Source organism: Nerophis ophidion, linkage group LG16, assembly GCF_033978795.1.
Source record: "Nerophis ophidion isolate RoL-2023_Sa linkage group LG16, RoL_Noph_v1.0, whole genome shotgun sequence".
Lineage (NCBI taxonomy): Eukaryota > Metazoa > Chordata > Actinopteri > Syngnathiformes > Syngnathidae > Nerophis > Nerophis ophidion.
The window spans coordinates 21,201,264-21,345,442 of record NC_084626.1 but is presented as its reverse complement, the minus strand read 5'-3'; the positions used below and the strand labels follow the sequence as shown (position 1 = coordinate 21,345,442).

The 144,179-nt window shown below is 40.6% G+C and overlaps 1 protein-coding gene across 2 annotated transcripts; it reads left to right on the top strand.

Moving 5' to 3' along the window:
* The first annotated feature begins 80,579 nt into the window (after positions 1-80,579).
* Positions 80,580-132,385, top strand: LOC133535128 (macrophage-stimulating protein receptor-like). 2 transcript variants are annotated; one of them, XM_061874641.1, is made up of 21 exons: positions 80,580-80,657; positions 83,555-84,822; positions 89,832-90,002; positions 90,081-90,200; positions 101,828-101,998; positions 102,077-102,237; positions 102,306-102,435; positions 106,262-106,398; positions 106,469-106,654; positions 106,750-106,849; positions 113,715-113,948; positions 114,021-114,167; positions 120,194-120,356; positions 120,441-120,530; positions 122,730-122,933; positions 123,005-123,085; positions 128,173-128,354; positions 128,427-128,536; positions 129,690-129,855; positions 131,476-131,612; positions 131,678-132,385. In XM_061874641.1, exons 2-21 carry the CDS (start codon positions 83,635-83,637, stop codon positions 131,907-131,909), a joined length of 4,110 nt encoding a protein of 1,369 aa, XP_061730625.1. In that variant the 5' UTR covers positions 80,580-80,657; positions 83,555-83,634; the 3' UTR covers positions 131,910-132,385. The 2 variants fall into 2 exon arrangements, with proteins under 2 accessions (XP_061730625.1, XP_061730626.1); XM_061874642.1 differs by lacking the exon at positions 131,678-132,385 and adding an exon at positions 130,439-130,537 and having other exon boundaries at positions 131,476-131,615.
* Positions 132,386-144,179: the final 11,794 nt, after the last annotated feature.

Genomic DNA, 144,179 nt, shown 5'->3' with positions numbered 1-144,179 from the left:
GTGCCAGCAATCTGAGGGTTACTGGTTCAATCCCCACCTTCTGCCATCCAAGTCACGTCCGTTGTGTCCTTGGGCAAGACACTTCACCCTTGCTCCTGATGGGTCCTGGTTAGCGCCTTGCATGGCCGCTCCCGCCATCAGTGTGTGAATGTGTGTGTGAATGGGTGAATGTGGAAATACTGTCAAAGCGCTTTGGGCTCCTTTAAAATGGGTAGAAAAGCGCTATACAAGTACAACCATTTACCTGTGAAAAATGTTGCTTAATGTTTTTCCACAAATGGTGATCAAATCATACATGTGGGGTTTGATTACAGCGCATATAATGAACTGACGTCATATAATCTCATGAATTTTAGTAATTTTATGAATAATGATGATCGTTTGGGATCAACAAACTGTTTAAATTATAATCTAAATGTATGAACAATGATTTATATCATCGTAGTACATGTTCTGTTTTGTTTATTAAAAAATAACTCTAAAAATGTATGGTTGTGTTCTAAAAGACAAGTAAAATAGGGTCAGGATGTGAACACGATAAAGAACATAATGGCTGCTGACTGATGGAAGCTAAAAATGAAACACGAATCTCAGTCTAACTTAGAAGAAGTTTAGAGGCCTACTGAAACCCACTACTACCGACCACGCAGTCTGATAGTTTATATATCAATGATGAAATATTAACATTGCAACACATGCCAATACGGTCGGTTTAGTTTACTGAATTACAATTTTAAATTTCCTGCGGAGTTTTTTGTTGAAAACGCTGCGAACTGATGACACGTATGATGACGCGTGTTTGTGACGTCTCGGATTGGAGGGGACATATTAGCCCAGCACCACTTGCGGCTAAAAGTCGTCTCTTTTCAGCGCATACACAGTAATTTGGACATCTGTGTTGCTGAATCTTTTGCAATTTGTTCAATTAACAATGGAGACGTCAAATAAGAATGCTGTTGGTGGAAAGCGGTGGATTGTAGCTGTCTTTAGCAACCGAGACACAGCCTGTGTTTCTTTGTTTGTTGTGAAGCTTTAACACAGAGCGGTCAAGCGAACATGTTTCTCTACGTCAACCAGCAAGTTTTTGGATGGGAAAATTGTGATATTAAGTCGGCTCTTACCGGAGACTTCAGTGGATTATATGACCTCCTCCTGCAGCTCAAAAAGGCAGCTGTGATCTTGGCTCCTCCATTGCCTTCTCTGAGAGACACTGGCGTTCACCGCAGCCATCCGACTTTCAGGTATGACTTTACAATCTCACTAAAACACTATTTAAAACAATAAGCAGATAAGGGATCTTCCAGAATAATCCTAGTAAATGTGTCTAATTACATCTGAAACGGTCCCACTGTCGCCGCCTGGAGCCGTCGCTTTTTTTTTTTTGTGCTTCACTCTAAGTTTCCTCATCCACGAATCTTTCATCCTCGCTCAAATTAATGGGGAAATTGTCGCTTTTTCGGTCCGAATAGCTCTTGCTGCTGGAGGCTCATATTATAAAAAATGTGAGGATGTGAGGAGCCCTACAACCAGTGACATCACGTGCACATCGTCTGCTACTTCCGGTAAAGGCAAGGCTTTTTTATTAGCGACCAAAAATTGCGAACTTTTTCGTTGATGTTCTCTACTAAATCCTTTGAGCAAAAATATGGCAATATCGCCAAATGATCAAGTATGACATAGAATGGACCTGCTATCCCCGTTTGAATAAGAAAATCTCATTTCAGCAGGCCTTTAAACCTCGCGATTTTAAAAAGTAAGGAAGTTTAGCCGACTAAAGACTTTCGGATTTTCTGCCACGTCAACATTATCTTAGTAGAGTACAGGGGTTAGTGCTCAGGGTCTTTCTGTGTGGAGTTTGCATGTTCTACCCGTGACTGCGTGGGTTCCCTCCGGGTACTCCGGCTTCCTCCCATTTCCAAAGACATTCACCTGGGGTTGATTGGCAACACTAAATTAGCCCTAGTGTGTGAATGTGAGTGTGAATGTTGTCTGTCTATCTGTGTTGGCCCTGTGATGAGATGGCGACTTGTCCAGGGTGTACACCACCATCCACCCGAATGCAGCTGGGATAGGCTCCAGCGACCCCCCACGACCCCAAACGGGACAAGCGGTAGATAAAAATGGATGGATAGATGGAAATGTTTACCCAGGCGATGTGGATAAAACCTGCTTCTTCAAAGACTACTCTTTTCTACTCGGTTTTCTATTCTACTTTGGGTGACTTCTAACTAAATCATTCCACTTTGGTTTACTTATAACTACATTTTTTACTTTGTTGGACTTCTACGTGAATTATATTTTTCTTTAGTTGACTTAAATTTGTTGGGGACAAGTGCTGTAAATTAGCTTTGGCTACAAACACTATGATGCATACATTGGATAACTGTTTCAGATATTTATGTTTCCGTATCTGTCCCTACTTCAAATAAACGTTTATATGTATGTAATTATCTTTTACTTTGGTTGACTTCTGAATAAAAGTGTTTACTTTGGTGGACTTTTAAGGGAATTATATTTTTATTTGGTTGACTTTTAAGGTATTCATACTTTGGTTTGTTGACTTCTAAGTCACTTATCCTTTACTCCATTCGACTCCCTAAGTTAATTATTTGTGTTGGGACCCCCTTTGAAAACGAGACCCTGCCTCTCAATGGGCTATCCCTCCAAAATTAAGTTGAATCAAATTTTACTTTGGTTGATTTTAAAGTTAAATATTTTACTTTGAAGGACTTCTAAGTGAATTATCCTGCTTTTATTGACTTGTAAGTGACTCATCTTCTACTTTGGTTACTACATTATTCTATTTTAGGGGTATTCTAAATGAATTATTTTTTACTTTGGTTTAATTTTAAGTTACCGTAATTATCTCTTATTTTGGTTGACTTAGAAATTGAATATTGAACTTTGGTGGAATTCTAAGTTAATTCCCCTGGTTTGGTTGACTTCTAAGTGAAATACTCTACTTTGGTGGGTTTCTGAATAAATTATTTCCTACTTTGGTTGACTTCTAAGTAATTTCTACTTTGGTCGACCTCTAAATCAGGGGTCACCAACGCGGTGCCCGCGGGCACCAGGTAGCCCGTAAGAACCAGATGAGTAGCCTGCTGGCCTGTTCTAAAATTAGCAGCACTTAGCAGTGAGCTGCCTCTATTTTTTAAATTTTATTTATTTACTAGCAAGCTGGTCTCGCTTTGCTCGACATTTTTAATTCCAAGAGAGACAAAACTCAAATAGAATTTGAAAATCCCCAAAAATATTTTAAAGACTTGGTCTTCACTTGTTTAAATAAATTAATTATTTTTTTTTTTACTTTGCTTCTTATAACTTTCAGAACGACAATTTTAGAGAAAAAATACAACCTTAAAAATGATTCTAGGATTTTTAAACACGTATAACTTTTTACCTTTTAAATTCCTTCCTCTTCTTTCCTGATAATTTAAATCAATGTTCAAGTATTTTTTTTTTTTATTGTAAAGAAATTAAAATACGTTTTAATTTCATTCTTCATTTTTGTTTCTGTTTTTTTGACAAAGATTATTTGTGAAATATTTCTTCAAACTTATTATTAATTAAAATTCCCCCAAAATATTCTGGCAAATCTAGAAAATCTGAAGAATCAAATTTAAATCTTATTACAAAGTCTTTTGAATTCCTTTTGAAATTTTTGTTCTGGAAAATCTAGAAGAAATGGTGATTCGTCTTTGTTAGAAATATAGCTTGGTCCAATTTGTTATATATTCTAACAAAGTGCAGATTGGATTTTAACCAATTCAAAACATGTCATCAAAATTCGAAAATTAATCTTAATCAGGAAAAATTACTAATGATTTTCCATAAATTATTTTTTAAATTTTTTCAAAAAAATTTGAATTAGCTAGTTTTTCTCTTCATTTTTTTCAGTTGAATTTTGAATTTTAAAGAGTCAAAATTGAAGATAAACTATGTTTCAAAATTTAGTTTTCATTTTTTTCTTGTTTTCTCCTCTTTTAGACCGTTCAATTCAGGTTTTTTTTCATCATTCATTCTCTACAAAAAACCTTCTGTAAAAGGAAAAAAAATGTACGACGGAATGACAGACAGAAATACCCATTTTTTTAATATATATATTTATAGATTTATTTATCAAAGGTAAATTGAGCAAATTGGCTATTTCTGGCATTTTTTTAAGTGTGTATCAAACTGGTAGCCCTTCGCATTAATCCGTACTCAAGAAGTAGCTCTTGGTTTCTAAAAGGTTGGTGACCCTGTTCTAAATTGTTCTACTTTGGTTGACTTCTAGGTGAATTTCCTTCTACTTTGATAAACTTCTAAGGGAGTTACAAGTTAGAAGCAGACATTGTTTTGCACAATTTCTAATAATATAACTCCTTGAAACGTATTTTTCGAAAGACATTATCTTGTTGATGACAATGTTGTCCCACAACAAAAATATCTTACAACATTGTTTTCATATTCAGTCCCAGACGTTTGAAATAACTGACAATGTGATGAGCAGCGAAGCAAAAGCAGGAACAACAAATGGAAACATGAACCTCAAACAACCAATTTCCTTTTTTTCAAATAGACTCTGAGATATTCATGCTGTAACATGACAGGACTGTCCCTGCGACATCATTGTGACATAACTGTGACATCACTTCATGATGTAAGCACTCGCGCTACGGATACATGCACAATATTCACGTGCTGGACACATTTTGTATTAAATTGAATTAAATGTTGTGGAGGGGGGCGTGGCCTGCGGGGTGTGCCAGGACCGGCTTTGAAATCAGCGACAGGTGCGTATATGGCCCACCTGGGCCTGGTTATCTAATCACCTGTCGCTCTGTAGAAAGGGAACAGCCGGGAGGAGAGAGTTGTTTGAGTGTGAGTTGAAGCGAGAGGAAGAGAAAAAGGACAATTGCTGAAAAGCCACAGAAGGACTTTGTTTGAAAAAACCCAAAAATAACGAAATTGAACCTGAATCCTGCTCGCATGTCAATACTTGGTGGTCCAAAGAACCCACTGGAGGGCAACCTCCACAAATGTGTTGACTGGATTTAATGTATTATATTGAATTGAGTGTAGTGATTTTAATGTATTCAATTATTTGAATGTATTATATTGAATTTAATGTATTTTTTATGGTCCTTCCAAAGGCGGTGTTGATCTGAAGGCTCAGGGGCAGTACAAAAAAACACAATCTCACAGGAGGAAGTAGTCTGTGCCATGAAAAAAGTACTAAACAAAGTTGCTGGGAGGAAGGTTAGTTGAGGTTGAGAGAAAACAAAAAATAAAATTCAATAACCAAGCCACACTATAATTTCTAAGAGGAAAACTGAAGGCTTGTAGTCTGAGTGAGGTTCACAGGTGAAATTTCCAGCATCACCAGGTGAAAGCAATCAGCTACTCTAGCCTTCCCCAGCGCCATGACAACTGAGGAGAGAGAGAGAGAGAAAAGGAGAGCAATCACTTTTGAATACCTTCAGTCGAATTGAATGTAATTACCTGAATGGAGTACATTTACTCTAAGAATGCATCAATGAAACTGTTTTTCTTTCAGTTGTTATTGCACTATTTTAAAGGCCTACTGAAACCCACTACTACCCACCACGCAGTCCGATAGTTTATATATCAATGATGAAATATTAAAATTGCAACACATGCCAATACGGCCTTTTTCGTTTACTAAATTACAATTTGAAATTTCCCGCTAAGTGTCCTGTTGAAAACGTCGCGGAATGCTGACGTGTACGCGTGACGTCACGGACTGTTAGGAAATATGAGCGCTGCGCACACACATACAGCTGCCGTTGACTTCCATCAGACACTGGCGTCAACACACCCGTGGACACACCCTTCTGACTATCAGGTACTATTAAACTCACTAAAACACTAGCAACACAATAGACAGATAAGGGATTTCCCAGAATTATCCTAGTAAATGTGTCTAAAAACATCTGAATCCGTCCCAATGCGATCGTGTTTTTTTTTTTAACTAGATTTATTTATTTATTTTGTAGTCTGTCGCTATTAATATACTCAAACACGAGTCTTTCATCCTCGCTCAAATTAATGGGGGAATTCTCGTTTTCTCGGTCCGAATAGCTCTTTTTGTTGGAGGCTCCCATTAAAAACAATGTGAATATGTGAGGAGCCATCAACATATGACGTGATCGTCTGCGACTTCCGGTAAAGGCAGGACTTTTCTGTTAGCAACTAAAAGTTGCGAAATTTATCGTCGATGTTCTCTACTAAATCCTTTCAGCAAAAATATGGCAATATCGCGAAATGATCAAGTATGACACATAGAATGGACCTGCTATCCCCGTTTAAATAAGAAAATCTCATTTCAGTAGGCCTTTAAGCACTGTGCTAACTTCTGTTGTAATCTTCTAGAACGTTCCAACAGCTGCATTACACATGCATGTATTGAGAAAGGAATAGGAATGACTTGATCCCACAATGATGGCACAGATACAGTTCTGTGATGTTACAACACAAACATATTGTTACATATTCCCTACATATACTTTTCATCCACCTTTTCCCGCTTATGCAGGGTCAGGTTGCGGGGGCAGCAGCCTAAGCACAAAAGCCCCGACCTTCTCCTCAGTTACTTTGTCCAGCTCACTTTAGAATGAACAGTTTAAAGTGGCTTCTAATAAAGTAACTTAACATGAACGCAGCACACATTTTCTTTTTGCGCTCATTTTGCAACCGTTTACCCTCGAGTCATATAACTTTGTATGTGACACTTGTTAACTGCTAGCATGATAATGTTAGCATGCGAGCATACTAATATGAACATGCTACCTTTTTTAGCTGATTCTACATTTTTTTCTCTAATTAGACCCCATACACATTACAGTAATATAACTTGTATTGTGACACATGCTAACTGATAGCATGCTAACATTAGCTTGCTAACTTTTTACGCTAGTTTTGAAAACGTTTACCCCAGAGTCATGTAACTTGGTACGTGGCACTTGTAAACTGTTAGCATGCATTAACATTAAAGTGCTAACTTTTTTGCTAAATGTTCTCAAATTCCCCGGCCATGCACCTTAGAGTCATGTAACTTGATATGTGACACAAGCTAACTATTATCATGCTCACGTTAGCTTGCTAGCATGCTAACATTAACATGTTAACTTTTTTAGCTAATTTTGCAACCGTTTCACCCAGAGTCATAAAACTTGGTATGTGACACTTGTTACCTGTTAGCATGAAAAAAAAATAGTATGCTAGCAAGCTAACTTAAGCATGCTAAATCTTTCTCCTAATTTTGCTTTTTTTTTTTTTATATTTCTGCAGCCTTTGAGTCGTATAACTTGGTATGTGAAACATGCTGACTGTAATCATGCTATCGTTAGCACACATGCTACGTGTTACAATTTTTGTGTAAACTTGGTACTGTTTTAGGTGAGCTCTGTGGCTCTCTTATGTTACGCCTTTAACTCATGGATTCAGACACTAGACACCATCTAATAAGTGAAGTGAAGTGAATTATATTTTTATAGCGCTTTTTCTCTAGTGACTCAAAGCGCTTTACAAAGTGAAACACAATATCAAATTTTTACATTTAAACCAGTGTGGGTGGCACTGGGAGCAGGTGGGTAAAGTGTCTTGCCCAAGGACACAACGGCAGTGACTAGGATGGTGGAAGCGGGTATCGAACCTGCAACCCTTAAGTTGCTGGCACGGCCGCTCTACCAACTGAGCTATACCGCCCGGCGGCTTTTCATGACTCCCTGCCATACTTGCCAACCTTGAGACCTCCGAATATCGGGAGATAGGGAGTGGGGCGGGGCTGGAGGGCCAGGGTTGAGGTACAGGCAGCATACCCCTCCACCTTCGAGCTGTCCTGGATGAAATGAAATTCTCTTTTGCAATCATTTTGGAACTTGCAAGCGTATTTATTCTTCTTACTCGTCATCGCCATGTCTCTTCCTCGTTCTTCTGCTTCGTCTCCTTCTTGTTGTGTGTGCAGTTGTGCACTGAGCTCCTAAAGCCGGAGATGTTATTGTAGCGTCCCAGAAGAGATAGTGCTGCAAGGGGTTCTTGGTATTTGTTCTGTAGTGTTTATGTTGCGTTACGGTGCAGATGTTCTCCCGAAATGTGTTTGTCATTTTTGTTTGGTGTGGGTTCACAGTGCGGCGCATATTTGTAACAGTGTTAAAGTTGTTTATACGGCCACCGTCAGTGTGACCTGTATGGCTGTTGACCAAGTATGCTTTGCAATCACTTGTGTGTGTGCATGCGCTTGAAATAAATGTTATCATTAAACAAGTTAAAAGATCATACAAGATGTCAGCATTTCTTGACATCTTTGAGTAAAGACCATTGTTAAACCCGTCCAACGCTACATTATTATGTGACTGGACCGGCACGCTGTTTATATGGAGGAAAAGCGGACGCCTGGACAGCATGCAGCTGTTAAGGGGTGAACGTTTCAGGGGAGAGAGGATGCTAAAGGCAATGCCTTTAAGGAAGGCCCCAATATTGTTGTCCGGTTGGAAATCGGGAGAAATTCGGGATAACGGTTGCTCCGGGAGATTTTCGGGAGGTGCACTGAAATTCGGGAGTCTCCTGGGAAAATCGGGAGGGTTGGCAAGTATGCCCCCGGCCAGAGCTCCAGAGCACAGATAGCAGGTCCATCAAAAATGTTCTACACTGCAAAAACTGAAATTTAAGTAAGATGAAATATCTCAAATAAAGGTGACATTTTCTTATCTTCTGTCCGATAAGATCATTCTTCTCACTAAGCAGATTTTATGTTAGAGTGTTTTACTTGTTTTAATGGTTTTGGTCCTAAATGATCTCTGCAAGATATTACAGCTTGTTGCTGAGATTTGATGACCTATATTGAGTAAACATGCTTGAAATTAGAATATCAACGAATACAAAGCTGTGTCATCAACACTCACAAGTGTAAAACTACTTTTTTAAAGTAATAATTTCTTACTTCAAGCATGAAAAAAAAAATCATGATGCCGAGCGCATATCATTATGTCAAGACAACGGCACTAGCACTTGCTTAATTCAAGAATATTTTTCACCATATTGAACAAAAAGGTTCTTTTTTTTCTACCCAGAAAATTGCACTTGTTATTAGTGAGAATATATTTATTTTAAGGTATTTTTGGGTTCATTGAGGTTAGCTAATTTTACTTGTTTTGGGAAGTCTTTACAAGCCAAATTTTCTCGTTCTATTGGCAGATAATTTTGCTTACCGTATTTCCTTGAATTGCCGCAGGGCATATAGTATGTGCCTGCCTTGAATTACTGCCGGGTCAAACTCGCTTCCCAAAATAATTAGCGCATGCTTAGTATTACCACCTGGTCAAACTCGTGACGTCACGAGTGACACTTCCCCTGTCATCATTTTCAAAATGGAGGAGGCTGATTTCAATACCGGTAATTTGATATCGCATAAAGTGAAGTGAAGTGAATTATATTTATATAGCGCTTTTCTCTAGTGACTCAAAGCGCTTTACATAGTGAAACCCAATATCTAAGTTACATTTAAACCAGTGTGGGTGGCACTGGGAGCAGGTGGGTAAAGTGACTTGCCCAAGGACACAACGGCAGTGACTAGGATGGCGGAAGCGGGAAGAAGATTAAGAGATATTCAGTAGGATTTAAGGTCCAAGCTTACATCACACTAAATTTTTTACTGCATACCTTTGGTAAGTGCCGGAGTGAGATAAGGTTTTAAATTAATTAGCGCCCCGGCGGCAATTCAAGGAAATACGGTACTTCAAATAAAATACCCTCAATGTTTGTAAATTTTTTCTTGTTTTTGAACACTGACTTTTTGCAGTTTAGTTATTATTATTACCGAATGTTTTTCCATTATTACACTTAGGAAACAGATAACATGACTGCTGTTTCTGCTTTTATCAAATATTACAGAATGTCTTCATTTAAATCATTAAAAACGGTTGTATTTATTTATAAATTTCATTTTTTTTTTTTTTCTTTGCAAATATTTTTTCTGGTTTGAAAATCCATTTGTTTGTTTTTTATGATCCATGAAAGACTGTCATACCAAAGTGTCCTTTGTTAGATGGGGAGTGCTCACTATCGATGAACAAACAGATGGCCCGGACCTCCAACCGTTCCACAATTACCCAGCATGCATCAGTGGTACGGTCAGAGCAATCACCCTTCTTCATGAAAGCAGCAAGAGTGCGAGCTTGGACACGCTCCCTGAGAGTTGCTTTTCAATGGCTGCCATTGAGGTGTAAAAAAGCAAACATGAGCTGGATGTGATTGTCTTTCAAATGAGAAGATAACACTTCACCCCACCACAGTCAATAAAACTAAAGGAACCACCGGTGGACACGCTGGAGCCTGCAGACAACCGAGCAAAGAGCAAATGGCGACCTTGTGATGCTAGCAAGGACTACAACTCACATTGTGTATGAACATATGTTCAATATATAGTTTATGACATATCATAGATAAAGCTCATCAATTAACAAAGCTTCACCGCTGCTGCTCACTGCTCCCCTCACCTCCCAGGGGGTGATCAAGGGTGATGGGTCAAATGCAGAGAATAATTTCGCCACACCTAGTGTGTGTGTGACAATCATTGGTGCTTTAACTTTAACTCTAACTATTACACTGCAAAAAGTCAGTGTTCAAAAACAAGAAAAAACAACAACAATTTGGGGTATTTTATTCGAAGTAAGCAAAATTATCTGCCAATAGAATGAGAAAAAATGGCTTGTCAAGACTTTCCAAAACAAGTCAAATTAGCTAACCTCAATGAACCCAAAAATACCTTAAAGGCCTACTGAAATGAGATGTTCTTATTTAAATGGGGATAGCAGGTCCATTCTATGTGTCATACTTGATCATTTCGCGATATTGCCATATTTTTGCTGAAAGGATTTAGTAGAGAACATCGACGATAAAGTTCGCAGCTTTTGGTCGCTAATAAAAAAGCCTCGCCTTTACCGGAAGTAGCAGACGATGATGTCAAGGGTATGAGGGCTCCTCACATCCTCACATTGTTTATAATGGGAGCCCCCAACATCAAGAGCTATTCGGACCGAGACAGCGACAATTTCCCCATTAATTTGAGCTAGGATGAAAGATTTGTGATTGAAGATATTAATAGTGAAGGACCAGAAAAAAATAAAATAAAATTAAGTTAAAAACAAGAAGGCGATTGCATTGGGAGCGATTCAGATGTTTTTAGACACATTTACTAGGATAATTCTGGGAAATCCCTTATCTTTCTATTGTGTTGCTAGTGTTTTAGTGAGTTAAATAGTACCTGATAGCCGGAAGGGTGTGTCCACGGGTGTCTTGACGCCAGTCTCTGAGGGAAGTCACGGCAGCTGCATGGACAGCGCAAGCTCCGCTGATCTCCGGTAAAAGGCAACTTTTTACCACAATTTTCTCACCGAAACCTGCCGGTTGACAAGTGGTCAGGATCCATGTTGGCTTGACCGCTCTGATCCATAGTAAAGCTTCACCTCCCGGAATTTTAAACAAGGAAACACTGTGTGTTTGTGTGGCTAAAGGCTAAAGCTTCCCAAATCCCAAATATGTCCCCTCCAACCAATAACATCACAAACACGCGTCATCATTTCGAAATTTATAATTGTAATTTAGTAAACTAAAAATGTCGTATTGGCATGTGTTACAATGTTAATATTTCATCATTGATATATAAACTATCAGACTGGGTGATGGGTAGTAGTGGGTTTCAGTAGGCCTTTAAAATAAGTATATTCTCACTAATAACAACTGTACTATTAAATGAGTACATATTTTCTATTGTTTCATTGAAAATAAAACAGCAAAGTCCATTTGGCTGTCATCGGTTTTAATATGAGACACAATTATGTCAAAGTCCATCCATCCATCCATCCATCCATCCCCTACCGCTCATTCCCTTTTGGGGTGGCGGGGGGCGCTGGTGCCTATCTCAGCTACAATCGGGCGGAAAGCGGCGTACACCCTGGACAAGTCGCCACGTCATCGCAGGGCCAACACAGATAGACAGACAACATTCACACTCACATTCACACACTAGGGCCAATTTAGTGTTGCCAATCAACCTATCCCCAGGTGCATGTCTTCGGAAGTGGGAGGAAGCCGGAGTACCCGGAGGGAACCCACGCAGTCATGGGGAGAACATGCAAACTCCACACAGAAAGATCACGAGCCCGGGATTGAACCCTGACTACTCAGGACCTTCGTATTGTGAGGCAAACGCACTAACCCCTCTGACACTGTTAAAATCATGATTTTTTTTCATGCTTGAAAAAAGAAATTATTACTTTTAAAAAGTAGTTTTATACTTGTCAGTGTACAGATGTTCAGTACAATATCACATAGCGTCCAGAGGGGGCGCCGTTGAGTGTATTGTGGGGATTAAGGGGATGAAGAAGAACGAGTAAAGGAAGCTGTGTGAAGTTTACATGAAGTCTCTGGAGTCTGCTTTCACGCATATAAACACTACCACAACAGTCAGTGTTAATGACACAGCTTCGCCACAGTTGATATTCTAGTTTCAAGCATGCAAATATAGGTCATCAAATCTCACCAACAAGCTGTAATATCTTACTGAGACCATTCAGGATCAAAATCCTTAAAACAAGCAAAACACTCTAACATAAAATCTTCATAGTGAGAAGAATGATCTTATCAGACAGAAAAAAAGCAAATATCTCCCTTATTTGGGATATTTATTCTTACTTAGATTTCAGTTTTTGCAGTTCACTAGCCACCAAACATGGCCATGAAAATTATATTTAGTTTGTCGCTGCCGTGCAGTATTGATGAAACAGCCTTTATTGCAGCGTCTATTGATCAAATGCTTCAGCAAGCAAAGGTCAGCTATGTTGTCGTGTTGCATAAATGTATTGATTTTTCCGAGTATTGGCATCTGGACCAACTCGTTATTTGTGTGATTTCATATATGTTTCCATTCATGTGCGTGCAGTGGAACACTTGATGTTAAAGAGGTCATATTATAATTAATTTTTTTTTTTTTACATGTAAAACACTTCTTTGTGATCTACATAACATGCAATTGTGTTTTTTTGGTTAAAATTTAAGCCTGGATGGATTATGTTTTACAGACCTTCTTCAAGTTGTTTTCTGACCGTGAATTGATTAACGTGGACCGACTTAAACAAGTTGAAAAACTTATTCGGGTGTTACCATTTAGTGGTCAATTGTACGAAATATGTACTGTTCTGTGCAATCTACTAATAAAAGTTTTAATCTATCAGTTGGTTAAAAAAAAAAACGTCCCTACAGCACACGCCATTTTGTTGGCGTTTTTTGGGGCGTGCCTCCACTTCAACTGCGTCTTCTCCCCGTCAGCCATATTGTAGTTTTGAGCACTTCTATATAGAGTCTACTGACATATATCAATTAGAACTAGGGTTGTACGGTATAGAGCAGGGGTCGGCAACCCGCGGCTCCGGAGCCACATGCAGCTCTTTGACCACTCTGATGTGGCTCAGCCGCATACTTGCTGACCGCCCGCAGAAGTCCGGTAGATTTCTAAGGTTCAGTGTCTTTATCAGAAATCTCCCGGGTTGACATTTTTCGATTTTCACCCAGACATCAACTTTGAGGACGTGCCATGATGACAATGTATCTAACACCCTTTCTACATGTCATCGCGCCAGGATTTTCACCATGCTATCTGCGTGCTGGCCGGCCGGTCACATTTTGGATGCGACCTCAATCTGAACGAATACGCTACTGCAGGGCATGCTTGCTCAACAGCCATAAAGGTCACACTGAGGGTTGTGATATAAACAACTTTGACAATCTTACTAATATGCGCCACACTGTGAACCCACACCAAACAAGAATGACAAACACATTTTGGGAGAACATCTTCACTATAACACAACATAAACACGACAGAACAAATACCCAGAATCCCATGTAACCCTAACTCTTCCAGGCTACATTATAAACCCCCCCACCCCCCAACCCCGCCCACCTCAACCGACGCACGGTGGTAGCTGGGTGTATAATGTAGCCCGGAAGAGTCAGAGATACATGGGATTCTGGGTATTTGTTATGTCGGGTTTATGTTGTGTTACAGTGCGGATGTTCTCCTGAAATGTGTTTGTCATTCTTGTTTGGTGTGGATTCACAGTGTGGCGCAATTTAGTAAGAGTGCTAAAGTTGTTTAAACGGCCAGCCTCAGTGTGACCTGTATTGCTGTTGAATAAGGATGCCTTGCAGTCTGTTACGTGAGTCTGCAATAGCCTCGTCAAACAATTCTTTGAGCTGGCAAGCTATTTGTACAAGATGTAGAGGGCGCTAGCGGTATTGCCATCATTGTATGCCCTTATTATTGTTCATTGGGTGAACACCAGAGTACATTCGAGAGAATAATTACCATGAAATTCAGGAGTCTCTCGGGAAAATTGGGACGGTTGGCAGGTGTGGCGCTGTCAAGCGGCATCCATATAAAACTCGCGGGCCGCACTAAAATGAAATTTTCATATTAAAGTGCGGGCCGCGTGTCTGAGACCCCTGGTTTATACATAGCACAAAGCAAAAAAAACTCTGTATGCAGTAATATTTCATTATAATTTCAAAAGAGTTATGTGGCTCCCATTGTTTTCTTTACTTTGTGAAACGGGTCAAAATGGCTCTTTGTGTGGTAAAGGTTGCCGACCCCTGGTATAGAGGTGTAGGTATAGTACCGCGATACTAATGAATCATATTTGGTACTATACCGTCTCTAAAAAGTACCGGTCCCCCACCCCCAGCTCCCCGGTGCCATCACGTCATGTTCATTATTGGTTCACGAGCAGACGAGCATGTTCGGCAGCGCACAATCACAGAGTACTTACAATCAGACACAGTGTGTAGACAGAAAAGGGAGAACAGATGCATTTTGGCTTAAAAAAGTTAAAGGTGAAGTTATAACATTGAAAGGCCCTCAGAAAGAGGTGCTTTAAAACATGGCTAGCTAGCTAGTGGCTAACGTCCATCTCCGGTCGGCAGTGTTGTAGCTACTTCTAAATCACTAATCTTCGCCTCCATGGCATCAAAAATAAAGTAAGTTTCTTACAAGTATCATCCCTGCTGGACGAGGAATATCTAAATATGCTTCACAACACACCGTAGTTCACCAGCATCAAAATGTAAACAAACACCATTGGTGGATCTACACCTGACATCCACTGTAATGATACAAAGTACAGGAACGTATCCAGTTGATACTAGTATGATTATGTCGATATTTTTGGCATCACAAAATCTTATTTCGTTTGAAAAAAAATGTATATTATGTTTATAAACTACGGAAATATGTCCCGGGACACATGAGGACTTTAAATATGACAAATGTATGATCCAGTAACTACTTGGTATCAGATTGATACCTAAATTTGTGGTATCATCCACAACTAGTGTAAAGTATCAAACAACAGAAGAATAAGTGATTATTACAATCTAACAGAAGTGTAGTTACAACATGTTAAAAGACAAAGTAAGCAGATGTTAACAGTAAATGAACAAGTAGAATAATAATTCATTTTTTTTACCAGTTGTCCTTAATAATTTTTACAAAATAATAGAATGGAAAATGACACAATATGTTACTGCATATGTCAGCAGACTAATTAGAAGCCTTTGTATGTTTACTTACTACTAGAAGACAAGTTGTCTTGTATATTCACTATTTTATTTAGGGACAAACTTGCAATAATAAGCATATGTTTAATGTACCCTTTTTGTTATAATAAAGCCAATAATGACATTTTTTGTGGTCCGCTTTATTCAGAAAAGTACCGAAAGGTACCAAAAAGTATTGAAATACCGGTACCGGTACCAAAATATTGGTATCGGGGCAACACTAATAATATCTATACCCTAATTTTTTCTAGAAATGGCAACAGCGGAAGAGGCATGTGCATGTATGAGACAGTCTGCCCCACAACAAGATGATAGAGAAAAAGAATAAAGAACTAATTGACTAAAACCTCGGACTACAACCAAATAGAAATGACGGAAAACACTTTGGGTAAATTTTTACCATATATGGAGATATCCGCTGAGGTCACGAAGACAAAATAGGTCACTAAAGTGTCAAATTTCAAACAGCTTGTTAGGACCATGTTTAGAAAAAGGCAAGATTGTTTCATAAATATCCACACAAGGTCTCCATGGTTTGATTTCGCATTTTAGGGACAAATACACAAAAACAGGTACTAATAAGTAAGAAAAGTTGGTTTTGCATAATAGGTCCCCTATAATGTTATACAGAAATATCATCAGGGTAAACCATAGCTTGGATTAAAAATTTAATTGAATCCAAAATTAAAAATAAAACATTTAATTAAATAACGGAAAAAAAACTTAATAAAATATAATAGATAGAAAATACAATAAGAAAGTAAATACATGATGTATAGAGTATTTTTATTTCGTGGCCATACAGCCATTCAGTTCAGGCCGCATTCATCCAACCTGTACAACATCAAAAAGTAACAAACGACACATTTCTTTGTCAAAACAGGCGGTCGTGGAAGCAAATTGTGGATGAAGGAGCAAAACGAAGTCAGTGACGATAAGACGATGTTTTAGAAGATAGATAGATCGATAGTACTTTATTGATTCCTTCAGGAGAGTTCCCTCAGGAAAATTAAAATTCCAGCAACAGTGTACAGAGTTCTGATAGAATCTAAAAAGTAAATAATGGAGGTACCTACTCAGTGGCCTAGTGGTTAGAGTGTCTGCCCTGAGAACGGTAGGTTGTGATTTCAAACCCCGGCCAAGTCATACCAAAGACTATACAAAAATGGGACCCATTGCCTCCCTGCTTGGCACTCAGCATCAATGGTTTAAATTGGGGCTTAAATCACCATAAATGATTCCCGGGCGTGGCACCGCTGCTGCCCACTGCTCCCCTCACTTCCCAGGGGGTGTACAAGGGGATGGGTCAAATGCAGAGGACACATTTCACCACACCTAGTGTGTGCGTGACAATCATTGGTAGTTTAACTTTAACTTTCCCTCAGGAAAATTAAAATTCCAACAACAGTGTACAGAGTTCTGACAGAATTTAAAAAGTAAATCAATCAATCAATCAATGTTTACTTATATAGCCCTAAATCACTAGTGTCTCAAAGGGCTGCACAAACCACCACGACATCCTCGGTAGGCCCACATAAGGGCAAGGAAAACTCACACCCAGTGGGACATCGGTGACAATAATGATCCAGTGGGACGTCTGTGACAATAATGATTATGAGAACCTTAGAGAGGAGGAAAGCAATGGATGTCGAGCGGGTCTAACATGATACTGTGAAAGTTCAATCCACAATGGATCCAACATAGTCGCGAGAGTCCAGTCCAAAGCGGGTCCAACTCAGCAGCGAGAGTCCCGTTCACAGCGGAGCCAGCAGGAAACCATCCCAAGCGGAGGCGGATCAGCAGCGCAGAGATGTCGAGGCGGATCAGCAGCGCAGAGATGTCCCCAACCGATACACAGGCAAGCAGTACATGGCCACCGGATCGGACCGGACCCCCTCCACAGGGGAGAGTGGGACATAGAAGAAAAAGAAAAGAAACAGCAGATCAACTGGTCTAAAAAGGGAGTCTATTTAAAGGCTAGAGTATACAAATGAGTTTTAAGGTGAGACTTAAATGCTTCTACTGAGGTGGCATCTCGAACTGTTACCGGGAGGGCATTCCAGAGTACTGGAGCCCGAACGGAAAACGCTCTATAGCCCGCAGACTTTTTTTGGGCTTTGGGAATCACTAACAAGCCGGAGTCCTTTGAACGCAGATTTCTTGCCGGGACATATGGTACAATACAATCGGCAAGATAGGATGGAGCTAGACCGTGTAGTATTTTATACGTAAGTAGTAAAACCTTAAAGTCACATCTTAAGTGCACAGGAAGCCAGTGCAGGTGAGCCAGTACAGGCGTAATGTGATCAAACTTTCTTGTTCTTGTCAAAAGTCTAGCAGCCGCATTTTGTACCAACTGTAATCTTTTAATGCTAGACATGGGGAGACCCGAAAATAATACGTTACAGTAGTCGAGGCGAGACGTAACAAACGCATGGATAATGATCTCAGCGTCTTTAGTGGACAGAATGGAGCGAATTTTAGCGATATTACGGAGATGAAAGAAGGCCGTTTTAGTAACGCTTTTAATGTGTGCCTCAAAGGAGAGAGTTGGGTCGAAGATAATACCCAGATTCTTTACCGTGTCGCCTTGTTTAATTGTTTGGTTGTCAAATGTTAGAGTTGTATTATTAAATAGAGTTCGGTGTCTAGCAGGACCGATAATCAGCATTTCCGTTTTTTTGGCGTTGAGTTGCAAAAAGTTAGCGGACATCCATTGTTTAATTTCATTAAGACACGCCTCCAGCTGACTACAATCCGGCGTGTTGGTCAGCTTTAGTTGGGTGTCATCAGCATAACAGTGAAAGCTAACACCGTATTTGCGTATGATGTCACCTAGCGGCAGCATGTAGATGCTGAAGAGTGCAGGGCCAAGGACCGAACCCTGGGGAACTCCACACGTTACCTTAACGTAGTCCGAGGTCACATTGTTATGGGAGACACACTGCATCCTATCAGTAAGATAAGAGTTAAACCAAGACAGGGCTAAGTCTGACATACCAATTCGTGTTTTGATACGTTCTAATAAAATATTATGATCGACGGTATCGAAAGCAGCGCTAAGATCGAGGAGCAGCAACATAGATGACGCATCAGAATCCATCGTTAGCAATAGATCATTAGTCATTTTTGCGAGGGCTGTCTCCGTCGAGTGATTTGCCCTGAAACCGGATTGAAAGGTTTCACATAGATTGTTAGACGCTAAGTGTTCATTTAACTGCTCCGCAACAATTTTTTCGAGGATTTTTGAAATAAAGGGAAGGTGAGACACCGGTCGGTAGTTTACCATGAGGTCAGGATCGAGGTTAGGTCTTTTAAGAAGAGGATGAATAACCGCTTTTTTGAATGCTAGGGGAACAGTGCCCGAGGAAAGTGATAAGTTTATAATATTTAGCACTGATGGACCTAATAATACAAAGAGCTCCTTGATCAGTTTCCCTGGAAGAGGGTCAAGTAAACATGTTGTTTGTTTTATTCCATTTACACGTTGTAACAATTCCTCTAATGTTATTTCCTCAAAACGAGAGAAACTATTTTGGAGGGCAGTATCCGCCGTATATACAATCGTGTCAGTGTTAATAGAACCCCGTTGTAGCTGGGACGCATTGTCTTTAATCTCCTTTCTAATGACTTCAATTTTCTTACTAAAGAATTGCATAAAGTCATCAGCTGAGTGGGTGGAGCTACTGGAAGGAGTCCCTTGTTGGGTTAGCGATGCTACCGTACTAAACAAAAATTTAGGATCGTTTTTATTGCGGTGGATGAGATTTGAGTAATAATTAGCTTTAGCTAAGGTAAGCATGCGTTTATAAGTTATTAAACCATCACTAAATGCTTGATGGTGCACCTCAAGTTTAGTCGTGCGCCATTTGCGTTCCAGCTTTCTGCATAATAATTTCTGAGCTCTAGTTTCTTCTGTAAACCACGGGGTGCGCTTTTTTGGAGCCTTTTTTAACTTTAGCGGTGCTATGTTATCAATGGTTTCGCGCAGGGCGTCGTTAAAGTTGTTAGTGAGGTTATCAATAGAGCCCACATACTTTGGGAATGGTGCCATTACCGAGGGCAGTAGGTCAGCAAGAGCTGTCGTTGTGGCCGTATTAATGTTGCGGCTGCTATAGCAGTTATTATTATTATTAGTTTGACGAACATGCGTCTGAACCTCGAATTTTATAAGGTAATGATCGGACAATACTTTAGTATACGGGAGTATCGTAACTTTGGAAGCGGTGATACCCTTGACAAGCACTAGGTCTATCGTATTACCGTTGCGATGCGTGGGTTCATTTATTATTTGTGTGAGACCACAGCTATCAATTATAGTCTGGAGCGCTACGCACGGTGGGTCCGATGGGGTATTCATATGGATATTAAAGTCCCCCATTATGATTATATTATCGGCGTGTGTCACTAGATCAGCAACGAACTCTGAGAATTCATTGATGAAGTCCGAACAGGGCCCTGGGGGGCGGTAGATAACAGCCAGGTGTAGAGGCAGCGGTGTGACAGACCTCATAGTAAGCACCTCAAACGATTTATATTTATTATTTATGTTAGGACTAAGGTTAAAGTTTTCGTTGTATATTAGTGCGACCCCCCCACCCCTTTTAAGCGGACGGGCAATATGCGCATGTGTAAAGTTAGGAGGACATGCCTCATTTGGCGCAAAAAAGTCGTTTGGTTTAAGCCAGGTTTCACTGAGACCGATGACGTTAAGATTGTTGTCTCTGATGATATCATTAACTAACAACGTTTTGGGAGACAATGATCTTATGTTTAAAAAACCTATATTATAGGTAGTGGGCTGTTTTAGGGAATTTTTGATCAAATTATCCGTAGTAGCAATATTAATAATGTTGTGTTTATTATGCCCAGTGCATTCAGTATAATTACGACCATATCTAGGAATTGATACGACGGGAATTTTCCGATTGTTTGATTGTTGCTTTGATAAACTGCACGCATCATGGTTAGCCACCTCAGTAACGGGGATTTTCCGATTGTTTGTTTGTTGCTTTGATAAACTGCACGCATCATAGTTAGCCACCTCAGTAAAACACATGTCCAACTCTGAAACACTCAAAGCAGAAAAAACTTGTTCTAATTTAACTGACTCCTTACCCAGACCAGTAGTCTCGCATTCCTTATTTAAATCCGTCTTCAGGGTGGAGGGAAGTGGTGTTCTGTGGGGATTAGCCTTCTGCTTTGTTTTTAGCCCCGCTCGACATCCGCGTTTCCGATCACACCGCTGGCGTCTGCTCCGTAGACGGCCCCCGCTGCCACTAGACTCCGCTGCTTCACAGGCCGCTGGATGTAGCCGCCGACGTATCCCCATGCTAGTTAGCATGTTTAGCACGCCCGCGTCTATCAGTCCAAAACGGCCCGATGTGTCCATATCCAGAAGTGTCTGGCGGTCGTACGTGATCACGGAGTGACCACGATGCGAGCCAGCCATGAAGTCTGCAGAACTGTCCGGCATTTCCGCCAAATGTTCCATCTTTAGCAAGAGCACCGCAGTGTCGCAGCCCGTCCGGGCGCCGCCATCTTGCCAAATCTAAGCGGTAACAAATGGATGGATGAATGGATGGATGGAATTTGAAATAATGTGTAATGTCAAAGTCTGTAAGCCATGAAGTCACCATCCAAATAATGGGGGGTATGAATGTAAACAAAATATAAAAATATTATAATAAGAATAAAAATATAGGAGGACTTACTCACTCACATGTTCCTCCGTACAAACATGTGTGCCGACACTAACGACATTGCTGTAAACAGAATCTGTGGGATTTACGATGAAAACTGGCAGCTCAGTCGCCAAAATTTTGGCTATCCTTAAAACATTTTCGAATACATTGAAAAAAGGTACCATTGTTATTCCGATGGTCAAATTCTGGCGACTGAGCTGCCAAATTTTTATCATAAAATCGACAGTAATTTTTTTAAAGTGCATTACGTTTTTGGCCCTCTCCCATAATCTCTTATAGGGAATAATAAATGTTGACTGAATGCAAATATACCTCCTCGAACTTGCAAATTCACCAGGACCGACACCGACGTGGATGGGGGCTCCGCGTGTGATTTTCTGTTTTATGCAATCCTTTTATATTAGACATGCAAAAAAATTGCATAGCTTTATTGGTCATGTGACCAAATACGTAAAAAAAAAAAGAAGATCAAACTTAACAAAATATCCAAATTGGGCATCATAGCTTGCAGTGTTGACTATGTCAACCACCGTATTTTTCGGATTATAAGTCGCAGTTTTTTTCATAGTTTGGCCAGGGGTGCAACATATACTCCGGAGCGACTTATGTGTGAAATTATTAACACATTACCGTAAAATATTAAATAATATTATTTATCTCATTCGCATAAGAGAAGAAGGAAATGTCAGCAATCGTCACACACACGTCAACCAATAAGAATTCGGCCGAGGAGGGTCATGGCAGAAGTGTATTGTGGGTAATGGAATACTAACTGCTGTATGCTACTGCCGTAGCTATTAATATGGATCATTTCAACATTGGGGGTAACTTATAAAAGCTGAGAAGGGCTGAACAAAAATTTGATCGAAAAGGAAATCATGTACTGCAGATTACAAGCTGGACGTAGTGAAGAATGCAGCAGACAACGACAAGAGGAAGCGGCACATACCTTTGGAGTTGGCAGAGTTGTTTAGAAGCGACATCGAGGAAGAATATTTCATCGGATTTATCGATTAGGCGTGACAGATTGTTTGGTAAACGTATAGCATGTTCTATATATTATAGTTATTTGAATGACTCTTACCATATGTTACGTTAACATACCAGGCACCTTCTCAGTTGGTTATTTATGCCTCATATAACGTACACTTATTCAGCCTGTTGTTCACTATTCTTTATTATTTTAAATTGCCTTTCAAATGTCTATTCTTGGTGTTGGATTTTATCAAATAAATTTCCCCCAAAAATGCGACTTGTACTCCAGTGCGACGTATATATATTTTTTATGCATTTTCGGCCGGTGCGACGTATACTCCGGAGCGATTTATAATCCGAAAAATACGGTACATGTATCCGTTTTTTCACAATGTTAAATAAAAAAAATAAAAAAATACATGATTTTAACGATGAGTCAAAGTTCAAAAGTGTCTGCCAAGGTAATATGCAAATGCTTTACTTTCTCGGCATAAACACAATAGTTTGTTTCAGAAGTTTCAGAAAACGACAAGAGTGAGACTTTTGTGGTATGATGCGTTTGAAAAAAAAAAATACTTTTTTTAACGTCAATTTATACTTTGGACTCCAGCAGTTCTCCCTGAACCGTGGCCTCTTAATGCTAGTTTTAATTAACAATAAATTAGAAATTTAAATCATCTCCCCTGTTTTCTCAGCTGGGTCTTCATCCTCTGCATCTGTGTTGTTAATCTCTTTGATATCTCCTTCCTCACTGTCCTCAGTCTCTTCTGATCTCTCTTTATCTTCCAGTGTTGCCAACTCCCCAGTAAGGACAGTAGCTATGGGCTGTCATTAAAGTTGCTAGAAGATGATAGATGATATTATTGCCTCACTTGCATGATGTATTACAATGGATGCTGTAGGAGAGGAATAAAATAATGGGAGACAAAAAAGTTTAAAAATGCAAATGATGATTATGCTCTAGTACCCCCCATGACCATGAAAGGGACAAGCGGTAGGAAAATGGATGGATGGATGATTAGAACTGTAAATTAATTTTCTTCTGTTGATTTTTATTTTAGTTGTAGTTTTCCTTGTTACAGATTGTTAAATGTTCGATGTTTGATCGTCTCCTGGCTGCTATCCAGGCTATTCATCATCTTTTTATCAGCTCACTAACCCACATTTGTTGGCTTTGCTTCTATGCAGGAAATGAGACAAATCTCACCAAACATTTTTTTCCCTGAAGAAATTATGACATATTTTGCTGCAGTTAATGACGCCGCACGTTCACGCCACGTTTTGAACTTACTAAAGAAAACAACAAAACTTCAGGACAGAGGGGTTGTATAACAACCAGAATGCATTCAGTTTCCACGTCTCACTTTCAAGCCCAGTAACACCAACTGTATTCACCCACCTTTTCACTAACTTTGCCAATTATGGAGCCATTAGCATACCCTCAAATTAGCATCTCAACCTTGAGACCTCTGAATTCGGGAGATGGGGGGGTGGGGGGTTCAAGTTCTTCACACACACACATATATATATATATTCCGTTCATGAATGTGTCAGAACGGGGGCTATGGTGTGGTTTGTTTTCCCAGAATGCAAAGGAAGGGGACAGTACATGGTGTGAAGGTAAAGACAGGTTTAATTTATTACTATTAAAAAGTCCAAACAAAAGGCGCGCACAAGGCGGAAAACAAACTTGGTTAAGAAAACAAAACAAAAATAGCACAAAGGCAGAACTATGGGCATAGAAACGAAAGACAATAACTGTGGCATTAATAAATAAAAAACTTACTTGCGGTGACGTGAACAGGGCAGCATGAACTATGACTTAAAAAAGGCATGGTCATAAACAGGCTGATGACGCCAGAACGACCAACTGAAAAACCAGGCTTGAATAATAATGACATCATTGAAACCGGTGCGTGAGTCCAACACGTGAGACAGGTGAAACTAATGGGTCGCAATGGTGACAAAACAAGGGGGTGAAAAAACAGGAACTAATGGAGTCTTGACTAAACTAAATAACTAAATAAAACATGATCACAAGACATGACAGAATGAGTATATCCGTTCGGCCACCATGTTCAATGGAGAAGTCTGATCTACAAAATTTTCAGGCAGCATACCCCTTCCCCTTCGAGCTGTCCTGGATGAACTGAAATGATTGTTTCCAATCATTTTGGAACTTGCAAGCGTACTTCTTCTTCTTCTTACTTGTCATCGCCATGTCTCTTCGTTCTTCTGCTTCGTCTCTGTTATATTTTTGGACATTACTACTTGCCGTAGTTTTGAAGCAATGCATGATCGGAATCCGGATGTTGCGTGTCAGTGTATTAACGTGCCGGCTGGAATAAACACACGCTGAGAAATAGCTCCGTGCCTGCCTATTTTATGGGTTATAGATGAACCTATGGATAATGCAGACATATATAGTAGTCTCCTTTTCAGGTGAGAGAAGACGCTAAAAGCAGTGCCTTTTATGCACGCCCCCAATATTGTTGTCCGTGTGGGAATCAGGAGAAATTCAGGAGAATGGTTGCCCTGGGAGTTTTACGGGAGGGGCACTGAAATCCGGGAGTCTCCCGGGAAAATTAGGAGGGTTGGCAAGTATAATTAGCATGTACCTTTTGAGCCACAACAGAGTGAAACGACTTTCTTCAGGATGAAACTAAAAACATGGAGACACACTTTGCTGCTGGCTGCAGTGAAGCAAAGGGTTGTGTGTTCTTTGAAAAGGTGCTAAAACAAGCAAATGTGTCGTTTGTATGCAAACATGGCAGATAGTCCCAACGACAACTAAACTTCTCTTTGCTTCAGTTTGGTGGAACGTTGATATGTTTGCTGCTTGCATTTGAAGTAACAAAAGCAGCTCAAATAGAGTTCATTCATTAGCTCAGAGCCAAAAGAGAACATCTGTAAGACACATAAGACATCTGGAACGGCCGACACACCAAGCTCTATAATGAGAAACCTGCTGGTTTTTCTCCCGCCAGCAATGCCTAGTTAATTAGAAAATAATGAAACAGAAAGAAATACACTTTTAATCACTTCCATACGGTGGGGAAAAAGGAAAAGTAAAAAAATAAATAAATGGAGGCTTAAGGTGAAAATGACATCTTTTATTGAAAAGCTTCAATCAAAAAACACAACAAAACAATAGAAACCACTGCGAATTGAAGTCATGAGTTTAGTGGTGTCCCAAAACAACCTTTTCACTTCTAGTATTCATCTGATATCAGCAGGAATCACACATACTTTTATTCTTTTGAAATCAGACAACAACGGCAGGTATGAAAAACACTAACCTATTTACTACTAACAGCCTGGAATGGACTTTTGTGGTCATAGTTAATATATAGCTCGGTTGGTAGAGTGGCCCTGCCAGCAACTTGAGGGTTCCAGGTTCGATTCCTGCTTCCGCCATTCTAATCACTGCCGTTGTGTCTTTGGGCAAGACACTTTACCCACCTGCTCCCAGTGCCACCCACACTGGTTTAAATGTAACTTAGATATTGGGTTTCACTATGTAAAGCGCTTAGAGTCACTAGAGAAAAGCGCTATATAAATATAATTCACTTCACTTCACTATCTTTAAGTTGAAGTGCAATTAAAGTACCACTGATTGTCACCCATCCCTTTGTTCCACCCCCTAGGAGGTGAGGGGAGCAGTGAGCAGCAGCGGTGTCCACGCTCGGGAATTATTTTGGTGATTTAACCTCCAATTCAAGTAGTAATTGTTAGAAAGTATTGTCATTTGCTTGTCGAAATATGTATTTTTTTTTATTACTGTAATGTGCTTAGTCGTAACATACTATCTGCATGAATACTATGTGGTTATAGTTGAAAACAAGTCCAAGCTAAAAACGATTTATTTTTCCTTTCAATTATGTTAGTCAAAAGACTCCATCCATCCATTTTCTACCGTTTGTCCCTCATCTTCGGCTCATGGTTGCCATGTTTTCCAAGCAATATTGCTTAGGTTTTTTTTCCCCCCACATGTGCGTGTAGTCAATTAAAGTTGTGAAGCAAATGTTGTGCTGATTTGTGGGTTGTTTTGTGGAGCTCGCTGAGCTGTTTGAGAAATTTCAAGTCGTTCCATCTAATAGGTTTTGATAACAGCGCCACCATGTGGTGTATTTGTCAGCAAAATAACAGCACAGCTAACAGCAGGAGTCCTTGTTCTGACAAGAGGTCAGCCTTTTGTGAAAAAATGCTTGAGGAGTGCTCGCTAACATAAACAATTACATACAGTATTTACCTCTAAGCAAATATGCGTAGTTGTGTTATTATCAGTTACATCTAGACTTTGATTGTAGCTTGGGGTGATTACTTACATGTTTGCCATCAGCTAAGTAGAGGCTCGTTCCAAGAGAAGACCAGATCTTATCTGGGAAAAGTCAAAGGAGTGAAAACCCACAAAGAGCTTGACAAAACAACACAACAAACAGACTGTAGAACAACACAAAGCATGAGTGCTGACGTCTGATTATTCCCTATTCTTATTCATGAGCCGTGTGTCTGTCTTGAGTTACTAAAACGAACAATGGAGCTGCTGGAGTCCCCGCTCAGCACTAAGGGTCTTGGATCAGGTTCGCCTCGCCGGGCTGCTGGCGCGACACAAATTCAACCACTTGTGAGGAAAATCTCCTCCTTTGCTGGCTTTCTTCTTTTTCTGAGGCTGTTATTATTTGTGCTGGCAGATGTCCACTTGTGATCCAATCACACAGTGGACGAAATACTCCACGTTTCGTGGGTGAACATTTTTGATTCATCAGGAAACTAGCGTTTTGTGACACGCTGAGCGGGAGAAAAACAAACCGTTGTGAGCGCTCTGCAGACCGTGCTCTCTGACTTTGACTACACGAGGCATCCTGGAAAGGCAGGAAATAGTCAGCATTTCTGCAGCCACCCAACAAAGAAACCAGTGTCATAGTTGACCTTGGTCCCCCCCTCCAACCCTCCAACGCTCCAAACATCCCACTCTCTAACTCAAAAGTCTTCCACTTTTTCCTCACGGAGAGATGGCGTGTGGACCCCCTCCTTATTTATCTTAGAAAACTGTGTTCCAAATTAAACTTTGTGCAATGCTCACGTGTTCCTCCTCTTTCGAGACGTTCCTTGAAGTCGAGTTTTGGAGTAAGTCTAAACTTATTCCTAACCTTAAATATACGAAAATGAACTCCAAAGAAACTAACAGTGTACACAGAACAGATGGATGACTTCACAAAGCACAGATAAAAACATTGGCTATATGAATTAAATGAAAGAATAATAAAAACAGAACAACTCCTTGTGGGAGACATTTTTTCACTGGCAAGAAATCTGCCGCCAGACCCCCATTGAATTTGCCAGAGTGTCTGCACATTTGACCGGCGATGCTAAGACAGACATGGCACAGAGATGTATGGATAACCTGCAGATGCATTTGCAACGATTAAGTCAACAAATCACAAAGGTGAGTTTTGTTGATGTTGTTGACTTATGTGCTAATCAGACATATTTGGTCGCAGCATGACTGCCAGCTAATCGATGCTAACATGCTACGCCAATCGATGCTAACATGCTATTTGCGCTAGCTGTATGTACATTTGAAACTAGATACCCACATTTAATGCGAAACAAACACTTACCAATCGACGGATTTAAGTTGCTCCAGTGTCACAAGATGTGAAAGTCCTGATCGTTTGGTCCGCACATTTTACCGGCGATGCTAATAAGGCAGCCATGCTATGGGCCACTTCATTAGGTACACCCATGCTATGACCGAATAGCGTCAATAGCTATTCGCTCAATAGCTTCAATTTCTTCCTCAATTTCGTTTTCGCTATCTGCCTCCATACTCCGACCATCTGTTTCAATACATGCGTAATCTGTTGAATCGCTTAAGCCGCTGAAATCCGAGTCTGAATCCGAGCTAATGTCGCTATATCTTGCTGTGGTAACCGCCATGTTGTTTGTATTGGCAGCCCTGTATGACGTCACAGGGAAATGGACATGGCATCGCAAATAGCGAAAATCAAGAACTTTAAAGCTTTTTTTAGGGATATTCCAGGAGGTGTAACATTTTGAAAAAAACTTCGAAAAAAAAAACAAGCCACTGGGAACTGATTTTTATTGTTTTTAACCCTTTTGAAAATGTGATAATGTTCCCCTTTAAGAAGGCAGAAACACCTGAAAGACAACAGCAAGGGTTTAAAAAAAAACTGTGACCATGCGGCAGATTTCTTGCCAGTGGTGCAACTTGAATCCCTCCCTGTTGGTGTTGTTACACCCTCCGACAACACACCGACGAGGCATGATGTCTCCAAGGTTCCAAAAAATAGTCGAAAAAACGGAAAATAACAGAGCTGAGACCCGGTGTTTGTAATGTGAAAATGAAAATGGCGGCTGTATTACCTCGGTGACGTCACGTTCTGACGTCATCGCTAAAAGACCGATAAACAGAAAGGCGTTTAATTTGCCAAAATTCACCCATTTAGAGTTCGGAAATCGGTTAAAAAAATACATGGTCTTTTTTCTGCAACATCAAGGTATATATTGACACTTGCATAGGTTTGGTGATAATGTTCCCCTTTAAAATATTGTCTCTGTCATGATCTGTGGTCTGGATTATGTTTTTTATTTTCAATCTAAGACTCCTTCGTTTCCTGTTTTTTTTTTTGCACCCTTGTTTGTTTTGGTTACCATTATTACTTATTATTTCCACCTGCTTCTGATTAATGTTCACCCGCTCACCTGCTGCCTGAGCACTAATCAGAGGCATTATTTAAACCTGCCTTGCCCTCCAGTGAGTGCTGGAGTATTGTTTGCTGTGTGCTGTGGACTGCCTTTTTTGGAAGCTGAGAGCTGTTTCCTGGATCCCGACTCCTGTCTGTGTTTGCTGTTACCTGGTTTCTGGTTTGTGTTTTCCTTGCCTTATTTTTGAACATTAAAACCGTGTTTTCATTTTCCAAGCCTGTCATCTCTGCATCTTGGGGGTCGTCACCTACACCACCTGACAGTCTCAGGTTAGTCGGTAAGAGAAAAACCTCCTTTTCAGATCTTGTAACAGAGTAATTAACCACTCTGAGGTTAATAGACAGTAATACTAATTAGGTCTGATCTACTTGTGCACGCAAAACTGATCATTAGCACTTTATAATAAGTACACACTATATTAGATTAGATAGTACTTTATTTATTCCGTCAGGAGAGTTCCTTCAGGAAAATTACAATTTTCAGCACAATCCCATTCAAGATCAGACAAACATTAACAGCCTTAATAAAGCATTGATACGGAATTCATCATTTATAAAGCATATTTCCGACATTAATACTCGTTGGTATGCAGTTTATGGTTATAAATGTTTTACTCATTACTGTATTGATAAGCTCATTCATAAAAAGCTTAATGTTTGCATTTTTATATTTTAGAAATGAATGATTCAGCAATACATTATGTTTAGGCATTGGCAATGGTTTGTTAGATCACTTAGAACAGTGTTTTTCAACCTTTTTTGAGCAAAGGCACATTTTTTGCCTTGAAAAAATGCGGAGGCACACCACCCGCAGACATCATTAAAAATACGGAACTCAGTTGACAGTAAAAAGTTGTTGTCGCAATTGTTGGATATGACTTTAAAGCATAACCAAGCATGCATCACTATAACTCTTGTCTCAAAGTAGGTGTACTGTCACCACCTGTCACATCACACTCTGAGTTATTTGGAGTTTTTGCTATTTTCCTGTGTGTAGTGTTTTACTTCTTGTCCTCTGCTCCTATCTTGGTGGATTTTTCTCTTTTTTTGGTATTTTCTTGGAGCAGTTTCGTGTCTTCCTTTGAGCGATATTGCCCCAATCCATTTTGTTTTAGCAATCAAGAATATTTCAGTTGTTATTATCCTTCTTTGTAGGGACATTGTTGATTGTCATGTCATGTTCGGATGTACATTGTCTTTGCTCCACAGTAAGTCTTTGCTGTCGTCCAGCATTCTGTTTTTGTTTACTTTGCAGCCAGTTCAGTTTTAGTTTCGTTCTGCACAGCCTTCTCTAAGCTTCAATTCCTTTTCTTAGGGGCACTCACCTTTTGTTTATTTTTGGTTTAAGCATTAGATACCTTTTTACCTGCACCCTGCCTCCCGCTGTTTCCGACATCTATAAAGCAATTAGCTACCGGCTGCCACCTACTGATATGGAAGAGTATGACATGGTTCAACAAAAACACATCATTTGCAGACCAAAATTACTGGTTTACAAAAAAATATTTTTAACCCAAATATCTGAAATTAGATATCTTTCATGGCACACTAGTGTGCCGCGGGACAGTGGTTGAAAAGCACTGACTTAAAAAGTGTGTGTAAATAAAACTTTTAATAATCTCTAGACATTTATGTATTACACGTACAGTATTCGGACATGTACTAATGGTTACATTTATAAGTGGTTGTAAACTGCATATGAGTATTCATGTTGGAAATATGCTTTATAAATTATAAATACAGTATTTACTAATGCTTTATGTGTGTGCTTATTTAAATGTGTTACCAACTAATCTACTAAACTTGTGTGCAGAGGATTGCATTTTAAGTGAGCAGAATAATGAGCACAATCTGTTTAGTGTGTCTGACTTCATGCATATGCAGGATATACTGTATGCTGATCATCAGCACGCAGACAATACTGGGGGGAAAAAATGCGAAAATAACTGTTTAGCACACAGTGTGATTTATCAAAGCTGAAACTGTCCTCCGGGTGCGTCTACACCAGGGTTCACCAAGCTTTTAGAAACCAAGAGCTACTTCTTGGTTCTTGGGTACTGATTAATGCGAAGGGCTACTAGTTTGATACACACTTTAAAAAATTGCCAGAAATAGCCAATTTGCTCAATTTACCTTTATATATATATATATATATATATATATATATATATATATATATATATATAAAATTGGTATTTCTGTCTGTCATTCCGTCGTACATTTTTTTCCCTTTCACGGAATGTTTTTTGTACAGAATAGATGATGAAAAAAACACTAAATTGAACGGTCTAAAAGAGGAGACAACACGAAAAAAATGAAACTAAGTTTTGAAACATAGTTTATCTTAAAATTTGGCTCTTTAAAATTAAAAATTCAACCGAAAAGAAAGAGAAAAACTATCTAATTCTAATCTTTTTGAAAAAAAAAATTAAATAAAATTATGGAACATCATTAGTAATTTTTCCTGATTAAGATTAATTTTCAAATTTTGATCACATGTTTTAAATAGGTTAAAATCCAATCTTGTTAGAATATATAACAAATTGGACCAAGTTATATTTCTAACAAAGACAAATCATTATTTCTTCTAGATTTTCCAGAACAAAAAGGAATTCAAAAGACTTTGAAATAAGATTTTAATTTGATTCTTCAGATTTTCTAGATTTGCCAGAATATTTTTTTTAATTTAATCATAATAAGTTTGAAGAAATATTTCACAAATATTCTTCCTCAAAAAAACAGAAGCTAAAATGAAGAATTCAATTAAAAGGTATTTATTATTCTTTACAATAAAAAAATACTTGTACATTGATTTAAATTGTCAGGAAAGAAGATGAAGGAATTTAAAAGGTAAAAAGGTATATGTGTTTAAAAATCCTAGAATCATTTTTAAGGTTGTATTTTTTCTCTAAAATTGTCTTTCTGAAAGTTAAACGAAGCAAAGTAAAACAAATAAATGAATTTATTTAAACAAGTGAATACCAAGTCTTTAAAATTTTTTCTTGGATTTTCAAATTCTATTTAAGTTTTGTCTCTCTTAGAATTAAAAATGTCGAGCAAAGCGAGACCAGCTGGCTAGTAAATAAATCCATCCATCCATCCATTTCCTACCGCTTATTCCCTTTCGGGGTCGCGGGGGGCGCTGGCGCCTATCTCAGCTACAATCGGGCGGAAGGCGGGGTACACCCTGGACAAGTCGTAGTAAATAAATCAAATTAAAAAAATAGAGGCAGCTCACTGGTAAGTGCTGCTATTTTTAGAACAGACCAGTGGGCTACTCATCTGGTCCTTACGGGCTGGCTACCTGGTGCCCGCGGGCTCCGTGTTGGTGACCCCTGGTTTACACAGCATTGAGCACATCTGAAGCTACAAACTAACACAGTTACACACAGGACAGAAAATCATCCATTCATTTTCTACCGCTTGTCCCTGTTGGGGGGTGTTAGGGCAAAAAACTTCTAGTAGACAGTGTGATGATAATATCCCTGATGAGGAGCACTTTATTTTCATTTCATCGACAAGATGACGGATAGGCGCTAGTTCCTATCTCAGCTACAACCGGGTGGAAGGCAGGGTGCACCCTGGACAAGTCTCCACCTCATCGCAGGGCCAACACAGATAGACAGACAACATTCACACTCACATTCACACACTAGGGCCAATTTAGTGTTGCCAATCAACTTATCCCCAGGTGCATATTTTTGGAAGTGGGAGGAAGCCGGAGTACCCGGAGGGAACCCACGCAGTCACGGGGAGAACATGCACACTCCACACAGAAAGATCCCGAGCCCGGGATTGAACCCAAGACGACTCAGGATCTTTGTATTGTGAGGCAGATGCACTAACCTCTCTACCACCGTGCTGCCCTTAATTAAATAAATAAATAAATCATAAGTGAAAAATATTAGATGTATTGTCAATTCAAAAATATAATTTAAAAATGCTATATATGGTGAATGACATAAAACTAATTAAATTAATGTGTTTTTGTGTCTGCTGGAATTTGTATTTAATGTTGTTCATTTTTTCATTTAGGAAATATATTATCATAATAAATAGCTCCTTTATGGAAAAAAATGTCTTTTAATATGCATTTCTTGTGTTTGGATCATTCCAGACGTATGAATATACTGCTGATGTGATTGTCCACTGCCTCTGTGCAGAGCGCCCTGTCAACGTGTATGAAAAATGTTTTTTGTTGTTTAAATTGTGATTTTATATTGCAGAGAAGGTTTTACAGATTATGGATATTATAGATGTGTGCTGCTAGTTCAACAGCATCACACACAGTTTGGAGGGCACAACAACATGAATGTGGAGGGAAATGAGTATTGCCATGGCCACAGCCAGTAGTATGTGCAAAAACTTCATTTATATGGCGGTCTGCACCACTTTTGCACGTTCTATCAATTGCACACGCAGTCTTGGTGGATCACCCACAACATGCCCATTATAATAAACAAAATGTTATAGTTTGCACACACTGTTTAGCACTTGATAAATCAGGCTGTTTGTCTTTATTAAATTGCGATTGTCAATAACAAATGTACGACTAAAATTTGTGAACATTTTAGTCGTACATCTTCTCCGACAGGCTTCACGGTGGCAGAGGGGTTAGTGCGTCTGCCTCGCAATACAAAGGTCCTGCAGTCCTGGGTTCAATCCCAGGCTCAGAATCTTTCTGTGTGGGGTTTGCATGTTCTCCCCGTGAATGCGTGGGTTCCCTCCGGGTACTCCGGCTTCCTCCCACCTCCAAAGACATGCACCTGGGGATAGGTTGATTGGCAACACTAAATTGGCCCTAGTGTGTGAATGTGAGTGTGAATGTTGTCTGTCTATCTGTGTTGGCCCTGCGATGAGGTGGCGACTTGTCCAGGGTGTAACCCGCCTTCCACCCGATTGTAGCTGAGATAGGCGCCAGCGCCCCCCGCGACCCCAAAAAAGGGAATAAGCGGTAGAAAATGGATGGATGGATCTTCCCCGACATTTTTATGATGTTGCTTTTCACTTCCATGCCCCACTGCCTCATGGGAGATGTCAAAAAGTTTGTAAAGTTAACCAAAAAGTGATTTTTCTGCAACCTCCTCAGTGTAACAGCTGTATGAGCTGTGTTCTGAACTAGTTCTGAACTAGTTCTGGAACACATCTATTTTTAACAGCATATTTATCTGTTGCGTTGGCTTAATAAGTTAAAAGTTAAAGTACAAATGATTGTCACACACATACTTGTGTGGTGAAATCATTTTCTGCATTTGACCCATCACCCTTGATCAGCCCCTGGGAGGTGAGGGGAGCAGTGGGTGATAATGTGTATCTAAAGACATTTCAATTTGTAAAAAAAAAAAAAAAAAAAACATAATGCAAAAAATGATATTAAAAGTAAAGTTGACAAAAAATTTCACGGCCCTCCTGTGGTACCCCATTGATCCCACCCTAGGGGTCATGGATCCCCCGTTGAGGACCACTGCTCTAAGCAACCGAGCCTTCAACTCTCTAACCTTCTAAGCGAGATACGAGATAAAAGACATCCTCCCTCATTATGGCCTCGCTTGATATTTGTGTACAGTCACAGCTGCAGGAACACATTAATCTTTTGCTACCCTTGAAACACTTTTTGTGTTTTTACACTATCTACAATGTGAAGAAATATTTGTAAAACACTGTCACGTTTTTTTTTGATTAGAGTTGGACCCTTCCTTATGCTCAACTCACAGCTTTTAAACATGTAGAATTACACAACTTTTTGTGTGGTGTCAAACAAAAAACAAAGCATAATAAAAACTAAATTATATAATTTTTGGTTAGGTTTTGAAAAGTAGTGACACTCATGATGTTGATTATTTTTTTCTAATGTTTTATATGAGTCTTTATTAAGTTATTGTGATCTTGTCGATGACATGAAAATAAAGTGCTCCTCAGGAATATTATCATCACACTGCCTGCGAGAAGTTACTTGCCCTAACACCCCCCTAAATATCTGTTTTCTTATTACAGTGCTTTACTGTTCATAAAAAAACACTTCTAAATGAATATAAGAACATTGACAAAGTGCATACCCCCAGGACTTCTTCTCCAAAATGCCATACCCAAATGGCCTCCAAAAAAGAAACACGTTTTAATTTAAAGCCCTACTAAAATGAGATTTTCTTATTCAAACGGGGATAGCAGGTCCCTTCTATGTGTCATATTTGATCGTTTCGCGATATTACCATATTTTTGCTGAAAGGATTTAGTAGAGAACATCGATGATAAAGTTCGCAACTTTTGGTCGCTAATATAAAAGCCTAGCAGACGATGTGCGCGTGACGTCACGGGTTGTAGGGCTGCTCACATCCTCACATTGTTTACAATCATAGCCAGCAGCAGTTAGAGCTATTCGGACCGAGAAAGCGACAATTTCCCCATTAATTTGACCGAGGATGAAAGATTTGTGGATGGGGAAATTTAGAATGAAGGACTACAAAAAAAAAAGTAAAAAAAAAAAAAAAAAGGGTGATTGCAGTAGGAGCGATTCAAATGTTGATAAACACATTCACTAGAAAGAAAAATTCTGGAAAATCCCTTATCTGCCTATTGTGTTGCTAGTGTTTTAGTGAGATTAAATAGTACCTGAAAGTTGTAGGGGTGTGACCACGGGTGTGTTGACCGCGAGTGTCTCTGAGGGAAGTCACGCAGCTGCAGCAGGACGGAAGCTCCGCTGATTTCTCCGGTAAGAGCCGACTTATTACCACAATTTTCTCACCGAAAACTGCCGGTTGACATGCGGTCAGGATCCATGTTCGCTTGACCGCTCTGATCCATAGTAAAGCTTCACTTTCGAGAATTTTAAACAATGAAACACCGGCCGTGTTTGTGTGGCTAAAGGCTAAAAGCTTCCCACCTCCATCTTTCTATTTTGACTTCTCCATTATTAATTGAACAAATTGCAAAAGATTCAGCAACACAGATGTCCAGAATACTGTGTAATTATGCGATTAAAGCAGACTACTTATAACTTGGATCGGGCTGGAAAATAATGTCCGCTACAACCCGAGACGTCAAACGCACGCGTCATCATACGAGTCATCATGCCGCGACGTTTTCAACATGACACTTTGCGGGAAATTTAAAATTGCAATTAAGTAAAGTAAAAAGGCCGTATCTGCATGTGTTGCAATGTTAATATTTCAACATTTATATATAAACTATCAGACTGCGTGGTCGGTAGTAGTGGGTTTCACTAGGCCTTTAATCTTGATGTTTGGTATAGTATAGTATATTTTTGGACAAAATACCCATCCATCCATATTCTACCGCTTGTCCCTATCGGGGTCTGGGTGTGCTGGAGCCTATCCCAGCTGCACTCAGGCGGAAGGCGGGGTACACCCTGGACAAGTCGCTACCTCATTGCAGGGCCAACACAGATAGTGTCATGGTGCATGTGCAATCCCTCATGCCTTCTGCTGCAAACTCGGCTGGCACCTTTGCTGGAAGCGCGCCGGGACACGCCCCTTCTCGCCCTGGCCGCTTCGTAATGCATAATGAGTATGAATAATAGGCAATATTCCAAAAAAAAGTGCAGCTCCCCTTTAAGGGAATAATAATAACAATAATAACAATAGGGGAGCATGGTGACACATGTACATTAGTATTCACAGCCTTTGCTCAACACATTGTTGACACAGCTTTGGCAGCAATTACTGCCTCAAGTCTTTTTGAACTCAATCTTAGTCTAGTCACGGAGGTGACCAAGAACCCGATGGTCACTCGATCAGAGTTACAGCATTCCTCTGTGGAGAGAAAAGAATCTCCCAGAAGGACAACCATCTCTGCAGCAATCGACCAATCAGGCCTGTAATAAATAACAATATGGAAAAACTGTTGGCAAAACAGTTGGCATTTCTTGGCATTGAAATTGAGGCTCACTGAGTGTTCAGCAGTGATGATACTGAAAAAAGGATGTATCCATATTTTGTTGTGTGTGTTGGTATAGACTTGTTATCAAAGTATCAATACTTTTGACAATCCGAGCACTGCTACTGTTATTTGTTGACATGCGACTCTGCCTAAACACGAAGCATTGCAACCGTGCAGGAAAGCCGAAGGTGAGCGAGGAGCACTTCCTGTGTTGGAAACATCCGCTTTGAAGCGATACTCGTCTGTGTGCCGTCACAAATGAACGACCACCTTTTTCAAAACAAACCTATTTTGCCTCACATGAGTCGGGGGCAGCTTTGCGGTCAGCAACATGTGGCCGTGCAGCGCTGGTGAGCGTGCAGCAATGATGGCTGAGACGAAATAAGTATGAAGTCTGAGTGCTGGTAACGTGATCCCTTCATAGTGCATGTACGATTTAGTGATATTTAACAGCTGCACGTCTGCAGCCGCTTCAAACGAGCCGGATCATATTCCCTTCCACTTTGTGAGAGGTGATAAGGAAAGCGTGTGAATTAATGTCAGGCTTTAAAAGGTGCAAGGTAATACTTAGCACTGTTTAGGTTTAGTTACAAAAGTACACAGTCATAAAGTGGGACCTCAGCTGAGGTTGTGGGCTGCTACTTTTATCAGGTGAGATCATGTCTAGACCAGCAAGGCAAGGTGGCGAGTTTCCAAGACGAACCATCCATGAAACTACTCAATGTTTCACGAGTGCTAAATACACAGTTATACACATGCCATTAGAAAAACACAGAATGAAAGTCACTGCATATTTTAACTAATAATGTTAAGGTCTGATGTACAAATAACAAGCTGAGGTGACAAGTAACGCTACATTTACTTAGTTACATTTGCAAAGATCCATCCATTTAGTGCAGGGGTAGGGAGCCTATGGCTCTCGAGCCAGATGCGGCTCTTTTGATGACTGCATCTGGCTCTCAGATAAATCTTAGCTGACATTGCTTAACACGATGAGTAATGAACAATTCCGCTGGTTATCACAGTTAAAAATAACGTTCAAAATATAAAACATTCACATACATTTTAATCCATCCATCTGTTTTCTACCGCACCTGTTCAAGAAGTGGCATTAATGGTAAGAAGTATTTTATTTATCATCGGTGAGCTTCCGAATAAAAATGTTATTAAAAAGAATAAGAGACTTATTATGTGGAAATCCGTCAATTCATTTCTGTTTGTGCTTCTTTGTTTTGTATTTACTTCCCATCAGTGCTCTTATTTTGTTTCCATTTCCTGCTTGTCCCACTGGGCGCTGTTTTTTCCCCCCTCACCTGCTGTTGATTGGCAGCCGGTCCACACCGGCTGCCAATCAGCATGTTTCTATTTATGCTTGTCTCGCGCCCTCCTCAGGGCTCGAAGATTGACTATTGTTTAGAACTGTACAAGCAAGACTGCTTCATTCTCCTCTATTGATGATATTAAAAGCATCTTACCTGCTCATCGCTCTCCTGGTTCCTGCATCTTGGGGTCGCTACTACTTCTGCCATGCAAGTTTGTGACATACAATACTCTATAAATGTTGGTCTTACTTAAAAATGCAGACATTTTGTTGTATTCAGTGTTAAAAAATATTATATGGCTCTCACGGAAATACATTTTTAGATATTTGGCTTAAATGGCTCTCTCAGCCAAAAAGGTTCCCGACCCCTGATTTAGAGACTTATGTCACCTGATTCCAGAGCCTGGTAGTCACATGACCACACTCAAACTACTGTACACACTGTAGAAAGTAACATAACATACAAACTTTGAAAATTAAATATTTATGTAATTGGTGTCAGTAGAAATGTTCACATTTCAGCCTACAAGCATTACACTTTTAACTAGAGAAAACATGTTGAAGATGTTGTTTGTTTTTTAGCTGCACATTGTTAAAATTAGCCCTGTTATGATAAATAAATGATAAATAGGTTGTACTTGTATAGCACTTTTCTACCTTGAAGGTACTCAAATCGCTTTGACACTACTTCCACATTTACCCATTCACACACACATTCACACACTGATGGGGGGAGCTGCCATGCAAGGCGCTAACCAGCACCCATCAGGAGCAAGGGTGAAGTGTCTTGCTCAGGACACAACGGACGTGACGAGGTTGGTACTAGGTGGGGATTGAACCAGGGACCCTCGGGTTGCGCACGGCCAATCTTCCACCGCACCACGCCGTCCCATATATAACGTTATAACGTCGTAAAGGACTGTTAAAATGTGAGCCTTTGTTTTAGTACATGCTGCGGTAGAGTGTGTCTGTCACACACACGCACGCACGCACGCACACACACACACACATTCTTGTAGTTGTTACTTTCTTGAGACTTCTGAAAAATGCCTACCTCTTTAGGACCACCCTTTCTAGATATATGAATATTTGTATTTACAACATTAATAATATACACATAATATGCGAATATTAAAAAGTTAAGCTTTTAGTATTTTATTTTTATTTTTATGTTGTGTTTGTAATTGGTCTTTAAATTTAATCATTTAATTCAAGTTATAACAGTATGTCTCTATATACATATTTATTTTATTTATTTTTTATAAATTTTGGCCAAAGTGGGCATATTTCAATTTCTCAAACACACCTGTTATTAAATATCAGAGGTCGGCAACCCGCGGCTCCGGAGCCGCATTCCGCTCTTTGGCCACTCTGATGTGGCTCAGCTGCACAATCGCCGACCCCGCCCGATTGTTACGGGGGGATTCCGGTTCTCGGAGCCTCTTCCGGACATCACCCGGGGTCAACATTCTTCAATTTTCACTCGGACAACGATATTGAGGGCGTGCCTTGATGGCTTTACTTTTAGCGCCCTCTACATTTTGACGCGTTTCACAAAATAAAGAAAACAATGGGAGCCGCAACCATTCTCGCTAATAACCGCTGGTGGTCACCCATATAACAGTATTAAGGGCGTGCCAGGAAGTCATTGCCTTTAACGCTTTCTACGACATGTACAGACATCTTACCAGTCCAGTATCATGTTGTATGTGGCTTCCGTAGATACATGTACACGACTGCAAGGCATACTGGGTGACACAGAGCACACTGAAGGTTGTGATATAAATAACTTTAACACTCTTATTAATATGCACCACACTGTGAACCCACACCAAACAAGGATGACAAACACATTTCGGGGTAACACAATATAAACACAACACAAAAATACCCAGAATCCTTTGCATCCATGACTTTTCCTGACTATATTATACACCCCCGCCCACCTCAACCGACGCACGGAAGGGGGGGCGGGGAGCGGGTTTTGGTGCTATCGGGGTATATAATATAGCCTGAAAGAGTCATGGACACATAGCATTCTGGGTAGTTGTTATGTTGCGTTTATAATGTGTTACGGTGGGGATGTTCTCCAGAAATGTGTTTGTCATTCTTGTTTGGTGTGGGTTCACAGTGTGGTGCATATTAGGAAGAATGTTACAATTGTTTATATCACAACCTTCAGTGTACTCTGTGTCACCCAGTATGCCTTGCAGTCGTGTACGTGTATCTGCGGAAGCCACACACAACATGTTACTGTACTGGCAAGCTGTCTGCGCATGTTGTAGAAGGCGTCAAAGGCAATGGCTTCATGGCACGCCCTTATTACTGTTATATGGGGGACCACCAGCAGATATTCGCGAGAATGATTGCGGCTTCCTTTGTCTTCTTTAATTTGTGAAATCGAGTCAAAATGGCTCTTTGAGTTGTAAAGGCTGCCGACCGCTGTTATATATGTTGGCCGTTAAATTTTCACACAACAGTTTACACACACCCAGTTTGAGAAATCCCTCCTTTTCGGCCCACCCTAAATTTTGCAATGGTTTTTCCGTATAGGGACCATGATTTCGTTCCTAACTTGTTCACCGGTCCTCATATTGAAGGTACTTTTGCATGTTGATGTCCCAAGAAGGGTACAAAAATACAAACACACACACACAAACACACACACACACACACACACACACACACACACACACACACACACACACACACACACACACACACACACACACACACACACACACACACACACGCACGTACCTACACACACACACTTTTGGGCTTAGCACACACTATTTAGTACTTGTTAGCAGAGGTGGGTAGAGTAGCCAATTGATAACAAGTACCAAAGTGGTGCAGACCGCCATATTTCAATGAATATTTTGTGTGTGCTTCTGGCTGTCACCATGGAGACACTATTTTACTGTTTTATAACATACTGCAGTGAGCCAATTGAGAAGTGTTGCTGCAATGCAATCTACAAATGAACCCACTTCTTAGAGCGCTGAAGACTAACGCCACTAACTGTAAGTGGAATGGAATGATCCACACATAAAAATGCATGGTGCAGGAATATTTTTTATTTAAAAGCAGACTAGTTAGTAAAGTATTTGGAGATTGTAATCAGACTTCCACACTGCTGCCTCAGTTATCCTTTGTTATTCTATTCTGTGTTGTATGTCTTTTATGTTGCATGATTGCGCCAGGTAAAATTCCTAGTTTGTGAACCCATTCTCAAACAATGGCAATAAAAACTTTTCTGATTCTGATTCATGTAACCCAGACATAGAACTCCCCTGCCCAGCCACACACCCTCATCATTGACCGCTGACCCCCACAGCGTCAGTAATAGTCAACTCCAGTGTCTCGTTACCTCAGGAGGTGCACGCTCAAGTGGTTTTTCATGAAGTCATTTTGTGTGTTATCCCTCAAACCTGACCTAGAAAAGGTCTCATCTGGTTGTGTTAGTCTTTGGAAGCATTAAAGGCCTTCTGAAATTAGATTTTCTTATTGAAACGGGGATAGCAGGTCCATTCTATGTGTCATACTTGATCATTTTGCGATATTGCCATACTTTTGCTGAAAGGATTTAGTAGAGAACATCAACGATAAAGTTTGCAACTTTTGGTCGCTAATAAAAAAGCCCTGCCTTTACCGGAAGTAGCAGACGATGTGCGCGTGACATCACGGGTTGTAGGGCTCCTCACATCCTCACATTTTTTATAATCATAGCCTCCAGCAGCAAGGGCTATTCGGACCGAGAAAGCGACAATTTCCCCATTAATTTGAGCAAGGATGAAAGATTTGTGGATGAGGAAAGTTAGAGTGAAGCACAAAAAAAAAAAAAAAGGCGACGGTTCCAGGCGACGGCAGTGTGAGCATTTCAGATGTAATTAGACACATTTACTAGGATAATTCTGGCAGATCCCTTATCTGCTTATTGTTTTAATAGTGTTTTAGTGAGATTCTAAAGTCATACCTGAAAGTCGGGTGGCTGCGGTGAACGCCAGTGTTTCTCAGAGAAGCCAATGGAGGATCCAAGATCACAGCTTCCTTTTTGAGATGCAGGATGAGGGCGCATAATCCACTGAAGTCTCCAGTAAGAGCCGGCTTAAAATCACAAATTTCCCATCCAAAAACTTGCTGGTTGACGTAGAGAAACATGTTGGCTTGACCGCTCTGTGTTAAAGCTTCACAACAAAAAACACCGGCTGTGTTTCGGTGCTAAAGTCAGCTGCAATCCACTGCTTTCCACCAACAGCATTGTTCTTTATAGTCTATGTTATTAATTGGACAAAATGCAAAAGATTCAGCAACACAGATGTCCAAATTACTGTGTAATTATGCGATGAAAAGAGACGACTTTTAGCTGTGTGTGGTGCTGGGCTAATATATCCCCTCCAACCAATAACGTCACAAACACGCGTCATCATTCTGCGACGTTTTCAACAAGAAACTGCGGGAAATTTAAAATTGTAATTTAGTAAACTAAACCGACCGTATTGGCATGTGTTGCAATTTTAATATTTCATCATTGATATATAAACTATCAGACCGCGTGGTCGGTAGTAGTGGGTTTCAGTAGGCCTTTAAACTTGTACAGAATAATAACGTGCGGATTAAATCTGGAATAAATTTTGAATGTAATCCATGAAAAGAATAACGTTCTCTAAACTAGCTTCACATTGAATTGCTAAGTGTTTTATTTTTCTGAAGGACTGAAACTGCTCCCTCATGTTGCACGGACACACAATCTTTACATTTATGATAAACAAAAATACACTTCAATCCTTTTTATTAGAATCCTGACAATGAGGGTATTGGTGATGATGTTGATGTTGCTGCTGACGATGAGGAGGACCACGACGATGCTGATGCTGATGATGTTGGTGACAATAATGATGATGATGATGATGATCACTGTGATGATAATAATGATGATGTGGATGCAACTACTGAAGATGACAACAATGCTGATGATGACGATGATGATAAAGATAATGATAATGATGTTAATGCTTATGCCGAGGATGATGGCGAGATAATGATGATGATGAGGATGACTATGATGATGGCGATAATGATAATGATGATGATGATGATGATCATGACGATGCTGCTGCTGCTGCTGCTGATGATGATTCTAACAATGATAATAATGACGATGATGATGACGATAATGCTGATGATGATCATTATAACAATAATAATGATGATGTTGATGCGACTACTGAAGACGACAACAATGCTGATGATGATAAAGATAACGATAATAATGAGGATGCTGATGCCAATGATGATGACGATGATAATGATGATGATGCCAATGATGATGACGATAATGATAATGATGATCATGACAAAGATGCTGCTGCTAATGATGAAGATTATAACGATGATGATGATGTTAATGATGGCCGCGACGATGCTGATGATGATGACAGCGATGATGATAATGATTAGGATAATGATGATAATGTTGATGCTGCTACTGATGATGACGACAACAATGCTGATGATGACGTTGATGAGGATGATAACCATGATTGGGATGATAACAATAATTATGCTGATGCTGATGGTGATGAGGACGACGATGATGATGAGGATGACAATGATGAGGACAATAATGATGATGACCATAACAATGCAGCTGTTGCTGCTGATGATAACGGTGATGATGATGACAATGATGACCGTGATGATGCTGATAACGCAGATGATGATGATTGCGATAATAATGATGATGATGATGTCTATGCTACTACTGATAATGACGACGACAATGCTGATGGGGATGATAACGATAATGATGTTCCTGCTGATGCTGATGATTTTTCAAGTTTCAAGTTTATTCACAATACCATATAACAATTATAATAGTGGTGAATGTCATCATTTAAATATGTTGGTACGTGAAAGGGTCCCCCAAACAAGCTAGAAGAAGCTTTTGACAGGGGGTCCAGAGGACAGTATATACATGGAATGATGAAACATGGTAGCAAGCACAACAACAAAAAACAAAAACAAAACAATAACAATGCTAAATGATAAACACAAGATAATAGTACTAAAGCAAGCATACACATACATACATACATTCATTCAACCATGCAAAACCCAACAGTAGTCTACCCCACATGGGGCATTAAAGATAGGTGGTTGATAGGTAAGTTTTCAGTTTCTTTTTGAAGTTGGAGAAAGGATACAGCATCTTGAGGCTCTCATTAAGCTGGTTCAAAATCTTTGGTCCCCTGTATACGACACTTTGAGCGGTACAAGCCAGTAAACGATGTTTACCTGATATCAGATCTAAGTTACGAGTGTTGTGGGCATGCTGGGGATGGTAGATAGGAACTAAACTACAGAGCTTAAGAATCAGCCTGTAAATGACTTGATAGGTTAAACAAGTATTTTGATGAATATTGAACTCTGTCAGTCTTAAGAGATGATATTTATGAAATAGATGACGAGTGGGGGCATTAAACTTGGACCATGACAGGGCGCGTATTATTTTCTTTTGCATGGATTCTAATTTGTGAAGGTAGGTAGGGAAGGTGTTACACCAGATGATATTACAGTAGTTTAGATGTGCTTCAAAGAGAGTTTTATATAAGGTAAGTAGAGCATAAAGAGGAAGATAATGACGAAGGTGAAAAAACAGGCCAACACATTTGGATAATTTGTTTAACAGATGGCTAATGTGACATTTGAAATTGAGGTATTTGATGACCCCGAGGAATTTTGTGGAGTATACTCTCTGTATGGGCTTCACGGTGGGAGAGGGGTTAGTGCGTCTGCCTCACAATACGAAGGTCCTGCAGTCCTGGGTTCAAATCCAGGCTCGGGATCTTTCTGTGTGGAGTTTGCATGTTCTCCCCGTGAATGCGTGGGTTCCCTCCGGGTACTCCGGCTTCCTCCCACCTCCAAAGACATGCACCTGGGGATAGGTTGATTGGCAACACTAAATTGGCCCTAGTGTGTGAATGTGAATGTTGTCTGTCTATCTGTGTTGGCCCTGCGATGAGGTGGCGACTTGTCCAGGGTGTACCCTGCCTTCCGCCCGATTGTAGCTGAGATAGGCGCCAGCGCCCCCCGCGACCCCATAAAAGGGAATAAGCGGTAGAAAATGGATGGATGGATACTCTCTGTATTTCCTCCCCATTGATGTTGATATGGCAGTGCTCAGTATTTGTCTGGTTTTTATTAGAACGAAATAAAAATACAAATAGTTTTATTTACATTAAGTGAGAGCTTAATGCATTTGAACCAGAAATCCACTTTCACAAGCTCTGAATTGACAGTTACTTGTAGATTGTGTAGGCTCCTGTGTGAGGTAAACAAATTTGATGATGATGATGATGATGGTGATGATAACATTGACAATGACGATGATGACTGTGACGATGCTAATGCTGATGACGGATCATGATGATGATGTTGTTGCTGCTATTGATGATGACGATGCTGATGATGACAATGATGGTGATAACGATAATCATGTCGATGCTGATGCGATTACGATGATGATGATAACTACAAAGATATTGATGATGCCGATGATGATGATGTTGATGCCGATGATGATGGTGACCATGACGATGCTGCTGCTGCTGATGATGATGATGATAATGACGGTGATGACGATGATGATAAGGATGATTACGATGACCATGACAATGAAAATGACGATGATGACGATGATGATGTTAATGATAATGAGAATAATGATATGCTGATGCTGATGGTAACCATGACGATGCTGATGATGACGATAAGGATAACTAGGATGACCATGATGATGACGATGATGATAAAGTTAATGCTGATGACAATAATGATAACGACGATAATGACAACGATGATGATGATGATGATGGTGATGAGTGTATGACAATGACGATGATGACCATGACAACGCTGATGGTGATGATGATAATGATGATGATAAAGATGATGATGATGTAGATATCCCGTCTATGATGATGATGATGAACCAGGATGATGCTGATGCTGATGTTTTTGATGCTGTTGATGACAATGATGATGATTAGATGACGATGGTGATGAGTGTATGACAATGACGATGATGACAATGACAATGCTGATGGTGATGATGATAATGATGATGATAATGATGATGATGATGATAATGATGATTACGATGACCATGACAATGAAAATGACGATGATGACGACGATGATGTTAATGATAATGAGGATAATGATGATATGCTGATGCTGATGATGATGGTAACCATGACGATGCTGAGGGTGACGATGATGACGATGATGACGATAAGGGTAATTAGGATGACCGTGATGATGACGATGATGATGACGATGTTGATAAAGTTAATGCTGACGACAATAATGATAACGACGATAATGACAACAATGATCATGATGATGACGATGATGGTGATGAGTGTATGACAATGACGATGATGACCATGACAACGCTGATGGTGATGATGATAATGATGATGATGATGATGATGAAGATATCCCGTCTATGATGATGATGATGAGCCAGGATGATACTGATGCTGATGTTGTTGATGCTGTTGATGACAATGATGATGATGACGATGATGGTGATGAGTGTATGACAACGACGATGATGACCATGACAATGCTGATGGTGATGATGATAATGATGATGATAACGATGGTGATGGTGATGATGATGATGATGATGATGATGATGTAATGGAAGCTATACAGTACAGCTGGGCAGTGTGTACGTTGGTAAACCTCATTTCCTGACTACTTCAAGAGTAGTGCCGGCTACTCAGTGGATAGCCCGGGCTTATAGCTCTGTGTTTAATACGCTCGCCTATCACGCCAGCAGGAAGAGAAAAACACAGCGCAGCCGAGAGAATGAGTATACAACCACTGCACTGATGATGTTGACAACGATGATGACGATTTTCACAAAAACAATAAATGGACCAGTTCAAGAGTGAGAACTTATAAACTGTCTTCTCATTGGATGAAGCAGAGTGGAAAATCAAAACAAAAGTGGCCGCCTCTCCTTTCAAAAAGCTGCTGTTTTTTTGTTTTTTTTCCAATTGTCGCCGCACACACCCACCCCACAAAGCCACACAGAGCTCCTCCCCTCCTTTTGTCCCTCAAGCAGAACTAATCACAGCACTTTACCTGTCGCCTGAGAGCTGACACCTGAGCCGCTCCTTGTAGCGGCCGACACCGCCGGTGGTGATGGTGAAGAGGAGGAAGGGGAGGAAGAGGAGAGGAGGCCTGAACTTCATTATACTTGCATGTGCGACTAGGGATGGGTACCTAGTTCACTTTTATAAGTACTAACCAAATTCTGTCTGTAGTACCAAGTATTGATTCACATAAAATTTAACGCTAGCATATGAGCTAACCTAGAATTATGTTAACATGTAATGTTAAAAAAAACAAGAAACAAAAAAAAACAACTTAGATTTACATCGCGCTTTTCTAGACACTCAAAGTGCTCACAGAGAAGTGGGACTCAACATTCATTCACACCTGGTGGTGGTAAGCTACATCAGTAGCCACAGCTGCCCTGGGGTAGACTGATTTTAGCATGTAGCTCATATGGCTATGCTATTGTAGCAAACCTAGCATGTGTCAGGACTCTGACTTGGATATGTTTTGTTTCTCTCTCACGCAAAGGATGATTTGCACGAGCGAGACGTGAATGTCAGTACATATTGTTTTATTTACTATAATACAAAAAGGCAAAACAAAGGACGCGCTCGGTGGCGGATAATAATCTATACTAAAACTTCAAACAAAAACAGCACACTGGCATGAGTATCTACAAAAAAACAGAATATAGTATCAAAGGCACAAAGCAAACCAAAAACTTGCACTGAGGCATAAATACAAAAAGTCTTATGTGGCGTGGTCAAACAATAAACAGCGTGGCAAGGCATGAGGTAAGGTAGGTGCGTGGTCAGGAGGGTTCAATTCAATCCAGTAGGTAAAGTAGCCAGGCCGAGGAACAGAAAACAAATGGCCCAAATACTAGCTGTGATTATTAGAAACAGGTGTGAGAGTTGAGGACCAGGGCGTGACTAGGAGACCAGGTGGAAACTAATGAGTTACTATGGAAACAAAAACAAACCAGGAAGTGCCAAACAGGAAACAAGTGTCCAAAAAGCAAAACTTAACATAACCAAAACAAAACATGATCCAAAGGCGTGACAGCATGATGTTATGGTGCGTTATATTGACCTCAGGAGTTGGAAGTCGGAGCTGGGAATGACGTCAGAGCCCAGTTTTGAGCATTCCAGTTACGAGGTCGGAAATCAAGATGGCCGCATCCACAAAAGCTATTTTGCTCTTGCCATGTCTGAATATAAATAACTTATGGGAAAATATGCACTTTCTGCAGCCTTCAAACACGATGGATGAAGAGGAAACATAGACGTTAGCAGTATAAATGGGTTGTACTTGTACTTGTATAGCGCTTTTCTACCTTCAAGGTACTCAAAGCGCTTTGACACTACTTCCACATTTACCCATTCACACACACATTCACACACTAATGGAGGGAGCTGCCATGCAAGGCGCCAACCAGCACCCATCAGGAGCAAGGGTGAAGTGTCTTGCTCAGGACACAACGGACGTGACGAAGTTGGTACTAGGTGGGATTTGAACCAGGGACCCTCGGGTTGCGCACGGCCACTCTCCCACGTATAGAATGTTTGAAACACATGAAATAAATGTGGTTCATGCTACCGTGATGTTACCAAATAGGATCTTTCAACAATAGCTCGTTGTGGAGAGACGGAGCTCAAGATGGCGGCCAGGAGGCGGGGAATGCAGCGGAACAGAGAGGCGGGGCATGCCTGGAGCGACGCTGCAGCGATCCAAATCAGGTGCGTGACAAACGCACCGGCTCACAAGCCTATCACCTGTCAGTATATAAAAGGGGAGAGGGAGGAGAGATGAGAGGAAAAATTGGAGTGTCCGCAGTGGATGCAGCAGGGCCAGACGAGCGAGAACGACTGCGAAGAACTGAACACAGCAAGAGGCGAGAGAGAGAGGAGCGAGCAGGAAGGAGGAGCGGCTGAAAAGCGATCCGACCGAAAAGACGAAGCTTATAGAAAAATAAACGAGAGTCAAACCTGCTCAGCGATGTCCTTCCTCAATGGTCCATGCAACCCGCACGATGACGGCAGGAAGCCGTTCACAATCGTATATGGCTGTTTTAATGCTACAAAAAGGAATCGGAAGTGCTAATAACGGATATTATAGAAGCTAATATCATTGTTTACGTCCAAAGCAGCCATCTTTGAAACCAACTCGGGGGTTGTGTGAATCCACCAACTTTGTGAGTCGGAAATATGACCTCGATTGTCGTTACAGTTGAAATTCCAACTCGAAACACGGACATTCTGATTTACCAGTAGAATGGAGTGCACCGTTTAAATATATTGTTAACGTTTAGCCACACTTGCCAACCTTGAGACCTCCGAATTCGGGATATGGGGGGTTTGAGGGGGGAGTGGGTGGTTTGAGGGGGGCGGGATAGAGGTGGGCGGGGTTGAGGTAGGCGGGGTTTGGTGGTAGCGGGGTGTATATTGTAGCATCCCGAAGGAGTTAATGCTGCAAAGGACTCTGGGTTTTTCTTTCGTAGTGTTTATGTTGTGTTACGGTGCGGATGTTCTCCCGAAATGTGTTTGTCATTTTTGTTTGGTGTGGGTTCACAGTGTGGCGCATATTTGCAACAGTGTTAAAGTTGTTTAACCGGCCACCCTCAGTGTAACCTGTATGGCTGTTGATCAAGTATGCCTTGCATTCACTTTTGTGTATGCAAAAGTCGTATACATTACGTGGTTTGGCCTCACGCTGTTTGTATGGAGGAAAAGCGGACGCTATAGCTGTTAGGACACGCCCCCAATATTGTTATACGGGTGGACATCGGGAGAAATTCGGGAGAATGGATGCCCCGGGAGATTTTCGGGAGGGGCACTGAAATTCAGGAGTCTCCCGGGAAAATCACGAGGGTTGGCAAGTAAGCGTGTAGCTTATATGGCTATGCTAGCGTTGCTAATCTACCATGATGTTCAAATGTAATGTTAGCATTTAGCTCATATAGCTATGCTAGTTTTGCTATTCAAGCATGATAGTAAAATCTAATATTAGCGTTTAGCTCTCATAGCTATGTTGGTGTTGCAAACCTTTAGTAAGATGACGTTAAAATGTAGTGGTAGTATGACGCTCACATAGCTGCTGTATACTAGTGTTGCTAACCAAGCATGACTTTAAATTATACTGTTATCATGTTGCTCACATGGTGTTGCTAATATGTGTGTTCTCTTGTCCCGTTTAAAAAATACAATTGAATCTCTAATGGAAAATAACAAACCCTGACTTCTCATTGCATTCATCAAGTCTTCTTTGGTTATTGTTGTCGTGCAAACTCACCAGGTTAGAATGTGTGATGATCGACGTCACCTGTGAGGTCATTCTCCTGCGGCTCTTCAAAGGCCGAGCACGTGACTGACGCTTGCCGATGTCCGCGGGCCTCGCTAGCAAGATCCAAGGTGGCAATCCGATGCCTTTTGAAAGCCTCCTGCACACATTCCAGCTGTACGCAGACACCGCCAGAATACAAACGAGGAGAAGACAAAGTGCATTGGTTGATGATTCAAGATGATGTTTTATATTCAAATGGTAAAATGGTAAATGGTTGTACTTGTATAGCGCTTTTCTGCCCCTTTTTAAGGAGCCCAAAGCGCTTTGACAGTATTTCCACATTCATAAAGGAGTTACCTCATACATCATGGGTGTAAAACTCTGGCCCGCGGGCCAAATTTTGCCCGCCGTGTAATTTCATTTGGCCCTTGAGGCAATATCAAATTAAACATTAGAGCTGGCCTGCCGGTATTATACAGCGGCGATGCCGCTCTAACACCGCTAATCCTCATACTTGCTAACCCTTCCGAGACTCCCGAAGTTCAGTGCCCCTCCCGAAAATCTCCCGGGGGAACCATTCTCCCAAATTTCTACCGATTGCCACCCGAACAACAATATTGTTTTAATGGCACTTCCTTTAGCCTTCTCTACAACCTTGCATCACGTCCGCTTTTCCTACATACAAACATTGTGCCTTACTAGTAACACAATATAAGCAGATTTAAGACACACATAAGTTGATGCAAGGCACGCTTGATCAGGTCACACTCAGGGTGGCTGAATTAACAACTTTAACGCTTTTACAAATATGCGCCACACCGTGAACCCACACCAAACAAGAATGACAAACACATTTCGGGAGAACATCCGCACCGTAACACAACATAAACACAACAGAAGAAATACTCATAATCCCTTGCAGCACTAACACCTCTGGGACGCTACAATATATAATTTGATATGCCATTGATAATTTTTGATTATTATTATTGTTTATTTGAAACTCTATTTTGCATGTCACTATAAAATTATATAAGCCTTGCTTGTTCAATATTCAATGCAAAACTTGTTTGGGTCCCTATTAAAAGGTTAATTTGTTCAACTTTGGCCCGCGGCTTTGTTCAGTTTAAAATTTTGGCTCACTCTGTATTTGAGTTTGACACCCCTGTCATAGATACACCCATCCAGAGCTTGTGGACATTCACTCAGTCCTGCTGTCAAGACCGTGCACCAACACATGTAACACAAAGTGACAAGCAACTACAACTGCATCGAAAACATAGAAAACTACTGCCAAAATTGTAAACATTTCAAACTCAAACATTTCCAAACATATTAAAACATTTCAACATTTTAAACATTCCAGAACAATGGAGCTACAGTGGTGCAAAAAAGTATTTAGTCAGCCACCGATTTTGCAAGTTCTCCCACTTAAAATGATGACAGAGGTCTGTAATTTTCATCATAGGTACACTTCAACTGTGAGAGACAGAATGTGAAAAAAAAAAAAAGGAATTCACATTGTAAGAATTTTAAAGAATTTATTTGTAAATTATGGTGTAAAATAAGTATTTGGTCAACCATTCAAAGCTCTCACTGATGCAAGGAGGTTTTGGCTCAAAATCTCACGATACATGGCCCCATTCATTCTTTCTTTAACACGGATCAATCGTCCTGTCCACTTAGCAGACAAACAGCCCCAAAGCATGATGTTTCCACCCCCATGCTTCACAGTAGTTATGGTGTTCTTGGGCTGCAACTCAGTATTCTTCTTCCTCCAAACACAACGAGTTGAGTTTATACCAAAAAGTTCTATTTTGGTTTCACCTGACCACATGACATTCTCCCAATCCTCTTCTGTATCATCCATGTATCCATTTTGGTATAAACTCAACTCGTCCTGTTTGGAGGAAGAAGAATACTGAGCTGCATCCCAAGAACACCACACCTACTGTGAAGCATGGGGGTGAAACATCATATTTTGGGGCTGTTTTTCTGCTAAGGGGACAGGACGATTGATCCATGTTAGGAAAGAATGAATGGGGCCATGTATTGTGAGATTTTGAGCCAAAACCTCCTTCCATCAGTGAGAGCTTTGAATAGTTGACCAAATACTTATTTTCCACCATAATATACAAATAAATTCTTTAGAATTCCTACAATGAGAATTCCTGGATTTTTTTTTCACATTCTGTCTCTCACAGTTGAAGTGTACCTATGATGAAAACTACAGACCTCTGTCATCATTTTAAGTGGGAGAACTTGCACAATCGGTGGCTGACTAAATACTTTTTTGCCCCATTGTATATAAAAAAAACAAACATTTCCAAACGTTTTGAATATTTCAAAAGTGGTGCTTTATTATAATCAAAAATCTGTTTATACTGTGCATTTCCCACATCGGCCTTCAGTGATGTCCGACTTCAATGATTACCCTTTTCAAAATACCACAATTTATGTCACCACATGACGATTGCTGGAGAAATACTATACAGAAACACATTAACTGTGCATTGAGACCCCTTAACAGTGTACAAAAACGAGTTATTTTCTGGCACATTTAAAAATCAATAAACCCGCATCAGCAATAAAAACTGTCAAAATTAAAAATGAAAAAAAAAAACATGTTAAATGTGAAAAAATAAAGAAATAAAATATTTGAACTCACAATTTGTAGATTTGGCCCTGCGATGAGGTGGCGACTTGTCCAGGGTGTACCCCGCCTTCCGCCCGATTGTAGCTGAGATAGGCGCCAGCGCCCCCCGCGACCCCGAAAGGGAATAAGCGGTAGAAAATGGATGGATGGATGGATTTGTAGATTTGTAGCACCCATCCGACGGCGTAAAAGCCAGTGGTACCGCTCGAAGTCGGCTGATTGGAGTGGAAATGGCAGGCATTTCCCTATTTCATCGCCGACATCATCTCACAAAATGTAGTTTCTCTTTAAATATCCTTCTTGAAAACGGCCTCGCAGATATATGTGTTGTCTTGTCTAATCATAAAAGATGCAGACGAGGCGTGTTGGCTGAGTTTTTATAGTTCACTCCACAGCGTGCTCATTGATAACATCCAGCTGCCGGCATGTCTACATTCGACAACCTAAACGGGGCTACGCGCATGCTCTTCACGACTGTGGCATGCTGGGTAATGGAGTTCTCATGTTACCTAGCTCATAACATCACAATATATATCTGCCACCTAATCAACGTTTTCTTCTCCTTCTTTGTGGGTCAACACTTCCTGCTTCCTGCTAAGTTGAAACTTATGATTGGATACTCACTTTGAGTATCCAAGTGAGTGTCCAATTACAGTCTCTTTAACATCAGGCTACGTAGATAGGCTACTGTCAACAACTTGCGATCTGATTGGCTATCACAACTGTCTATCAACTCTATGTGTTCTCAATTTAATCCGCTAACGGTTCCAGTGAGTATCCGATCACAGGACGCATAAATTTCACGTTCAACGTGAGGCCATCTAGAAGGCCTTACTGACAACAACTCATGATCTAATTGGCAATCGCAACTGTCTATCATCTGAATGTACCCGTATGTGCACAGACGCCCGCATTGTTGATTCTGAAGGCACTGGGCAGATTTGGTACAGCATGGCAACATAAGCTAGCTGAATTCTGATTGGATACAAACTCTACAAAGTAAAAACAACAACGCTGGAAGGAGCATAATATGACATATAGAGAATATGGATATGAACTTTTAGATATTTAGACTTAGACTTATTTTTATTGTCATTCAAATTTGAACATTACAGTATAGATAAGAACAACATTTTGCTGCATTAGCTCGTTGTAGTGCGGGATAAAAGAGCAATAAGGTGCAAATATCAATACAAACCCCGTTTCCATATGAGTAGGAAAATTGTGTTAGATGTAAATATAAACGAAATACAATGATTAGCAAATACTTTTCAACCCATATTTGGATGAATATGCTACAAAGACAACATAGTTGATGTTCAAACTGATAAACCTTTTTTTTTTTTTGCAAATAATCATTAACTTTAGAATTTGATGCCAGCAACACGTGACAAAGAAGTTGGGAAAGGTGGCAATGAATACTGAAAAAGTTGAGGAATGCTAATCAAACAATTATTTAGAACATCCCACAGGTGCGCAAGCCAATTGGGAACAGAGGGGTGCCATGATTAGGTATAAAAACAGCTTCCCAAAAAATGCTCAGTCTTTCACAAGAAAAGATGGGGCGAGGTACACCCTTTTGTCAACAACTGTGTGAGCAAAGAGTCAAACAGTTTAAGAACAACGTTTCTCAAAGTGCAATTGCAAGAAATTTAGGGATTTCAACATCTACAGTCCATAATATAATCAAAAAGCTCAGGGAATCTGGAGAAATCACTCCAACATTGAATGACCATGACCTTCAATCCCTCAGACGGCACTGTATAAAAAAACGACATCGATCCCTAAAGGATATCAACACATGGGCTCAGGAACACTTCAGAAAACCACTGTCACTAAATACAGTTGGTCGCTACATCTGTAAGTCCAAGTTAAAGCTCTACTATGCAAAGCGAAAGCCATTTATCAACAACATCCAGAAACGCCGCCGGCTTCTCTGGGCCCGAGATCATCTAAGATGGACTGATGCATAGTGGAAAAGTGTTCTGTGGTCTGGCGAGTCCACATTTCAAACTGTTTTTGGAAATATTCGACATCGTGTCATCCGGACCAAAGGGGAAGCGAACCATCCAGACTGTTATCGACGCAAAGTTCAAAAGCCAGCATCTGTGATGGTATGGGGGTGCATTAGTGCCCAAGGCATGGGTAACTTACACATCTGGGAAGGCAACATTAATGCTGAAAGGTACATACAGGTTTTGGAACAACATATGCTGCCATCTATGCACCGTCTTTTTCATGAACGCCCCTGCTTATTTCAGCAAGACAATACCAAGCCACATTCAGCACGTGTTGCAACAGTGTGGCTTCGTAAAAAAAGAGTGTGGGTACTTTCCTGGCCCGCCTGCAGTCCAGACCTGTCTCCCATCGAAAATGTGTGGCGCATTATGAAGCGTAAAATACGACAGCGGAGACCCCGGTCTGTTGAACGACTGAAGCTCTACATAAAACAAGAATGGGAAAGAATTCCACTTTCAAACCATCAACAATTAGTTTCCTCAGTTCCAAAACGTTTATTGAGTGTTGTTAAAAGAAAAGGTGATGTAACACAGTGGTGAACATGCCCTTTCCCAATTACTTTGGCATGTGCTGCAGCCATGAAATTCCAAGTTAATTATTATTTGCAAAAAAAAAAAAAAGTTTATGAGTTTGAACATCCAACATCTAGTCTTTGTAGTGCCCATCCATCCCATTTCTACCGCTTATTCCCTTTGGGGCTGAGGGGGGCGCTGGAGCCTATCTCAGCTACAATAGGGCGGAAGGCGGGTTACACCCTGGACAAGTCGCCACCTCATGCAGGGCCAACACAGATAGACAAACAACATTCACACTCACATTCACACACTAGGGCCAATTTAGTGTTGCCAATCAACCTATCCCCAGGTGCATGTCTTTGGAGGTGGGAGGAAGCCGGAGTACCTGGAGCGAACCCAAGCAGTCACGAGGAGGACATGCAAACTCCACACAGAAAGATCCTGAGCGCAGGATCGAACCCAGGACCTTCGTATTGTGAGGCCGACGCACTAACCCCTCTGCCTTTCAATTGAACATGGGTTGAAAAGGATTTGCAAATCATTGTATTCCGTTTATATTTACATCTAACACAATTTCCCAACTCATATGGAAACAGGGTTTGTAAATAGATTACTGTACCGATAAATATATTGCACTTTTGCATAGGCATCCACGTTTATGGATGTATGTTATAGTCCTGTTAATCTTTTCCGCCTTCCTCCCCACTCTCTGCAGAGACTCCCTGTCTGAGGCACTGAAAAGGCAAATAAATAAATAAATACTTTTATCTTTAATTATGATCATGATTTTTGGTTATGTTAGGCCAGCAGAGAAGGGCTTGCTGGCCCTGACGGCACACCACTGTTTTTTCGGGTTGCTAAACCGCATGTGTGCATGTATGTGGTCGTTTATTATTTTGTGCAGGAATACAGGCATTTTTATAATTAGTTTTTTTAAAAGGATATATGACTCAATGTTGACATGAGCTTTAGCAGATAGAATTGCATAAAGTGGACAGTGCAGAGTTTTTGATCTATAGGACAACTTTATTGAGCTACTTTGACTCAAAAAAGTTTACATTTTTGTACTAGTGTTACCTACTTATATACGCAACGCACAGATAGAAAAATAAAATAAAAATAAAAGATGCCTGCAAGTAGTAGGTGGCTAGTAGATGTCATTGATTCTTCGCATCAAAGTCGCAGACACTTTGTCATTGATCAGCATTGGAAAAGTGCATCTAAACTTTTAACGCGAGGCAAAATCTAAACTGAAAAATAGTTCAAATTGTGGATTCGTCAGTCATTCCCTGAGGCAGACTTGCAGCATGATAAGAGCGAAATAATCAGATTGTTTGGGTCAAAAGTCAGCGAGTGAGGGAGCACTCCAGCAGTTGTAAGGACTACAAAAAGCCTACTAAATACTTGTCTTGTTTTTCTGCAGGGTCTTGAACTCATCAGGAGGATACAACAGCCAATCAAAGACCTTCTGTTGCTGCGTGCAATAGACCAGCAGAAGGCTCACTAATATTCTTATCAGTTTGTTGACGACACAATTTGTGCGCCTGACAGAGGAACAAAGCAGGCTGGTGACTTTGAAGTGGACAAATGGTGCCAAACTCCTGCAAGCTTGCCAAAAGGCACCGGCAGAGTGGCTTTGTAACATTTGTGATGTTACTTTTCTTTATGGTCACAGGGTATTTTTGTTTGGTTGTGATACCTGGTGTGCACGTTAACACTAATTGCTTTTTATAAGATATGGACATATAGCAAGAATGCGTACAGAAAAGCAGAGCGGGCAAAGCAACGTTGTGGAAGGTTTGGAGAAAAACATGAAAGTGGAAAATGTGGAAGCAATGCCACTGTTACATGCTGTAACTGTGGAGGAAGTCATACAGTGGCTGTTGGGGGTTATATCATCACAAAACAAGAAGCAGAAGTACACAAAGCAAAATATTATATATAGTGAAAATACAGAAGCAGGTAAGATAATGTCGGAAACTAAAGAGATTATCAATTTTCCTTTCCAAGGTTTCTCATTGTCTAATTGGGTTGAGTTTTTCCTTGCCCTGATGTGGGACCTGAACCGAGGATGTTGTTATGGCTTGTGCAGCCCTTTGAGACACTCTTGATTTAGGGCAATATAAATAAACATTGATTGAACATTGATTAACATATATATACACACACACACACACATATATATATATATATATATATATATAAAACCTTAATTCTGACCTTATGGTAAACTACCTTCCCTTTATCTTGAAAACACCTTAAAAAAAAAAAACTGTTGCAAAGCAGCTAAATGAACACTTGCCATCTAACAATCTCTGTGAACCCTTTCAGTCTGGTTTCAGTGCAAATTACTCTACGGAGACAGCCCTCACAAAAGTGACTAATGATCTACTGCTAACTATGGATTGATGTGTCATCATTGTTGTTGAAACTTGATCTCAGAGCTGCTTTTGATACCGTCGATCTTAACATTATATTAGCACATACCAAAACACGTATTGGTATGTCAGACTTAGCCTTTTCCTGGTTTAACTCTAATCTTAATGACAGGATGCAGTGCGTCTCGGAGTATGTTAAAGGGGAACATTATCACCAGACCTATGTAAGTGTCAATATATACCTTGATGGTGCAGAAAAAACACCATATATTTTTTTAACCGATTTCCGAACTCTAAATGGGTGAATTTTGGCGAATTAAAAGCCTTTCTGTTTATGGCTCTTTTGGCGATGACGTCAGAATGTGACGTCACCGAGGTAATACAGCCGCCATTTTCATTTTCAACACCTTGCAAACACCGGGTCTCAGCTGTTATTTTCCGTTTTTTCGACTATTTTTTGGAACTTTGGAGACATCATGCCTCGTCGGTGTGTTGTCGGAGGGTGTAACAACACTAACAGGGAGGGATTCAAGTTGCACCACAGGCCCTAAGATGCGAAAGTGGCAAGAAATCTGCCGCCAGACCCCATTGAATGTGCTGGAGTGTCTGCACATTTTACCGGCGATGACAGACATGGCACAGAGATGTATGGATAACCTGCAGATGCATTTGCAACGATAAAGTCAAGGAAATCACAAAGGTGAGTTTTGTTGATGTTGTTGACTTATGTACTAATCAGACGTATTTGGTTGCGTGACTGCCAGCTAATCGATGCTAACATACTATGCTAATCGATGCTAACATGCTATTTACCGGCGGTGCTAAAACATACATGGCACAGAGATGTATAAATAACCTGCAGATGCATTTGCAACTATATTACGTTTCCTCCCACCCACATTTAATGCGAAAAAAACACTTACCAATCGACGGATTTAAGTTGCTCCAGTGTCACAAGATGCGAAAGTCCCGATCGTTTGGTCCGCACATTTTACCGGCGATGCTAACGCAGCTATTCGGCCATGCTGTGGCTATGAATGGCGTCAATAGCTATTCGCTCAATAGCTTCAGTTTCTTCTTCAATACTTTCATACTCCAACCATCCGTTTCAATACATGCATAATCTGTTGAATCACTTAAGCCGCTGAAATCCGAGTCTGAATCCGAGCTAATGTCGCTATATCTTGCTGTGCTATTCGGCATTGTTTGTTTACATTGGCAGCACTGTGTGACGTCACAGGAAAATGGATCGTGTCTTCGCAGAGAGCGGAAAAAAAGGCACTTTAAAGCTTTTTTTAGGGATATTCCGGGACCGGTAAAATTAAAAAAAAAAACTTCAAAAAAACCAACAAGCCACTGGGAACTGATTTTTATTGTTTTCAACCTTTTTGAAATTGTGACAATGTTCCCCTTTAAGGTAACGTGGAGAATTCCACAGGGTTCGGTTCTTGCCCCTGCAGTCTTCAGCATCTACATGCTGCCGCTCGGGGACATCATACGCAAATACAGTGTTAGCTTTCACTGTTGTGCTAATGACAGCCAACTTTACATGCATCTAAAGCTGACCGATGCACCAAATTGTAGTCACCTGGAGGCGTGTCTTAATGACATTAAACCATGGATGTCCAGCAATCTTTTGCAACGTAACGCTAAAAAAACCGAAATGTTGATTATCGGTCCTGTTAGACATCGGCACCTATTTAATAATATCACCTTAACATTTGGCAACCAAACAATTATACAAAGCGACTTGGTAAAGAATCTGGGTATTATCTTTGACCCAACTCTTTCATTTGAGTCGCACATTAAGAGTGTTAGCAAAACAGCCTTTTTTCATCCCTGTAATATCGCAAAATGTTGTCCCATTTTGCCCACCACCAAGGATGAGATCATTGTTCATGCATTCGTTATGTCTCGTCTCGATTACTGTACCGTATTAATTTCGGGTCTCCCTATGTCTAGCATTAAAATATTACAGTTGGTACAAAATGCGGCTGCTAAACTTTTGACAAGAACAAGAAAGTTTGATCATATTACGCCTGTACTGGCTCACCTGCACTGGCTTCCTGTGCACTTAAGATGTGACTTTAAGGTTTTACTAATTACGTATAAAATACTAAACGGTCTACCTCTATCTTATCTAGCTGATTGTATTGTACAATATGTCCAGGGCAGAAATCTGCGTTCTAAGAACTCCGGTTTATTAGTGATTCCCAGAGCCCCTCCAAAAAAGTTTGCAGGCTTTAGAGCGTTTTCTATTCGGTCTCCAGTACTCGGGAATGCCCTCTAGGTAACAGTTAGAGATGCTACCTCAGTAGAAAGATTTACATCCCATCTTAAAACTCATTTGTATACTCTAGCCTTTAAAAATACCTCTTTTTAGATCGGTTGATCTGCCGTCGGGCAGCACGGTGGAAGAGGGGTTAGTGCATCTGCGTCACAATACGAAGGTCCTGAGTAGTCCTGGGTTCAATTCCGGACAGGGGATCTTTCTGTGTGGATTTTGCATGTTTTCCCCGTGACTGCATGGGTTCCCTCCGGGTACTCCGGCTTCCTCCCACCTCCAAAGACGTGCACCTGGGGATAGGTTGATTGGCAACACTAAATTGGCCCTAGTGTGTGAATGTGAGTGTGAATGTTGTCTATCTGTGTTGGCCCTGCGATGAGGTGGCGACTGATCCAGGGTGTACAGCGCCTTCCGCCCGATTGTAGCTGAGATAGGCACCAGCGCCCCCCGCGACCCCAAAGGGAATAAGCGGTAGAAAATGGATGGATGGATGATCTGCCGTCTCTCTTTTCTGCTTTGCCCCCATCTCCTGCGTGGAGATGTTATCAGGTGACCACGGATCAGTTTCCACAGAGGTGGTGCTAGCTGTTCCAAGTCAGGACCCTGGATGGAACACTCCTCTTTGCATCAGTTGGCGACGTCTCTGCGCTGTTGACTTGTCCTGCTGGCCTCACTATGGAGTGGACTCTCACGGTATCAACTGTATCTACTCGGCATCAGTTGCACAGGTCCCCACATCTGCAGTCCATTCCAAGGTTTGTCATTGTGTCCATTGAGTTGAGTATTTTCTTGCCCTAGATGCCAAGATGTCGTTGAGGTTTGTGCAGCCCTTTGAGACATTTGTGATTACGGTCTATACAAATAAACTTTGATTGAGGATGGGAATCAGCAATTTCAGGAGTAACTACAGACAAAATGGTAATGTTCTTAGTGTGTGTGAGATCATTTTTTTCAGCGCAACTGAAAAACAAGACAAGAAAAGATTAAGATTTAAAATAGGAAAAAAAAGTGGTACTGTTCAATTTTACGGTAGTACTGACAAAATTTGGTCGGTAACTAGAAAAGTACTAAGTAAATTAAATACGCATCCCTAACCTATATTGGATACAGCAAAACCTTGGCTTTTCGTATGCTCCTTTTTTCACATGATTCTGTTTTGGCTGCCATTTCGCCCTAGTCTATATATATCGTTTTATCGTTATCGTACGGCCAAAATGATTGCCTTTTGACATGTGTATCAAAACAAAGAATTATATGCTGATGATTGAATCTTTGTGCCTTATCCAATCACCCACAGCTTCTAAAATAATCCAGCATGTGACCAAAGAAGGCCTCGCCGGGAAAGCAGCCAGGATCAATAAGTCCTCTCTTTGACGCAGGAAAGTATTTACTCCGGTGCTGCTCCCCATCTCCATTGACTGATTTCAGCCAACACACAGCAGCGTGTCTACTGGCACTCGTGCACGTCTGAAACCCGAAGCTAGCGCTGATAAATATCTCTTAGCACCTCTTAGGGTTTGTAATCTGCTCAAGTATGCAGACAGACTGATGTCACATGTTGCTGTCACACCTGGGGGCACACGGATCAGTATCATGAGTCTTGATAACTTCCCACCCACACTCTGTTTTTGTTTTGTTTTGTTTTTTTGGTCCTGTCCAGCTACTCAGCCAAATTATATAGTTGATGTAGATGCCCATAATTGCTGTACAGATTTACTTTACAAAAGAGACGTGTGGGATACTTCTCTTGTTGCCTTGTTTTATATTTAACTTTTTTAAATGGGATAATTGATGTTTGGCGCAGCCGGACTGGAGCAGGAGGGAATAGAAACAGGAAAAAAGGAAGACAGAGGTGGAAAATGAGGGGACAAGAGGGGGATAAGACAGAGAAACAACAACGACAAAAACAACAACAATCACAACCACAACAACAACAATATCAGCAATTACGGTATGTACAAATATGGGCGGTATAACTCGGTTGGTAGAGCGGCCATGCCAGCAACTTGAGGGTTGCAGGTTCGATCCCCACTTCCGCCATCCTAGTTACTGCCGTTGTGTCCTTGGGCAAGACACTTTACCCACCTGCTCCCAGTGTCACCCACACTGGTTTAAATGTAACTTAGATATTGGGTTTCACTATGTAAATCAATCAATCAATCAATGTTTACTTATATATCCCTAAATCACTAGTGTCTCAAAGGGCTGCACAAACCACTACGACATCCTCGGTAGGCCCACATAAGGGCAAGGAAAACTCACACCCAGTGGGACTTCGGTGACAATGATGACTATGAGAACCTTGGAGAGTAGGAAAGCAATGGATGTCGAGCGGGTCTAACATGATACTGTGAAAGTTCAATCCATAATGGATCCAACACAGTCGCAAGAGTCCAGTCCAAAGCGGATCCAACACAGCAGCGAGAGTCCCGTTCACAGCGGAGCCAGCAGGAAAACATCCCAAGCGGAGGCGGATCAGCAGCGCAGAGATGTCCCCAGCCGATACACAGGCAAGCAGTACATGGCCACCGGATCGGACCGGACCCACTCCACAAGGGAGAGTGGGACATAGGAGAAAAGGAAAAGAAACGGAGGATCAACTGGTCTAAAAAGGGAGTCTATTTAAAGGTTAGAGTATACAAATGAGTTTTAAGGTGAGACTTAAATGCTTCTACTGAGGTGGCATCTTGAACTTTTACCGGGAGGGCATTCCAGAGTACTGGAGCCCGAAATGAAAACGCTCTATAGCCCACAGACTTTTTTTGGGCTTTGGGAATCACTAATAAGCTGCAGTCCTTTGAACGCAGATTTCTTGCCGGGACATATGGTACAATACAATCGGCAAGATAGGATGGAGCTAGACCGTGTAGTATTTTATATGTAAGTAGTAAAACCTTAAAGTCACATCTTAAGTGCACAGGAAGCCAGTGCAGGTGAGCCAGTACAGGCGTAATGTGATCAAACTTTCTTGTTCTTGTCAAAAGTCTAGCAGCCGCATTTTGTACCAACTGTAATCTTTTAATGCTAGACATGGGGAGACCCGAAAATAATACGTTACAGTAATCGAGACGAGACGTAACAAACGCATGGATAATGATCTCAGCGTCTTTAGTGGACAGAATGGAGCGAATTTTAGCGATATTACGGAGATGAAAGGAGGTGTAAAAAGCGCTTTGAGTCACTAGAGAAAAAGCGCTATATGAAATATAATTCACTTCATCCAAAAGTGATAGCAATGAAGCAGTTGGTGAAGTAAATATTAATAACACAAACATGACAGTGAACATTATTACACTATAATTTGAGCAATACAAATACCAATTGAAATAACACTATTGATAATGAATAATAACAATCATTACCTTTATTATCAACACTACAATTGTTTCAAATGCAATAATACATATATGTAAAAATATGAATTGAATTAAAAAAGAAATCAGATTAATGGAGGGGAAAAAAGAAAAGCAATCTGTATTAACCCTGTACATTGTTATAGTAGCAATAGGTTAAGCTTTGTCAGGGTGACTTCCCTCAGAGACTGGCGTCAAAACACCCGTGGACACACCCCTCCGACTATCAGGTACTATTTAACTCACTAAAACACTAGCAACACAATAGAAAGATAAGGGATTTCCCAGAATTATCCTAGTAAATTTGTCTAAAAACATCTGAATCCCTCCCAATGCAATCGCCTTTTTTTTTTTTTCTAGTCCTTCACTATCAATATCCTCATCCACGAATCTTTCATCCTCGCTCAAAATAATTGGGAAATTGTTGCCTTCTCCGTCCGAATAGCTCTTGATGCTGGAGGCTCCCATTATAAACAATGTGAGGATGTGAGGAGCCCTCACACCGGTCACGTCATTGTTTGCTACTTTCGGTAAAGGCAGGGCTTTTTTATGAGCGACCAAAAGTTGCGAACTTTATCGTGGATGTCCTTTCAGCAAAAATATGTCAATGTCTCGAAATGATCAAGTATGACACATAGAATGGACTCGCTATCCCCGTTTAAATAAGAAAATCTCATTTCAGTAGGCCTTAAATGACAACAGTATTGTGAAACAATTTTATAACACTCGCCATTAAAAATAGAAAATGGGGAAACTCATGTGGTTGTATTTCTACTTCTCTGTTTTCCTTCTCTTCCTAAATTCTCTTTGTTTTGGTGGCTTTTATGCTACTTCCGTGCGTCACACTCGACCTTACACTTTCTGGGGAACTGCGATAAACACGTCAGTTAAAAGGTTGTAATCTGCCCGGTACACAAACGTTACGACGTAACCGAGTGAGCGTCTATTTGTCAGGAGCAACAACAATAATGTCTAAGACGTTTGTTTCATCAAAGCACATTTCACTTTTGCTTCCGTTTAAAGGAACTCTGGTGCGTTAGTTTGCTTGTTTTGGTCAAGTACAAAAGCGATTTGTTGTATAACTAGACACACTTATTGCAGTCAAAGGTAAACTCAAACAGTGCCATATTCTGATATTTGTTGCACGTGACGACATGTTCGGTTGTAGACTCAAACACTTAGCAAGCAAACAGAAATTAATGCTGGAATTTTACATGCCAGCAAAAAAAGTGTGACTGATAGAAAACATTTTAAAAAGTATGTGCGTTTGTTGGAGCCTATCTCAGCTGCATTCGGGCGGTGGGACAAGAGGTAGAAAATGGATGGATGGATGGATGTGAGTTTGCTTCTAATTTACATTGGATATGCCACATAAATGCTATCGATAAGCATTAGTGATTTTACATAGCGATTTTAACACCTACAAATGTGTTAACGACAACTACAACTACGATGCACATTACAACTAAACCGTTTGTGTGTAATAAGTACAATACCTACAGTATAAACCCTTTGTACGACTAATCAAAGACAAAGCCGGCATTTTCACCTCAATGGCAAAGACTACTTTCTTGACTCCGGCAACACACCGAGGACAAACGGAAATGAATGCATGTTTGCAAACGATACCCAGAGTAAGAAAACAAAATATAACAACTTGATAACACAGTTAATATATTCAGCTTACTGTTAAATTTTACATTAAAAACTAATTAACATTAATTAACACATGAACACACAAAAGTAAATTGGTGGCGTATGTACCGGTATTGATTCCAATATAACGGGAATTGTAACTGTTTTGGTTTGAATGTAAAAAGTACCGTATTTTTCGGATTATAAGTCGCTCCGGTGTATACGTTGCACCGGCCGAAAATGCATAATATAGCAGGAAAAAAACATATATCCTGACCTCATAGTAAACTACCGACTGGTTTCTCACCTTCCCTTTATTTTGAAAATCCTCAAAAAAATTGTTGCAGAGCAGCTAAATGAACACTTAGCGTCTAACAATCTATCTGAAACCTTTCAATCCGGTTTCAGGGCAAATCACTCCACGGAGACAGCCTTCACAATAATGACTAATGATCTATTGCTAACGATGTATTCTGATGCGTCATCTATGTTGCTGCTCCTCGATCTTCGCGCTGCTTTCGATACTGTTGATCATAATATTTTATTAGAGCATATCAAAACACGAATTGGTATGTCATACTTAGCCCTGTCTTGATTTAACTCTCATCTTACTGACAGGATGCAGTGCGTCTCCCATAACAATGGGACCTCGGACTATGTTAAGGTAACATGTGGAGTTCCCCAGGGTTCAGTCCTTGGCCCTGCACTCTTCAGCATCTACATGCTGCCGCTAGGTGACATCATACGCAAATACGGTGTTAGCTTTCACTGTTATGCTGATGACACCCAACTCTACATGCTCGTAAAGCTGACCAACACACCGGATTGTAGTCAGCCGGAGGCATTTCTTAATGAAATTAAACAATGGATGTACTTTTTGCAACTCAACGCCAAGAAAACGGAAATGCTGATTATCGGTCCTGCTAGACACCGACCTCTATTTAATAGTACAACTTTAACATTTGACAACCAAACAATTAAACAAGCTGGCTCGGTAAAGAATCTGGGTATTATCTTCGACCAAACTCTTTCGTATGTGTCACACAATAAAAGCATTACTAAAAGGGGCTTCTTTCATCTCCGTAATATCGTTAAAATTCGCTCCATTTTGTCCACTAGCGACGCCGAGATCATTATCCATGCGTTTGTTACGTCTCGTCTCGATTACTCTAACGTATTATTTTCGGGTCTCCCCATGTCTAGCATTAAAAGATTACAGTTGTTACAAAATACGGCTGCTAGAATTTTTACAAGAACAAGAAAGTTTGATCACATTACGCCTGTACTGGCTCACCTGCACTGGCTTCCTGTGCACTTAAGATGTGACTTTAAAGTTTTACTACTTACGTATAAAATACTACACGGTCTAGTTCCATCCTATCTTGCCGATTGTATTGTACAAGAACGCAAGAAATCTGCGTTCAAAGGACTTCGGCTTATTAGTGATTCCCAGAGCCCAAAAAAAGTCTGCGGGCTATAGTGCGTTTTCCATTCGGGCTCCAGTACTCTGGAATTCCCTCCCTGTAACAGTTCGAGATGCCACCTCAGTAGAAGCATTTAAGTCTCACCTTAAAACTCATTTGTATACTCTAAGCTTTAAATAAACAACCTTTTTAGACCAGTTGATCTGCTCTCTCTTTTCTTTTTCTCCTTTGTCCCCCTCTCCCTTGTAGGGGTGGTGGACACAGGTCCGGTAATTATGGATGAAGTACTGACTGTCCAGAGTCAGGACCCAGGATGGACCGCTCGTCCTGAGTCGGGACCCAGGATGGACCGCTCGTCCAGAGTCGAGACCCAGGATGGACCGCTCGCCTGTGTATCGGTTGGGGACATCCCTGCGCTGCTGATCCGGCTCCACTTGGGATGGTTTCCTGCTGGCTCCACTTTGGACGGGACTCTCGCTACTATATTGAATCCACTTTGGACTGGACTCTCACCGATATGTTAGATCCACTATGGTTTGGACTTTCACAATATCATGTTAGACCCGCTCGTCGTCCATTGCTTTCGGTCCCCTAGGGGGAACAGTAACCCCCAAACTGGGAAAGTGGCTCCAACAGATCCCAGGAACAACATCTGAAGCCTCAGTCCAGAGGAGCGCAGTCCTAGGAACAGCCAAGATACTGCGCAGAATCCTCAAACTCCCAGGCTTCTGGTAGAGGACCCTAGCTTAAGGATGATACATATACCATCCCACCGAGGTCAGAAGGAGATTTTTTTTTTCAAAGGTCAAAGGTTTGGACACACCTTCTCATTCAAATGTGTTTTCTTTAATTTCATGACTATTTACCTTGTAGATTGTCAGTTAAGGCATCCTATGACACCTGTGAAGTGAAAACAATTTCAGGTGACTACCTCCTGAAGCTCATCAAGTGAATGCCAAGAGTGTGCAGTAATAAAGAGCAAAGGGTGGCAATTTTGAAGAAACTACAATATAAAACATGTTTTCAGTTATTTCACCAAACTCCACATGTGTTCATTCATAGTTTTGATGCCTTCAGTGACAATCTACAATGTAAATAGTCGTGAAAATAAAGACAACCATTGAATGAGAAGGTGTGTCTAAACTTTTGGTCTGTACTGTATATATGAGACACAAATGTGTGGTCTCATTAGGCAATATCTGTTATTTTTCACGTGTATATTTGTATGCAAGAGCCTATATGACATTTGATGAATATCATGTTGGGAGTTGTATCTCCATTTTGCCACCAGTGGGAATTTCCCCCTTAGTGAGTTAGTGAAAAGGCCAGCAGTCTTCAATTGATGTCAGTCAGACTGTAGCAAGAGAAGACAACAGACGCTACTATCTGCCTCATCATTTCTCTGTTATACATTGATTCATACACACATACATATATACATACATATACATACATATGTACATACTGTACATACACATATTATTATTGTGCACAGTTCAAAATTCCTAAATGTTTGCAAATAATTGTTCAATGTGTACACCTCCATGTGTTGTTGCACCCCCTGGGCTCCGACGAACCAAGAATCATTCTGATCCAGCTCCATATCCTATACTGCCTCACCTACAATTAGAAAAGGTACACGATAGCACTAGCGTTACTAACTCATCCACGCTGGTTTTTGTTCCTGCATTAAGGCGTCAGCATGTTGTCTTGCTCCGACCCCTCCAAGCTTGACGAACATCTCCCAAAAATTTTCTGATTTATCCTTAAAGGCTGTGATTGGTCTGTTTTTCTATTGTCCTTTATTTCCAATGAGTATATGAACCCTCTTGGAGCCCGCATTAGCCTTCTACTCTGATTTTGGATTTACATTTGGTGTGCACCCAGCACGCGAGACAGTGATAAAGTCAGGAAATGTGCTGTTATATTCTTATCAGTGTTGGAACATAAAGGGCAAAGAATATAGTATACTGTATGTAGTATGCATTACATTTTAATATGAAGCAGTCTGTTATTCTTTAATTGACATTTTACATTAACTTCCTCACGTAAAACGCTATGCACAACACGGGATGGACAGAAGTCCAATTATAGCGCTTAAATCTCGACTTTGGACTGTAATTTCATCTGTTCTATCGTTTATCGTTCATTATTAGAGATGTCCGATAATGGCTTTTTTGCTGATATCCGATATTCCGATAATGTCCAACTCTTAATTACCGATACCGATATCAACCAATATATACAGTCGTGGAATTAACACATTATTATGCTTAATTTTGTTGTGATGCCCCGCTGGATGCATTAAACAATGTAACAAGGTTTTCCAAAATAAATCAACTCAAGTTATGGAAAAAAATGCCAACATGGTACTGCCATATTTATTATTGAAGTCAAAAAGTGCCTTGTTATATTTTTTAACATGCCTCAAAACAGCAGCTTGGAATTTGTGATATGCTCTCCCTGAGAGAGCATGAGGAGGTTGAAGTGGGCGGGGTTGGGGAGGCAGGGTTGAGGTGTGTGGGGGTGGTATGTATATTGTAGCGTCCCGGAAGAGTTACTGCTGCAAGGGGTTCTGGGTATTTGTTCTGTTGTGTTTATGTTGTGTTACGGTGCGGATGTTCTCCCGAAATGTGTTTGTCATTCTTGTTTGGTGTGGGTTCACAGTGTGGCGCATATTTGTAACAGTATTAAAGTTGTTTATACGGCCACCCTCAGTCTGACCAAGTATGGCTTGCATTCACTTGTGTGTGTGAAAAGTTGTAGGCATTATGTGACTGGGCTGGCACGCAAAGGCAGTGCCCTTAAGGTTTATTGGCACTCTGTATTTCTCCTTACGTCCGTGTACCTCTCTGTACAGCGGCGTTTTGTCAATCAAAGGCTAATATATAACACTCGCTTTTAATGCAAATATTGATTCAAAAGTTAGCATCAAGCTAGCAGAAGTTGGAGGAGGGGCTGGCTGTCGTAGCCTACTGTGGCCCCTCGATGCAGCAGTATACGTTTTTCCCTATTCACAGGTGGTCTCGGATCGTAAGAGCGCCGATCTGCAGTACATAAAATATTTCTCTTCTGGAGGACATCCAGTCTTTCATTAAACACAAACTTGTTTACCAATGAAGTCTCGTCCCCTTTTTGGTCCGACGTTTGTTTAGTCACCGCTGATTGTTTCTGTAAGCTCCACCCTTGTGATGCTTTGCACACTCACTGTGCTCACAGGAAATGTCTTTTTTTTTCCAGAAACACTCATAACGTCCGCACACGAACACACAATCATGCTTTGACTGCAAGTGTGAAAGGAAAAACTGCCACCTTTCCAAACCCTCTTTAAAACAAGCAGTGGAAAAGTTTACCATCTAAAAACTGCATTAAAAAAACCTATTAGAATATCATTGAAAGAAAAAAACAGAGTAAAGAAGCCTGTTAGAACATCCTTAAAGGGAAAAAAGAGCGCAAAGAAGCTTGTTAGAATATCCTTAAAGGAAAAAAGAGAGCAAAGAAAATTGTTAGAATATCCTTAAAGGAAAAAACAGCGCAAAGAAGCTTTTTAGAATATCCTCTAAGGCAGGGGTGCCCATTACGTCGATCGCGAGCTACCAGTCGACCGCGGGGGGTGTGTCAGTCGATCTCCAGCCAGGCTTTTAAAAAAAATAGACCTAAAAATTAGTGATCATCAATCTTCACCAAAACGTCCCTTAAATGACATTCACGGTACCGGAGGGTCTTGTGAGATGACGCTGGCTGCTGCAAGATCATCACTTGTGGACGCCAGCTTTCCGAGACTCTTATTTTCTTAGCGCAGGCAGCATGATGCAGGGCTTTTATTGTGAAGATAGGAAATGTGCAGTCGGCCTTTAGAGTTTTGACGGAAGGGACGGCGCGAAAGTCTGTTGAAATAAAAAGTGTTTCTCGCCTTCCTCTCTGTCATTTTTTCATAATAATGAACTGGCAGCAGCCAGCGTCATCTCACAAGACCCTCGGGTGCCGTGAATGTCAATCAAGCAAGCTACGGAATTTGCCGCCAATGTTTTTCTTGTAAAGTGTATGGAAGCTGGATGAATTAGATGCCAAAAACCAACCACTTTCATGTGGTATTGTACAGAAAGGACAACTTTTTTTCTCCTCCATTTGAAAATGTGGGCGTTATCATCATTACTGTCTGATTCCAATCAATGCAAGTCATCAGAATCAGGTAATACACCAATTTATATTCTTGTCTTCGTGAAAGAAAGGCATCTATATGTGTTACACATGCTTGTATTATCATTAAACACATTTAACTTGTTTACAAAAATGTCTCTTTCATAAATAAATAAATATAAATGATATATATAAATGAGGTAGATCCCCTCGAGTTGGTCAATTGAAAAGTAGCTCGCCTGCAGAAAAAGTGTGGGCACCCTTGCTCTAAGGTAAAAAAAAAAACAGCTATAAAGAAGCATGATAGACATTCTTAAAGGTGAACTGCACCGTTTTTTCAATTTAATTTTGTCTGTCATTCACAATCTTTAAGACAAAAACAAATATGTTTTTATTTTTTTAATACATTCTAAATAGTAAATAAATGGAACTAATGGGAGTTGCTCTATTCTGCCTATTAAGCCCTTTAAAAATAACCAACCACCTCCATTTAGGTTTTATATACATGATGTAAATATAAATGTGAGATAACAAGCATATTAATAACATGTAATATGTATATATTTTGATAATTTTAAGCATACTCTGCGTATTAATTTAAACAACACATCTGAACGTTTGCTTTTTTTCTACAACATCACTGATTATTACGCACTGCAGACTTCATGAGAGTTAACAAACATAATACAAACCCCGTTTCCATAAGAGTTTGGAAATTGTGTTAGATGTAAGTAGAAACAGAATACAACAATTTGCAAATCCTTTTCAACCCATATTCAATTGAATGTGCTACAAAGACAATATATTTGATGTTCAAACTCATAAACTTTGTTTTTTTTGCAAATAGTAATTAACTTAGAATTTGATGGCTGCAACACGTGCCGAAGTAGTTTGCGCCTATAACAATCCGGATGGTTATTTTCCTCTTTGTTCTGGAGGACACCACGTCCTCTGTTTCCAAATGTAATTTGAAATGTGGACTCGTCAGACCACAGAACACCTTTCCACTTTGCATCAGTCCATCTTAGGTGAGCTCGGGCCCAGCCAAGCCGGTGGCGTTTCAGGATATTGTTAATAAATGGGTTTGGCTTTGCATAGTAGAGTTTTAACTTGCACTTACAGATGTAGCGACCAACTGTAGTTACTGACAGTGGTTTTATGAAGTGTTCCTGAGCCCATGTGGTGATATCCTTTATACACTGATGTCGTTTTTGATGCAGTACCGCCTGAGGGATCAAAAGTCCGTAACATCATCGCTTACATGCAGTGATTTCTCCCAATTCTCTGAACTTTTTGATGATTTTACGGACCGTAGATGGTAAAATCCCTAAATTCCTTGCAATAGCTCGTTGAGAAATGTTGTTCTAAAACTGTTCGACAATTTGCTTACAAAGTTTTGAGCCTCGCCCCATCCTTGTTTGTGAATTACTTAGCATTTCATTGAAGCTGCTTTTATACCATTTCTAAATTGGCTGTCAAAGTGCATAAACATGTCAGATTACACCCTCATCTTTCTACTGTCCAGGTGAGAGGCATTATTTATCGTCTACAATAAACTTCGACAAACACTGAGGTGAGGAAGCAGCTGATGATGTGCTCATTGGCACACAAGCTGGAGACCACGCCGCCACTATAAATAGTTTGTCTGCGTCAGCACTTATAATAACAATATCACTATCCATCCATCTACTTTCTACCGCTTTTCCCCTTTTAGGGTCACGTGGGGTGCTGGAGTATTTGGTTACTATTCAATTCACGAAATGTAAATGGAGTATTGTTGGCACTTTTTGGATGGTTATTTATCAGGCTTTATGGGCAGGATAGAGGACCTCTCATTGGCTGCGTTGAAAGCTTACTTTTATTAACATTTACAAACCCCGTTTCCATATGAGTTGAGAAATTGTGTCAGATGTAAATATAAACGGAATACAATGATTTGCAAATCCTTTTCAACTCACATTCAATTGAATGCACTACAAAGACAAGATATTTGATTTTCAAACTCATACACTTTATTTGTTTTTGCAAACAATAATTAACTTAAAATTTCATGGCTGCAACACATGCCAAAGTAGTTACGAAAGGTTATGTTCACCACTGTGTTACATCACCTCTTCTTTTAATTGTTGAAGCTTTGAAAGTGGAATTCTTTCCCATTCTTGTTTTATTTAGAGCTTCAGTTGTTCAACAGTCCGGGGTCTCCGCTGTCGTATTTTACGCTTCATAATGCGCCACACATTTTTGATGGGGGACAGGTCTGGACTGCAGGCGGGCCAGGAAAGTACCCGCACTCTTATTTGTACGAAGCTACGCTGTTGTAACACGTGCTAAATGTGGCTTGGCATTGTCTTGCTGAAATAAGCAGGGGCGTCCATGAAAAAGACGGCGCTTTGATGCCAGCATATGTTGTTCCAAAACCTGTATGTACCTTTCAGCATTAATAGTGCCTTCACAGATGTGTAAGTTACCCATGCCTTGGGCACTAATGCACCCCAAAACCATCACAGATACTGGCTTTTTAACTTTGCATCGATAACAGTCTGGATTGTTCGCTTCCCCTTTGGTCCGAATGACACGATGTCGCATATTTCCAAAAACAATTTGAATTGTGGACTCGTTAGACCATAGAACACTTTTCCACATTGCATCAGTCCATCTTGGATGATCTCAGGCCCAGAGAAACCAGTGGTGTTTCTGGATGTTGTTGATAAATGGCTTTTGCTTTGCATAGTAGAGCTTTAGTTTGCACTTACAGATGTAGCGACAAACTGCATTTAGTGACAGTGGTTTTCTGAAGTGTTCCTGAGCCCATGTGGTGATATCGGTTATAGATGGTTTTTGATACAGTGGGATCGAAGGTCACGGTCATTCAATGTTAGTTTCCGGCCATGCCGCTTACGTGGAGTGACTTCTCCAGATTCTCTGAACCTTTTGATGATATTATGGACCGTAGATGTTAAAATGCCTAAATTTCTTGCAATTGCACTTTGAGAAACGTTGTTCTTAAACTGTTTGACTATTTGCTCATGCAGTTGTGGACAAAGGGGTGTACCTCGCCCCATTCTTTCTTGTGAAAGACAGCATTTTTTGGGAAGCTGTTTTTATACCCAATCATGGCACCCACCTGTTCCCAATTAGCCTGCACACCTGTGGGATGTTCCAAATAAGTGTTTGATGAGCATTCCTCAACTTTAGCAGTATTTATTGCCACCTTTCCCAACTTCTTTGTCACGTGTTGCTGGCACCAAATTCTATAGTTAATGATTATTTACAAAACAAAAAAAAAGTTTATCAGTTTGAACATGAACTATGTTGTCTTTGTAGCATATTCAACTGAATATGGGTTGAAAAGGATTTGAAACTCATTGTATTCAGTTTATATTTACATCTAACACAATTTCCCAACTCCTATGGAAACGGGGTTTGTATTTATTACGTGGGGACAGGGTTGCGCAGATGGTGCTGTGGCCGTGCCAGCAACTTGGAAGTTCCAAGTTCAGTTCAAGCTTCCACTATCCTTGTCACGTCCGTTGTGTCCTTGAGCAGGGCACTTCACCCTTGCTCCTGATGGATCATGGGTAGTGCCTTGCATGGCAGATTTCCGCCATCAGAGTGTGAATGTGTGTTAATGGGTGAATGTGGAAATAATGTCAAAGAACTTTGAGTACCCTGATGGTAGAAAAGTGTTAAACAAGTATAATCCATTTATTTACGAGTTAGATTGCATTCAAAAAATATATAAATCCATTGTCATGTCTTTCGTGAAGTTTATGAAAGATAGGCAAACATTTTTAAACAAAGTGCAGTTCCCCTTTAAAGGTAAAAAAAGGCATAATGAAGCATGTTAAAATATCCTTAATGGTAAAACCAACACAATTAAAGTAATCAAAATATATTTAAAAGTAAAAAAAGGTGTTGAGGGGCATGCTAGAATATCCTCAAAGAAGAAATTGCGTGAAGAAACATCTTACAGTAGTATATCCTTAAATGTAAAAAGCACAAATAAACATGTTAGGATATCCTTAAAGGCAAAAACAGCATATAGAAGGATGTAAGAATATTTTTAAAGGACAACCTAAGCGTGATGAAGCGAAATAAGCAAAAATCAATCAATCAAGGTCAATCAATGTTTATTTAAAGGGCTGCACAAGCCACAACGACATCCTCGGTTCAGAGCCCACATAAGGGCCTTCTAGGGGAAATTTGCAAGCACTTTCTGGTAATTCCGTTCAAACACAAACAGAGTCGGATTATCTGATGTGGATTTAATTTTGTAGTTTTCTGGACTCTTACATTCCAACTAGAAGCCTGCAGAGAAATTCAAGTCATCAAAATCAACACAATGGTTTTCTTTTCTATCTAACATGATAATGGTCTGAAATGTGTGGTTATTCAAAAAAAAAAAAAACAAGTTATTCCTTCTTAGTAAACAAATAAAGTAATAATAAAAGAAACTCATTGTAAAATATATTTCTGGCTTTTAACAGCAGCTTGCATCATATCAAATATTATATAAGTGAACGAAATCACTCAAATAATTCAAAAGATGAGCAATACACATTTGAAACACAAATGCTGCTATTAAGTTTGAGCAAAAGTCAACTTTGTTGGTTAAACACAACTTTGTCAACTGAAGAGCCAAAATTCCTCAATGTCCGTAAAGAATTTATGGGATGTTAAAGACACTCAAAAATAACACACTCTTAACACGTGCATGACTTGAAAGCATCAAAAATGAATTTATGTTTCAATTGTGATTAAACATACAAAGGGTTAAAACTGTTGAGCTGGAGGAAATACCTCCTCCATCACAGCCATTTCCTGCATGACGTCATCAAACACGCCTAGAGGAACCTGCTTTTTTGTAATGCCGAGTCTGCCCCCTGCTGGACAAATAGTCAACTACATTTTCAATACGTCATAGATGCCAAAGTTCCAGACTGCCGTCCAAAGCAATCATTGGACTAGTTTCTCTTCAGTCCACTCGCTTACATGACGGCGAAACAAATGTACTAAATTGTGAAATAATTACTTAGATAATCCATCCATCCATCCATTCTACTGCTTATTCGCTTTGGGGCATACTTGCCAACCTTGAGACCTCCGATTTCGGGAGGTGGTGGGTGGGGTGGGGGTGCGTGGTCGGGGGTGGGGCGGAGGCGTGGTTGGGGGCGTAGTTAAGAGGGGAGGAATATATTTGCATCTACAATTCACCAACTCAAATATTTCATATATATTTTATATATATATATATATATATATATATATATATATATATATATATATATATATATATATATATATATATATATATATATATATGTGTGTGTATGAAATACTTGACTTTCAGTGAATTTTAGCTATATATATTTATTTTATTTTATACATAAATAAAATAAATAGTTGAATTTCGGACGGCACCTATCAAATACACAGCAATAAAAACACAGTTGTTCTAATAACTGTACTGTGCTTGCTGGTTACTAAAAAAACAACAACAACACTTACCTTTCACTATTTGAGTAATCTTTGTTCTGCCATTTATTTCTCCCTCACTTGTCATCAGGTGCGCAACACCACGTAAATCGTTGACCAATCAAAAAGCAACCCCGTAACGCTATAGCTAACATTCACCAGGAGATGGCAACAGACAACATAGAATTACCCTATTACAGACGGCGTCGCCACGGCTGTAACTTCCTCTCTCTTCTCCTTCGTCTCCTTGTGTGTGCAGTTTTTTATTCAAATCCGTAGATGTTGTAACGGGAAGGCAAGCTGTTTATTTAGTGGAAAAGCGGACATGAAAACAGGCTGTCCCCACTCAGGTCCGCAAGGAGCTGGAGGGGGCGTGGCCTCCTGCTCCGGCTGAATTTCGGGGGATTTTCGGGAGAACATTTCTTCCGGGAGGTTTTCGGGAGAGGCTCTGAATTTCGGGAGGGTTGGCAAGTATGCTTTGGGGTGGTGGGGGGCGCTAGTGCCTATCTCAGCTACAATCGGGCGGAAGGCGGTGTGCACCCTGGACAAGTCGCCACCTCATCGCAGGGACAACACAGATAGACAGACAACATTCACACTCACATTCACACACTAGGGCCATTTTACTGTTGCCAATCAACCTATCCCCAGGTGCATGTCTTTGGAAGTAGGAGCTGAACCCGGAGTACCCGGAGGGAACCCACGCATTCACGGGGAGAACATGCAAACTCCACACAGAAAGATCCCGAGCCCAGGATTGAACCCAGGACCTTCGTATTGTGAGGCAGATGCACGAACCCCTCTTCCACTGTGAAGCCCCCTAAAGCTTACAGCACCTGGTATTCCTAGGTAGTCTCCCATCCGAGTACTAACCAGGCCAGATCTGACGACATCGGGCGTGCTCCGGGTGGTATGGCCGTAGGCCTACTTAGATAAAGTTTTACGCTAAATCAACATATGACATGTTTAATAACATATGCATGTATTTAATTCCAATGATGAATAATTGATGACAGGTCCAAGTAATTATTGAAAGATGTATTTAGTTATTGAACGTTGTCCCATTTGACCCTAAACATAACACTTTGCCATCAAGTCCTGTCGCTTGAAGAGCAGATAGGAAGAAATGTATGAGGGGCCGTTAGGGACATTATTCAGAATTACCTCTTACATACACTACTGAAATGCTCTTACACACACTACTAAAATGCTCTTAAATACATTTTAGTTGTTTATGTGAGAGCATTTCAGTAGTGTATGTAAGAGGTAATTCTGAATAGTGTCCCTAACGGCCCCTCATAGAAATGCATTGTGGGCCACGAAGCTGCCTCTCCTGTTGTTGATCCAAGTCACGTCAAAATGCTTCTCGGCTTCCGGGATTAAAAGCAGAAGTTTTCTTTTCACATCCCCATGGTTACAAACAGCAACAAAAGCTGTGATCATGTCCAATCTGGCAAGGACTCAAATACAACTTTTATTCAGATGACTCATTAGACTAAGACTTATAACTTTACTATCCCACAAGGGAAATTGCTCCTAAAAAGATAAGTGATAAAAAAAAGAAAGAAAAGTGAACCTATGACACACTGACCAGCTGCAAAATAAGTTTCCACACAACATAAACATTTTGTAGAAGCATAACAAGAAGAATCAGGTGAAAGGAGCACAAACAAGAATTGGTGAGCACTTCTCATTGGTAACAGTCTACTTGCAGCGAGGCCAAACAGTGACAAATCAGGTTCGACAGATAGTGCTGCAGTGGAACAAGTCACTATGTCAGATGGTTCAAATTGTGTGTTAATTAATTCATTGTACACACACAGTATTACTTGAAGAGGCGCATGGAAATTTTATACATTTTACCGCAAGCGTATTCCGAGCCCCTTCCTGCTGCATCACTGTGAGGAATATAATGGACAATTTCCGCATAGAAGCTCTGTGGCACGTATAGCTTTAGTGGTGGTTTTGAAATGCCGTCATAATGCTGTCAGAATGTGTCAGAAAGTTTTTTCTAATTTATGTTTTAATTATCCATCCATCCATCCATCCATCCATCATCTTCCGCTTATCCGAGGTCGGGTCACGGGGGCAACAGCCCAAGCAGGGAAACCCAGACTTCCCTCTCCCCAGCCACCTCGTCTAGCTCTTCCCGGGGGATCCCGAGGCGTTCCCAGGCCAGCCGGGAGACATAGTCTTCCCAACGTGTCCTGGGTCTTCCCCGTGGCCTCCTACCGGTTGGACGTGCCCTAAACACCTCCTTAGGGAGGCGTTCGGGTGGCATCCTGACCAGATGCCCAAACCACCTCATCTGGCTCCTCTCGATGTGAAGGAGCAGCGGCTTTACTTTGAGTTCCTCCCTGATGGCAGAGCTTCTCACCCTATCTCTAAGGGAGAGCCCCGCCACCCGGCGGAGGAAACTCATTTCGGCCGCTTGTACCCGTGATCTTATCCTTTTGGTCATGACCCAAAGCTCATGACCATAGGTGAGGATGGGAACGTAGATCGACCGGTAAATTGAGAGCTCTGCCTTCCGGCTCAGCTCCTTCTTCACCACAACGGATGTTTTAATTATGTTAAACATTTTGTTTTGCACTTTTTTTTTAGTATGATTGAACAAGTTTTTTCCCATTCATCACGTTTGATGAAAACAGTATAGCAATAGTTTTACACGCTGTAAAAAAAAAGAAGAAATATATCTGTACATTTGACGCAAAAAAAACCCTAAGTTCCCAGAATTTTACAGTAAATTAACAATGATTTTTTTTTTCTTAAATTCTCCAGTCGTTATTTTTCCAAAGCTATACTGTAAGTGGAGAAACAATACCACTTTTATTTTTGTAGTACATTTCTGGAGACAGAGCTGTGTTTTTTGGGTTGTTTTTTTCCCCCATATAATCTACTGTCATCCTTTTTACAGTGTATTGCTGTTAATTGAACAACTTTATTAATACAAATGTTATTTTTACAATTACATTTTGGCAACTGAGCTGCTAGTTTTGTTTTTTTAAACGTAGATATACAGTTGTTGAATAGTTTTGCTGTAAATTGGAAAAAAACGACTCCACCGTTATTTTTCACAGTAAAATTCTGGCGACTAAGTTGCCAGTTTTTTAATGTAAAATCTACTGACAGTTTTTACAGTGTATTACTGTTAATTTAAAATCAATTAAAATAAAAAATCGACACAACTGTTATTCTTACAGTAAAATTATTCCTCAGGCACAATTTCGTGTCCATCTATTTGCTGTTTTGCATATAAAACCTCAAATTGTGCTTTATTGCATGATAAAAAAAATATTTTAATTTGTCAAAGTTGTCAATTATGATAACAATTCACACCCTTTTGTCTGTTTATGGACTTTGGATCCATTGGTCGATGTTTAACTTTTAATATGACGTCATCGTTGGGCCGCTTGTAAGGTTAGTGCGTATTAATACCAGCTATGTGGTATTACTAGAGTATTACTTTATATTATACTATATTATTGCTTGGTACAGACATGAGCTGCAAAGGTCAAAGAAACATTCCTCTCATTCCAGATGATCGTCACTCATCTCTAAGAAATGCATTTCTGGCAGAACCTTTCAGGGCAGAAAGAAAAGAGCAGCAATATAAAAAAAATATATCTATTATTTTATGCGAAAAATGTGTGTGTGTGTGGGGCGGGAGTAGGGGGAGATTATGGTGCAAAAACGCATGATGACAAGGAAATAATGAAGATGTCTGCTGGTCAGGTTGCGCAATTGTATCCTGACTTCCTTAGCGGGTGCGGCTGACTCGATCATCGTCAAAAAGATCAACAAATACGTGTTTCCGGCTGACAACTTTCACAGTAAGGCTCCTCTGCAGCCCTTCACGATATGGCCGTCATTCAAATCATCAGCCACAATGTTATATACCTCAAAATTGTAGAAATAAAATTCACCTTTAACAAAGAAAAATAAATATTTTATATACGTGTACGTTTTGATGTTATCATTGCTATTATTTTGTAGCTCGTACACCACACATCCGTTTGTTCTACAAGTACTAAAATGTACTTGACTCGTTTGGAGTTTCGTGCTGAGAGTGAACTCTGAAGACTACAGACTGGAAGTTTTCCTGTCAGGTGAGCCGCCACTAAAAGACCTTTTTGTTAAAAGCGCTTTTTAAAATTTCAAGAAGAAAATATGACATCATAATGACTTAATGGTCTGTATTAGTAATAAAGTCTCACTAGTATAATAATAATGATATTAATACAATAGTTAATAAAACAGTTTGTTTCTTCTTGAACTATTAATGGAACAGTTTTAACATTACTTATGAATTTTGTACATTTTGTCTTGTTTGTTTTTGCTTGTGATTTGAATGTTTTCCATCGGCTGCATCGCATTTTCAAGCAAGTCTTGTCTTGCCCTTTTGCTCGCATTTTTTCAAAGCTAATTCACTTCTGCGTGCAGTTTGTCTCATTTAATATTCAGTCCCCCCAGAATTACCCTGTCTTTTTAAAAAAAATGATTGTTGCGGATTAAAATGCCTGAATTCCCAGCATCTTTTTCAGAAAATTGCGTTAAAGATGCAATGTTTAGGCTTTTTTCCCCCCAGTTACGTTGAATCATCTTGTGATTTGATGAATTTGTTATCAATATTTTAAGGGTTCCTTCTGACTTTAACCTTAAAAAGCACAATATTTCAACACAAATTGGAAGACAATTTCTTCTGTTTATGTTTGATTATGTTAAAGTATGTTTTACTCGTTTTATACCGCACAGACTTAAAAGTAGACACTAGATGGCAGTAAATGCACATACTCAGAGCTCATTGTCAAATTACTGTACATTTTCCATTAATTGTAACTAATAATAGTAATAATTAATTATAATCGCAGAAATAAATACCCTTAAAGTTTTTCTTGTCTGCTGTGGCGTCCATAAGTTGCAAACATTCTCTGAAAATTGTTTGTCCATCTTAAACATTTATTTATGTTCCAACACATTTACACCCGCACGTTAAAAGCATTTGTTAACTTTTGAGACCAATCTATAGCACTCATTTTTGTTGGTAAATGAGAGACGGTGAGAGTATATAATCACACTTCCAACACCTCTAACATGTAAATGCTGCCTCTGTGCTCGGTCAGCATTGCAAATTGAAATGTATTCTTAATTGTCTTACCTGGAGGAATAAATGTTAAATAAATAAATACATGAAAACTAAGAAGTAAATCTTCATGCACTACATTACCCAGAATGCTTTGCACTGTAGACAGGGTGTAGACCAGGGGTCGGTAACCCAAACCGTTGAAAGAGCCATATTAGGCCTAAAATACAAAAAACAAATCGGTCCTGAGTCGCAAAAAATGAAAAGCCGTATATAAGTCTTATAATGAAGGCAAGACATGACGTAAGTGTCTATATTAGCTATAATAGCCTACTATCAAAATGATTGTGTCGCAGGCTGACACATACTCAGCCTACTATAGTCACATAGTCCTCGTTGACAGAAATGTTGAAATTCAATCTTTATTTTACACACTTTTACAACATTAGAAACCCTTAGTAAATCAGAGGCTACTCAGAAGGTGAATTACAGGCTTTTACTGGCCAAAGGTATAAGTGAAAGGAAACAGCAGGCTGTCTTCTTTTAATAGATTTATTACAATCTTTGGCAAGCTCGGTAAAGTTTGCTGTGGTCTGGAACAACATGGCACGTAAATAACTATCTGAAATGCAGCCAATATTACATACAGAAAATGTGTTATGAGACATCCATCCATCCATCCATCTTCTTCCGCTTATTCTAGGTCGGGTCGCGGGGGCAACAGCCTTAGCAGGGAAACCCAGACTTCCCTCTCCCCAGCCACTTCGTCTAGCTCTTCACGGGGGATCCCGGGCGTTCCCAGGCCAGCCAGGAGACATAGTCTTCCCAACGTGTCCTGGGTCTTCCCCGTGGCCTCCTACCGGTTGGACGTGCCCTAAACACCTCCCTAGGGAGGCGTTCGGGTGGCATCCTGACCAGATGCCCGAACCACCTCATCTGGCTCCTCTCGATGTGAAGGAGCAGCGGCTTTACTTTGAGGTCCTCCCGGATGGCAGAGCTTCTCACCCTATCTCTAAGGAAGCCCCGCCACCCGGCTGAGGAAACTCATTTCGGCCGCTTGTACCCGTGATCTTATCCTTTCGTATTATGAGACATGCACAACTAAATTATATACAAAAAAGATAAAAGTAAAGGATATTAAATGAGCTCAAATATACCTACAAATGAGGCATAATGATGCAATATGTACATATAGCTAGGCTAAATAGCATGTTACCATTGAATAACTTGCAGTCATGGACTGACCAAATATGCCTGATTAGCACTCCAAAAAGTCAATAACATCAACAAAGCGCACTTTTGTGCATTCACGCACAGCATAAAACGTTTTGTGGACAAAATGAGCCAAAGAAGGAGTAGAAGATTTTACATGTAAACAAAGTGTTGCCTCACAGTCTACTCTATGGTAAGTTCATGAACCGCCAAAATTAGTAGGACAAAACGATGTTCACCAAAAACTCATCAGTGAAGCATACACACAAATATATTAAACATTGGGCTTTCTAACAAATCCAAACTAAAACAAAAACATTATTTTTCCCACATCTTTTTCCATTTCTAATCCATTTTTAAAAATGCTCCAGGGAGCCACAAGGGTGGCGCTACAGAGCCGCATGCCATTGTTCCTGCTTAGTCTACACAAGAACCAAACATAAGTTTTGATTAGACAGTGGATGTGAGCGCTCAAAGACATATTCTGTTGGAGCAAATGTGAGAGGCAGTTGCGGGTGTAGGACAAAGTTGCAAAGCTATGCATAACTCGTAAAAAATGGTTAAATTGGCGTTAATTGATCACAAATTCATAGAGGGACTGTTTCTTACTACAATAATAATACTCTTACAAAGGAGGTTTTTCTTAAGCTAGTAATGTTTACAGTGTCCAAGTGTTGTGCCTGTAAAAATGTCAACGTTTCTTCCATGTAGACCATGTCCACAATGTTCTCCAAGTTGAAAGGAGGCTCTTTTCGGTAGCTCGCCTCACCCCTCAGGATTGGACTGTTGAGATGCTGGTGTGGGTCACCTTGTTGACGCTATGCACGGGGGTACGAGCCAGCATCTCCTTGGGACAGTGTCCTCCGGATCCTCGCAGGCTGGTGGACTTCTCGGTAAAGTACTCGCTGCCCCGTTTCCAGACTGGAAGCGCCATACAGAACATCGCAGTCAACCCTGTGAAGCGGGAGGTGTATGTGGCCTCGCAGAACGTGGTGGAGGCGCTGGATGAGGAGTACAGCAAAATATGGGAGGTGAAAACAGGACCTGTTGGAAGTCCAGAGTGTAAAACGTGCAACCTGTGCAACATTGAAGTGGATCCCAGTGATCCGGTGGACACGGACAACGAGGTGCTGCTGTTGGACGTGGATCTGCACTTTCTGCCCTACTTATACGTTTGTGGCAGCACCCTTCATGGCATTTGCTTCTTCATCGATGTTGAGGCCTTGCCGCCCGAGCCTCGGTGTTTATACAAAGAAGACCAGAACTCTCCGTCCAACTGTCCCGACTGCCTGGCCAGTCCGCTGGGCACCAAGGTCACCATCGTGGTACAGGGGGCCACGTCGTACTTCTTTGTGGCCGCCTCCGTGAATGATAAAGTGGTCCAGAAGTTCCCGCGGAGGTCCGTGTCCGTGGTCAGGCCGCTCTCAACTGAAGACGGCTTCCAAATGGTGATGGAGGGTCTGACCGTGCTGCCCCACCTGAGGGATTCGTACAACATTGATTATATCTACAGCTTTGCCACTGAAGAGTTTGTCTACTTCCTGTCCCGCCAGAGGGAGAACCCCTCCAAAGCTGACTCGCCTTTTCAGACCCGTCTCGGCAGGCTTCCCGTGGGGAGTCACGAGGTGTGGATGTACCGGGAGCTGGTCCTGGAGTGCAGGTACGATCCCAAGAGGCGGCGCCGAGAGGCTTACCGGGATATCGTGTACAACGGACTCATGGCTGCCCACTTCGGCCGCGCGGGGATGGATTTGGCCAAGGAGCTGCGGCTGGATGAGTCAGAGGACATCCTCTACGGCGTGTTTGCGCAGGTGAACCTGAAAGGGGAACCCCAGAAAAACTCTGCCCTGTGCGTCTTCCAACTCAGCGACGTCAACAAAAACATCGACGCAGGCGTGGAGGCCTGCTGCAGGTCCGGATCGGAACAGTTATCCAGAGGACTTTGTCACTTCCAGACGTGCGAGAACTGCCCGCATGAGGTAAGTCTCTATCCAGTTCAAAGGTCAAAGCTTAGACAGGAAGTCATCTCTTTAGTAGCCTGTATGTTGTAGTGCACTAATACACCACTAGTACTCCCAGCACAATAATAAACATATTGTTACATATTGTTATTTTGTACAGCAACACTACACTGTAACGCTGTGTGTATTCATGGAAATGAATAATATTTAGTAACACAACTAAAGGTGTGTGTGACAGACCAGTGCGTGGGAGGGGTGCATGAGTCATCAATGTTTCTTTTCTTGGCATGTTTACAGTAGACAGGTACTGTACCTCCAGCGATGGGCATTAACAAGCTACATGTAGCTAAGCTACGTAGCTTAACATTTCCCAGTAGCTTATCCTGTAGCTTAGCTACTTTTACACCCAAGTAGCTGGGTAGCTTACATCAAAACTACAAGCTACAAAGAGACACAATGGACTGCAAATCCAAGCCAAAAAATATGGAGAAAATACGATGATCTGAACAAATCAGAACATCCATTCATACTCAGAAAATTCATGATGATTGTTTGGTGTTCGTCCGATGAGTCACAATTGGCTAAGGTTATGGCGAAACATTACGGACTGGCGAATCAGAAGCAAGATAAGTCGTGTCATAAAAACTGGTAAGCATAATTATAACAGTCACACACTCATTTCACATGACGGCGAGGGAGTCGGAGACAGAGGGACGTTTCAAGCTGAGGACCCAAAAAAGAAAATCATACTTGAAAACGGCAGAGGTATTCTCTCCCGCAGATTAGATTTTTCCTTAAGTAATGAAGATAACGTGCAGGAAACGCACAATAATGCAGGTCCTTGGCCATATTTAGAAACATGTATGCGTTTAGACAAAAACAATGCCCAAAACCTTAGTTTTTAATTTTAATTGAACAAACTAAGAATAAAATAAATACATGCTGTGGGATGCGGGGACTTCTCGAGTAATCCCCAGCTAAATGACAGATATTTAATAGTAATGGACCCTTACTGGGTCTATTTGTACACTGTCACTTACATTACCATTGATATTATACATGTGGACCCACAGATAGAAACGCTGCTAAATGTAGCTTTAATGTAGCAAGCTATTTTTGCCGTGTAGTTTGCTACTATTCTCCGGGGATAGCGTTCCCTGTTGCTTGGCTACATTTAACTGAGAGTTACTTGTAGCTTAGCTTACTACATTTTCCAAGTAGCAAGCCCATCACACGATACGTCAGAAAGGAGCTAATCTTCATGAGCATAGAAGCCCCTTTTTATCTAAAGGTGCGGCGTGTGCTTTTTATGGTGTTCAAGCTGCGTGCACATGGACAGGAATGCCTGCCAAAAAACGCGTTATAAGTCCTTTTGATACAAAGGTGGAATTTCAAAGGGGGAGTGGCTGTCTTTGAACAGGAAATTGCTAGGATAAGTGTTGCTCGGTTTAGTAGTGCGCTCAGACTCTTCTACTTTATTCAATCTAAAGAGTGACTAAGGGACTAAAACCTGTTGAGACGGATTGTTTGCATTACAATGGGATGTTTGAATAGATTTAAACCAGGAATCCATACACATAGTATATCTTACACAACTTTACAGTCGCCATGTTTATTGCAGTGCATCTTTTCAAGCACCACAGAAAGAGTTGGAGACGTTTGAAAGTAGTCAGTGTACAGCTAGTCTAGACATAAAGATGTACTATCCATGTCTAAATGTCACAATTAAGTGATATTAAGCAAAACAGGCATGAAAGACAGAAGAAAGAAAAGAAGGAACCAAACAGGGAAGGAAAGAATCAGACATGGAAGGAAGGAAGCAACGAAATAACTAAGCAAATAAACAAGGAAGCAACACAGAAGACAGGAGACTTGGAAGCAAGAAAACATGGGATAGATAGGAAGGAAAGATGGAAGAAAGGAAGGAGGGATGGAAAGAAGGAAGAAAACAAGAAAGCAATTAAACAAGCATGAAAGGAAGAAAAACACTCAGCAAGGAAACAAGAAAGCAAATAAGGAAAAAAGGAAGCAAGGTAACAGAGAAGGAAGGAAACAATAAAGGAAGAAATGAAGGAACGACTGAAGAAAACAAGAAAGCAAGGACAAAGAGACGCAAAGAACGGAAGCAGAAGAGGAAAGAAGCAAGAAAGGAAAAAAGGAATAATGTAAAAAAGAAAGCAAGGAAACGAGGTACAATGTAAGGAAATAATGAAACAAGGAAACAAGGAAGAAAGGAAGGAAAAAGAAAGAAAGGAAACAGGGACACAAAGAAACGAGGTAGGTTGGTGAGTAAGAAGGAAGCAAGGAAGAAAACAACGAAGCAGGCACAAAGAAAATGAGAAGCAATGAAGGAAAGAAGCAAGGAAACAAAAAAGCCAGGAAGGTAAAAGGGAAGAAAGGAAATAAGACAGGAAGGAATGGAGGAAAGAAGGAAGGAAGGGATGAAGGAAGGAATAAATAAAGTTTTAATAAGGAACATAAGGAAAGAAGGAGGTAGGGAAACAAGGTGTAGGAAACAAGGAAAGAAGGAACCAACTAAGCAAAGAAACAAGGAAGCAAGGATGAAAACGGAAGAAATTAGACAGGGAAGCAAGGAAACAAGGTAGGTAGGAATGGAAGAATGAAATAGAGAAACAAACAATGAAGCTGTAAACAAGAAAACCAGGAAGGAGGGAGGCGAAGAAGGGAATCAAGGAAGGGAAGAAGCAAGGAAACAAATGTAGACTATATGTTTAATATATTTATATTATTCATATATTACATAATATATATATATATATATATATAATATATTATACATATATTCTATTGTGAGCGAACTGGGTCTTCACAGTGGCAGAGGGGTTAGTGCATCTGCCTCACAATACGAAGGTCCAATCTGGGTTCAATTCCAGGCTCGGGATATATCTGTGTGGAGTTTGCATGTTCTCCCCGTGAATGCGTGGGTTCCCTCCGGGTACTCCAGCTTCCTCCCACTTCCAAAGACATGCACCTGGGGATAGGTTGATTGGCAACACTAAATTGGCCCTAGTATGTGAATGTGAGTGTGAAAGTTGTCTGTCTATCTGTGTTGGCCCTGCGATGAGGTGGCAACTTGTACAGGGTGTACTCTGCCTTCCGCCCGATTGTAGCTGAGATAGGCGCCTGCGTCCCTAGTGACCCCAAAAGGGAATAAGCGGTAGAAAATGGATGGCTGGGTGAGTGAACTGTGGTGCTGAATTTCCCCCAGGGATCAATAAAGTACTTTCTAATCTATTCTAAAAAAAGCAATGAAAGTAAAAGCAAAGAAAGGAAACAAGATAGTAAGGAATGGAGAGAGGAAGGAAGGGATGAAAGAAGGAATGGATAAAGCTTTGGGAAGACAAAGGAAAGAAGGAGGGTAGGGAAACAACTAAGCAAAGAAACAAGGAAGCAATGATGAAAAAGGAAGGAATTAACCAGGGAAGTAAATAAACAAGGTAGGTACAGTGGGGCAAAAAAGTATTTAGTCAGCCACCGATTGTGCAAGTTCTACTACTTAAAATGATGACAGAGTTTATACCAAAATGGATACATGGATGATACAGCAGAAGATTGGGAGAATGTCATGTGGTCAGATGAAACCAAATTAGAACTTTTTGGTATAAACTCAACTCGTCGTGTTTGGGGGAGGAAGAATACTGAGTTTCATCCCAAGAACACCAGACCTACTGTGAAGCATGGGGGTGGAAACATCATGCTTTAGGGCGGTGTTTCTGCTAAGGGGACAGAAATATTGATCCGTGTTAAGGAAAGGATGAAAGGGGCCATGTATTGTGAGATTTTGAGCCAAAGCCTCCTTTCATCAGTGAGAGCTTTGAATGGTTGACCAAATACTTATTTTCCACCATCATTTACAAATAAATTCTTTAAAATTCTTACAATGTGAATTCCTGGATTTTTTTTTCACATTCTGTCTCTCACAGTTGAAGTGTACCTATGATGAAAATTACAGACCTCTGTCATCTTTTTAAGTGGGAGAACTTGCACAGTCGGTGGCTGACCAAATACTTTTTTGCCCCACTGTAGGAAGGGAAGAATGAAATAAGGAAACAAACAATAAAGCGGGAAACAAGGAAGCCAGGAAGAACGGAGGTGAATAAGTGAAGCCAGGAAGGAACGAAGCAAGGAAACAAGGAAAGCAAGAAAGGAAAACAGCAAGAAAGGAAACAAGGTAGGAAGGAAGGAAACAACAAAGCAAGAAAACGAGGAAGAAAGGGAGCAAGGAAGGAATAAAACAAATCAAGAAAATAAGGAGTCAAAGAAGGAAGGAAGGTATAGGGGTCTTGCATAGGGTGCCATTGGAGCTAGTAGAAGTGCTGTGGTGACATACTGTATCTTAATGGCTCTTTTATGTGTGAGAACATGAGTCACCTAAAATCAACATGCTGTATGAAGGGGACTTTAATGAGCTGCTTGGTACTTTGAAGCGCAGGCAAGGAGGAGAACTTCTTCTTTAATGATAAACAAAATGTAAATATTTATGCTGACAGAGACAAACCTATACTGTATTTACTATAGGCTGGTGGTACCATCACTGTGTGTGAAGGATCAATCCGGAGAAGAACATAAAGGACAAACGCAAACGCATAAAGAAAACACAAGTGTGAACTTGTACTGACGCTTCTGTAGATTGTATGGTACAAAAAAACAACTGGAAGCTCAGTTTCCCGAAATCAACGATTGTTGTTTTTACTGTGCATTACTGTAAATTGAAAACAATGCTATTGTTATTTTTGCCATTGCCATTTTTTATTTTTTACCGTAATATCTCCCTATTTATTTTACAGTGTCCTTTTCTGGGTTCATATCTTGACTTAGTGTCTATAACCTTGTGCTTAGTCTCTCTACAGTCCACAATGTTTATGTTATGTTGTAAATCAGGCAAATGTCTCTCATGGGCTAATAAGTACTTGTGTAGACCCAAGTGTTTTAGGTCCATCCTCAATGGTCCTGCAAGGACAAAAATAGATGGATGAGGTCAACGCTTACTTTTATGTTTGTCACAGTACGGCAATGACACGTGCCCTGACAGACCCACCCTGGTGTCACAGCCCTACTACAGACTGGACCGCTTCAACCGCCAGATGAGTGACGTCCTCCTTACGTCCATCCTGGTTACCATTAATGGGAGGCAAACACTGGGCCACTTTGGGACCTCAGATGGAAGGATGTTGCAGGTAATCCGCTTAATTTCGCTCTTTCTGTGTTAATAGCCTTGTGCTTTTTGTTGACTGCTGCAACTTTTGTGGTTTTAGATCATTCTTACAATAGACACACCCTATGTTTTTGCCAACTATTCTCTTGGAGAGGCTGAAATAACCAGGACAGCAGCTGTCTACAATCAGGATTTGCTTCTTTTTGTGGCTGGAAATCAGGTATGTCTTATGTATTTAAAACTAATTTTCGGAATGAAACATTCCATAGGGTACAGAAGAGTTCTCACACGAAACACATTAAGTGAAGGACTAAATGAGTGTAATCCGTTTTTCTTACAATAATACGGGTCAGGATGTCAATCGGGAAGTTCAGCCATCCAGGTCTCCGTCCACCTACAGTGGGGCAAAAAAGTGTTTAGTCAGCCAACGATTGTGCAAGTTCTCCCAATTAAAATGATGACGGAGGTCTGTAGTTTTCATCATAGGTACACTTCAACTGTGAGAGACAGAATGTGAAAACAAAATCCAGGAATTCACATTGTAGGAATTTAAAATAATCTAGTAGGTGTGGTGTACTTGAGATGCAACTCAGTATTCTTCTTCCTCCAAACACGACTAGTTGAGTTTATACCAAAATGGATACATGGATGATACAGCAGAGGATTGGGAGAATGTCATGTGGTCAGATGAAACCAAAATAGAACTTTTTGGTATAAACCTAACTCGTCGTGTTTGGAGAAAGAAGAATACTGAGTTGTATCCCAAGAACACCAGACCTACTGTGAAGCATGGGGGTGGAAACATCATGCTTTGGGGCTGTTTTTCTGCTAAGCGGACCGGACGATTGAGCCGTGTTAAGGAAAGAATGAATGGGGCCATGTAGCGTGAGATTTTGAGCCAAAACCTCCTTCCATCAGTGAGAGTTTTTAATGGTTGACCAAATACTTATTTTTCCACCATAATTTAAAAATAAATTATTTAAAATTCCTACAATGTGAATTCCTTCATTTTTTTTTCACATTCTGTCCATCACAGTTGAAGTGTACCTATGATGAAAATTACAGACCTCTGTCATCATTTTAAGTGGGAGAACTTGCACAATCGGTGTCGGACGAAATACTTTTTTGCCCCACTGTATTTCAGTTCCACCAGAGGAACACAGAGATGACATGAAATCAGGCCAACTGCGAGATATAAACCATCCAACTTGTCTACCCTGGGGCCTCCTTCCAGCTGGGCATACCCGAAACGCCTCAGCAGGGTGGCGACCAGGAGGCCCCCTGTTTTGATCTCTAAGCCACCTCAACCTGCTGCTCTTGTGTCTCCACTTTGCGCTCCTTCCGGATGACCAAGATCCTCCCCCTGTCTCTTAGAAAGAGACCGGCCACCTTGTAGAGGAAAATCGTTTCAACCGAGTGTACCCGGTTAGTGCTCTTTTGCTCACGAACCAAATCTTGTGACCATAAGTGAGGTAAAATACGAACGTGGATCGACTGGTAATTTGAGTGCTTTGCCTTCCGGCTCAGCTCTCTGTTTTCACCACAACAGTCCGGTACAGCGACCACTTTGCCGCAGAGACTACTGTCGATCTTCACTCACGCCTTCCCTCACTGGAACTGCAATCCATCCTCCAGTTGAGAACCACAACTTCGGATATGGGGGTGCCAGAAGCGATACACTGCCCTTTGTCACCGGTTTGCTTCATAATTATCATTGACAGAATTTCAGGCGCTATGGTTGTCCTGTTTGAAGGCCTTAGGATTTTATATCTGCTATTTGCAGATGTTAATGTCCTGATGGCCTCTTCAAGCTGTGACCTACAGCGAATGCTGGGGCAGTTTGCAGCTGAGAGTTAAGAGAAGACAATTCTTTTTGTAATATTTCTCTATTTTGTTTCCTTTTAAACCCCGATTATTTACTTTTTACTTTTTTCTTTAAATTGATCTCAACTCTGTACACTGCTGCTGGAATTTTAATTTTCCTGAAGGAACTCTCCTGAAGGAATCAATAAAGTACTATCTATCTATCTATCTAATTTAAAGTTAAAATTTAAGTCCCAACTATAGTTACACACGCATTAGATGTGGTGAAATTATCCTCTGCATTTGACCTGGGAGCAGTGAGCAACAACGTTGGCTGCGCTCGGGAATCATTTTGGTGATTTAAACCCCAATTCTAAACCTTGATGGTGAGTGCCATGCAGGGAGGCAATGGGTCCCATTTTTATAGTCTTGTGTACGACACGGCTGGGGTTTGAACTCACAACCTTTCAGTCTCAGGGCGGACACTCTAACCAATGAGTGTCAAACTCTGGCCCGCGGGCCAAATTTAGCCCGCCGTGTAATTTCATTTGGCCCTTGAGGCAATATCAAATTAACGTTAGAGCTGACCCGCCGGTATTGTACAGCGGCGGTGTCGCTGTAACACCGCATTCACCGCTAATACTCATACTTACAAAGACTCCCGAAAAACATTTTCCCGATTTCCACCCGGACAACAATATTGGGGGCGTGCTTTAAAGGCACTGCCTTTAGCGTCCTCTACAACCTGTCATCACGTCCGCTTTTCCTCCATACAAACAGCGTGCCGGCCCAGTCACGTAATATATGCGGCTTCTACCCAATAAAGCTTGGCTGCAGTTTGGATAGCTTTTCAGCTCCTTCCTCCACTGCTTGTTCCCGGTCTGCTTTTCAGCTGCCGTCGTCGTCCTTGTCTGCTTTTTGTTGCTCTTTGATCGCTGCTGCGGCCTCTCTTCCTCCTTCCTCGTTCTCTCCTCCTTCTCCCCTTTTATACACTGCGAGGACATAAGTCAATCTTGTGCCAGTGCGTGATCCACGCACCTGAATCAGATTGCGGCGTCGCTCTCAGCCTCTCTGCTCCGCCACATTCTCCGCCTCCTTGCCGCCATCTTGGGCAGGACTGCAGCGTGCCCTGCCCCGCTGTCGGACCATCTGCTCCGTCTCTTAACAATGCCATTGATGTTTTTTCGTTTGTTTTTTGAAAGTTGACTTTGCACTATTAAGTTATATAAGCGTTGCTTGTTCCATATTCAGTGTTAAAGCAAATCAGTGTAGCAAACTGAGCAATAATGATTGATATTTTTTTATTATTCTTATTATTATTTGAAACTCGATTTTGCATGTCACTATAAAGTTATATAAGCCTTGCTTGTTCAATATTCAATGCAAAACTTGTTCGGGTCCCTATTAAAAGGTTAATTTGTTCAACCTTGGCCCGCGGTTGTGTTCAGTTTTAAATTTTGGCCCACTCTGTATTTGAGTTTGACACCACTGCTCTAACCACAAGGCCACTGAGCAAGTAGAAGCCGGACTCTTCCGTTGTTAGGGTCTCCTGATTGGAAGCACTTTATCTTCCCTGTATGTATTTCATTATTATTAGTGTTAGGGCTGTAATGAAATATAATTATAGATAAATACTTACAAAAAAAAAAAAAAGCCCTGCGATGAGGTGGCGACTTGTCCAGGGTGTACCCCGCCTTCCGCCCGATTGTAGCTGAGATAGGCGCCAGCGCCCCCCGCGTCCCCACAAAGGAATACGCGGTAGAAAATGGATGGATGGATGGATACTTACAAAAAAATTAAATAGTTAAATCAATTGCCCTTATGTGGGCCTACCTAGGATGTCGTAGTGGTTTGTGCAGCCCTTTGAGACACTAGTGATTTAAGGCTATATAAGTAAACATTGATTGATTGATTGAATTAACTTCAGAAATGTTTAAAAGAAAGTTAAAGTAAACCGTAGTTAAAATTTTGAAGAAAAAAACTCTGTTTCTTTCTTATTACTTATTCCATTTTGTGCTAAACTGTAAGAGTGCGTGTGTGCGATAGTCACGTTCAAACAGATGTTTTCACGCAGGAACAGCAACAATACTTTAAGATTTAAGAGGGTAGTTTGAGGGAAGTTACAGTACAACCTGAACTGTAAGAAAAAAATAATTTGCACAATTTACGGTAAAATACCAGCAGTTGAGGTTGCAGAGAATTCACTGTAAAAAATAATGTATCGGACATTATGGTATGTTGATGTTGAATCCGTAAAATATACAGTTGATAACTGTTTGTGCTTATAGTAAATTATTATGAAGAAACATTATATAACGTTAACCTGTTTACAAAAAAGGCAAACAGTCACAGGGAGAACATGCAAACTCCACACACAATGAACCCTAGCCTGGGAATTGAACCCAGGACTTTGTCACTGTGAGGCACAAATTCTAAGAACAGCTCCACCCTGATGCCCTGTCACCAATATTACTATCTGCAAAATGTCTGTGTTTCTGAGACATGTTAGCAGTACATTAAGGATTTTAACTTGAAAGTATGCGTACAGCCTTTCACTGGAGAACTCACAACATGTTTCTTCAAGTGAGTTATTAAAAATGAAACATAAATGCTCCATATCTGTTAAATAGTTGCTTGCAACCAGTTCCAACACACTTAAACACAAAGCATGGTTCATTTCGATGCAGTTTGCGATTAAGGACATAGCAATAAGCCCTCAAAGTCTGAAGGAACATGCCACAAAAATACAAGAAAACATGTTGTTAGCCAAAAGGTAACTAGGCTAAATCTTTAACACAAACCCTTAAACCAGTGGTTCTCAAATGGGGGTACGCGTACCCCTGGGGGTACTTGAAGGTATGCCAAAGGGTACGTGAGATTTTTGAAAAATATTTTAAAAAATAGCAACAATTCAATAATCCTTTATAAATATATTTATTGAATAATACTTCAACAAAATATGAATGTAAGTTCATAAACTGTGAAAAAAAATGCAACAATGCAATATTCTGTGTTGACAGCTAGATTTTTTGTGGACATGTTCCATAAATATTGATGTTAAAAATGTCTTTTTTTGTGAAGATATGTTCAGAATTAAGTTGATGAATTCAGATGGATCGCTATTACAATCCCCAATGAGGACTCTTTAAGTTGATGATTACTTCTATGTGTAGAAATCTTTATTTATAATTGCATTACCGTATTTTTTGGACTATAAGTCGCAGTTTTTTTCATAGTTTGGCCAGGGGTGCGACTTATACTCGGGAGCGACTTATGTGAAGTGAATTATATTTATATAGCGCTTTTTCTCTAGTGACTCAAAGCGCTTTACATAGTGAAACCCAATATCTAATTTTTACATTTAAACCAGTGTGGGTGGCACTGGGAGCAGGTGGGTAAAGTGTCTTGCCCAAGGACCCAACGGCAGTGACTAGCATGGCGTAAGCGGGAATCAAATCTGCAACCCTCAAGTTGCTGGCACGGCCGCTCTACCAACCGAGCTATACCGCCCCGTGTGAAATTATTAACACATTACCGTAAAATATCAAATAATATTATTTAGCTCATTATCGTAAGAGACTAGACGTATAAGATTTCATGGGATTTAGCGATTTGGAGTGACAGATTGTTTGGTAAAGGTATAGCATGTTCTATATGTTGTTATTTGAATGACTCTTACCATAATATGTTACGTTAACATACCAGGCACCTTCTCAGTTGGTTATTTATGCCTCATATAACGTACACTTATTCAGCCTGTTGTTCACTGTTCTTTATTTATTTTAAATTGCCTTTCAAATGTCTATTCTTGGTGTTGGCAAATACATTCCCCCAAAAATTGCGACTTATACTCCAGTGCGACTTATATGTTTTTTCCCTTCTTTATTATGCATTTTCATCAGGTGCGTCTTATACTCCGGATCGACTTATACTCCGAAAAGTACGGTACTTGTTTATTTTTCAACAAGTTTTTACTTATTTTTACATCTTTTTTTCCAAATAGTTCAAGAAAGACCACTACAAATGAGCAATATTTTGCACTGTTATACAATTGAATATATCAGAAACTGATAACATACTGCTGTATTTTACTTCTTTATCTTTTTTTTTTTCAACCAAAAATGCTTTGCTCTGATTACGGGGTACTTGAATTACAAAAATGTTCACAGGGGGTACATCACTGAAAAAGGGTTGAGAACCACTGTCTTAAACAATTAAAGTTAATTGTAAATTTAAATGTACAATCTGCAATCTATAATTTAGACAAAATAATACCTTAAATGTCAAAGTATTGGCATTTGTGTGACATTACAGTATTTGCCTAAATGTATTTTTTTTGACTGTTCACAGTTATGTCATGTGTGTTCTACATATTATACCTATAGTAAATTAGGTCACCTACTGTTTCTTAATTTGCAAGAATCAGACATCATTTGCTACTGTGATCAACTATTTTTGACTTTACGGTGTTTAACTGTTGCTATTTAACCATTGCTTGCCGTAGTTTTAACTGTAATTCTTTACGGTGTGCAATAAAGCCCGATTTTCAGAGAAACTCGCCAATTCGCTGTCATATAGACCTGCGCTTGCCAAGACACACACAAATGGGCGTTTTGGGCGGCATGGCTTAGTGGGTAGAGCGGCCGTGCCAGAAACCTGAGGGTTGCAGGTTCGCTTCCCACCTATTGACATCCAAATCGCTGCCGTTGTGTCCTTGGGCTGGACACTTCACCCTTGCCCCCGGTGCCGCTCACACTGGTGAATGAATGAAGAATGAATGATTGGTGGTGGTCGGAGGGGCCGTAGGCGCAACCTGGCAGCCACGCTTCCGTCAGTCTACCCCAGGGCAGCTGTGGCTACGGATGTAGCTTACCACCACCAGGTGTGAATGAATGATGGGTTCCCACTTCTCTGTGAGCGCTTTGAGTATCTAACAATAGAAAAGCACGATAGGTTGATTGGCAACACTAAATGGTCCCTAGTGTGTGAATGTGAGTGTGAATGTTGTCTGTTTGTCTGTGTTGGCCCTGCGATGAGGTGGCGACTTGTCGAGGGTGTACGCCGCCTTCCGCCCGATTGTAACTGAAATAGGCGCCAGCGCCCCCCCGCTACCCCAAAAGGGAATAAACGGTAGAAAATGGAAGGATGGATGGATATAAATCTAATCCATTATTAATATTATTATTATTACATACACGCACACACAACAACCCTTTTTTCGCCACACAACAGAGCACTGAACAGAAATATATTTTTTAAAGTTCTTATCCATTTTTGGACTAAGTAGAGGAGACATAGACCATAGTGTGGATCTACATGGCTTTATTTTTCAACAACTCCTACGTAAACAACTTCCGCAATGTACATTACAGCGCCATAGCGTATACGTAGTTCCCAGTCCTTCAATAATTGCTGTTTCTTAGGAATCAAAGTATGTATGTAATAAAATATGACAGCAACAATGATCATTTTGCACAAAAATAAAATATGTAGTATTTACAATATTATCAGAAACAAGCAGAGACGTGTCAGTTTCTTAAAGCATTAGTTACAACAAGCTTTAGTTAACAGAACAAAACATTGACACCCCCAATACTATATGAAGTATAAACGATAAAACATTGAGTATTAAGCATATGTGAACCACTCATACATTGTTTACTTCCCTGATGTCCTACTTTTGTAATCCATCAGAAATATCAAGCAGCTAAATTGCGTCCGAAATGCCAAAGTGTGCAGAGTGTTGTGCATTTTACCCATCAGGCTTGGTACTGGTTTTAAATGGGTGTGATTTTGAATTGTGTGTGGTGCTCAGACAGTTTTTGCCCACATAGTTCAACGGGCAAGTTGTGTGGTTTTGTACTCATATATTTACTTTTTGTGTGTTTTTTTTAAATAATTAGACCATGGGTGGGAAAGGCTGTGTGAATGGTCCCTGCACTGTACGTTGCTTCTGTGCACTCCAAAACCATTGTAATGCTCATGGTCAATGAATAGCAACAGCAACATACACCATCGCACCAGCGCATTGTCAACAGTTAAAGTTGAATATGGTCTAATACTAACATGTGGACCTGTCGCAGGCGGGATTGTGAACGCTGAAGGGCTGCATTCGGTCCGTGGGCCAGAGTTTGGGGACCACTGGTATATTCTATCATAACACAACAAAAAGCAGAGACCTAATCCTGCAGCCATCAAACCAGACCCCCTCAACACCCTGACTCCGCCTACAAATTCTGTGCACAAAAGTTGTAAACAGAATCGGTGACAAAGAACTCCCCACAGGACTTCCAGAGGGACACGGTCGAAATGTCTTCTCAATGTCCGCAGAACACATTATTATTAGAAATTATGTATATGATTTGCAATGTTATGTTTTTGATTTTGCTTTCTTGACTTAAGGAGGAACTGCACATGTTTTGGAATTTTTTCTATCAATCACAATTATTATAAAAGACAAGAAGAAAACATTTTTTTTTGTTGTTCTTCTTGGTGGCTACCAATGCAGCTAATGGGAGCAACCAATTTTACTTCTAAATCACTTTAAGATGCATTCAAAAATCATCAACAATATTTCATTTACATTTTGTAACCAGTATCACAACAAAGCTGTAGCGACATTGTTATTGTAAGAGCGAACACTGAAGAACTCTTTTTCTTGCGTAGTAACACATTGGCGTGCCACGGCATTAGTCGTAAAAGACAGATATGGAAAGAGATACGCTAGCTTCTACATTAACAGGAATCACTTTTGAGTTTGTAATACACAATACAATATGATAAGACACCAATCTTACTGTCTGAAAAACATGAACACTCATATTACAATCTCTGTAAAGTATTAGCCCAAATTTCACGTTTTTTTGTACACAGCTAGCGACACAGTGTATGTACTGTAGTTGTAATCACAGGCAATGTCGTGCTGCATGTATCGTGATCAATATAATGTGTGACTCACTCGATGAACAGTTGTCTGTTTGGTCCAGCTGGCCAGGGAAGTTTTTTCCAACGTTTTAGGGGTAAGCATGCCATTTATATCAAGATAGCACAGCTTCAAATTGCACAGCTTCAAGTGACTTTCACCTCACTCTCTCAACTCCCGTCTGCTCCTACATCTCGTTCTTCCTTTGTGCTGGCTTTTAGAAGCAGTAGTTCATCCTCTTTATATTTAGCTTAAAAAAGATAAGGTTGTGAATCATCCTTTGTGCAGAAATAGTCGTATTTGTTGTTTGTTACCGTGTCTGCCATTAGAAGTCAGAAGTGTGCTGCTATGGCAACGGAAATAAATGTGCCAAAAAACTAGTTCCAGCAATGGTTAAAATGACCAAAATACAGTAAATATTGAACATATTACATATTTTTATGAACGTGTCTGTTACTACATTATGTGTAGACTTTCAGTGTGTATTCAAAACATTGATGGAAGGTTTTGAAGTTGTTTTAGAGGGCATCGAAGGCTCCCATTTGCTGCAGCTTCCAAGCGTTTTTTATCATCTTTAAAATAAAATAAAAAAAAGACGTGTCTCTTATAATGATTGTGAACAATAGGCAAAATTAAAAAAAAAAAGTCTAGTCTCCATTTAAGCGTATCACTGCGTACCTTTATCCAAAATGCGCACTTTGGGTGGAGCAACCCTTAGATGTGGAAGTTTCCCTCTCAAATCTTGCTTTCTGTGTATTCTCCCATTGACATAAGTTTTTTTGTTCTTATGTGTCTTTGAGACTGGAAGAAGTCAAGTTTCAAGTTTATTCACAATACCATGTAACAATTACAATAGTGGTGAATGTCATCATTTAAAGATGTTGGTACGTGAAAGGGTCCCCCAAATAAGCTAGAAGAAGCTTTTGACATAGGGTCCAGAGGACAGTATATACATGGAATGATGAAACATGGTAGCAAACACAAAAACAAAACAAAAAGAAAAACAATAACAACGCTATATGATAAATACAAGATAATAGTACTAAAGCAAGCATACACATACATACATACATACATTCATTCAACCATGCAAAACCCAAGAGTAGTCTACCCCACATGGGGCATTAAAGATAGGTGGTTAATAGGTAAGTTTCAGTTTCTTTTTGAAGTTGGAGAATGGATACAGCATCTCTCCCGTCCAAAGGCAAAACCCAGTAACTAAATTTTGGTCAAAACTGAGCTGATAATAATTTTGGAGTTCCTAGGTGATATGCTTTACATTAGTGTATGCGATATTGTAATTTGTTCCGTAAGTAAGCTGTTACGCGCATGGCAGGACCTAGCAACTACCACATAACCACGTAGATACAACAGAAAAACCTAGTATCTCAAGGGACCAATCAGAGCTTCTTTTCAGTTGCCTTATTGTCTTTAATGAGACATTTGCACGAATGGTGGCCGACGGTCAACCTGATTATGTGATATTATGGCACGAGGGGATATTTGGAAGATTGGCCCAGGACGTTGCAAGCACCTTCATTAAATGTATTGTTCTTGATTCTTCCCTTTGCATAGTCTTTTGGGCAGATAACCGTGGAGGTCAAAATAAAAACTGGACGCTGTACACGGCTCTTGCCCAATGTGCAAACGCAGAATGGGGCCCACCTGAGATTGTGATAAAATATCTGGAGAAAGGGCACACGTTCATGAGAACAGATTCAATCCATGGCTGAATCGGCAAGAAAATGAAAGCTCAAGAAAACATCTATACGTTTGATGACTTTGTAAATCTTTGTAAGACAGCATCAAGATAGATTGGTTTTCTTTTGTTTTCTCAAAATCAGCTAGAAGTGAGTTACTAGGTTTTGCCTTTGGACGGGAGATCTTGAGGCTCTCATTAAGCTGGTTCCAAATCTTTGGTCCCCTGCATACGACACTTCGAGCGGTACAAGCCAGTAAGTGCCCCTGAAGGTCAAACATTGCATTGCACTTGAAGTTTTTATTATAAAATAGAAAAAAAAAACCTTGCAGAAAACTATTAAATCTATTCTGACCACTTCAACTAAGGCATCTGCAAACATCCATTGAGATGAGGATACAAGCATCATAATGCTGCTCTCTATTAGGCGGCCGCACATATGTCTGCCATGTTTGACTATCCTGGTACAAACGGACACTTATTACATCTGGACCGGGACATAGAACTTTGTGACTATTTAATAGAAAATACACATTTTATGCAGCTCAATTGATTACATGTCAAATGATTAATGTCAAACTGTCACGCTCCCCCCTACATCCACACACACACAGAAACACATAAAACGACACAAACAGCTGAGTAAGCGCCTCTGATACGTCACAGCTGGGTGGTTATTATAACAAATAAACAAAGTTGAATCTACAGATTATTATTTACATAACGCGTGCCAGGAAGAAGAAGCTGTTGTAGCATGCATACACACACTACATCAGTGTTTCCCAACCACCGGGCCGCGGCCCAGTACCGGGCCGTGGCCCGATTGGTACCGGGCCACAGAATAATTTTTTATTAATTTTTATTGAAAAAAAAAAATTATCATTTTTTTTGGTTTTTAATTTTTTGATTATATCAACATAAAAAACACAATATACACTTACAATTAGTCCACCCCAAAAAAAAAAGGATCCCACCCGGGCCGCGGGACAAATTATTAAGCGTTGACCGGTCGGCGGATACAAAAAGGTTGGGGACCACTGCACTACATCACCCTGACAATACACATTCACATAACAAGCGCTACCTGGATTGATACGACCGTTTCAAATTAAAAGTGTTATATTTTTCATGGATCTCAAAAACATTAGTAAGTATTTGTAAAACAGCTTAACTTTTTTTGGCTGTGTGAAACTTATGGAACATGAAAAAAAAAAGGTGTGATGGCAAGGTACGCCTCTATGAATTTACTGCTTTAGCACTTCAGCCTAATCTGAGCGGGGTGTGTGTGTCTGCAAGCTGGATGGGAGAATACAAACAACAAAAACGTGCCTAACTTCAAGTGTATAAAAAAAGCGCAAACGGGAAAATATATTGTTCCCAAAATGAACCAACCTGTGAACGAATCCTTTTTTTTTGCTTCCAGTTGTTTCGAGTGCCTTCCATTGGACCTGGGTGTACACATTTCGTGACGTGCTCCATGTGTTTGACGGCTCCGCGCTTCATGAACTGCGGCTGGTGCTCGGGAACGTGCTCGAGGAAACACGAGTGCGATTCCGTATGGAACAAACATTCTTGCGCGCCAGTCATAACCGAGGTAAACCCAACAGACAATTTAGACTCGTACTGGTGACACTCACCACAGCAAACCATTGATGGCTTTTTTCTTTTGCAGTTTTTCCCCAAGATAGCACCAGCTGGTGGAGAAACAGAGCTGACACTTTGCGGCAGAGAGTTCCAGTCTCCTCTCAGCCCGACCACTGTGACCACACATGTGGTCACAGTGGGCACCGCGACGCCGTGTGCTGTCCTGCCTGCGAAAAGTAGCAGTAAAGTGTGAGTAGCATAATACCCACATTGCAACACAAATGTTGACCTTATGTGGTTAAATATGTTCCCTTCAGGGTTGTGTGCAAAGTAAAGGACAACGTGTCCAAACACAATCTGACCATCGCTCTGGAAGTGCATGAGGGAATGGTGAAGGGGGACTACTCCATTGAAGGCAGAGCTCAGGTGTCTGGTTTCTCTCTTGTGGTGAGTTTTAAAGTCATACACTTCTTGTTCTTACACCACAGTCGCAGACGATGACGTCACATGTTGATGGCTCCTCACATCCTCACATTGTCTTTAATGGGAGCCCTCCAACAAAAACCGCTATTCGGACCAAGAAAACGACAATTTCCCCATTAATTTGAGCGAGGATGAAAGATTCGTGTTTGGGGATATTGATAGCGACGGACTAGGAAAAAAAACAAAAAAAAAACGCGATTGCATTTGGACGGATTCAGATGTTTTTAGACACATTTACTGGGATAATTCTGGGAAATCCCTTATCTTTCTATTGTGTTGCTAGTGTTTTAGTGAGTTTAACAGTACCTGAAATTCGGAGGTGTGTGTCCACGGGTGTGTTGACGCGCAATTTCTCAGGGAAGTCGACGGCAGCTTTATGGGCGGCACAAGCTCAGCTGATCTCCGGTAAGAAATGACTTTTTACCACAATTTTCTCACCGAAACCTGCTGGTTGACATTCGGTCGGGATCCATGTTCGCTGTGATCTATAGTAAAGTTTCATCTCCGTGAATTTTAAACAAGGAATCACCATGTGTTTGTGTGGCTAAAGGCTAAAGCTTCCCAACTCCATCTTTCTACTTTGACTTCTCCATTATTAATTGAACAAATTGAAAAGGATTCAGCAACACAGATGTCCAAAATACTGTGTAATTATGCCGTTAAAGCAAACGACTTTTAGCTGTGTGTGTGTGCGGCGCTCATATTTCCTAACAGCCCGTGACGTCAAGCCCACACGTCATCATTACCCGACGTTTTCAAGAGGAAACTCCCGGGAAATTTAAAATTGCAATTTAGTAAACTAAAAAGGCCGTTATTGGCATGTGTTGCAATGTTAATATTTCATCATCGATATATAAACTATCAGACTGCGTGGTGGGTAGTAGTGGGTTTCAATGGCCCTTTAAAGGCTAGAGTTTACAAATGAGTTTTAAGATGGGACTTAAATGCTTCTACTGAGGTAGCATCTCTAACGGTTACCGGGAGTGCATTTCAGAGTACTGGAGCCTGAATAGAAAATGCTCTATAGCCCACAGACTGTTTTTGGGCTCTGGGAATCACTAATAAGCCGGAGTACATTGAACGCAGATCTCTTGCCGGGACATATGGTACAATACAATCAGCAAGATAGGATGGAAAGAGACCGTTTAGTATTTTATACGGAAGTAGTAAAACCTTAAAGGTGCATCTTAAGTGCACAGGAAGCCAGTGCAGGTGAGCCAGTATAGGAAAGGAAAGGATCAATAATGTTGTACAACAAACACACAACACAAACATAAACACAAAATAAAAGGAAATTGCTGAGTCGGCATCAAAAATATTGATGAATTGATTGTAAACTACAGTACGACAAATGTCATTTTCACACCATCAGCCTAAAGTGTCGCCAGGAATTCTGGGTCCCATATGAAATAAAATAATGTAACGACCTGCCGGGGTTGATGTCGGGTTCATGTCTGGGTGATGTTCAGAGTTCCCATGGTCATGAACGTACCACGCTTGTACCACATACACTACATATTCATAGCTGTATGTAGAAGTTGCTGGTTGCATCAGCTCCAATACTTTAATGTCTTTAATGTTCTTTGTGTCTTTGATGTTTGATGTTTACCTCTTAGACACATGTAAGAGGGATGTGTACTATGGCTATGAGTTGTTGTGTTTTTTTTCCCCTTGGCCTCAGTCTGGACCCCCTCTCCAGGGCCCAGGCTTAGACCGATTATTTTTATTTTATTTTAATCTTCTATTTTTTTCTCCCATTCCCCCCACTTGTTTACCTGTATCTCACCTTTTTTGTAAGGGGCGCTGGAAGCAGGCAGACCCGTCAGCAATCCTGTTCTGTCTCCCTGTAATGTTTGTCTGATCTTGAATGGGAGTGTGCTGAAAATTTAAATTTTCCTGAAGGAACTCTCCTGACGGAATAAATAAAGTACTATCTAATCTAATCTATCTTGGAAGGAAAAAGAAGGAAGGGTTGTTGTTGCCGTTTTAAGTGTTCCCTGTAACGTTAAATCTCAAAAAGATGCACAGATTTCAACATAAATTGGAAAAAAAATACTGTATTGTCGATTTACTCCTTTTATGGCGCACATGTTTAAAAGTAGGCACTAGATGGCGGTAAAAGAACATACTCATTGTCATTGTAATGAACTATAACTAATAATCACATTAGTTAATTATAATTCCAGAAAAAGCACCACCAAATGCTTCCTTTTCCGATGTCTGCTCCATCGTTCAGAAGTTGCAGACATTCTCTGTGTATGTTCTACACTTGAAAAGAAGTGTCCATCTTAATTCATTTATGTTCCAACACATTTACTCCTGCATTTTAAGAGCATTTGTGAACTGGCGAATGCCATCTATAGCGCTAATATTTGTTGGTAAATGATAGACTATGACCAATTATCATCACACTTCAACATCTCTAGCATGTAAATGCTACCTCTCTTCTAGGTCAGCATTGCAAACACTGGATGAATACATGTCAAATAAATACATAAATACATTTAAACTGGGGCTTCGCGGTGGCAGAGGGGTTAGTGCGTCTGCCTCACAATACGAAGGATCTTTCTGTGTGGAGTTTGCATGTTCTCCCCGTGAATGCGTGGGTTCCCTCCGGGTAGTCCGGCTTCCTCCCACCTCCAAAGACATGCACCTGGGGATAGGTTGATTGGCAACACTAAATTGTCCCTAGTGTGTGAATGTGAGTGTGAATGTTGTCTGTCTATCTGTGTTGGCCCTGCAATGAGGTAGCGACTTGTCAAGGGTGTACCCCGCCTGAGATAGGCACCCGCGACTCCAAAGGGAATAAGCGGTAGAAATAGATGGATGGATGGATGGATGTATATGTATATATGTGTATATATATGTGTGTGTATACATATATATATATATTTACATATATATATATATATATATATATATATATATATATATATATATATATATATATATATATATATATATATATATATATATATATTACGGCTGTGAATCTTTGGGTGTCCCACGATGTGATTCAATATCGATTCTTGGGGTCACGATTCAATAATATATAGATTTTTTCGATTCGATTTGATTCTCGATTCAAAAACTATATTTTTTCCGATTCAAAACGATTCTGTATTCATTCAATAGATAGGATTTCAGCAGGATCTACCCCAGTCGGTTGACATTCAAGCAGAGTAGTAGATTTAAAAAAAAAAAAAAAGCTTTTATTATTGTAAAGGACAATGTTTTATCAACTGATTGCAATAATGTAAATTTGTTTTAACTATTAAACGAACCAAAAATATGTCATACTTTATCTTTGGGAAAATATTGGACACAGTGTGTTGTCAAGCTTATGAGATGTGATGCAAGTGTAAGCCACTGTCACACTATTGTTCTTTTTATTTTTATAAATGTCTAATGATAATGTCAATGATGGATTTTTAATCACTGCTATGCTGAAATTATAACTAATATTGATACTGTTGTTGATAATATTCATTTTTGTTTCACTGCTTTTGGTTTGTTCTGTGTCGTCTTTGCTGTGTTTATTGCAGTTCTGAGTGTTGCTGGGTCAGGTTTGGTTTTGGAATTGGATTGCATTGTTATGGTATTGTTGTGTAGTGGTTTGTTGGATTGATAAATAAAACAAATATTTTTTTTTTTTTTTTTTTAAAGAAGATTTTAAAAAATTGGTACCCCTGCTGTAGGTGATTGAACAGAGGCCTCATTTAAAGCATCGTGTGTATGATGCGCATGAATTAGACGGTGAAGTGACAGAAGCAAATGTTCCATCTATTAGGAGCCGAGCATCACACAGATCAAACCAGAACACGGTCCTGTGTTTGGAGGGACTCTGGTCACACTGACAGGCAGCTATCTTGATTCTGGAATGCAGAGAGAAGCTTTCATTGCTGACAAAAAGTGTCAGATTCGAAGGTGAGCATCGCATGAGTATTTCTTTGTACAAAAAAAAAAAGTATGTAGTTCAAGGTGTTCCTGCCTGCAGCGTTGCAACTGCAGCCAACAGCAGCACCTCGTCTTGGATGGAGTGTGTCACTGAGGCTGCCTCAAGTGTGGGAAGTTTTCCTGTCAAAGTCGTCATCGACAACTTTCAGGTCACCACTACGAAGATGTTTGTGTACAAAACAAACCCCGTCATCGATTCTGTGCATCCTCACTGCAGTTTCATCAGGTAGGACGTAGGAAAAATACCACAACAGCGCAGGAAATGTACACGAATGGAAGTAAACATTGCTTGTGTGTTGTTTTGTTCCTGCTGTTGTTCAGCGGCTCCAGGCTGCTGATTGAGGGTCAAAGTCTGGACTCCGCACAAAAAACTATAGTACAGTACACTTCCAAAACACCCACAATGAAACCTCAAGTACTGGTAAGTTTACTTTATGTACATGTTCTTTATTTTATGTATGTGTTCTTTGTTTTATGTTCATGTTCTTTACTTTATGTACGTGTTCTTTACTTTATGTACATGTTCTTTATTTTATGTATGTGTTCTTTACTTTATGTACATGTTCTTTACTTGATGTTCGTGTTCTTTACTTTATGTACATGTTCTTTACTTGATGTTTATGTTCTTTACTTTATATGTAAGTGTTCTTTAATTGACCTACATGTTCTGTACTTGATTTTCATGTTCTTTACTTTATGTACATGTTCTTTACTTGATGTTCATGTTCTTTACTTTATGTACATGTTCTTTACTTGATGTTTATGTTCTTTACTTGATGTGCATGTTCTTAACTTGATGTACATGTTCTTTACTTGATGTATATGTTCTTTACTTGATGTGCATGTTCTTAACTTGATGTACATGTTCTTTACTTGATGTTCATGTTCTTTACTTTATGTACATGTTCTTTACTTGATGTTTATGTTCTTTCCTTTATGTACATGTTCTTTCCTTTATGTACATGTTCTTTACTTGATGTTTATGTTCTTTATTTTATGGACATGTTTTTTACTTTATGTACGTATTCCTTACTTTATGGACATGTTTTTTACTTTATGTACATGTTCTTTACTTGATGTACGTGTTCTTTACTTTATGTACATGTTCTTTAATTGATGTTTATGTTCTTTACTTTATGTACATTTTTTAACTTTATGTACATGTTCTTTACTTGATGTTTATGTTCTTTACTTTATGTACATGTTTTTTACTTTATGTACATGATCTTTACTTGATGTACGTGTTCTTTACTTTATGTACATGTTATTTACTTGATGTTCATGTTCTTTACTTTATGTAAGTGTTCTTTACTTTATGTACATGTTATTTACTTTATGTACATGTTCTTTACTTGATGTTTATGTTCTTTACTTTATGTACATGTTTTTTACTTTATGTACATGTTCTTTACTTGATGTACGTGTTCTTTACTTTATGTACATGTTCATTAATTGATGTTTATGTTCTTTACTTTATGTACATGTTATTTACTTTATGTACATGTTCTTTACTTGATGTTTATGTTCTTTACTATATGTGCATGTTTTTTACTTTATGTGCATGTTCTTTACTTGATGTTTATGTTCTTTACTTTATATGTAAGTGTTCTTTAATTGACCTACATGTTCTGTACTTGATTTTCATGTTCTTTACTTTATGTACATGTTCTTTACTTGATGTTCATGTTCTTTACTTTATGTACATGTTCTTTACTTGATGTTTATGTTCTTTACTTGATGTGCATGTTCTTAACTTGATGTACATGTTCTTTACTTGATGTATATGTTCTTTACTTGATGTGCATGTTCTTAACTTGATGTACATGTTCTTTACTTGATGTTCATGTTCTTTACTTTATGTACATGTTCTTTACTTGATGTTTATGTTCTTTCCTTTATGTACATGTTCTTTCCTTTATGTACATGTTCTTTACTTGATGTTTATGTTCTTTATTTTATGGACATGTTTTTTACTTTATGTACGTATTCCTTACTTTATGGACATGTTTTTTACTTTATGTACATGTTCTTTACTTGATGTACGTGTTCTTTACTTTATGTACATGTTCTTTAATTGATGTTTATGTTCTTTACTTTATGTACATTTTTTAACTTTATGTACATGTTCTTTACTTGATGTTTATGTTCTTTACTTTATGTACATGTTTTTTACTTTATGTACATGATCTTTACTTGATGTACGTGTTCTTTACTTTATGTACATGTTATTTACTTGATGTTCATGTTCTTTACTTTATGTAAGTGTTCTTTACTTTATGTACATGTTATTTACTTTATGTACATGTTCTTTACTTGATGTTTATGTTCTTTACTTTATGTACATGTTTTTTACTTTATGTACATGTTCTTTACTTGATGTACGTGTTCTTTACTTTATGTACATGTTCATTAATTGATGTTTATGTTCTTTACTTTATGTACATGTTATTTACTTTATGTACATGTTCTTTACTTGATGTTTATGTTCTTTACTATATGTGCATGTTTTTTACTTTATGTGCATGTTCTTTACTTGATGTTTATGTTCTTTACTTTATGTACATGTTTTTTACTTTATGTACATGTTCTTTACTTGATGTACGTGTTCTTTACTTTATGAACATGTTATTTACTTGATGTTCATGTTCTTTACTTTATGTACAAACCCCGTTTCCATATGAGTTGGGAAATGGTGTTGGATGTAAATATAAACGGAATACAATGATTTGCAAATCCCTTTTAACCCATATTCAATTGAATGCACTACAAAGACAAGATATTTGATGTACAAACTCCATCCATCCATTTCCTGCCGCTTATTCCTTTTTCGGGTTACGGGTGGCGCTGGTGCCTATCTCAGCTCGTAAACTTTATTTTTTATTTCCAAATAATTATTAACTTCGAATTTCATGGCTTCAACACGTGCCAAAGTAGTTGGGAAAGGGCATGTTCACCACTGTGTTACATCACCTTTTCTTTTACCAACACTCAATAAACGTTTGGGAACTGAGGAAACTAAAGTGGAATTCTTTGCCATTCTTGTTTTATGTAGAGCTTCAGTCGTTCAACAGTCCGGGGTCTCCACTGTTGTATTTTACGCTTCATAATGCGCCACACATTTACGATGGGAGACAGGTCTGGACTGCAGGCGGGCCAGGAAAGTACCCACACTCTTTTTTTATGATGCCACGCTGTTGTAACACGTGCTGAATGTGGCTTGACATTGTCTTGCTGAAATAAGCAGGGGCGTCCATGAAAATGATGGTGCTTGGATAGCAGCATAGAGTATGTTGTTCCAAAACCTGTATGTACCTCTCAGCATTAATGGTGCCTTCACAGATGTGTAAGTTACCCATGTCTTGGGCACTAATGCACCCCCATACCATCACAGATGCTGGCTTTTGAACTTTGCGTCAAGAACAGTCTGGATGGTTAGCTTCCCCTTTGGTCCGGATGACACGATGTCGAATATTTCCAAAAATAATTTGAAATGCAGACTCATCAGACCACAGAAAACTTTTCCACTTTGCATCAGTCCATCTTAGATGATCTCGGGCCCAGAGAAACCGGCGGCGTTTCTGGATGTTGTTGATAAATGGCTTTCGCTTTGCATAGTAGAGCTTTAACTTGCACTTACAGGTGTAGCGACAAACTGTCTTTAGTGACAGTGGTTTTCTGAAGTGTTCCTGAGCCCATGTGGTGATGTCCTTTAGAGATTGATGTCGGTTTTTGATACAGTGCCATCTGAGGGATCGAAGGTGACAGTCATTCAATATTGGTTTCCAGCCATGCCGCTTACGTGGAGTGATTTCTCCAGATTTTCTGAACCTTTTGATGATATTATGGACCTTAGATGTTGAAGTCCCTAAATTTCTTGCAATTGCACTTTGAGAAATGTTGTTCTTAAACTGTTTGACTATTTGTCCACAACTGCGTGAGCAAATAGCAAAACAGCCCATCCTTTTGTACGTGTTCTTTACTTTATGTATGTGTACTTTACTTGAAGTTTATGTTCATTACTTTATGTATGTGTTCTTTACTTAATGCACATGTTCTTTACTTTATTTACATGTTCTTTATTTTATGTACATGTTTTCTTACTTTATGTACGTGTTCTTTACATGATGTACATGTTCTTTACTTTAAGCACACATTATTTGCTTTATGTACATGTTCTTTATTTTACGTATGTGTTCTTTACTTTATGTCCGTCCATGTTCTTTACTTGATGTCGTCCATGTTCTTTACTTTATGTACACAATTTTTACTTTATGTATGTGTTCTTTACTTGATGTACATGTTGTTTACCTTATGGATGTGTTCTTTATTTTATGTACATGTTTTTTATTTTATGTATGTGTTCTTTACATTATGTACATATTCTCTACTTGATGTTCATGTATTTTTTACTTTATGTCCGTCCGTGTTCTTTACTTTATGTACATGGTTGTTACTTTATATCCATGTTCTTTACTTTATATACATGTTTTTTACCTTATGTACACATTCTTTAGTTTATGTACATGTTCATTTCCTTATGTACACATTTTCTTACTTTATATGTGTTCTTTACTTTATGTACATGTTCTTTACCCTATGTACACGTTCTTTAATTGATGTACAAGTTCTTTATAAATAAATAAATGGGTTGTACTTGTATAGCGCTTTTCTACCTTCAAGGTACTCAAAGCGCTTTGACACTACTTCCACATTTACCCATTCACACACACATTCACACACTGATGGGGGGAGCTGCCATGCAAGGCGTTAACCAGCACCCATCAGGAGCAAGGGTGAAGTGTCTTGCTCAGGACACAACGGACATGACGAGGTTGGTACTAGGTGGGCATTGAACCAGGGACCCTCCGGTTCCGCACGGCTACTCTCCCACTGCGCCACGTGTATATGTTCTTTATGTTATGTACATGGTTGTAACTTTATAGGTATGTTCTTTACTTTATGTACTTGTTCATAACTTTATGTGCATGGTTGTATCTTTATGTACATGTTCTTTACCGTATATATGTGTTCTTTAACTTAAGCACGTGTTCTTTACATTATGTACACATTCTTTACATTATGTACATGTTCTTTACTTTATCTTTATGCACATGTTCTTTACCTTATGTACCTGTTCTTTACTTTACATACGTGTTCTTTAATCTATGTACAAGTTATTTACCTTATGTACACGTTCTTTAATTTATGTACGTGTTCTTTACTTTATGTACATGGTTGTTACTTTATAGAAATGTTCTTTACTTTATGTACATGTTCTTAAATTTTGTGCTTGGTTGTAGCTTTCTGTACATGTTCTTTACCTTATATATGTGTTCCTTAACTTATGCATGTGTTCTTTACATTATGTACACATTCTTTAAATTAGGTACATGTTCTTTACTTTATCTTTATGTACATGTTCTTTACCTTATGTACACGTTCTTTAATTTATGTACGTGTTCTTTACTTTATGTACATGGTTGTTACTTTATAGAAATGTTCTTTACTTTATGTACGTGTTCTTAACTTTATGTGCATGGTTGTAGCTTTATGTACATGTTCTTTACCTTATATATGTGTTCCTTAACTTATGGACGTGTTCTTTACATTATGTACACATTCTTTAAATTAGGTACATGTTCTTTACTTTATCTTTATGTACATGGTCTTTACCTTATGTACCTGTTCTTTACTTTACATACGTGTTCTTTAATCTATACAAGTTCTTTACCTTATGTACATGTTCTTCAATTTATGAACGTGTTCTTTACTTTATGTACATGGTTGTTACTTTATAGACATGTTCTTTACTATATGTGCTTGTTCTTAACTTTATGTGCATGGTTGTATCTTTATGTACATGTTCTTTACCTTATATATGTGTTCCTTAACTTATGCACGTGTTCTTTACATTATGCACACTCTTTAAATTAGGTACATGTTCTTTATTTTATCTTTATGTACATGTTCTTTACCTTATGTACCTGTTCTTTACGTACGTGTTCTTTAATCTATGTAGAAGTTCTTTACCTTAACTACACATTCTTTAATTTATGTACGTGTTCTTTACTTCATGTACTTGGTTGTTACTTTATTGAAATGTTCTGTACTTTATGTACACATTCTTAACTTTATGTGCATGGTTGTAGCTTTATGTACATGTTCTTTACCTTATATATGTGTTCCTTAACTTATGCACACATTCTTTAAATTAGGTACATGTTCTTTACTTTATCTTTATGTACATGGTCTTTACCTTATGTACCTGTTCTTTATTTTACATATGTGTTTTTTAATCTATGTACAAGTTCTTTAGTTTATGTACACGTTCTTTAATTTATGTACGTGTTCTTTACTTTATGTACATGGTTGTTACTTTATAGATATGTTCTTTACTATATGTGCTTGTTCTTAACTTCATGTGCATGGTTTTATCTTTATGTACATGTTCTTTACCTTATATATGTGTTCCTTAACTTATGCACGTGTTCTTTACATTATGTACACATTCTTTAAATTAGGTACATGTTCTTTACTTTATCTTTATGTACATGTTCTTTACCTTATGTACCTGTTATTTACGTACGTGTTCTTTAATCTATGTACAAGTTCTTTACCTTGTCTACACATTCTTTAATTTATGTACGTGTTCTTTACTTTACGTCCCACTGGGTGTGAGTTTTCCATACCCTTATGTGGGCCTACCGAGGATGTCGTAGTGGTTTGTGTTGTGGTTTGTGCAGCCCTTTGAGACACTAGTGATTTAGGGCTATATAAGTAAACATTGATTGATGTACATGGTTGTTACTTTATAGACAAGTTCTTTACTATATGTGCGTGTTCTGTACTTTACGTGCATGGTTGTGGCTTCATGTACATATTCTTTACCTTATATATGTGTTCTTTAATTTATGCACGTGTTCTTTACCTTATGTACATGTTCTTTACTTTAAGTACATGTTTGTTATTTACTTAATGTACGCGTTTTTTACTTTATATATGTGTTATTTCCTTAATATTTTGTGACTTATACTTAACGTAAATATTTTTAACTTTACATACATGTTCTTTACCGTATGTATGTGTTCTTTAACTTATGTACATGTTCTTTACTTTATGTATGTGTTATTTACTTTATGTACATGGTTGTAACTTTATGTACGTGAACTTTACCTTCTGTACACGTTATTACCTTTATGTACGCTATGAACTAATATTTAACATAGCGCTCAGTGGTGATGCCGTTAAAAAAGGGACACAATCAATGACGATTCATTTTCTTTCAGGAATGTAACGGCACCAGGAATGCCACACATATGGAGTGCTTTGCCCCCGTACTCCTGCCATATGACATGCTGGAGGACAAGTCCGACACTGGAGAGATCTTCATTCACATGGATGGAAAAAGAAACTTGTGGAGTGGACGTTTTGACTACCATCCCGACGCCAAAGTTATCCCGTTCGAAAACGACGACAACATGCTGTACCTCAAACCTGGAGAAAATGAGGTTTCACTGCACGTAGGTTTGCACGCTGTCAAAGCTGCATGAAACACAGCGTATAATAACAAACTTTGAATATTATCTTAACAGCATCGGAAACTCAATACAGTCAACTCGTGCATGAAGATCAGGATGACCATCGGGGGTGTGGACTGCCATGCTGAGGTTCTGTTGAATGAGCTCACCTGCAGGCTTCCGAAGAACCATGTCATCCCCAGTGAGGGACTTCCTGTCAGGGTGAGATAGTAAGCTATCCAAACTTGGAGCTGCACTATTTTTAAAGGAATTCCTTTTTAATTCAGCTCACATATTGGATGAAATTAGATATTATAGGCATGTCTTGATACATATTTTTTTACTTCCAATACAATAACTACATTGGAGCTTTTGGTATTGTCTGATACAATATCAGCAGGAATCATATATACTTGTATTATTTAGTAGTGTGGAATGTTATAAAAGCTTTGATCAACAGAAATTAGTCAAACAGATAACAATGGTAGATATGAAGAACACTAACCTATTTCTTATGAACTGTTCTTTTATTTGATGTCGAGTAGTAATTGGTTTTGGTGACACCAATAATTTATGAAGTAAAGCTCATAACAAAATGACATCAATTGAATTAGATTAGATTTAGATTTAGATTTATTGGAACCTATTGGGGAAATTCATTTTCACTGCCGTACATTTAAACAATAGACATTACACATCACAAAACAAAAATAACAAAAAGACATCATACATGACCAACACATTTTCAGGCTTGTCAGACAGGTCAACCGGGCCTGCTGTTAAGGTCGGCTCTAGCTGCAGGGATAAGGCTTTCCTTGAGGCGGGCCCTCCGGTATTTGTTGGTTCTGTACCTGTGCCCTGATGGTAGTGGAATTATGTATTGGTGTAGTGGGTGACTCCTATCCCGGACTATCATTTTTGCCAGTTGAATGATGGACCTGTTGTTTAAATCTGAAATGTTGGGTGTGGGTAGGCTGATGATTTTAGCTGCTATGTTTGTAATGCGTGTGAGTTTGGTCCGGTTGGTTACAGAAAGCATGGTGAAAAAATACATGGAACAGTACAGAAGAATGGGTTGAACAATGCTTTGGTAAAGTAATAACCGGAGATGAAGTGCAACGTATAGTCCTTTAAGTTTTCGGATGGCTGACAGTCTTTGTTGACTTCTTTTTTGAATGTCCGTGGTGTGCTGATCAAAGGTGAGTTTATTGTCCAAGGTTGCGCCCAGGTATTTAAAGGTGTCAGGTATTTAAAGGTGTCAAATTTTTTAACTGTTTGTGTGTTTACGATAAAGGGGTGTTGAGGTGAGGGGGGTTGAACCATATTTCTTCTGTTTTATTGACTTTGATTGTGAAATGTTTCACTGTGTTATAATAGTCCAGGATGGATTGTCTGTTGGAGAGGAGTGTGAGAATGGCTGTTTCATATGAGTATTTTAGGTATGTTGTGGTGGGTGAGATGCTACGGCAGTCATTGGTGTAGAGCAGTGGTTCTCAAATGGAGGTACGCGTAAAACTGGGGGTACTTGAAGGTATGCCAAAGGGTACGTGAGATTTTTGAAAAATATTCTAAAAACAGCAACAATTCAAAAATCCTTTATAAATATATTTATTGAGTAATACTTCAACAAAATATGAATGTAACTTCATAAACTGTGAAAAGAAATGCAACAGTGCAATATTCAGTGTTAACAGCTAGATTTTTTGTGGACATGTTCCATAAATATTGATGTTGAAGATTTATTTTTTTGTGAAGAAATGTTTAGAATTAAGTTCATGAATCCAGATGGATCTCTATTACAATCCCCAAAGACGGCACTTTAAGTTGATGATTACTTTTATGTGTAGAAATCTTTATTTATAAATTAATCTTTTTTTTATTTTTCAACAAGTTTTTAGTTATTTTTATATCTTTTCTTCCAAATAGTTCAAGAAAGACCACTACAATTTAATAAATCAAAAACTGATGACATTGTGCTGTATTTTACTTCTTTATCTCTTTTTTTCAAGCAAAAAATGCTTTGCTCTGATTAGGGGGTACTTGAATTAAAAAAATGTTCACAGGGGGTACATCACAGAAAAAAGGTTGAGAACCAGTGGTGTAGAGTGTGTACAAGAAAGGGCTCAACACACATCCCTGTGGGACCCCGGTGTTGATGGTAAGCATCGGGGATATGTTTGAGCCCACCCCTACTGCTTGCAGTCGGTCGGTGAGGAAGTTGTGGGTGAGGTGGATCAGCTGAGGGGGGATGTTGAGCTGGTGTAGTTTCCGGATCAGTAGATGCTTCTGTAGGGAGTTGAAGGCGAAGCTGAGGTCCACAAAGAGGATCCTGGCAAAGTTGCCTGGGGAGTCCAGATGCTGGAGGAGGAGATGCTTGTTTACATTGATAACGTTCTGTTTTGGTCTGCAATATTGTTTAGTGATTACGTGTGTCTAGTTTGTGTGCTATTGAGTGCTTAGCTGTTGTGTGACTACTAGCTCCTAGTAGCCTTTAACCTACCCTGTTTACCTTTTGTAAATGATTTGACTACAAATCCCGTTTCCGTATAAGTAGGGAAATTGTGTTAGATGTAAATATAAACAGAATACAATGATTTGCAATTTTTTTTTCAACCCATATTCAATTGAATATGCTACAGAGACAACATATTTGAAGTAAAAACGGATAAACATATTTTTTTTGCAAATAATCATTAACTTTAGAATTTGATGCCAGCAACACGTGACAAAGAAGTTGGGAAAGGTGGCAATAAATACTGATAAAGTTGAGGAATGCTCATCAAACATTTATTTGGAACATCCCACAGGTATGCAGGCTAATTGGGAACAGGTGGGTGCCATGATTGGGTATAAAAGCAGCTTCTATGAAATGCTAAGTAATTCACAAACAAGGATGGGGTGAGGGTCACCAATTTGTAAGCAAATTGTCAAACAGTTTTAAAACAACATTTCCCAACGAGCTATTGCAAGGAATTTAGGAATCTTACCATCGACGGTCCGTAAAATCTTTAAAAGGTTTAGAGAATCTGGAGAAATCACTGCACGTAAGTGATGATATTACGGACCTTTGATACCTCAGGCGGTACTGCATCAAAAACCAACATCAGTGTGTTAAGTATATCACCACATGGGCTCAGGAATACTTCATAAAACCACTGTCCGTAACTACAGTTGGTCGCTACATCTGTAAGTGCAAGTTAAAACTCTACTGTGCAAAGCAAAAGCCATTCATCAACAACACCCAGGAACGCCGCCAGCTTCGCTGGGCCAGAGATCATCTAAGATGTACTGATGCCAAGTGGTAAAGTGTTCTGTGGTCTGACGAGTCCACATTTCAAATTATATTTGGAAACTGTGGACGTGGTGTCCTCCGGAACAAAGAGGAAAATAACCATTTGGATCGTTATAGGCGCAAAGTTCAAAAGCCAGCATCTGTGATGGTAAGGAGGTGTATTAGTGCCCAAGGCATGGGTAACTTACACATCTGTGCAGGCACCATTAATGCTGACTGGTCCATACAGGTTTTGGAGCAACATATGTTGTCATCCAAGCAATGTTATCATGAACGCCTCTGCTTATTTCAGCTAAAAAATGCCAAGCCACGTGTTACAACAGCTTGGCTTCGTAGTAAAAGAGTGCGGGTACTTTCCTGGCCCGCCTGCAGTCCAGACATGTCTCCCATCGAAAATGTGTGGCGCATTATGAAGCGTAAAATACGACAGCGGAGACCCCGGACTGTTGAACGACTGAAGCTCTACATAAAACAAGAATGGGAAAGAATTCCACTTTCAAAGTTTCAACAATTAGTTTCCATCCATCCATCCATCCATCCATCATCTTCCGCTTATCCGAGGTCGGGTCGCAGGGGCAGCAGCCTAAGCAGGGAAGCCCAGACTTCCCTCTCACCAGCCACTTCGTCTAGCTCTTCCCGGGGGATCCCGAGGCGTTCCCAGGCCAGCCGGGAGACATAGTCTTCCCAACGTGTCCTGGGTCTTCCCCGTGGCCTCCTGCCGACTGGACGTGCCCTAAACACCCCCATAGGGAGGCGTTCGGGTGGCATCCTGACCAGATGCCCGAGCCACCTCATCTGGCTCCTCTCGATATGGAGAAGTAGCGGCTTTACTTTGAGTTCCTCCCGGATGGCAGAGCTTCTCACCCTATCTCTAAGGGAGAACCCCGCCACCCGGCGGAGGAAACTCATTTCGGCCGCTTGTACCCGTGATCTTATCCTTTCGGTCATGACCCAAAGCTCATCACCATAGGTGAGGATGGAAACGTAGATCGACCGGTAAATTGAGAGCTTTGCCTTCCGGCTTAGCTCCTTCTTCCCCACAACGGATCGATACAACGTTCGCATTACTGAAGACGCCGCACCGATCTCACTCTTCCCCCACTCGTGAACAAGACTCCTAGGTAGTTGAACTCCTCCACTTGGGGCAGGGTCTCCTCCCCAACCCGGAGATGGCACTCCACCCTTTTCCGGGCGAGAACCATGGACTCGGACTTGGAGGTGTTGATTCTCATTCCGGTCGCTTCACACTCGGCTGCGAACCGATCCAGTGAGAGCTGAAGATCCCGGCCAGATGAAGCCATCAGGACCACATCATCTGCAAAAAGCAGAGACCCAATCCCGCGGCCACCAAACCGGAACCCCTCAACGCCTTGACTGCGCCTAGAGATTCTGTCCATAAAATTTATGAACAGAATCGGTGACAAAGGACAGCCTTGGCGGAGTCCAACCCTCACTGGAAACGTGTCCGACTTACTGCCAGCAATGCGGACCAAGCTCTGACACTGATCATACAGGGAGCGGACCGCCACAATAAGACAGTCCGGTACCCCATACTCTCTGAGCACTCCCCACAGGACTTCCCGAGGGACACGGTCGAATGCCTTCTCCAAGTCCACAAAGCACATGTAGACTGGTTGGGCAAACTCCCATGCACCCTCAAGAACCCTGCCGAGAGTAAAGAGCTGGTCCACAGTTCCACGACCAGGACGAAAACCACACTGTTCCTCCTGGATCCGAGGTTCAACTGTCCGGCGTAGCCTCCTCTCCAGTACACCTGAATAAACCTTACCGGGAAGGCTGAGGAGTGTGATCCCACGATAGTTGGAACACACCTTCCGGTCCCCCTTCTTAAAGAGAGGGACCACCACCCCGGTCTGCCAATCCAGAGGTACCGCCCCCGATGTCCACGCGATGCTGCAGAGTCTTGTCAACCAAGACAGCCCCACAGCATCCAGAGCCTTAAGGAACTCCGGGCGGATCTCATCTACCCCCGGGGCCTTGCCGCCGAGGAGCTTTTTGACTACCTCAGCGACCTAATCACCAGAAATAGGAGAGTCCACCACAGATTCCCCAGGCACCGCTTCCTCAAAGGAAGACGTGTTGGTGGGATTGAGGAGGTCTTCGAAGTATTCCTTCCACCGATCCACAACATCCGCAGTCGAAGTCAGCAGAACACCATCTGCACCATACACGGTGTTGATAGTGCACTGCTTCCCCTTCCTGAGGCGGCGTATGGTGGTCCAGAATTGCTTCGAAGCCGTCCGGAAGTCGTTTTCCATAGCTTCCCCGAACTCTTCCCATGTCCGAGTTTTTGCCTCCGCGACCGCTAAAGCTGCCCGTCGGTACCCGTCCACTGCCTCCGGAGTCCTATGAGCCAAAAGAACCCGATTAGTTTCCTCAGTTCCCAAACATTTATTGAGTGTTATTAAAAGAAAAGGTGATGTAACACAGTGGTGAACATCCTCCTTCCCGATCTACTTTGGCACGTGTTGCAGCCATGAAATTCGAAGTTAATTATTATTTGCAAAAAAAAAATTAAATTTATGAGTTTGAACATCACATATCTTGTCTTTGGAGGGCATTTAATTGAATATGGGTTGAAAAGGATTTGCAAATCATTGTATTCCGTTTATATTTACATCTAACACAATTTCCCAACTCATATGGAAACGGGGTTTGTAAAATAGGAGAAAAGTCCAAGCTTGTGTGATTATTGGAGGATTTTTAGATGCTTCCTGGCTGCCCAGGTTTGCACAAGTAAACACGCTGCAGGACTGCTTGTTTCGGACTTTATATCACACATTTTATTTGTTCTATATAATCACATACTTGATTACATTTTGATGATATAAAAATCCATATCTGATTTCAATATTAGACTGGTACACGCCTGCCTAATATTGTGGCTGAACAAAACATCTTACGAACGACTCACAAGAATGATCTGCCGCCATAGGTCTCTGTAAACGGGGACCTCCATGACGTCGGCACTGTCCTCTATGAGGACGTCAATAATGATTTAATCATCGCCGGCATTGTGCTGGCTGTCATCTTCGCCTCAGGGGCAGGCGCTGGAATCGCCTTAATTGTGATGAATCATTTGAAGAAAAAGAAGAGAGGTGAGGAAAAAAAAGTTGTCCTGTTTTATGTCATCTTGGTTGTTCCCTTTCAGCAGTACTTAGTGATCACATTTGTGCTTCCAGCCATCATCGAGAATCGTTTATCAAGCAGGCTGTCCAGGAATCACTTGGGCGTGCATAATGACCTGTCCCCGACAGGCGACTACAGACAGAGTGAGACATCAATGCCATTTTCCCCTCTGATCGTTTCTAGATGAGGTCAATCTACACCAGCCCACTTTTCAGCAAACATTATTAGTGCATCATTTCTCCTTAATTGATAATGTAACATACAAATCAAACTTGGAGGTACTTTAGAGTAGTCACTGTACGGCCTTTTCAACAGTACAGATACATTATATAATCCACTCAGCCATTCTTGTCTAAGTAATAGGGAGGTGTGACATTAAGCTGATAAAATACCTGCTTGAGTTATACAAACATTTGATATTTTGCAGTGTGGAATGTTACAAAATGTTTGATCAAGTGAATTTTGTCAATTAGAGAACAATGATAGTTATGAAAAACACTAGCCTATTGACTGTCAAGTATGGACTTACGCTGCATTTAAGATGAATTAGAGTAGTAATTGTTTTTTAGTATTTCCAATTAATAGCATAAGTTGAATGATGCGGACACGTTTGTTACTGGATACTTTCTGGTTTGCTTCTGCCTTGGAGACTTTGTATGTGTATGTAATATGCAACTATAATTATTTGATACTGTTTATATTGACAAATGTGCTGTTTTGAATACATCCATCCATTTTATACCGCTTGTCCCTTACGGTGTCGTGGGAGGTGCTGGAGATTATCCCAGCTGCACACGGGCGGAAGTCGTGGGTACAGCCTTGACAAGTTGCCACCTCATCGCAGGGCCAACACTGCAATATTGTTAAATTATTATCACATTTGTTTAGCTTGTGTGCTATTGTGTGCTTAGCTGCTGTGTAGCTGTTAGCTTCTTGTAGCCTATAGCCCAGGGGTCAATAACCTTTTTGGCTGAGAGAGCCATGAAAGCCAAATATTTCACAATGTATTTCCGTAAGAGCAATATAACATTTTTCAACACTGAAGACAACTAAATTCGTGCATTTTTAAGTATGACGAACATTTGTAGAGTATAATAAGTGTCTTATTCTTTTTAACAACATTGTTATTATAAAAGTTAACCAATAATACATATAATACTTCTTACCATTAATGCGACATCTTGAACAGGTGCGGTAGAAAACGGATGGTTGGATTAAATTGCATGAGAATGTTTTATAATTTGAACGTTATTTTTGAAACTGTGATTACCAGCCGAATTATTCATTACTTATCGTGTTAAGCAATGTCAGGTAAGATTTATCTGAGAGCCATATGCAGTCATCTGGCTCTAGAGCCATAGGTTCCCTACCCATGGTTTAAGCATTAGACACCTTTTTACCTGCACCCTGCCTCCCGCTGTTTCCCACATCTACAAAGCAATTAGCGACCGACTGCCACCTACTGATATGGAAGACTATTACACGGTTACTCGGCATAGCTCGGTTGGTAGAGTGGCCGTGCTAGCAACCTGAGGGTTCCAGGTTCGATTCCCGCTTCCGCCTTCCTAGTCACTGCCGTTGTGTCCTTGGGCAAGACACTTTACACACCTACCCTCAGTGACACCCACACTGGTTTAAATGTAACTTAGATATTGGGTATCACCTTGTAAAGCGCTTTGAGTCACTAGAAAAAAGCGCTATATAAATATAATTATCTGCGAGCCATATGTAGTCATCAAAAGAGACACGTCTGGCTCTAGAGCCATAAGTTCCCTACCCCTGCTATAGCCTAACAGGTTTACTTTTTGTAAATGACTTCACTAAAATACAAGGAAAGACCAAAGTTATTGAAGGACATTTAGATGTTAACCGGCTGTCCAGCTTTGCACAGGACTTCTTGTATTGGACATTATATCACACATTTTACATATAATCTGATACTTGTTGTTTGGATGATATCAGAACAATATACAGTATCAATATCACATCAGGAAACCCTTAGCTTTTGAGTGAAGCCTGGCACTGGTAACATCGTGACCTGGGACTGAATGAGTGTTGCCGTCACAAGGGAGCTGTAGATTCCAACATTTACTGTGATATTGTAGTTTCATAATGGAGGGGTGGAAGATAATTCCACGTAAAATTTTAACACTCAATACTCACCTCTGCCACCCTGTTGTGTTGGAAGCAATTGTCTCTGTCAATTGACACGCATCTGATTATCTGATTTATGCAATAGCGTACATATGCTGACCCTATACAAACGGATAAATGACTCATCAATCATTACAGCTGGGAAGCGGTAAAAGAGGATTTTGTTTTACGTGTTTTCTTTCCACCAGCTTCCAACCAGACGACGACATCAGGAGGATTGGCCTTCCAAGGTATGCTGTACGCCGCCAGCCACGACCACCTGTCTGTTCCACTGATGCCGCAGGACAACATCTCCATGGTCAGCCTCAGCTCAGACCTGCTGGAGGAGGTCAAAGATGTCCTCATCCCCGCTGAGATGCTCAGAGTTGAAGATAGCCAAATTATTGGGAAAGGCGAGTCTTTTGGACCTGACTTGTGTCGCACCCTAAAGGGTTTTTTGTCATTTGCTTTTCTTCTCATGTAGGCCACTTTGGGACGGTTTATCATGGATATCTGAAAGACAGCAACAAGCAGGAGATCCACTGTGCTGTTAAATCCCTGAACCGTATGTTTTATGATTATGAAATGTAATTAGAGTGGGGCAAAAAAGTATTTAGTCAGACACCGATTGTGCAAGTTCTCCCACTTAAAATGATGACAGAGGTCTGTAATTTTCATCATAGGTACACTTCAACTGTGAGAGACGGAATGTGAAAAAAAATCCAGGAATTCACATGGTAGGAATTTTAAAGAATTTATTTGTAAATTATGGTGGAAAATTAGAATTTGGTCAACCATTCAAAGCTCTCACTGATGGAAAGAGGTTTTGGCTCAAAATCTCACGATACATGGCCCCATTCATTCTTTCCTTAACATGGATCAATAGTCCTGTCCCTTTAGCAGAAAAACAGCACCAAAGCATGATGTTTCCACCCCCATGCTTCACAGTAGGTGTGGTGTTCTTGGGATGGAACTCAGTATTCTTCTTTCTCCAAACACGACGAGTTGAGTTTATACCAAAATGGATTCATGGATGATACAGCAGAGGATTAGGAGAATGTCATGTGGTCAGATGAAACCAAAATAGAACTTTTTGGTATAAACTCAACTCGTTGTGTTTGGAGGAAGAAGAATACTGAGTTGCATCCCAAGAACACCAAACCTACTGTAAAGCATGGGGGTGGAAACATCATGCTTTGGGGCTTTTTTTCTGCTAAAGGGACAGGACGATTGATCCGTGTTAAGGAAAGAATGAATGGGGCCATGTATCGTGAGATTTTGAACCAAAACCTCCTTCCATCAGTGAGAGCTTTGAATGGTTGACCAATTACTTATTTTCCACCATAAGTTACAAATAAATTCTTTAAAATTCCTACAATGTGAATTCCTGGATATTTTTTTTCACATTCTGTCTCTCACAGTTGAAGTGTACCTATGATAACAATTACAGTGTGAAGACTCTTCTTCGGCATTGTAATGCCGGTGTGGTTTTCCCGTGGATGCGTCGAAGCAGAACACAGCATAGGTAAGATAAAGGGTATTTATTTAATAACAAAAGTCTATGAACAAAAATACTGGTGTAAAGAGAAAAAGTAAACAAAAGACGCTAGCGTGAAAGCTAGGATAAAACAAGGAAAACTAGAACTTGGTACGAGGACACAAAAGAGTAAACAAAACATTTAGCATGAAAGCTAGACAATAAAGTGGCTTGGCGTGAGAGCTAGCGAGAAAATACATACGAATGATGAGAGTCGTCACTGATGCGCGTGGGCAAATTAGGATCCGAGAATGAGTAAACAGAAAAGGTGAGCTTAAATAGGAGGGTGAAAATTAGTAGCAGGTGTGCGGGGCGAGACTAACAGGTGGACTGATGTGTAACCATAGTGATGGACAAAAACAGGAGATAAACGGGTCAGACAGAGAATGAAAAAACAAACACGTGAAGATCTGAGCAGCAGATCGCAACAGTATTCCCCCCCAACAAAAGACAGATACCAGATGTCTTAAAAAACAAACAAAACTTGAACCCCCTCCCCAAAACCAGAAAGTTCACAAACGAAGGGAGGGCGGAGGGAGGCCACGGTGGAGGGTCGCCAGATCGCATGTCCCCGAATCCACCGAGGACACATCATGTGGCGGCGGCGGGTGGAACGCTGCTGCCGAAAAAGTTTTGGCGGGCGACCTCGAAAAGGCCACATTAGTGGCCGCCTCGCAGGATGAGGTGCCCGGCGAGGCGGACGACCCGGGCACGGCCACATCCGTGGCCGACATGGAGGAGGGAGTATCTGGCGAGGAGGATGACCTCGCAGAGGCCACGCCCGTGGTCGACGTGGTGGACGACGCCTCAGCACCGAAATCCCAGCAGGCTTGGAAGCAGCAGACGAGGGTGCGGGGACTGCAGCCAAAGCAGGCCCGAGTGCAGCTGGCGAGGATGATGCGGGTGCTGCAGCCGAAGAAGGCGTCGGAGGCGGCCTGGGAGCCGCAGGAGTCGTCGGAGGCGGCCTGGGAGCCGCAGGAGTCGTCGGAGGCGGCCTGGGAGCCGCAGGAGTCGTCGGAGGCGGCCTGGGAGCCGCAGGAGTCGTCGGTGGTGCTGGTGTGGGCTCCAGCCCCGTCGTCGACGCTGGTGTGGGCTCCAGCCCCGTCGTCGACGCTGGTGTGGGCTCCAGCCCCGTCGTCGACGCTGGTGTGGGCTCCAGCCCCGTCGTCGACGCTGGTGTGGGCTCCAGCCCCGTCGTCGACGCTGGTGTGGGCTCCAGCTCTGGAGCTGTTGCTGGAGTCGGCTCCAGCTTTGGAGCTGTTGCTGGAGTCGGCTCCAGCTTTGGAGCTGTTGCTGGAGTGAGATCCAGGTTAAAGTCTGTAATTGGTATGAGAACCAGTTCTGGGTCGGAGGCTGGTGTGAGAACCAGGCTAACATCAGTTTCTGGTGCGAGAACCAGACTAGAGTTCAAAACTGGTGTGAGAACCAGGCCCGAAAAAGCTGCTGGTGTGTGAACCAGGCGAGAGTCGAATTCTGGCGTGAAAACCAGGTTAGTGTCATGTGCTGGTGTGAGAACCAGACTGGGAGCAGGTGTCGGCTTCAGCCGAGGAGCAGGTGTCGGCTTCAGCCGAGGAGCAGGTGTCGGCTTCAGCCGAGGAGCAGGTGTCGGCTTCAGCCGAGGAGCAGGTGTCGGCTTCAGCCGAGGAGCAGGTGTCGGCTTCAGCCGAGGAGCAGGAGTCGGCTTCAGCCGAGGAGCAGGAGTCGGCTTCAGCCGAGGAGCAGGAGTCGGCTTCAGCCGAGGAGCAGGAGTCGGCTTCAGCCGAGGAGCAGGAGTCGGCTTCAGCCGAGGAGCAGGAGTCGGCTTCAGCCGAGGAGCAGGAGTCGGCTTCAGCCGAGGAGCAGGAGTCGGCTTCAGCCGAGGAGCAGGAGTCGGCTTCAGCCGAGGAGCAGGCACAGGGGTCTGCCGAGGAGAACTAGGGGACTGGCTGTGAGCAGGACTAGGACTATGATGAGTGATAAGACAAACACTAGGACTCGGGCAAGGACTTGAGAGAGGACCAGGACTTACAATCACACTAGTGCTTTGAGAAGGGCTTGGGCAACGACCAGGACTTACAGTCATACCAGGGCTTGGGCAAGAACTAGGACAAACGGTCAAACTAGGGCTTGGGCAAGGACTGGGACTAACAATCAAACTGGTGCTCGGGCAAGGACTAGGACAAAGACTAGGACTTACAGTAACACTGGGGCTCGGACAAGAACTTGGGTAAGGACTAGGGTTCGGACTAAGACCACGAGGGGAATCAGTACTAATATTACAAAGGCAAGAAACAAGACTCGGGACCGGACTCGAAACAGGACTCGGACTACGGATCAGTCTACGAGTGGAACTAGGACGACTACGAGAAAGACTAGGACTACAACTAGAATCAGAACGGAAACTCGGACCAGGACTTGGACTACGACTCAGTCTACAAGTCGGTCTACGAGTAGGACTAGAGCATGGGCTACGAAGAAGGCTGGGACTCGAACTCTGAGAGAGACTGTGACTAAAACTAGAACTAGGGCACAGACGGAACACAGGTGGAGGAGGTCTAAGAGGGCGTGACTTGACCGGGGAGAACACCGGTGGAGGAGGTCTAGGAGGCCGTAGTGGTATAACAGGGGTAAACACCGGTGGTGGAGGTCTAGGAGGCTTAGTAGTTTTAAGAAGAGGTAGCGTCTGCCCTACCTCCGCAACACAGCTATAGGCCGTAGCCCCCCCCTCCAGACGGGAATCCCAGACCCGTTCCCTGTGGTCAGGGACTGACCATAAGGGAGGGTGGTGGGAGGTTTGGAGGCAGGCAGACCCCTCCCCTCTATATTGTCCAGAGTGTCCCTTTGAAAAGGGAGAAAAAACCTTGGACTTGGGCAGAGAATGAGGTTTAAACGGTGGGTTAGAAGAAAAACTAGGTGACTGAGGTTGACTAGAATAATAAGAAAAAATATCCTGATACTTTTGTATCTTATTATTAATGTTATTGTCATTTGAAAATGGCTGAGAAAACGAATCTTCCCCAAAAAATTCCTTGTTGATGCCGTCATCATCGGAAGACGGGTTTGCGTTACCGGGGGGCGTCGACGAAATGACGTCATCTGCGCGGGACACAAGTTGGGAATTTGCCCAGTCGGTAAAACTGTTAGCAAAGTGTGTTATTGGGTCCCCAAACAATGGTGTAGGGGTTTTGTGTGCTGACTGTAGGTTGCTGTGTTCGTGAGGAGGGAGACATGGAGTGGGCAAGTCACTGTCGCCCGACGAAGCCATACTTCGCGGCTTCCGCCTACGCGGACGAGCGCGAGCGCTGCGGGAGGGAAACTCACCGCTCCCGGAAGCATCGATCGGAACCAGTTTTCCCTCCAGGTCCCACATCATGCTTTCGTCTGGATTGCATCGGAGAGTTTCAGCCTCCATCGCTCGGAATACCCTCCATGTGCCTTCGTCGAAGGTCTCCTCGTGGTTGCCAGACGCGGAAAAACTTTTTAATGCTCGGATCCTACTGTGAAGACTCTTCTTCGGCATTGTAATGCCGGTGTGGGTTTCCCGTGGATGCGTCGAAGCAGAACACAGCATAGGTAAGATAAAGGGTATTTATTTAATAACAAAAGTCTATGAACAAAAATACTGGTGTAAAGAGAAAAAGTAAACAAAAGACGCTAGCGTGAAAGCTAGGATAAAACAAGGAAAACTAGAACTTGGTACGAGGACACAAAAGAGTAAACAAAACATTTAGCATGAAAGCTAGACAATAAAGTGGCTTGGCGTGAGAGCTAGCGAGAAAATACATACGAATGATGAGAGTCGTCACTGATGCGCGTGGGCAAATTAGGATCCGAGAATGAGTAAACAGAAAAGGTGAGCTTAAATAGGAGGGTGAAAATTAGTAGCAGGTGTGCGGGGCGAGACTAACAGGTGGACTGATGTGTAACCATAGTGATGGACAAAAACAGGAGATAAACGGGTCAGACAGAGAATGAAAAAACAAACACGTGAAGATCTGAGCAGCAGATCGCAACATACAGACCTCTGTCATCATTTTAAGTGGGAGAACTTGCCCAATCGGTGTCTGACTAAATACTTTTTTGCCCCACTGTATAAGAGCATGTCTGATAAAGTATGGCTTGTGTCACAACAACAGGCATCACAGATTTAAAGGAAGTGGACCAGTTTCTCAAGGAGGGGATCATCATGAAGGGCTTCCACCATCCCAACATTCTCTCGCTGCTTGGCATCATGCTGCCTAAAGAAGGGCTCCCCCTTGTGGTTTTGCCTTACATGACGCACGGGGATGTGCGACATTTCATCCGCTCGCCTCAGAGGGTAAAGTGGAACTTGTGACTGTCTGTATTTTTTTTTTTGCTGTCTTTTTGTAATTTTCGGTGTCCAACACAGAATCCAACTGTTAAAGACCTGGTCGGTTTTGGACTGCAGGTTGCCAAGGGGATGCAGTATTTAGCTCAGAAGAAGTTTGTGCACAGAGACCTGGCTGCACGGAACTGCATGTGAGTGATCATCATGTACACTAGCATAATGTTTCTTAACCACAGGATCATTGAGAGGGCCGACAAAAAATATCTGTTTCTCAGCTCTGGTCAGTGTGGGCTGCAGCGCTACTCAGTTGTAATACACTTTTCCACCGCTTGTGGCAGTAATGATAATATCAAGCAAATAGAAGACGCCTGGACCTAAAGTCATGGAGAAGTTTCTTGAAGGGGAACTGTACTCATTTTGAAATTGTGCCTTTCGTTCACAATCATTATGAAAGACATGACAAAGGACGGATTTCTTTTAATGAGTTCTAAATGATAGATACAATTAAATTAAAGTCTGCTTGCAGTGGAGCCAATAGGAGTATTCCGCCAATAAGAGCCAATAAATAACCGTTCAAAAAGTGCATAGAATACTCCATTTACATTTTGTGACTTTGATATTAACCAAGTATTAGTTATATTGTTATTATAAGCGCTAACGCAGACAAACTATTCATAGCAACGACACAATCACTTCCATGGTGTTTATGTTTACATCATCGAGTGAACTCCTGTTTCCTTGCTTCCTTTCTCCCTGTAAGTTTATTGTAGATCATAAATCATGCATCTCACCTGGACAGTAGAATGCTGAAAATATAATCCGACGAGTTAGGACACTTTGACCACCATTTAGGACCTGGAACTGGCTAGAACAACACAAAATGCGCTTGTTCCCCCCGATTCCCCAACTCTTTTCTTTGTGAGGAATATAGGCACCATTGTAAGCAGACATTTGATCGACTGTATTTATTATTTAGAATGCATTAAAAAATCCATACACCGTCATGTTTTGTGAACGATAGAAACAATTCCAAAAGAAGTGCAGTTCCCCTATAAGCGCAAAAATTATGACTAAAATTATGAAGCTGTATTTTCATTTGCACTTTCATTTTATTGACCGTTTAGTTAAGAAATATATGAATTTTGTTTATTTATTTTAGTACAACATTATTGTATGTAAATTTATTTTTAGTCATTTTTTTTATGCAGTATATTTGGTTAATACTTATTTTTCTAATCATCCTGACCTCGCTCGTGGATGATGATGGGGATCAGAATTGGCAGCATAAAACACAAGGCAGTGTACTATTTTGACTCGAGTGTCGACCTGATTTTCTTGTCACAGGCTGGATGAAACCTTCACAGTGAAGGTGGCCGACTTTGGCATGGCGAGGGACATCTACGACAAAGAGTACTACAGCATTCAAGACCACAAACGAGCCAAGTTGCCCGTCAAGTGGATGGCCATTGAAAGCCTGCAAACACAAAAGTTCACCACCAAGTCGGACGTGGTGAGTAAAATGTACCCCGATATATACAGCGGCATAGTCAAATTAAGTGCAATATAAGTGTACATAACAATCAGAAACATGTTAAAAAAAATAAAATAAAAAACACCAGGCAAGCCAGAGCTTTTCTTCATGTCACTCACACTAGTGACATGAGAAGTGCTGCGGAGAAACAGAGACCCTCTGTAAAAAGTGTCTGAAAGGCTGTTACCAAACAACAGAAAAAGAGCTATGATGCCAAATAGAAGATAATGTTTGATCAGTGAAGCGCAGTCGACTCCCAAGCAGCTGATAAATGACATATATATAAATATCGTAAATATGACCAACTACTTTTTTCACTAACTTCATTCATGCAACTTGTTGTGTGTGTTGGAAACCGACATACTTTTGTTCACTCTCACTTAATCGACACCCTAACGTCATTAAAAGTAGAGAGAATATTAAGTGTGTGTGTGTGTGTGTGTGTGTGTGTGTGTGTGTGTGTGTGTGTGTGTGTGTGTGTGTGTGTGTGTGTGTGTGTGTGTGCGCGTGTGTGTGCGCGTGTGTGTGCGCGTGATTAATTTCTTTGACTAACTTTTGAAAGAGTCACCTTATAAGTGTCATGACGGAGAGGGGGTTCGCAGCTTGCTGCTAAGTTTGTTCTCCCGGGATACAAATGGACTTTTGCGGACAAGGGTAGCAGGTAGGAACATATTTAATTATTCACTAACGCTCAACAAAGTACAAAAAACAGAAAACAAACCAAAGGCAAGCGTGCCTATCGCACGCGGAAGCTATGGCAAAAAACTTAGAACATGAAACTATAGACATGAAAACACCTAACCAAACAATGGTAAAGAACAAACAAAACTTACTGTGGCATGAAACAAATAATTAGGAAAACTTGGAATCGGACATGGAGCGAGCAGCGTGAATTAAGCAATGGCATGAAAAGAGCATGAAACTGTGACATGAAAAGATCAACATGAACTATGGTATCGCGTGAAAACAAGCAATGACGCCAGGACGAGTGACTGGCAAAGACAGGCTTAAATAACAGTTCCATGCTGGTAAGATTTTCATTGTACGGCAAACTGTCTGTTTAACTATGCATATGACAATAAACAATCTTGAATATTAAATCTTGAATCTAAATAATGTTAACTTTATTAGAGCAGGTGCGTGTCCCGAACTCAGAGGCAGGTGAAACTAATAAGTCGCCATGGACACTAAAACACACAAGGGTGCAAAAACAGGATCTAATGGAGTCTTAAAACTAACAGAAAATAACAAAAACATGATCCAGACCACAGATCATGACAATAAGTGATAGATATGCGTCCATGTGTGTGATCAATCAGTATCCCTATAGTGTCATACATACATAAGTTATACATGTCAGCACAATCGGTTTATTTCACTCTGAAAAAAACCCTACCATTGATTGGTTGCGGACAATGGGACTAATCCAAAAAATCAGATTATGAAAATCTTTTTTTTTAATTTAAATTGTTTTAGTTTAAAGGAAAAATGTTGGAGTTGTTTCAGTATTCTTAACAACGCCTGCATATTGATGATAAGTCATCCTATCGAAAGCTCTTTTCTTTGGGCTCACCTCCTAATCTAATAATGTGTCTTTAGTGGTCCTACGGCGTGCTGGTTTGGGAACTGCTGACACGAGGGGCCAGTCCATATCCAGACGTGGACCCTTATGACATCACACATTACTTACTAAAGGGTCGTCGACTTCCGCAGCCGCAGTACTGCCCCGATTCCCTGTAAGAGTCTTTCCACACTATTTCGCATGAGTGTTGGACGACAAAAACAACAATTTATTCCACAGCTACACCACCATGCTGGCATGTTGGGACCCGGAGCCTGAGCACAGACCAACGTTCCACAGCCTGGTGGAGGACGTGCAGCACATCCTGTCCTGTCTCGTAGGAGAGCACTACATCAACCTAAAGGTCAACTATGTCAACCTGGACCAGGCGAGGCCTTACATGCCACTCACGCCGTCCGCAGATGAGGCCGAGGGCTCTGAGTCGGACACGGACGCTCACGCCGGCAGCTGAGGGACAGCTGTAAAGACTTGGAAAGATCCAACTCACGGAGGACGAAGAGAAGATTTATTTATCACCTGTTGAAATCGTGGCAGCTCAGACGCTCGTTTAAAAGACTCGTTGCTTACTTTTGTGTGTGCGTTCTGTTACAACCAGTGAATCCTGCAAAAGAGAGCTTGAAAAAAATTAATTGAGGCCAAATGAATGTAAAGCTACCACTTAAATCAGCATTAAATGAATGAGCAAGAACAAAACAATATATATATTTGTTCTGTAAAAAAATAATATGCTTGAAAATGGCAGAGGGATTATCTTCCCCGGCCGGATCCTTTTTTAATGAAGATAACGTGCAGGAAACCCACAATAATGCATGTTTTTGGCCACATTTAGACCAATGTATGCATTTAGAGAAAACAATGGCCAAAGTCTTTGTTTTTTGTTGTTTAAACCAAACCATAACATAAAACCAAACTGCTCTTATCATCTAAGACATTAGTGTTGTGTCGTTCGCGAACGATTCGTTCGAAAGTACGAATCTTTTGAGTGAACGTACTGAACCGAATCACTTCATGAACTGATTCGTTCCTTTCTCAGTTCAGTTAGCTCCGCCGCGACCATGCCGGTATGAGTGGAACTGGCGCATTCTGTGAGATCACTGAACCCTCGACGCAGCCAGCTACTCTTCATAGGGGCGGGGGGAGGGACTGAGCGAACGATTCGTTCACCGCGGATTAACGACGTGAATGACTCAGTGAACGACAACGCTCTCGCTCTCAGGACTCACATTGAGGTTCTCGTTCAGTCACTGTGCGCGTCGTTCATTGGGTGCTGAGGGCTTGTGTCGTTCGCGAACTGACACACACCGAGATCTGCCGCTGGGGAAGCTGTTACTGACTGACTTTTGCCGACCTGCACACTTTTTTGGGGGGGGAGGGGGGGGGGGATTCTGTGATTCGGTGTGAACAAATTTTTTGAACGAATCAATTTAAGGAACTGATTCTAGTGATTCAGTACAGTCAAAAGAACTGCCGATCCCATCACTAGTGCCCATTACGTCGATCGCGGAGGATGTGTTAGTCCAGTGGTTCTCAAATGGGGGTACATGTATCCCTGGGGGTACTTGGAGGTATGCCAAGGGGTACCTGAGATTTATTTAAAATATTCTAAAAATAGCAACAATTCAAAAATCCTATATTAATATATTTATCAAATAATACTTCAACAAAATATGAATGTGAGTTCATAAACTCTGAAAAGAAAAACAATGCAATATTCAGTGTTGACAGCCACATTTTTTGTGAACATGTTCCATAAATATTGATGCTAAAGATTTCTTTTTTTGTAAAGAAATGTTTAAAATTAAGTTCATGAATCCAGATGGATCTCTATAACAATCCCCAAAGAGGGCACTTTCAGTTGATGATTACTTCTATGTCTAGAAATCTTTATTTATAATTGAATCGCTTGTTTATTTTTCAACAAGTTTCTTGTTATTTTTATATCTTTTTTCCAAATAGTTCAAGAAAGACCACTACAAATGAGCAATATTTAGCACTGTTATACAATTTAATAAGTCAGAAACTGATGACAAAGTGCTGTATTTTACTTCTTTATCTCTTTTTTTCAACCAAAAATGTTTTGCTCTGATTAGGGGGTACTTGAATTAAAAAAAATGTTCACAGGGGGTACATCACCGAAAAAAAGGTTGAGAACCACTGTGCTAGTCGATCGCCAGCCGGGCATTTAAAAAATAGACCTAAAAATTTGCGATCATCAATCTTCACCAAGACTTCACTTTCGTCACTTGATTGACATTCACGACACCTGAGGGTCTTGTGAGCTGACACTGGCTGCTGCGAGCTCATCATTAAGTAAAAGTGATAGACAGGAAGGCGAGAAACACTTTTTATTTCAACACATTCGCTCCGTACCTGCTGTCAAAACTCTAAAGAGTGACTGCACAGTTTCTATCTTCACAATAAAAGCGCTGCTACTTCTTGCCTGCGCTAACAAAATAAGAGTCTCAGAAAGCTGGCATGCACAAGCTAGCAAGCTACGGAGCTAATGTATTTCTTGTAAAGTGTATAAAAACGTGTGTGGAAGCTGGACAAATAAGATGCCAAAAACCAACCACTTTCATGTGGTATTGGACAGAAAGGAGGACTTTTGTTCTCCTCCATTTGAAAATGCCGACGTTATCCGCACTTCTGTCGGATTCCAATCAATGCAAGTAATCCGAATCAGGTAATACTCCAACTTATATTCTTGTCTTCATGAATGAAAGGACTCTATATGTGTTAAACATCATTGCATTACCATTAAAAACATTTAATCTGTAAACGAAAACGTATGTCTCATAAATAAAACCATATAAATGATATATATGAATGAGGTAGATCCCCTCGACTTGGTCAATTGAAAAGTAGCTCGCCTGCAGAAAAAGTGTGAGCACCCCTGATCTAAGAAGTCCAACATAAATTTAAAGGCCTACTGAAATGAGATTTTCTTATTTAAACGGAAATAGCAGGTCCATTCTATGTGTCATACTTGATCATTTCGCGATATTGCCATATTTTTGCTGAAAGTATTTAGTAGAGAACATCGACGATGAAGTTCACAACTTTTGGTCGCTAATAAAAAAGCACTGCCTTTACTGGAAGTATGTGCGCGTGACGTCACGATTTGCAGGGCTCCACACATATTCACATTGTTTATAATGGGAGCCACCAGCAGTAAGAGAAATTCGGACCGAGAAAGCAACAATTTCCGTATTAATTTGAGCGAGGATGAAAGATTCGTGAATTAGGATATTGATAGTGAAGGACTAGAATTTAAAAAAAAAGCGACGGCTCCGGGCGGCGGAAGTGTGAGCGTTTCAGATGTAATTAGACACATTTACTAGGATAATTCTGGAAGATCCTTTATCTGCTTATTGTTTCAATAGTGTTTTAGTGAGATTGTAAAGATTGTAAAGACATACCTCGAGGTCGGATGGCTGCGGTGAACACGCAGTGTCTCAGAGAGAAGCCGAGGAGCCAAGCTCACAGCTGCCTCTTTTGACAGCTGCTGCAGGACGACGAATAATCCAATGATGTCTCCGGTAAGATATATACCACAATTTTCCCATCCAAAAACATGCTGGTTGACGTAGAGAAAACATATTCGCTTGACCGCTCTGCTTCACAACAAACAAAGAAACACCGGCTGTGTCTCGGTGCTAAAGACAGCTGCAATCCACTGCTTTCCACCAACAGCATTGTTCTTTATAGTCTCCATTATTAAATGAACAAATTGCAAAAGATTCAGCAACACAGATGTCCAGAATACTGTGTAAGTATGCGATTAAAGCAGACAACTTTTAGCTGCCAGTGGTGCAGCGCTAATATTTCCTGACAGTCCGTGATGTCACGCGCACACGTCATCATTTCGCGACGTTTTCAACAAGAAACTTGCGGGAAATGTAAAGTTGCTATTTAGTAAACTAAAAAGGCCATATTGGCATGTGTTGCAATGTTAATTTTCATCACTGATGTATAAACTATTAGACTGCGTGGTCGGTAGTAGTTGGTTTCAGTAGGACTTTAAGAACACACATTAAGGTGAGTTGACTTCATAAAAAGTTTCACTGCACATAACCATTACCAACTGTTCCCAAAATGACACAAAAGTCATTGTTTTTGTGTCAAGATATAAAGAAATAATGTATTTTTTTTTTTACTGTAGGCAGAGACATTTGAATAACATTATTGGTGTGGGCCAAAGAAAAAGCAAACTAGAGGTAGTTGTAGGATGTACCCAGCTAGAGTGATAGTTAATAGTACACTCTCAGTTACATTACCATTGATATTATACATGTGGGCCCATAGATAGAAAGGCTGTTAAATGTAGTTTTGTCTAAGGCACCTGTAGCTTAGCTTACTACATTTTCCAAGTAGCTTGCCAATCACTGGTTGTATGTGTCTGTGTATTGATTATTATTTTTTTCAAACAAAAAAATATTTGGGTTGCAAATATTTTTTGGGCTTATGACTCATCTTCAATCTTGTGGGTAGGTCCTCTACTGAACAATATGTCAGAAGCCTTTTTGGGGGGCATAGGGTGGTCCATATCGCCCACTATCATTAGTGTTTGGTATTTTCCCTCCAAAAGTTTTTAAATAGTGAGTAGCCACACTCATGTTGTCACGCTATTACTTGACAGACCAATAAAAAGGCCTCTACCCTATTGTTCAGAGGCCACGCCCTCAAGATTGAAGTTAAGTTGTAACCAAAAAAAGACACATTTTCAGCTGAAAAAAGATTTATAACAAAAAACAAAACATCCATCTATCCATTTCCTACCGCTTGTCCTTCTCGGGGGTTCCGGGAGTGGGTGGAGCCTATCCCAGCTGCATTTTTAACCAAAGAATAATTTGCCACCAAAAAATGTTTTTAACTAAAAAAATTGCATACACACATATACAGTCGTGGTTAAAAGTTTACATACACTTGTGAAAGACATAATGTCATGGCTGTGAGGAGTTTCCAATAATTTTTACAGCTCTTATTTTTTAATGATAGAGTGATTGGGGGTGAGGGAGTAGGCCTAAGTCTGGTAGTGGAGGTATGTGGGGGGAGGTGTTGTCAGCGCTGAATGCAGGAGGAAAGGTCACCGCCTCTGTCCATGGTGCTCAGGACAGAGCACCACCAGACGGGGGCGTGGATGTGCTGACGGCGAGACACAGCTGGCAGATGATTAGATTTCACAGGTGGTACGTGTTAGTCTAATCATCTGTTGTCTTTAACAGTAAGCGGCCGGGAGCAGGAGGAGAGAGAGGATATGGACGCGTCATGTTTGACTGGAGAAAAAAACTGTTGTTGAAACATTATCATTAATTAATGGCAAGATGGCGGCGCCCGGACGGGCTGCGACACTGCGGTGCTCTTGCTAAAGATGGAACATTTGGCGGAAATGCCGGACAGTTCTGCAGACTTCATGGCTGGCTCGCATCGTGGTCACTCCGTGATCACGTACGACCGCCAGACACTTCTGGATGTGGACATATCGGGCCGTTTTGGACTGATAGACGCGTGGGTGCTAAACATGCTAACTAGCATGGGAATACGTCGGCGGCTACATCCAGCGGCCTGTGAAGCAGCGGAGTCTAGTAGCAGCGGGGGCCGTCTACGGAGCAGACGCCAGCGGTGTGATCGGAAACGCGGATGCCGAGCGGGGCTTAAAACAAAGCAGAAGGCTAATCCCCACAGGACACCACTTCTCTCCACCCTGCAGACGGATTTAAATGGAAAATGCGGAGACTACTGGTCTGGGTAAGGAGTCTGTTAAATTAGAACAAGTTTTTTCTGCTTTGAGTGTTTCAGAGTTGGACATGTGTTTTACTGAGGTGGCAAACTATGATGCGTGCAGTTTATCAAAGCAACAAACAAACAATCGAAAAATCCCCGTTACTGAGATGGCTAACTATGATGCGTGCAGTTTATCAAAGCAACAAACAATCGGAAAATCCCCGTTACTGAGGAGGCTAACCATGATGCGTGCAGTTTATCAAAGCAACAATCAAAAAATCGGAACATTCCCGTCGTATCAATTCCTAGATATGGTCGTAACTATACTAAATGCACTGGGCATAATAAACACAACATTATTAATATCGCTACTACGGATAATTTGATCAAAAATTCCCTAAAACAGCCCACTACCTATAATATAGGTTTTTTAAACATAAGATCATTGTCTCCTAAAACGTTGTTAGTTAATGATATTATCAGAGACAACAATCTTAACGTAATCGGTCTCAGTGAAACCTGGCTTAAACCAAACGACTTTTTTGCGCTAAATGAGGCATGTCCTCCTAACTTTACACATGCGCATATTGCCCGTCCGCTTAAAAGGGGTGGGGGGGTCGCACTAATATACAACGAAAACTTTAACCTTAGTCCTAACATAAATAATAAATATAAATCGTTTGAGGTGCTTACTATGAGGTCTGTCACACCGCTGCCTCTACACCTGGCTGTTATCTACCGCCCCCCAGGGCCCTATTCGGACTTTATCAATGAATTCTCAGAGTTCGTTGCTGATCTAGTGACACACGCCGATAATATAATCATAATGGGGGACTTTAATATCCATATGAATACCCCATCGGACCCACCGTGCGTAGCGCTCCAGACTATAATTGATAGCTGTGGTCTCACACAAATAATAAATGAACCCACGCATCGCAACGGTAATACGATAGACCTAGTGCTTGTCAGGGGTATCACCGCTTCCAAAGTTACGATACTCCCGTATACTAAAGTATTGTCCGATCATTACCTTATAAAATTCGAGGTTCAGACGCATGTTCGTCAAACTAATAATAATAATAACTGCTATAGCAGCCGCAACATTAATACGGCCACAACGACAACTCTTGCTGACCTACTGCCCTCGGTAATGGCACCATTCCCAAAATATGTGGGCTCTATTGATAACCTCACTAACAACTTTAACGACGCCCTGCGCGAAACCATTGATAACATAGCACCGCTAAAGTTAAAAAAGGCTCCAAAAAAGCGCACCCCGTGGTTTACAGAAGAAACTAGAGCTCAGAAATTATTATGCAGAAAGCTGGAACGCAAATGGCGCACGACTAAACTTGAGGTGCACCATCAAGCATGGAGTGATGGTTTAATAACTTATAAACGCATGCTTACCTTAGCTAAAGCTAATTATTACTCAAATCTCATCCACCGTAATAAAAACGATCCTAAATTTTTGTTTAGTACGGTAGCATCGCTAACCCAACAAGGGACTCCTTCCAGTAGCTCCACCCACTCAGCTGATGACTTTATGCAATTCTTTAGTAAGAAAATTGAAGTCATTAGAAAGGAGATTAAAGACAATGCGTCCCAGCTGCAACGGGGTTCTATTAACACAGATACGATTGAATATACGGCGGATACTGCCCTCCAAAATAGTTTCTCTCGTTTTGAGGAAATAACATTAGAGGAATTGTTACAACGTGTAAATGGAATAAAACAAACAACATGTTTACTTGACCCTCTTCCTGGGAAACTGATCAAGGAGCTCTTTGTATTATTAGGTCCATCAGTGCTAAATATTATAAACGTATCACTTTCCTCGGGCACTGTTCCCCTAGCATTCAAAAAAGCGGTTATTCATCCTCTTCTTAAAAGACCTAACCTCGATCCTGACCTCATGGTAAACTACCGACCGGTGTCTCACCTTCCCTTTATTTCAAAAATCCTCGAAAAAATTGTTGCGGAGCAGTTAAATGAACACTTAGCGTCTAACAATCTATGTGAAACCTTTCAATCCGGTTTCAGGGCAAATCACTCGACGGAGACAGCCCTCGCAAAAATGACTAATGATCTATTGCTAACGATGGATTCTGATGCGTCATCTATGTTGCTGCTCCTCGATCTTAGCGCTGCTTTCGATACCGTCGATCATAATATTTTATTAGAACGTATCAAAACACGAATTGGTATGTCAGACTTAGCCCTGTCTTGGTTTAACTCTTATCTTACTGATAGGATGCAGTGTGTCTCCCATAACAATGTGACCTCGGACTACGTTAAGGTAACGTGTGGAGTTCCCCAGGGTTCGGTCCTTGGCCCTGCACTCTTCAGCATCTACATGCTGCCGCTAGGTGACATCATACGCAAATACGGTGTTAGCTTTCACTGTTATGCTGATGACACCTAACTCTACATACCCCTAAAGCTGAACAACATGCCGGATTGTAGTCAGCTGGAGGCGTGTCTTAATGAAATTAAACAATGGATGTCCGCTAACTTTTTGCAACTCAACGCCAAAAAAACGGAAATGCTGATTATCGGTCCTGCTAGACACCGAACTCTATTTAATAATACAACTCTAACATTTGACAACCAAACAATTAAACAAGGCGACACGGTAAAGAATCTGGGTATTATCTTCGACCCAACTCTCTCCTTTGAGGCACACATTAAAAGCGTTACTAAAACGGCCTTCTTTCATCTCCGCAATATCGCTAAAATTCGCTCCATTCTGTCCACTAAAGACGCTGAGATCATTATCCATGCGTTTGTTACGTCTCGCCTCGACTACTGTAACGTATTATTTTCGGGTCTCCCCATGTCTAGCATTAAAAGATTACAGTTGGTACAAAATGCGGCTGCTAGACTTTTGACAAGAACAAGAAAGTTTGATCACATTACGCCTGTACTGGCTCACCTGCACTGGCTTCCTATGCACTTAAGATGTGACTTTAAGGTTTTACTACTTCCGTGTAAAATACTACACGGTCTAGCTCCATCCTATCTTGCTGATTGTATTGTACCATATGTCCCGGCAAGAAATCTGCGTTCAAAGGACTCCGGCTTATTAGTGATCCCCAAAGCCCAAAAAAAGTCTGCGGGCTGTAGAGCTTTTTCATTTCGGGCTCCAGTACTCTGGAATGCCCTCCCGGTAACAGTTTGAGATGCCACCTCAGTAGAAGCATTTAAGTCTCACCTTAAAACTCATTTGTATACTCTAGCCTTTAAATAGACTCCCTTTTTAGACCAGTTGATCTGCCGTTTCTTTTCTTTTTCTTCTATGTCCCACCCTCCTTTGTGGAGGGAGTCCGGTCCGATCCGGTGGCCATGTACTGCTCGCCTGTGTATCGGCTGGGGACATCTCTGCGCTGCTGATCAGCCTCCGCTTGGGATGGTTTCCTGCTGGCTCCGCTGTGAACGGGACTCTCGCTGCTGTGTTGGATCCGCTTTGGACTGGACTCTCGCGACTGTGTTGGATCCATTATGGATTGATCTTTCACAGTATCATGTTCTCATATGTTCTCATAGTCATCAGTATCATCAGTATCACAGTATCATGTTCTCATAGTCATCATTGTCACCGACGTCCCACTGGGTCATTATCGTCACCGACGTCCCACTGGGTGTGAGTTTTCCTTGCCCTTATGTGGGCCTACCGAGGATGTCGTAGTGGTTTGTGCAGCCCTTTGAGACACTAGTGATTTAGGGCTATATAAGTAAACATTGATTGATTGATTGATCAGTAAAACCTTGTTAAAACCTGCACGCTTGGCTCCTGAGTGTCTGAAAGTGGGACCGCTAGGAAGCGACTTCAAATATATATATATATATATATATATATATATATATATATATATATATATATATATATATATATATATATATATATATATATATATATATATATATATATATATATATATATATATATATATATATATATATATATATATATATATATATATATATATATATATATATATATATATATATATATATATATATATATATACATATATATACACATAGGGACGGCGTGGCGCAGTGGGAGAGTGGCCGTGCGCAAACCGAGGGTCACTGGTTCAAATCCCACCTAGAACCAACCTCGTCACGTCCGTTGTGTCCTGAGCAAGACACTTCACCCTTGCTCCTGATGGGTGCTGTCAAGGTAGAAAAGCGCTATACAAGTACAACCCATTTATCATTTATATATATATATATATATATATATATACATATATATATATATGTATGTACACATACATATCCATCCATCCATTTCCTACCACTTGTCCCTCTCGGGTCGCAGGGGATGCTGGAGCTTTCGGGCGTACATATATACATATGTGCATATGTATATATGATTACTGCTTTGCACACTCTTAGCATTCTCTCGATGAGTTTCAAGCACAAATGGGAAGTGAAAACCCTTTCACGTGACCACCTCTTGAAGCTCATTGAAAGAAAGCCAAGAGTGTGCAAAAAGGTAATCAGGGCAAAGGGTGGCAATTTTGAAAAATTTACAATATAAAATATGTTTTAAGTTATTAGACCTTTTTTGTTTAATACATAACTTAACATGCGTTCAATCATAGTTTTGAATCCTTCAGTGACAATCTACAATATAAATAGTCGTGAAAATAAATGAATGAGAAATTAATGAGAAGATGTGTCCAAACTTTTGGCCACTCAGGGCTCAGCTTTTTATACATGTGAATTATATCCAATATATATGTATAGAAAATATAATGCAGAATAAATAATTTCACTGAATAAAATGAACTTATTTTTCCAAGATATGTGTACCACATTAATTCAACAAGAGATGTGCTGAACACGTCTGGATAATAAGGTAAATAGTTGGAACGGGGGGTTGGCCTGGCGAAGTTGGGCGAGTGACCGTGCCAGCAATCTGAGGCTTACTGGTTCAATCCCCACCTTCTACCATCTTCGCCACGTCCGTTGTGTCCTTGAGCAAGACACTTCACCCTTGCTCCTGATGGGTCCTGGTTAGCGCCTTGCATGGCAGCTCCCTCCATCAGTGTGTGAATGTGTTTGTGAATAGGTGAATGTGGAAATACTCTCAAAGTGCTTTGGGCTCCTTAAAAAGGGGTAAAAAAGCGCTATACAAGTACAACCATTTACCATTTTACCATTTAACAGTATCAATGATCACCACTAGAGGGCACTCAAAGCATTGTGTGGAAGCACACAGACATGCCGCAGTGATGTGACGCATTACACGTCAACACACAAAAAGTACACAAACATTTGCAGCATTCAATTTATTGTGCATGTTACTTAAATCACACACCATGGCTTCTTATGCAAAATTATTAATTGTTTGGAAAACATTCTGTGCAGTTGACCACACAAATTATTACTTAGTAATAAAAAATCATTAATTTAAAATGATATATGATACATTCAGTCATAATTTTCCTAACAATGTTTCCAAACATGATTTGCTGCATCATCCCTCCTTATCAATTAAAAAAAAAAAATCAATCAAAGCAATCGGTCAATGTTTATTTCTGTAGATCACAAGTGCCTCAAAGGGTTTCACAAAACAAATGCATTATAAATGATATAACTATTGTATAGCATGTTGTAAATATATATATCCCTCCATTTTTTATCGCTGGTCCTTCTTGGGGTCACGTGGGGGGCAAGGTGAGCATATATATATATATATATATATATATATATATATATATATATATATATATATATATATATATATATATATATATATATATATATATATAAATATATACCGTATATTACCAAGGAAACACCCTTGGGCAAATAACCGCCCATGTCCTAATAGCCGACTGGGGTCTGAACCCCTTTTGTGAATTAAACGCCTCCTCCTAATAATAGCCCATGTATAGCGGTACACCACAACTGATGGACGGGAATACTTTAAGGGGGAAGAAGAACAGAAAGTTTGACTTTAAGTTTGCGCTAGCGGTTGTGAAGTATGCGGAGCAGAATTCTGGGTTGGCAGCGGTCAGAAAGTTTAACGTTGACCCAAAGCGCGTACACGAATGGAAACAAAAAAAGGGAGAACTACTATCTCAGTCGGCAATCGATGGAAAACGGGCAGAGGTAGGAAGAAAGTGAGCGACAAGCTTGATGCTAATTTGTGTGAGTGGATACATAACGTTCGTGGACTGAACCACGGTGTGTCCCGCAAAATGATCCGCATTAAGACCAAGGAGTTGTATGCCACCGCGAGTTACACGAGAGACACTGGGGTGGTGCTTGGTGCAACGAGTGGCTGGCTTAATCGATTCTTCCGTCGGAACAACTTTACCCTCAGGAGGAGAACAACTGTTGCACAGAAGGACGCTCCCGTCGAGAAGATTGTCAACTTCCTCGTTTTCACTACTAAACAGATAGAGGCCAAGAAAATCAGCCCAAGAATATCATTGCCATGGATGAAACAGCCGTCTGGTTTGACATGGTTGGTTTTAGTACGGTCAATGAGAGGGGCGCCCGCTCCATCTGCCTCAAAACCACCGGCTACGAGAAGGCACGCGTCACGGTGGCTCTTGCAGCCAAAGCAGACGGGACAAAGCTGAAGCCTTACATTATGTTTAAATGTGCTGTCAGTGATATAAAGGCTATGCAGAGCATCATAGCTTCCTCCAAGAATGGCTGGTTTAATGATGACCTGACAAAGGATTGGCTCCAGAGGGCTGTGGGGAAATTTCACTTCGGACCGAGGCTACTTGCATGGGACTCGTACCGATGCCATATCAGCGAGGCCACGAAGGCAGAGCTCAAAAGGGGCTACAACCTTACAGTGGCTGTTATATCTGGAGGTTGCACAAAGTACCTGCAGGCCCCCGATGTTGTGTGGAATGGCCCTTTCAAAGCGCAGCTCCGTGACTACTATGATAACTGGATGGCTGGTGATAAAGACAAGACCTACACCAAGTCAGGGAACCTGAGAGTCCCTTCCCGCCGC

What these genes read in the sequence shown, in the direction of transcription:
- LOC133535128 (XM_061874641.1), top strand. Translation starts at nt 83,635, where the DNA reads ATGCTGGTGTGGGTCACCTTGTTGACGCTATGCACGGGGGTACGAGCC. An exon ending in TCATCCGCTCGCCTCAGAGG is followed by an intron (nt 128,355 to 128,426) that starts GTAAAGTGGAAC and finishes TGTCCAACACAG; the next exon opens with AATCCAACTGTTAAAGACCT. An exon ending in CTGGCTGCACGGAACTGCAT is followed by an intron (nt 128,537 to 129,689) that starts GTGAGTGATCAT and finishes TTCTTGTCACAG; the next exon opens with GCTGGATGAAACCTTCACAG.